This window comes from Mustela putorius, unplaced genomic scaffold (assembly GCF_011764305.1).
Source record: "Mustela putorius furo isolate JIRA1106 unplaced genomic scaffold, ASM1176430v1.1 tig00537227_pilon_pilon_pilon, whole genome shotgun sequence".
NCBI lineage: Eukaryota > Metazoa > Chordata > Mammalia > Carnivora > Mustelidae > Mustela > Mustela putorius.
In genome coordinates, this window is record NW_025422368.1 from 34826157 (window position 1) to 34959243 (window position 133087).

The window sequence follows — 133087 nt, forward strand, 5'->3', positions numbered from 1 at the left end:
CTAACCAAGGTGAAATCAAAAAAGCTATTAATGAGGTGCAATCAAAAATGGAGGCTCTAACTGCTAGGATAAATGAGGCAGAAGAAAGAATTAGTGATATAGAAGACCAAATGACAGAGAATAAAGAAGCTGAGCAAAAGAGGGACAAACAGCTACTGGACCACGAGGGGAGAATTCGAGAGATAAGTGACACCATAAGACGAAACAACATTAGAATAATTGGGATTCCAGAAGAAGAAGAAAGTGAGAGGGGAGCAGAAGGTATACTGGAGAGAATTATTGGGGAGAATTTCCCCAATATGGCAAAGGGAACGAGCATCAAAATTCAGGAGGTTCAGAGAATGCCCCTCAAAATCAATAAGAATAGGCCCACACCCCGTCACCTAATAGTAAAATTTACAAGTCTCAATGACAGAAAATCCTGAAAGCAGCCCGGGAAAAGAAGTCTGTAACATACAATGGTAAAAATATTAGATTGGCAGCTGACTTGTCCACAGAGACCTGGCAGGCCAGAAAGAGCTGGCATGATATTTTCAGAGCACTAAACGAGAAAAACATGCAGCCAAGAATACTATATCCAGCTAGGCTATCATTGAAAATAGAAGGAGAGATTAAAAGCTTCCAGGACAAACAACAACTGAAAGAATTTGCAAATACCAAACCAGCTCTACAGGAAATATTGAAAGGGGTCCTCTAAGCAAAGAGAGAGCCTACAAGTGGTAGATCAGAAAGGAACAGAGACCATATACAGTAACAGTCACCTTACAGGCAATACAATGGCACTAAATTCATATCTCTCAATAGTTACCCTGAATGTGAATGGGCTAAATGCCCCTGTCAAAAGACACAGGGTATCAGAATGGATAAAAAAACAAAACCCATCTATATGTTGCCTCCAAGAAACACATTTTAAGCCCGAAGACACCTCCAGATTTAAAGTGAGGGGGTGGAAAAGAATTTACCATGCCAATGGACATCAGAAGAAAGCAGGAGTGGCAATCCTTATATCAGATCAATTAGATTTTAAGCCAAAGACTATAATAAGAGATGAGGAAGGACACTATATCATACTCAAAGGGTCTGTCCAACAAGAAGATTTAACAATTTTAAATATCTATGCCCCCAATGTGGGAGCAGCCAACTATATAAACCAATTAATAACAAAATCAAAGAAACACATCAACAATAATACAATGATAGTAGGGGACTTTAACACTCCCCTCACTGAAATGGACAGGTCATCCAAGCAAAAGATCAGCAAGGAAATAAAGGCCTTAAATGACACACTGGACCAGATGGACATCACAGATATATTCAGAATATTTCATCCCAAAGCAACAGAATACACATTCTTCTCTAGTGCACATGGAACATTCTCCAGAATAGATCACATCCTCGGTCCTAAATCAGGACTCAACCGGTATCAAAAGATTGGGATCATTCCCTGCATATTTTCAGACCACAATGCTCTAAAGCTAGAACTCAACCACAAAAGGAAGTTTGGAAAGAACCCAAATACATGGAGACTAAACAGTATCCTTCTAAAGAATGAATGGGTCAACCGGGAAATTAAAGAAGAATTGAAAAAAATCATGGAAACAAATGATAATGAAAATACAACGGTTCAAAATCTGTGGGACACAACAAAGGCAGTCCTGAGAGGAAAATATATAGCGGTACAAGCCTTTCTCAAGAAACAAGAAAGGTCTCAGGTACACAACCTAACCCTACACCTAAAGGAGCTGGAGAAAGAACAAGAAAGAAACCCTAAGCCCAGCAGGAGAAGAGAAATCATAAAGATCAGAGCAGAAATCAATGAAATAGAAACCAAAAAAACAATATAACAAATCAACGAAACTAGGAGCTGGTTCTTTGAAAGAATTAATAAAATTGATAAACCCCTGGCCCGACTTATCAAAAAGAAAAGAGAAAGGACCCAAATAAATAAAATCATGAATGAAAGAGGAGAGATCACAACTAACACCAAAGAAATACAAACTATTATAAGAACATACTATGAGCAACTCTACGGCAATAAATTTGATAATCTGGAAGAAATGGATGCATTCCTAGAAACATATAAACTACCACAACTGAACCAGGAAGAAATAGAAAGCCTAAACAGACCCATAACCAGTAAGGAGATTGAAACAGTCATTAAAAATCTCCAAACAAACAAAAGCCCAGGGCCAGACGGCTTCCCGGGGGAATTCTACCAAACATTTAAAGAAGAACTAATTCCTATTCTCCTGAAACTGTTCCAAAAAGTAGAAATGGAAGGAAAACTTCCAAACTCATTTTATGAGGCCAGCATCACCTTGATCCCAAAACCAGACAAGGATCCCACCAAAAAAGAGAGCTATAGACCGATATCCTTGATGAACACAGATGCGAAAATACTCAACAAAATACTAGCCAATAGGATTCAACAGTACATTAAAAAGATTATTCACCATGACCAAGTGGGATTTATTCCAGGGCTGCAAGGTTGGTTCAACATCCGCAAATCAGTCAATGTGATACAACACATCAATAAAAGAAAGAACAAGAACCATATGATACTCTCAATAGATGCTGAAAAAGCATTTGACAAAGTACAACATCCCTTCCTGATCAAAACTCTTCAAAGTGTAGGGATAGAGGGCACATACCTCAATATCATCAAAGCCATCTATGAAAAAACCCACCGCAAATATCATTCTCAATGGAGAAAAAACTGAAAGCTTTTCCGCTAAGGTCAGGAACACGGCAGGGATGTCCATTATCACCACTGCTATTCAACATCGTACTAGAGGTCCTAGCCTCAGCAATCAGACAACAAAAGGAAATTAAAGGCATCCAAATCGGCAAAGAAGAAGTCAAATTATCACTCTTCGCAGATGATATGATACTATATGTGGAAAAACCCAAAAGACTCCACTCCAAAACTGCTAGAACTTATACAGGAATTCAGTAAAGTGTCAGGATATAAAATCAATGCACAGAAATCAGTTGCATTTCTCTACACCAACAGCAAGACAGAAGAAAGAGATATTAAGGAGTCAATCCCATTTACAATTGCATCCAAAAACCATAAGATACCTAGGAATAAACCTAACCAAAGAGACACAGAATCTATACTCAGAAAACTATAAAGTACTCATGAAAGAAATTGAGGAAGACACAAAGAAATGGAAAAATGTTCCATGCTCCTGGATTGGAAGAATAAATATTGTGAAAATGTCTATGCTACCTAAAGCAATCTACACATTTAATGCAATTCCTATCAAAGTACCATCCATCTTTTTCAAAGAAATGGAACAAATAATGCTAAAATTTATATGGAACCAGAAAAGACCTCGAATAGCCAAAGGGATATTGAAAAAGAAAGCCAACGTTGGTGGCATCACAATTCCGGACTTCAAGCTCTATTATAAAGCTGTCATCATCAAGACAGCATGGTACTGGCACAAAAACAGACACATAGATCAATGGAACAGAATAGAGAGCCCAGAAATAGACCCTCAAATCTATGGTCATCTAATCTTCGACAAAGCAGGAAAGAATGTCCAATGGAAAAAAGACAGCCTTTTCAATAAATGGTGCTGGGAAAATTGGACAGCCACATGCAGAAAAATGAAATTGGACCATTTCCTTACACCACACACAAAAATAGACTCAAAATGGATGAAGGACCTCAATGTACGAAAGGAATCCATCAAAATCCTTGAGGAGAACACGGGCAGCAACCTCTTCGACCTCTGCCGCAGCAACATCTTCCTAGGAACAACGCAAAAGGCAAGGGAAGCAAGGGAAAAAAATGAACTACTGGGATTTCATCAAGATCAAAAGCTTTTGCACAGCAAAGGAAACAGTTAACAAAATCAAAAGACAACTGACAGAATGGGAGAAGATATTTGCAAACGACATATCAGATAAAGGACTAGTGTCCAGAATCTATAAAGAACTTAGCAAACTCAACATCCAAAGAACAAATAATCCAATCAAGAAATGGGCAGAGGACATGAACAGACATTTCTGCAAAGAGGACATCCAGATGGCCAACAGACACATGAAAAAGTGCTCCATATCACTCGGCATCAGGGAAATACAAATCAAAACCACAATGAGATATCACCTCACACCAGTCAGAATGGCTAAAATCAACAAGTCAGGAAATGACAGATGCTGGCGAGGATGCGGAGAAAGGGGAACCCTCCTACACTGTTGGTGGGAATGCAAGCTGGTGCAGCCACTCTGGAAAACAGCATGGAGGTTCCTCAAAATGTTGAAAATAGAACTGCCCTATGACCCAGCAATTGCACTATTGGGTATTTACCCTAAAGATACAAATGTAGTGATTCAAAGGGACACATGCACCCGAATGTTTATAGCAGCAATGTCCACAATAGCCAAACTATGGAAAGAACCTAGATGTCCATCAACAGATGAATGGATCAAGAAGATGTGGTATATATACACAATGGAATACTATGCAGCCATCAAAAGAAATGAAATCTTGCCATTTGCAACAACATGGATGGAACTAGAGCGTATCATGCTTAGCGAAATAAGTCAAGCAGAGAAAGACAACTATCATATGATCTCCCTGATATGAGGAAGTGGTGATGCAACATGGAGGCTTAAGTGGGTAGAAGAAGAATAAATGAAACAAGATGGGATTGGGAGGGAGACAAACCATAAGTGACTCTTAATCTCACAAAACAAACTGAGGGTTGCCGGGGGGAGGGGGTTTGGGAGAAGGGGGTGGGATTATGGACATTGGGGAGGGTATGTGATTTGGTGTGTGCTGTGAGTGTGTAAACCTGGTGATTCACAGACCTGTACCCCTGGGGATAAAAATATATGTTTATAAAAAATAAAAAATTAAAAAAAAAAAAAAAAAAATGAAATCAGATATTTCCAAATTTCAGATGAGAAAACTGAGACAAAAGATCATTAACACACACAATGAAGTGACTCAGAAGAAAGATAAATTTATGTATCTAGTGACTGAATCTCTAGAACTGTGTTGTGTCCATTAGGTTTTACTAAGTCCTTTATCTCAAAATTTGCTAAGAGATTATATCATAGCATCAGCCTTGCTCATCCCAACTACTTATAAAATATAGTTACCTACTATAACTTACTATAGTTATAGTAACTGTTTACTATAAAATATGGTTACCTACTTATAAAATATAATTACCAAGGAAAATTAAAACTCGGTTAAATTTTGGGAAAGATATAGTGTTGCAGGAATTCAGTTTCCTATATATACAGGATTAATATTCTAATATTAAGTTTTACACTTTGCCTTTTACGTTGACACATCAGAGTAAAGGAGACATTATCCCAAGATCCTCACCCTCATCTTCTCAATATAAAGAAAGAGATTCAGGAATGACCGTGTGTGTCATTCACTAAGGACGCTCAGCTCACGGAACTGCCATGGACACCCTCCTCCCAGGTTAGAGTAACTCCGCATCCAAGATTTCCCAAGGCAGTCCCAATTTCAAAGATTCTGCCCCAGCATCATCATATGTGGTCTTTTACTTCTTGGACCAGTTTGACTAGACTCCAGAAAACATAGACTGCAGCCAGAGCCTTCATATTCATTTACCCATTCAACAACTCTTATGGACCTACCACATATGTGACACTGTTAAAGCAGATGAAACACCCTCCTTGCCCTACAGAAACTTACAACCCTGGTAAGGGCAAGCCTGTAAAAAATCAAACCAATGATAAGACCTGCATAATTGTCATGGCAGAAACATGAGCCATGGCTTGTGGGAACAGTGGATCTCAAGAGGAGTATGAGAGTAGGAGGCAGTTCATGGAAGTCAGATCCTTGAGCTGGCTTTCAGAAACATGAGAGTAAACTGACAGGGGAAAGTGAGAGGACAACATTTCCGATGGGGGTAACAGCATGAAAGTCAACATGACATTGGTGAAGTAGAAGCATATTTCTAAGAAGTAGTCAAGATGCATAAACAAGAGCAGGTGGAGGGGAAGGAGACAGGGCAAGAGTGGAGAGATGGCACTTCAAAGCTGAGTTGAACGTAGGTGTTGAAATGTCTGGGATGCAGGCTGAGGAGATGGGATTTTATTCTTCAAATAATCGAGAGCCATTGAATGTTAATGAGCAGAGTAAAATGATCTGAGAAAATCTGAACTTGAGGAAAAAGATGGTCCACTTGAAAAAGGAGACTGGGTAGAAGGGGAGTCAGAGGCTGATTTCTCACCTGAAAGGAGGTAATGATCCAGATAAGATTCTAAATCTTGAACTGAGGCAGGCAGTGAGATCACAGAGGTGGATGTGAATTTTACAGTGAATATATGTGGAGACCATAGTTTCTATGGCCCTGACTTTCATTTGAACCAGGGTTGCTTTTTTTTTTTTTTTTTTACAATCCAGTTTTATTTTTTATTTTTTATTTATTTTCAGCATAACAGTATTCATTATTTTTTCACCACACCCAGTGCTCCATGCAATCCGTGCCCTCTATAATACCCACCACCTGGTACCCCAACCTCCCACCCCCCCGCCACTTCAAACCCCTCAGATTGTTTTTCAGAGTCCATAGTCTCTCATGGTTCACCTCCCCTTCCAATTTCCCCCAACTCCCTTCTCCTCTCTAACTCCCCGTGTCCTCCATGCTATTTGTTTTGCTCCACAAATAAGTGAAACCATATGATAATTGACTCTCTCTGCTTGACTTATTTCACTCAGCATAATCTCTTCCAGTCCCGTCCATGTTGCTACAAAAGTTGGGTATTCATCCATGAACCAGGGGTTCTTGAAACTGCTTGAGAATGACTCATGTATGGGTGTCTCCTTCATGAGCGCCCTCCTGTTCTCCACAATGTGCTGCATCTGATGTGGCCACCAGGGGACACACTTACACTAACAACTGTTGAGACCAGAAAAGCAGCAGGCCAGGTATGGGGGTTGACGCCAGAAATTAGAGCAGAATAGGAACGGGAAGAGGTGGAGTATAGTAGAGTGTTCCAGAGAGGGAACAGGGGAAGAGGCATGGAATGCTCATCGTTTTAGCAAACTTAAGATGAATTTGCAGTATGGGCAAGAGAGAATGGGAAAAACATTTCCTGGATTCCTAATACATACCAGGAATGTAGGCTGGGTCCTTGTCTATTATTTCAAATCTGGACCTAATTTGTACGTGGTAACTGTGCATAGTCTCATTTATAGCCAACAAAACAAAGTCTGAGAAGTTCATGCACTAAGATATTTCTTGAGCAACTACTATGCCAAGTACTCTTCATAGCAGTTGGGATACAACAAGTGAGCAAGATAATCCTGCTCTCATGAAACATATGTAACATGCAGGGTGGGTGGGATGTCAAAAAACATGTGAACAAAGAAATGAGTGAGACAATTCAGATAGTGATAAATGCCATTAAGATAACAGCATGCAGGTATCATCAAGTACAACAGGGAAGGTGGGTGGGAAGATTTTCATTTAAACTGTTTGATAAATGAAAGCCTCTTCAAGTAGTTGCCATTGAGTTGAAATCTCAATGGTGAGACTGAACCAATCATGCGAAGATCTGTGGAAAGAAGATTCCAGGCGAGAGAACAGCAGATGCAAGAACCCCAAGAGGGGACTAGCCCTGACGTTCTCTCAGGATAGAAAGGCCTGATTGCGCTGGTTGCAGGGAAGAAGGAAGGACTGGTAAAGATGAACTGGAGACATTGGTGGAGCCAGATCCCCAGGCTACTACAGGAATTTCTATTTTATTTTAACTCACAAGGAATTACTCAAACCTGGGTCCAGACCTACACCTCACATTTACAAGGCCCAGGGCAAGAGTTTAAAGGGAAGCCTCAAGCCACATTTCTCTTCCCACTCTGCTCCATCCTGCCCCACAAAGAACTTCATATTCATGTGTGTGGACAACCTAGCCCTTAGGTCCAAGCTCTGTCCGCCCTCCCCGCCCCTACCTTCCTTAACCCAAACAACCGTCCCTTGCTCACTCTTCAAGCCAAGGAAGCTAAGTGGTCCACCCTTGGGGAGAATCTTAGAAGGATGTTTTATATCTTTGGGCAGGAAATTCTAGGTCCCTAAGACCCAAAGTGTGGTCTAGGTGGAGTCAGGGCACCAGGCAAGAATGGCCTCTTGGCCCCTTGGACTCTCCTGAGAGCAGAACCCTCTTGAGTTTCTGGGCCTAGGACAGAGGCCCTGATTGTTCAGGTCTAAAGGGCTACTGTCCAGGTCTGTCTGACTTCAAATTCCTGCCTCTTTCCACCAAACACATCTGTTCCAGTTAGTGGTATCTCTTCAGGGACTTGGTTTCACCAAATCTAGCATGTCTGGATACTCCATAAGCACAGGGAGTTGAATTGTGATAGGCTGGGTATTCTGGGCCAACACTTAGGTCATTATAAGCTCCAGGCTTAAACTGAAAGCTGGCCAAAGAAAATTTATGTAGGAACACAGATACCCTCCCCCAAAGTGCTGAAAGCTTTCAATTTTATAGGCTTTTCAAACTTCCAGGCAAGTCCCTTTTATATCCCACATTGTACACCTACAGTCATCCATACAACTTAATACTTTCAGGAATCATCTTCCTAATGTGACCTACCCAGTAGGGGTTTCCTCCAAACTATCAGCTCTACCACTTCTACCTCTAGAACTTCACCCTAAGACAGATACTCACCATGCTGTTAAGGATTTTGTCATCTATATCCACTCTTACAGTCCTGCTATCCCCATAAAGAGACACAAGAAAGCTCAAAAGCTCACACCCACTAATGCCTAGTGGGCAATTGAATACCAGTGAAGACTGGCTGACCACATGAGAATACCAAGAACCCTCCAGCTATCAGCAGGGAGGAGACACTGGTCGTTGACAGGAGAAGAAAAAAAGTGAAATGAACTATAGATGGGTTCTTAGGGCAAACTCCATCTACTAAATTAATGTCTGAAGCAGAATGTTCTGTGAGAAATGGAGACAAGAAAAGGGTCTCACTTGACATACTGGAGAAAGAATAGGTGAGGGAAAGTATATTAGTTGCCCATGGCCACCTTACAGACTATCCCAAACCTAGTGGTCTAGAATAGCAATAAACTCTATCTCACAAGTTCTGTGGCTCAGGAATCTGGAAGGGGCTCGACTGGGAGGTTCTGGCTCAGGGAATTTTGGAGGTTGTAAGCGAGATCTTGGTCAGGACTGCTATTCCCTGAAGCCTCGACTGGGGCTGAGAGTCTGCTTCTGAAATGGCTCCCTCACACAGCCTGGCAAGCAGAAGCTGTTGGCCGGAGGCTTTCTGGCACCATATGGAGTTTTCCACTGGGGCTGCCTGAGGGGTCTCGGATGTGATAGCTGGCTCTCCCCAGACTGGCTGATCAAGGAGGAAGCCGGGCAGAAGCTGCTATGTCCTTTACGACCTGGCTTCAGAAATCACTCTGACATTTCTGCAATGTCCTACTGGTTAAATAGGTCAGGACTCTGTGAAGAGGAAACCCACTGGGCATTATCATCAGGCCAGAATCTGTGGGGGTGACTGGAGCTGGCTTTCCCGTAGGAAGCCAGATCATGTATTGAATCTATGTAATCTTACCATGATATTTCCTTTTATTCTCCCAACAACTGTAGGAAATGGTTACCATTATTCCCTATAAGAAAGGTTAGGCTCAAAGAAGTTAAAAATTGTCCCAAACTCACATTTATTAAGTAGCAGAGATAAGAGTCACACACAAGTATGACTGACCCAAAATCATAATCTGTTAAACTCTACTGTGCTCTTTCTGGGTAGAAGAGGAAAAGCACAGGTTGTGAGGCAGGAGTTCAGGTTGGGTAGGAGAAAAGATAAGTGAGACAGGCCCTGTGGGATTCTGGCCCTATCTGTCAATATTTGGGCAAGCCAGTTAACCTCTTTGTGCCTCAGTTTTCTTATCTGTAACATGGGACTAATACTGGTATCTATTTAGTAGGGTTATTTTAAGGATGAAATGGCTTGATTAGTCACAAAATTTTTAGAACAATGCCTAGCATACAGTATGCACCATCTGAGTGATTTTTTAAAATAAATAAATCAATGAATCAGTCAATAAATCAAGAATTAATGGTACTGACAGCCTTCCATATTTTAAGCCTGAGTAATCCTCTAAGTTCCACAGGGAAATTGTTTTTATTATTTGTCCACATCAACTTCTGTCTTAAAGTTCCAGAAGCCCCAGCCTCTTGGATGGCCCCAGCCTGTCAAAGTTGCTGACCATGACAACCAGAGATCATTGTAAGTAATGTCACGGGTGTTAGAATGACTGGTTGGCATTTTTCTCTCCTGTCTCCATCATGAGCCTTCAGAGAAGTTCTGTCTCTTCCTTTTCATGTTCCCTGTGCCTTCCACAACACCCAGCTCACAAATAAATAAAGGGCACACCCATGCAATATTAATAATGCTATTTTTGATGATGACATAATGGCTTCTAGAATCACCAAGAGAAAGCCTGGAATATCTTCCACAGGCGGGGCTGCTACTCCATGTCTGAGTGAACCCTCCTTCACTGTAAGAGTGCTATTTTTAACCTTGGGAGGGTAGATGACTAGTTATTTCCAAAAGATGGTTGAGAACACGATGGCCGTGACCCTTCGGAATTGAGGGGTGGGGGGAAGGGGGAATGTGCATGATGAGGAAAACCACATATCCTTTTCTGGCCTTGTCCTTAACCACTGTCCTGCCCGATTCCAGCTTGTTCACATTGCCTTCTTTCAGGTCAAACCAAACCAAACCAAACCAGAGAAAAGGAAAAATTTTTGAATGCACCATCCCTTAGTTAATGAAAAAGCACACTTTTTTTTTTTTTTTTAATGGCATCAGAAAGCCTGCTAAGGGGCTAAAAGCCTTGGGAATCTGGCAATATAACTAAAATAATAACTCTAATAAAACTGCATTTTTACTTAATATCATTTAAAACAAAATGCCATTTTACAAAATGAAAGGAACCACCGCAGAATATTGGAATGATCTTATGAGACTTTCATGCAATTTCTAATTGTTTTGGCTATTTCCTAACTCACTAATAAAAAGGATTATAAGAACATGACCATGTTATATCTCTTTTATTTCCAAGTAAAATGGAATATGTTTTATCATAAAATTGGAAGAGTAAATCGGTGGTTCTCATTTCCCCACCCCCCATCAAAAATCTATTTCTAAGAAGTGACCTTGATCTAACCTTTCTGTACATGGAATTTAATAGCATCAAAAATACATCTAACAGGGCATGAGTGTGGTAGTGATGTTTTGGCATAAGAACACTGATGTCCCCAGTGGCTTACAGTGGGAAATCTGCCAATTTTCAATACCTGATTTCTCTCACGAGGCAGCCTTTTCTTTCTGTTAAAGCAGTGGGAGACCCACAAATTAGAAGGCTAAGTCTTTCTCTGACATCTAGTGTCAAAGCGTGAAATAACAGAATGGAAACCAGCCACTCATTAGGACAAGGATGTCAATCTTATTTGTTAACTGGGTTGACAAGCAGCACCCCTCAAGGGGTGGTTCTTGACCTCAAAGCCCTAAAGTTTCCATCAGTAAACAGCGGGCAGGTTTTGCCAACTCACAGGTAGCCCCAAGATAGAAGGAGCAAAGAAGTACCCAGAAGACGGAAATGCATTGTTTTTCTTACTGTAAAATGTCTTTCTGATCCAACACTGACAAAGCATCTTCTGGGCTTATTTATTGTCTTGTTGGAAAAAATCAGAAATTGTTGCTTATATCTTGATAAACCATCTTCTTATTCCGGATCCTTTTGTTCTGGGCCCTCTCCAACCCACACTCTACTTTCACACGACCTTTTTACTCTTGAATTTCTCTGGCATATGGAATTTACACAGAATGCACAATATAGGTCAACAGATGCCAATGCAAAAATAAATAAATAAATAAATAAATAAATAAATAATAAAAGGTGGAAGTAGCTTCTGACTTCTGTTTTTCAACACTTGCTAGCTAACACTAGGACATAATGTTATACTTTGTTTTTTAGCAGAGAGGTCATTGGGCCATCTCACATTTTATGCCTTCATGTACCTCAGTAGATAGCACCATTAATTGTTGGAGAACGTATTATCTTCGCTCTGAAAATGCATTTGCCGATATCATAGTCTCAAAAATGCCTCAAAAGGAGTGGTTTCTGTACTTCAGTGACTGTAAAGAAATTAAAACTATGTAAGCAAATAGAAGTATCCAAGAAAATAGACACAGCCTGTTGAGGGAGCAGAGAAAGAGGTACCTTCCTAAGGGCAAGAACCATCAAAGTCAAGGGAAGCATGAGAGCCTGTGAAGTTAATCCATGCCCTCCTCCAAACAACCCACTGAACTCATCCCAGAATTGTTGAAATTCTATTGTGATCATGCATGTCCTTTGATTATATGAAACTTCTTCCATAACCAATGACAGACTTCAACAATATTCCTTGCCAAGAAATTCCCCTGCGGAGATTCTCTATATCCCTGATGCTTTAATGGAAGTCCATTTCTCCCTCATTTTAAGTTAAGATCTTTTTTAAATCCTCTTCTTTGACTTGTTGACTGCATGTTTCCTCAATGTCTACTATGAACCAGGCAGTATGTTGGGTCTGGGAAAATAATGGAGGAAAAATTCCTGGAACAAGCCCTCAAGGTACTTACGGTCAAAGGTGATACACTTGGTGTTAATTAGATCGTGTCTCGGCAGTATTTATGATCTGGCCTTAGGTCAGAACCCCTCAAACCATTGTTTCGTTTCTCTGCCTTACAACACTAAGGTCTGTAAGGCTCTCTTGATTGCTTGCTCTTTCTCTCCCACGCTCTCTCTCTTTTTCAAAATAATCATTATTGAGTCTGGCAGGAGGCTTCACTTCCTTCTGAGCTCTGGTCTAAGGTTAGTCAGGTAAGCCTGCAGTCCATAGGCCCACAGGACATGGGGGCAAAAAAGAGTCAACCCCTCCCTCTGTAGGTGCAGTGTTCCTGGGTGAAAGGGGGCGCTGTGGTGGTTATATTCTATCTGTAATCTCGACTCTGGAGACCACACCTACACTTGTCCTGGAAAGCACCTGGTAGCTACCTCAGGTGAACAGCAATAAAAACACCCACCCTATAGCCGAGTGACAGGCTGCAAGACATCTCCTCCAATGAGGTCACATACATTTCTTCAGCCTATCAGCCTCATCGGTGACTATAAAATAGTGAATTTCCTGACAGCAGCTTTATAAGCCCAGATTTCAAGAAGCTACTCTTCTTAAAAAGGGGGGGGGTTATAAATAAAGAAAAGATAGGAAAATCAATAGACGCTAAAGGTCAACAACTGTCACAGGGGAAAAAAGCAGCAAAAACATCTTTGAAGACTGATTTTTTTTTCTTTATTATGTTTCAGCGATGAAATTTCAAGTTGGTATATGTAAATGTGTGACTTGGAGGAACGCGGTGAATTTGTCTAAAATATGGTAAAAATTGTTGCTGACCTCATTGGAAGAAATGGCTCTTTTTAAATCTCTTTTATTTTTGTATTTCAAATTTAGTGACTCCAGAATGTGTGTTTCTGAGCCAAATGGCACCAAGAAAGATGCTGCCCTTGAAACTTAGCATTAGGAAATACTTAAGGGTTTGGTTTTTTTAAAGCAAAATTAGTTCTTTTTTATTTTCATTCATTTTTTGTGATCCAAAAGCTTTCTTAACAAAGCAACTCTGCTAGGCATCATCCAAAAAGTTGGAGAAATTTTAGATGGTAGAGAATAAAATTCAAATATTAACAGGTTGAGTTACCTGCCACCTTTTTAATTGACCTGCTAAAGTTCACCATATGTTTAGGGTTTATATGGCAAAGATAGAAATTTAGACCCACAGGGAAAGAAGAAATTTATAAACAACTGAAGTTCAAACAGTGTAATTTGAAAACAACATCTGTCCCTCTCATCCAAAGCTTCTCATAATTTACTACCTAGAAAGAGTGAGTATTGATTTCTGCCCTTCAGCTTCCTGATCTGCCATTTATCACTGTTTACCTCCCAGAGACTCGCTGTCAGAATACCACTGTTGATCAGGTTTTTTTTTTTCATACTAACACATAAAGAACTACAGAAAAAGCAGAGATTTCAATTAGCTTCATTAGTGCACCATAACGCCTTCTTCAGCCAATCAGCATTGCGGGTCAACCTAGAGCCCAGTTTTTCTCCACTGGGTCAAATAGTACATTTTAAAGATAAGGTACTATTTGAGTACATTAAAGACAATGTACTATTTGACCCAGTGGAGAAAAACTGGGCTCTAGGTTGACCCGCAATGCTGATTGGCTGAAGAAGGCGTTATGGTGCATCCACATATATTTCTTTTTGTTCAAGCTTATCAGCATTATGAGATCTTAAAGGATGTCTGTGAAGATCTTGCTTAAGAAGACAACTAAACTATCTGTTAAATTAGTAGCAAAATTCCCCACTCCTCCATTAAAAGCATTCCAGAGAATGTCCCAGTTTGCTCAAAGGGTCAAGATCTATTATTGTTTATAAATTAAGTCTATTTCTCATGAAACTCATGAAGCAAACTATGTTGGCCATGATTCTGCAAAAATCTTTGAGAAACCAGCTGGTAAAACCTCTAGTCCTCAGAAAGTGAAATACCTACAGCTAGAGTGGCAGATGGATTTCTTCATCTGTGAAAGTTTCAAAGGATTGGTAGAGGCCGCTTGGAATTCTGGGTTGAAGATTTGTGAGGGTTGACCTACACTGCAGAAAAATGTTGTGATTAATTATTAATGTCTGTCAAGGGTACAGGAAAGGGTAAAAGGTTGACTCTGGCCTAAACTAAGAGAGTGAATTTTTTTTCTTCTCTTAGATTTGTTCACAAGCTTTCTTTATCATACGTTCAAGTGTCCTATCTCTCCATTAAACATCCCCTTATAAAACACCTTTCAGAATCATGTCCCACCTTTGTCTTCCATTCCCAAGACATCAAAAACCTTTTCATCTTTCATCCTGAAACGTATTTTCTAACCTTTAATCATCTTTGTTGCTTGTTTCTACAGTCACTACAATTTCTTCACATCCCTTTGAACAGTGGTGACCAATGCTGAGTAGTTCTCTAATTCAGACTATAATCTGACTAATTCGGAATATGAAGAAATTATTGCCCCTCATTTTTTTTATTTCTTCATACATCCTGGTATCACATGGGCTTTGTCATAATCATCTGACTGATGTCCATGCCAGGTCACTGTTACCTGTATCCAGATATCATTCCAGATCTCATTGGGCAGAGTGATGTTCACAGGCTTAGCATCAAAATAATTTGCCCAGAAGAAGACTCTATCTGGGGGATAAGAAAGTTTGGGTAAAAGTAAAAGATGCCTTTAAAAACAAAGAAAGACAACCATTTTTAAAACAAAAGCAGATGTTAAAAACGTTCAAAAGGATAATTCAGTAAAAGGCAACATTTTTGAAAATCAAATTTAAGCAAATCGGGCTTTAACAAGAAGTTTCATGGAATACCAAATTAAAAATCCAAGTGTGACCTAAATCCATGTCCTCTCCTTTTGTCATCTCTCCATGCCCACCCGGCCCCAAACCTTGTTCTCCACAGGCCTATAGGATCTGCACTGAAACTAACATAAAGAGAAAATAGAATGCTAATTTGAGGAAGCTAACCTTGGCAATAAAACAATTTAAAAGCAAAATTTTAAATGGGAAGAGAGCTGAATTAAAACAAATATAAAAAGGGTCAGTCCCAAGCAAGCTGATGCAGGATGATGGGTGTGCCCAGAAAAGTTTAACTCTCTAGAGTTTAAACATAAGAAATATGCAGCCTCCTAAGGACTTCTGTTTGGGGGTGCTTTGGGGACCTCCAGGAGCACTCTGGAACAGAACCCTCAAGATTATCCTAGAACCTTTTAGACTTGGAGGAGAGAGCTACCTCCGTGTCCAGCTGACTCTTTACACTTAGCATATCCAGATCTGAGCTCCTCCTCTTCCGCCTCAAATTAATTCTTCCTCCAGCTTCCCGATTTCATTAACAGCATGACCAGTTTCCCATCATCCAGTCCTATAAATTGGAATACTCTCTGAGGTCTTCTCCTCAAATTCTTGCTGAATCACATGGCATGTAAGTCTAGTCTTTTGTATTCCTCTCTTCCGTTCCCATCCCAACCACTTTGTGCAGTTACTTCCATTTTGTTGCTTTCCTCAAGGACTGAAACAGCTTCCCAGACCTCTCCCCACCTTCCTTTTCCTCCCCTAGAGTCCACTCTATAATCTGCCAAATTATATGATGCCCACCTCAAAAAAACATGGGTATGACTCCCTCATGACTCCCTCATGGTCCCACCAAGTCAGTTTAAAACTCCTGACTCAGAGGGTCAGAGCCTTCTTTCTGCAGATCCTAATCTACTTCTCCAAATATATCACTGGACCCAGCTAGCTTTCTCCAGCCCTAAATGTTGAGGGTTTTTTGGTTGTTTTTTTTGTTGGGGTTTTGTTTTGTTTTGTTTTTTGGCTCATCCATCTGAACTAATTTCCCTCTTCCTCCCATGTGTAAAACTTCCAAAATTGTATTCACCCTGCAAGTTCATCTCAAATGTTCCTGAATACATGTGCCCATGGAACACAGCTGTATAAGGGTCAGAGCAGGTTGCTTGCTATAAGGCAGAGGCTACTCTTGCCCAGACATAAGGGGTGTACCACTTAGGAAATCCAAGGATGGCTCCAGGGGAATTTGTGTGTATACTAAATTTATGAAAAAAAAAATATATATATATACATATGTATTATATAATGTATACATATACATTTTTGCAGAGATAGCTTTTATCAAATTTAATGACCCTAAGTGCCTTAGGGACACCCACCTAGAGGTATCCTGCCTCCCTCCTTCTCAGCATCAGCAGCACTCCACCTGCAGCCCCTTGTTTAATTATCTTCTAATCAGTAAGCACCTTGGGGATGGGCTCTGTGACCCATTGTGATAACCCCACAACCTTCCCTGGAACTTTTCACACAATTATATTGAATATTTGTTAATTGCCAGGCATAATGTTAAATGCTGAAAGAATATGAAAGATGAATTCCCTGCTCCAGTGGAGTTCAGTCTAGTGATGGTACCATTCAGTTAAAGCCACAATTAAAATATCTTGTGAAAAATACTCTGATGGAACATGCACATAGTGTTATGTAAGCATTGATAGAAGGCATCCCAGTAGGGCCTTGGGTGGTCATATAGTACCTTTTCTGAGATGAGGAATGGGCTGAGTCTTGAGGAATCAGAAGGGGGTAGCCAGATACCAGAGGAAGGAAAGATTTTCAGGGAAAAGAAAAAGTGTGTACAAAACACTTCCAAAAATATGATGTAAGTAGTATATTTCCACTCAAGGATAGAATGGCATGGGGAGAAAAGTCTGTAATAGACAGGTTTAGGACTCTGAATTTTATCATTAACAACATAATAGGGCCAATGAAAGATTAAAAGGAGGGGACGGGCATGATCATATTTGCATTTTAGGACAATAATTTTTATAACAGAGTGGGAAATGAGTTATAGCAGTGAATTTTTAAGAGACTATTCAGCTATTTTTTTTTAAATGCTATTAAAGGTCTGAACTGGTATCACAGCAAAGGAGATGGAAAGGTAGGGGGAAAGTCTAGAAATATTTAGGCGTTAGATCAACAAGATACAGTTACTAATTAGATGTGAAGAATGAAGTAGGAGGAATCTGAATGACACCGGGTTTCTGGCCTGTGCATCTAAGTGATAGGTGGTTATTTTCTGAGACTGGGAATATAAAAGAAAGGGGCAGGCCCTAATGGGTTCAGTTGAATTTGTAGTTTTTATGGGCCTGAATCCAGAAAATTGGTCTGAGTCAAGATGCAAATTTTAGATTCGTTACAAGATAAATGGTGATTAATTATACGAGTTTTAATTAAGTCATCGTGTAGAATACAGTGATAAAATGAGTAGAGGGTCAAGAAAAGAAGAAGCAGAAGGAGGAGAGGAAGAAGAAAATACAGATTAAGGGTATTTACTGTGCTGTGGAATCTAAAGATACTATAGAAGAGCAGCAAACTGGTGAGGTTAGTTTGGCTTGAATCGGCCATGAAAGAAGGAGGGAGAAGTGAAATGACAGACCAGTGGCCTTACAGACCAGGTGAGGGGGTCTTCACTAGGCCTGTGCCTTCAAGGCTCAGCTCTAACCTTCCTCCCATTACAACCTCCCATCAACTAAAAACCCTTGGGCTTAGGGCCAAGGAACATACCTACTAGAGCCCATACTCTCCTTCAAGATTCTATTCTGGTTATCCAGGACCCCAAATTCCCTGGAAAGTCCCCATGACCACTTTTAGGCCTCCTTTGTCTGGGCCTAGTCAAATCTATTTAGAGATCAAAACATACCACAGGTGTACACACTCCTAGGGTGAAGTGGCTGAGGGGTAGCCATTTGCAGGATGAGGAAGGAATGAGGACTGGTCTTAGGTATGTGGGCTGGGGTCTCCATATCTATGCACTCTGGGCCCCTCATTATGAGGGATGGAGGCAGAAGTGACCAATAAGAAAAGCAGGCTATAGGGCGCCTGGGTGGCTCAGTGTGTTAAGCTGCTGCCTTCTGCTCAGGTCATGATCTCAGGGTCCTGGGATCGAGTCCCACATCGGGCTCTCTGCTCAGTAGGGAGCCTGCTTCCTCCTCTCTCTCTCTGCCTGCCTCTCTACCTACTTGTGATCTCTCTGTGTCAAATAAATAAATAAAATCTTTAAAAAAAAAAAAAGAAAAGCAGGCTATAAGTGGGAGGCCCAGTACTAACTCTCCCCTATGAAACCAAGCTCTACCCCAGAACTCCAAGAACTCTGAGAATTCTAAGTTTGGTCTTAACCTTCTACATATATTCATCAAAGTAGAAAAATAGGATACATTTACTTAACAACTCATTAACTTGATATCGAAGTTTTAAATATTTAGACATCCAGTTTGCTGCCCTCCATTTGTACTCTTGCCTGAGACCCCACAAATCTCAAGTTGGGACCCAGTGGAGACATAGACAATAAACAACACTTTCAATAAGCACACCTGTGAAGAGACAGCAAGCGGTAAACTATTAGGATAGGAAGAAGTGTTTTGTTTGGTTGTGTTTTGTTTTATTACAATGAGACAAATTTATGCTTATTTTACCCACAAGAGAAAATTTCCAGTAGAGAGAGAAGTTGGAGATACAAGGAGAAAAGAGGTATCTATAAAGCATCCCTGAGGAAATAAAAGAATATGAAATTCACAAAATGGTGGTGGTAGACATTAGCCACAAAAATGAGAGTTCCTTTCTCTAAATCAGGAAGAACAACTCTTGGAATGGGGATGTGCAGGGGAAGGTCATATGAACCTGAAATGAAATGAACTTAAATTGAACATTTTAGAGTTGTCTGCATTTACCTTTTATCTGTCCTTCCAGGAGCTCTGAGAAATATTAAATACAATGAGCGGTAAAGAATGTGAAGTACTCTGGAGAAAAAAATTAGCAGTCAGTGCAAGGATGCCATGTTGAAGTGAAGCTGGTAATTTGGTTTATGGAAAGAAATCTGGATTTAAATTTTACTGCCAGAAAGATTCTAACTTTTTAAAAAACAGGATGACTAAATGTCAAATTAATTAGTATAATCTACTTCCCTCATAAATCCAGTACTATAACTCTCAAACTTGATTTTGCAATGCCTAGTTACCTCAAGAGCAATTGCAAAATTGTATTCAAATACTCAAAACAGGTTGGATCTTGATTCACCTTAAAACTTATAAATATATATGCCCTATGTCAACATTTTGTAAGAGGGAGGAGAAGTCATAAAATCAAACTAAAATAATAAGATGTCATAATGCCCAAGAGCATGTCGACTACTATACTAAGGCGTTAGAATCATTCTAAAGTCCCTGGATAGACTGGATTAAAGCCATTGATATGATAACATAAGTTAGAAAATTAAGATTGATTTTGAGCCCTGAGACCAAAAGAGTGGAGCAAGCCATTCCAGATTAACATCCAATTTAAAAAACTATATACTGTGTATGTTTACAGCCAGACAGAGTCATGCTAAACACCATGTTCTCCTATACTCAATGACAAACTCTGAACATGCCATACCCCACTCAGGTTAAGTGATTCGCTGGCCCACTGGTTGCCTTGCTTCTGAATATGGACCCATATCTACTCTCCATCCCACTCTCCATCAGATACACTCCTCTTACCATAAAAGGTTTAGAAGGGTAACAGAGGAGGGAGGAGCAAGATTGAAGAGGAATAGGAGATCTAATATCATTGTGTCCAGGATTTCAGCTAGATAGTTATCAAACCATTCTGAACACTTACAAACTCAACAGGAGATGGAAGAGAAGACGAGCAACAATTCTAGGAACAGAAAATCAAGCAACCTCTTTCTGGAAGGTAGGACATGTGAAGTGAATCTGAGGTGATATATGGGAAGATAGACCATGGGGGGAGGGGTCAATTCTTGGCAAACAGTAAAGCAGAGGAGCACAAAATCAGAAGTCTGCTCCACTGAGGGACACTGTTCCAGAGGCTAAGCGGGGGGTGTAGCCCTCATGGGGACAGTATAGTCTTAGGACCTGCAGGGTCACAAAAAGAGGGGTGTCTGAGGGTGGCAGAGCCCCCAGGTATCAAAGCAGGGAAGCCAGCTACAGAGATGGAGCCGAGGAGTGAGCTTTCAGCTCATGATTACCCTAAACTGTGATCCGAGGCACAGTTGGGTCACTGCTCTTTGAGCAGGGACTCCACAAGTGGCAGACCCGGGCAGACTCACCTTTCTCTTCTGGTGCAGGAATTGGCCAGGTCTGGAGACTCTAAATGAGGCTGTGCACCAGAGACAGAAACGCTACATCACAGGTCAGGCAAGCACAGAGTGCGGCCAGAGATGACGGAAATGGGAGGGATTGACTGCTTTTCCCTGAGGACTCACTGAGGAGCAGGGCTCTGAGCTTTCAGCTCCTCTGGGCTGGAGATTGGGAGGCAGCCATCTTCATTCCCGTTCTCCAAAGCAGTACAGAAAGCGTTCAGGGAACAAAAGCTCCCAAGAGTGAATCCGAGCAGATTGCTTAACCTGGCCCCTGGCAAGGGCAGTACAATTCTGCCATGGGCAAAGACTTTTGAGAATCACTGCAACAGACCCCTTCCCCAGAAGATTAGCAAGAACATCCAGCTGAGACCAAGTTCACCAATCAATGAGAACTGCAGAGCTAGTGGGAATGCAACATATAGAACTGATGGTTTTTCCCATGATTCTTTAGTCTTTCAAAGTTACATTTTTAAAATTTTGTTTTCTCTTATATTTTTAAATGTTTCCTCTCTCCTATTTTAATGCTTTTTAACTATTGTATCTTATCAATACATTTTTAAAAAATCTTTTTAAATTCTTATTCTTGTAGTCATATTCTATCCCTTCATTGTATTTAGCCTTATTTTTTGTGTACATATAGGTTTTTCTTTCTTTAAAATTTTGGACTACACTTTCTTCTAACAGATCAAAATATACCCTAAATCTAGCGCAGCCTTTATTCTAGTCTCCAGCCTGATCACATTCTTTCCTTTTTTTTTCCCCCTTTTTTGACCAACTTCTTTTCAATTCATTTTTTAGAATCTTTTTAAATTTTATCTTAATATAGTCATATTCCATCTCTTCATCGTGTTTACCCTTATTATATATATATATTCTTTCTTTAAAATTTTGGGAGCCAGCTTCTTCTAACAGACCAAAATAGATCCAAATTCAAGATTGTGGCTCTGTTCTATTCACTAATCATATATATATATATATATATATATATATAAGAAAAAATTTTATTTATATAAATAAATATAAATATAATATATATTATTTTATTATATATTATATATATAATATATAATATATGATATATATATTTATTTAAAATATAATATATTTTATTTTTATATAAATATAAATATATATAAAATTTATATATATATATAAAATTTTTTCTCCTTTCTTCCCCTCCCCCCCAGTTTTGGGTCTCTTCAAATTTTGTTAGTGTATATTTTTCTGGAGTCATAGTTACCCTTTTAGTATTTTGTTCTCTCATTCATCTATTCTTATCTGGATAAAATGACAAGGCGGAAAAACTCACCTCAAAAAAAAAAAAAAAAAAGAACAAGAGGCAGTACTGATGGCTAGGGACCTAATCAATATGGACATTAGTAAGATGTCAGATCTAGAGTTCAGAATGATGATTATCAAGGTGATATCTGGGCTCAAAAATAGCATGGAAGATACTAGAGAATCCCTTTCTGGAGAAACAAAAGAACTAAAATCTAACCAAGTTGAAGTCAAAACCGCTATTAATGAGGTGCAATAAAAAATGGAGGCTCTTACTGCTAGGATAAATGAGGCAGAAGAGAGAATTAGTGATATAGAAGACCAAATGATGGATAACAAAGAAGCAGAGAAAAAGAGAGATGAGCAAATATTGGGCCATGAGGGGAGAATTGGAGAGATAAGTGATACCATAGGACAAAAGAAAATTAGAATAACTGAGATCCTAGAAGAAGAAGAAAGAGAGAGAGGGCTAGAAGTATACTAGAGCAAATTACAGCAAGAATTTCCATAATTTGGTGAAGGGAACAAGCATCAAAATCCAGGAGGCACAGAGAACTCCCCTCAAAATCAATAAAAATAGGTCAACACCCCATTGTCTAATAGTAAAACTTACAAGTCTCAGTGACAAAGAGAAATCCTGAAAGTGGCTCAGGACAAGAGGTCTGTAACACACAATGGTAGAAATATTAGGTTGGCAGCAGACCTATCCACAGACACCTGGCAGGCCAGAAAGGACTGGAATGATAAATTCAGAGCACTAAATGAGAAAAATATGCAACCAAGAATACTATATCCAGCTAGGCTGTCATTGAAAATAGGAGAGATAAAAAGCTTCCAGGACAGAAACTAAAAGAATTTGCAAACACCAAATAAGCCCTACAGGAAATATTGGAAGGGGTCATCTAAGTAAAGAGAGAGCCTAAAAATAACAGACCAGAAAGGAACAGAGACAATATAAAGTAAAAGTCACCTTACAGGCAATTCAATGGCCCTAAATTCATATCTTTCAATAGTTACCCTGAATGTAAATGGACTCAAAGTCCCAGTCAAAAGACACAGGGTATCAGAATGGATAAGAAAACAAAACCCACAGATATGCTGCCTTCAAGAAACTCACTTTAGACCCCAGGACACCTCCAGATTTAAAGTGACAGGGTGCAAAACAATTTACCATGCTAATGGACAACCAAAGAAAGGTGAAGTGGCAATCCTTATATCAGACAAATTAGATTTTAAGCCAACGACTACAAGAGATGAGGAAGGACACTATATCATACTTAAAGGGTCTGTAAACAAGAAAATCTAACAATTTTAAATATCTATGCCTCTAACATGGGAACAGCCAAATATATAAACCAATTAATAACAAAATCAAAGAAACACATTGACACTAATACAATAATTGTAGGGATATTTAACACTTCCCTCTCTGAAATGGACAGATCATCTAAGCAAAAAATCAGCAAGGAAATAGGGGCTTTAAATGATACACTGGATCAGATGGACATCACAGATATATTCAGAATGTTCCATCCCAAAGCAACAGAATACACATTCTTCTCTAGTGCACATAGAACATTCTTCAGAATAGATCACATCCTGGGTCATAAATCAGTTTTCAACTAGTACCAAAAGATTGGGATCATTTCCCACATATTTTCAGACCACAATGCTTTGAAACTAGAACTCAACCACAAGAGGAAAGTTGGAAAGCACTCAAATACATGGAGGCTAAAGAGCATACTACTAAAGAATGAATGGGTCAACCAGGAAATTAGAGAAGAACTTAAAAAATTCCTGAAAACAAATGAAAATGAAAACACACCTGTTCAAAAACTTTGGGACACAGCAAAGGCTGTCCTGAGAGGAAAGTATATAGCAATACAAGACTTTGTCAAGAAACAAGAAAGGTCTCAAGTACACAACATAACCCTACACCTAAAGGAACTGGAGGAAGAACTGCAAAGAAAGCCTAAACCCAGAAAGAGAAGAGAAATAATAAATATCAGAGCAGAAATTAATGCAAAGGAAACCAATAACACAGTAGAACAAATCAAAGAAATGAGGAACTGGTTCTTGGAAAGAATTAATAACACTGATAAACCCCTGGCCAGACTTATCAAAAAGAAAAGAGAAAGGACCCAAATTAATAAAGTCATGAATGAAAGAGGAGAGATCACAACCAATACCAAAGAAATATAAACAATTATAAGAACATATTATAAGCAAATATACACCAGCATATTTGACAATCTGGAAGAAATGGATGCATTCCTAGATACATATACCAGATACATATAAATTATCAAAATTGAACCAGGAAGAAATAGAAAATCTGAACAGACCCATAACGAGAAAGGAGATAGAAGCAGTCATCAAAAATTTCCCAACAAACAAGTGCCCAGATGGCTTCCCGGGGAAATGCTATCAAAAATTTAAAAAAGAATTAATACCTATTCTCCTGAAACTGTTCCAAAAAATATAAGTGGAAGGAAAACTTCCAAACTCATTTTATGAGGCCAGCATTCCTTTGATCCCAACACCAGACAAAGACCCATGAAAAACAAAAATTACAAACCAATATCCTTGATGAACATGGATGCAAAAATTCCCACCAAAATACTAGCCAATAGGATCCAACTGTACATGAAAAGGATTATTCACCACCACCAAGTGGGATTTATTCCTGGGCTGCAAGGTTGGTTTGACATCCTCAAAATCAATAAAAGAAAGAAGAACCATATGATACTCTCAATAGATGCTGGAAAAGTATTTGACACAGTACAACATCCTTTTTTTTTTTTAAGATTTTATTTATTTATTTGACAGACAGAGATCACAAGTACTCAGAGAGGCAGGCGGGGGAGTGGGAGCAGGCTCCCCGCTGAGCAAGTAGCCCGACATGGAGCTCGGTCCCAAGACCCTGAGATCATGACCTGAGTCAAAGGGAGAGGCTTAATCCACTGAGCCACCCAGGTGCCCCACAACATCCTTTCTTAATTAAAACTCTTTACAGTGTTGGGATAGAGGGTACATACCTAAACATCATAAAAGGCATCTATGAAAAGCCCGCAGCAAATATTATCCTCAATGGGGAAAAACTGAGAGCTTTTCCTCTAAGAGCAGGAACACCACAGAGCTGTCCACTATCTCCACTGCTATTCAACATAGTACCAGAAGTCCTAGCTTCAGCAATCAGACAACAAAAAGAAATAAAAGGCATCTGAATCAGCAAAGAAGTCAAACTCTCACTCTTTGCAGATGATATGACACTTTATGTGAAAAACCCAAAAGACTCCACTCCAAAACTGTTAGAACTCATACAGGAATTCAGCAAAGTGTCAGGATATAAAATCAATGCACAAAAATCAGTTGCATTTCTATATACCAAAAGCAAGACAGAAGAAAGAGAAATTAAGGAGTTGATCCCACTTACAATTGCACCCAAAACCATAAGATACCTAGGAATAAACCTAACCAAAGAGGCAAAGAATCTGTACTCAGAAAACTATAAAGTACTCATGAAAGAAATTGAGAAAGACACAAAGAAATGGAAAAACATTCCATGTTCATGTATTGGAAGAACAAATATTGTGAAAATGTCTATGCTACCTAAAGCAATCTACACATTTAAAGCAATCCCTATCAAAATGCCATCGTTTTGTTGTTGTTGTTGTTGTTGTTGTTGTTGTTTTCAAAGAAATGGAACCAATAATCCTAAAAGTTATATGGAACCAGAAGAGACTATGAATAGCCAGAGGAATGTTAAAAAAGAAAACCAAAGTTGGCAGCCCCACAATTCCAGACTTCAAGCTGTCTTACAAAGCTGTAATCATAAGACAGTATGATACTGGCACAAAAACAGACGCATACATCAATGGAACAGAATAGAAAGCCCAGAAATGGGCCCTCAACCCCATGGCCAATTAATCTTTGACAAAACAGGAAAGAATGTCCAATGGAAAAAAGACAGTCTCTTCAACAAATGGTATTTGGAAAATTGGACGGCCACATGCAGAAGAATGAAACTGGACCATTTCCTTATACCACATACCAAAATAGACTCAAAATGGATGAAAGACCTCAATGTGAGACAGGAATCCGTCAAAATCTTTGAGGAGAACACAGGCAGCAACCTCTTCGACCTCAGTCACAGCAACTTCTTCCTAGAAACATCACCAAACGCAAGGGAAGCAAGGGCAAAAATGAACTATTGGGACTTCATCAAGATCAAAAGCTTTTGCACAGCAAAGGAAATAGTCAAAAAAAAAAAAAAGACAACCAACAGAATGGGAGACGATATTTGCAAATGACATATCAGGTAAAGGGCTAGAACCCAAAATCTATAAAGAATTTATAAAACTCAACACCCAAGAACAAATAATCCAATAAAGAAATGGGCAGAAGACATGAACAGACATTTCTGCAAAGAAGACAGCCAAATGGCCAACAGACACATGTAAAACTGCTTAACATCACTCAGCGTCAGAGAAATACAAATCGAAACCACAATGAAATACCACTTCACACCAGTCAAATGGGTAAAATTAAAAAGTCAGGAAACAACAGATGTTGACGAGAATGCAGAGAAAGGGGAACCCTCCTACACTGTTGGTGGGGATGCAACCTGGGGCAGCCACACTGGGAAACAGTATGGAGAGTCTTCAAAAAGTTGAAAATAGAGCTACCGTATGACCCAGCAATTGCACTACTGGGTATTTACCCTAAAGATACAAATGTAGTGATCCAAAGGGGCCCATGCACCCAAATGTTTATAGCAGCAATGTCCACAATAGCCAAACTATGGAAAGAACCTAGATGCCCATCAACAGATGAATGGATAAAGAAGATGCAGCATATATACACAATGGAATACTACGCAGCCATCAGAAAAAAACGAAATCTTGCCATTTGCAACAGTGTGGGTAGAAGTAGAGGGGTATTATGCTAAGCAAAAGAAGTCAATCAGAGAAAGACAATTATAATATTATCTCTCTGATACGAGGAATTTGAGAGACAGGGTAAGGGGTTGCAGGGGACAGGGAGGGAAAAAATGAAATAAGATGGGACCTGGGAATGAGACAAACCATAAAAGACACTTAATCTCAGGAAACAAACTGAAAGTTGCTGGAGGGGGAAGGGAGGGAAGGGATAGGGTTGCTGTGTTATAAACATTGGGGAGGGTATGTGCTATGGTGAGTGCTGTGAATTGTGTAAGACTGATGAGTCACTGACCTATACCCCTGAAGCAAACAATACATTATATGTTAATTTAAATTTTTTATTTAAATAAAATATAGTTAATTAATTTTTTAAAAGGTAACAGAAGGTTCTATGTTCCAGAATTTAAACTAACTCATTCCCATTGAAAATAATAATAGTTCAATAATTATTGAACTTATTTCCAGGCTAGATTACAAAAGTCTTTACCCATATCATAAGCAAAATGATTCTGAATCGCATCTATGGAAAAATATACTCTGAGTTTAACCAATAACCAGCTCGGGAAAATGGCTTTTGGAACCTGATGCATTCCTATATTGGGAAGGGCTCAATAGTTTGTTCTTGTTTCCCTACCTCCCACCCCTTGTTCAGTTTATCTCTTAATATAATAAAGTCCTTCATTTGCCATATGAAGACAGTCATTCTTGATTTGGGACTCATTCTTTAGCCCTTGTTGATCGTCATCAGTTAACTGAAGACTAAGGATGAACCTCCCATAAACACTGGCATCCTACATGGGAATTCTGACCCTCCACGCCCTGGATTGGCTCCCTGTGATGGAGAAGCATCCATCAATACCCATCCTGACATTAGAGCACAATAATTATAAGCAAATGAAACATGTCCTGCATTTCAAGATCGGCTGTTGTCGCTCCGGGAATAGCTCTAGTCATTTTTCTGACGCCGCCGTGGAAGCATCTTGCCTGTTCCTCCAAAAGATGGGCTGCCACGAAGAACAGTTTAGTCTGAGGGGCTGTGGAAACTGCACAAGGATGACAGCCCTGATCATCCCCTTTTGTCCAATGTCCTCTGGATCAGCTCTATCTGGAGCTCATAGTGGATGTTTCCTCCCCTTGGCAAGATGGAAGCGATGCTAGAGGAAAAGTTTCTCTGGTTCCTAAGCATCAGCAAATTCAAGAGGATGGAGAGAGTAGGTGAAGACATGGAGGACATTGGGATGTTTCTTTCCTGCAGTTATGGAAGGCAAAGAGAGCCTGGAACAAAGCAATGGGCTTTGGGGCAGGGAGATTTGGGTAGGTAAGAGAAGCAGCAGAGGTAAAATCCATAAGGGTTGTCAGCTAATTACTCATGGAGTAGGATAAGGACCATGAAGAAAGGATGAAGACCTGAAAATCTTCTATCCTCCCCCATGTGCCAGTCCTCCCATCTCCTCTGTGCTCCCATAGGGTCTTCTTCCATTTTCTCTAGGTATGAGTCTTACCCCCAGGCTAGATTATAAATTAGATGAAGACAGGAAACATGTCTGCTTGATCTTTCATTCCCTAGCCTCTAGGTGCAGTACCTAGCACCCAGTAGTTCATCATTACAAGTTTTAATGTACCACCCTCCTACCTCACGAGGAAGCCCCATGTGTCTCCCTTTCAGAAACAAGACTAGGGAGAACTCCAAAACACTCCTTTCTTTGGGCTCCTCCTAATCAGTGTACCTCCTTCTCTACCAGCTGTGTGGTCAAGAGCTGCTTGCTTTCCTGGACCGCAAGTACCTCTCTAAAATGAATCAATCCTCTTCAGAATCTACTCCAAAATTTCCAGCAAGTTTTCTTCTTTTCATCCTGCCTCTTACCACTCTACCTCATTCCTCTCTAATCCCTAAAATCTAGTCTTTTTTTAAAACTCATTTACACATTTTTGCTAGGGAATTTTATCTGTATTCTGGTATATTCTGACGATTAAGTAAACATGGGAGAGAGCATCTCTTTTTTAGGGTGGAATCCTGCACAATACCTTCTTAGTTTTCACATGCCTTCCTTCAAGGCCCTGCTGAAATACTCTTCTGTGCCTCAAAGCCAGTGGGGTTTGAGACTATAGGGTCAGAGACTATAATGGCTGAATCCAACACAGAGGGGTGTAGCTACCTGTTAACCATTTGGCACCTCACATTAATCACTTTGATGAATAAATAAGTTTCATTTGCCTGCAAATCCTATTCTTAAGTGGTAATGGAAAGCTATGTAGCTCATCTGTCCTATCTTCATAAATTTGGACCGGTTTCACTGAAGAGTATTTTCTTAAACACCTTAATTCAACTTAACCCTACCTAAGAAGCTCCCCTTTAAGAGACCCTGACAACTTCCTGTCTTTTCATAGGATATTCAAGATCATCTTTCAGGTTAACACCCATGTCTTAACTATTTCACTATTTGAGCTGAGTATCAACTGCAAACATAAAGATTTCCACTGTTTAAGCTTCTTTTAAATTATTTCTGGAAATGTTTGGTAAGTCAGTGCCTTATTCGTAATTGGAATGTTTCCCCCATGACAACTAATTTCATTTGTCATGTTGGCTGGGCTATGGTGCCCATACATGTGGCCAAACATTATTCTGGATGTTGCTGTGAGGGTGTTTTGGATGAGATTAACATTTAGATCAGTGGACTTGGAGTAAAGCAGATTGTCCTCTATGTGTGTGGGCTTCATTCAATCAGTTAAATAAAACAAAAGAGTGACCACCTCCTCCCCGTAAACAAGGGACAATTCTGCCAGCAGACATTCTTTGGACTTGAACAGCAGCAATGGCTCTTCCCTGGGACCCAGCCTGCCAGCCCTATCCTTCCAGAAGATTTTGAACTTGCCTGCCTCCATAATTATGTGAGCCAATTTCTGTATATAATTTACACCTCCTAATGGTTGTGTTTCTGTGGAGAATCCTAAGTAATACACCCTCGTTCACTATCCAGGTCTTTGAGATAGAAGATTTCATCCGGGCAGAGGAGAGTTGTTGGGAGAGTCTGATTAAAGATCTATAAAAGGAAAGAAAGAAAGGATCCTCTGGAGGTCTAATCCACTACCAGGCAAATGACATGGGAGAATGAATCCCAGGAAGAACTAAAGGAGAGAAGTAGCTTCTTCTCTCAGAAGCGATCTCAGAAATTACATAGGTCTCTGAGAGGGTATCAATAATCAATACAATTTGATTAATTGACATTAAAATATGTTAAAGTTTTATTCTCATGTTCCATTGTGTATTTTTTGTGTATTACTCTGTGCAGTTATTTCATCCAAAACCACAGGGGTCTAACATAGCACCAAACTACATTAAAACCATTTGTATGATATTAGTGTTGACATAGTGCTAGGGTATACAGTGTCTACTCTGCTTTTCTATTGTTAATTCCAGTCCTTATTGCTCACGGAAAGCAGTAAAGCTTTCCTTTTCTCATCTGTCCCATAGAGATATGCCTAGTTTATGCAATGAATGGGTTTTTGCAAAGGTATGTATGTGATGCATACCTTTGTAAATTGCTTTATATTTTGAAGACACATTAGAGGAATTGGCTATTTCACTTGATCTTAGCCAAAGAAACTTTTCAAGTATCTCATTTCTTAATGTCATAAGTCATGCTGATTCAAGACCATGACATCTCCCTGATGTAACTTATGAAGTTCTATTTTTTGCTTTAGAGGTTTAATTAATGTTAAAATAAAACTATACCTAATAACATTCATTTGCCTGAAAGAGTTTTTGTAGAATGCCTAAACTACCAGAAAGTAGTTTAATGTCTCAAATAAATGCCAAGTTGTTCAAATCGCACTGATCGACAACTTCGTTAGGTATAAATGTCACTATTATCCCTACTGTCCTGCATTTTTTTAGGAAGAAAACATTCACACGGTGAAGGGAATCAGAATCTACTTTTATGTCCCTAGAGTTATAAACATTTGTATCAAAATATTTACATTTATAGTATATGAAATATCAATCTATTAAAGGAGAAGCCAAATACAGTACTAGAACAACCCACCAATGTAATGCAAATTACATGAGACATAAATGTCACAGAAATAAAGTAAAAGACAAGGGAATACATGGTTCACTCCAGTCATAGTTTGACTTTTCAACATAATGCGAGTATCTCTTTTGAGTATATCTGATATGTAAGTATGCTTCTGCACATAAGACAGCCTTCTATAATCATGTGATAATTAAATCATATTTAAAAGTTCATCATTCCACAGTTCCTGCTTGCCATCTCTCTACTCCCAGCCCATGTAATCTGGTGGCCTCAATATTCCCTTAACCAGAATGAACATAGAGCAATATATTTAGTCATAGTCCTTTTACATAAATACCAGCAATCATGGCATGACAACTCCCCAGAAAGGAAAAGTGTGTAAGAAATGGAGTAAGGAGAGAGGTGGGAGAAGGAAAAGTAGGCAAGATGTCTCACATTCCCCCTGGGGTAGATCTTCTCTGGTAATAAAGGAAGTGTCTTCCCAAAATGACCCCTTTAGACAGAATCTGAGATGGCTTGAAATAGCTGCTCCAGGCCAGAGCAATGCCTGCTTCCCCAGGAATAATATACATCCTCTAAGTCCTATATAGAAATGCTCCTACGGCAACAGACAGCCCAATTGCCAACTGACTGGGAACCACAGGAGTTTTTGCTTTTTATTTTTTCTCTTAAAGAAAATATGTGTCTATCACCTATGTTTTTATTTGTCTCATGGGAATTTTCTAATTTTCCTGGGAATGCAGGCACTCTGTTATAATCATGACTGGAATCTAATATGCTTAATACTTTACAATTATATAGCACCTTTCTCCCAAGGATCTATTTGGTTTTGGTTTGTGTGTGTTTTACTAAGCTTCCAGAATTGCCCTGCCTCACTTGTAGGACAGACAGGGCCTCTGAAAGGCAATGGCTCCAGCCCATGTCAGAGAGAGAGCTACCACTGAGCCTAGGAGTTCTGATCCCCAATGCGGATAATTTTTTGTTTTTAGGAAAAACGTCCTCCAAAGTTATAATTTAGAGGGAGAGTAATAAATCATGTTACAAGGAACCATGTCCATCTCTCTCCCAATATATGCTTAAAAGAAACACTGATCGCATGAACAGGGGATCCTAAAAACAACCCTACTATAGCACTGTCACAAGACTGCCCCTTGGTCTCATTATTTGCATGGTGCTTTCACCACAGAACTGGTCATGAGTGGCTACAGAAATGCCAAAAGAGCTGCTTTGGCTTTAAGCAAGAGGCCTAGCAAAGTCCACAACAAGAGTTCTCTGTGAGGGATAGCTGCCTGAGGTCCAGTCTGGGTTCTGACCAGCCTCCAGGCCTTCCCCTGGGAAAAGTCCTCTTTCTTGGTTTAACTCACCCACCAATTTGGCCTTAGGACTCTATGTCTTTCTCCCATTTCATCACAAATACCACTGAGTTCCACAGAGTTAAATATCTGTTCTAAGGAGGGCTAATGGCTCACAGGCCAAAGCCCCCTCCTACAGGCCCTTCAGACTGGAATGTGATGTTCTGCTTTGGGCCAGAAAGGCGGGATGGCTTCCAGGCTTGGCACAGTCAACACAAAAACAAGATCTTTGCTTGCTGGAACTTGTACCGCTATTTTAACTTGATGCAATAGGTCTGAGGACCACAGTGCGAGACCCAGAGTTCAGCCTCAGGAGTGGAGCCAGAGGTGCGGCAGCTGGTGGGTCCCCAGGCAGTGTGTGTAACTAAGAACAGCTGGAGGCCAAGTCTGGTGGCTGGAGAGAGTCTCTCCAGCTGAGAGAGTAGCAGAGAGTAGCCAACTACTCCCTCCCTCGGGCAGGGGATCCATGGTAGAGAACCTTCCCAGGAATAGTTTGGATTTCCAGCCTCTCCCACCCTCCTTCCCCTCCCCACCCCCCCTTGGGTTTTCCTGCGTGGTATCTTCCACTTCCCTCCCAGATTCAATGGCTTCCTTCTCCCCACCCCCTGCCCCAGGATCCCCATGAACTCCTTTGGCCTTATTTCTTTCTCAGGACTAGGTAGAGCACGCCAATGATAAAGCTAAAGCAGAAGCAGATCCAGGTCAGGATGAAGGAGTAGCCATGGTGACTTTTGAAGTAGCTGGTCCCATAACCACCGGCGTAATGATGAGTATAGATGGACACTCCGACCATAATACACAACCCTACAAGAGGGGGGAAAAAAGGCCTCATTTTTTGTTTTTGTTTTTGTTTTTTTTTTTTCTATTAAAACCAAGAAAAAAATTGTGTAACTTTTAAAAGATTCAATTTTCCTCATAGTAAAAGGAAATTTCACTGGGAAAATAAAATCTGACTGTTTAGCCCCATAGGATAGTTCTATTGATTGGTCTTGAACCAACCTTGATGGTTGTGTTGATAAAACTAGAGGTGTTTGGGCTCCCATAGCCACACCGGTTTGTGTAGCTACAAGTGCGAAGTAAAACAAAGAACTTCACATCCACCACCCAGCTTTTCCTTCTAGACCCCAGCCTATGTAGGCGGGCTGCCCAGGCTGTGAAACGACACAGCCTTTCACCCAGTTGTGGGTCTTAGGGAAGACCACAGAAGGATGAGAACTTGAACTCCAGCCCGCACTATGGCAGTGGCTTTGTCTAAGGACACCCACCTCCCTGCCCTCAAGAGTCTCCTATACAAGGGCATGCAATGCATGTGGCCCGGCCACTTGGTCGCCCCATCCCCACCCCCCAGGAGCACTAGGTTTAAATAGGGCAGCATGTTTAAAGCACAGGACAGTACTCATTCCAAGCTCCAGCAGGGGTTCTCAAAAAGAGAACAAACAAGCAGAGGAGAAAATTGTCCAATGCAGCCTCACTGAGCTGGGTGCTCCTCTGTCCAAAGTGCCAGGAATGCCCATGGTAAGGCCGCCATACACAGGAGCCCGCCCCTAGGATACTCACAGCACACCAGCATGGTGGCCCCAGAAAGGAAGAAGCGGTTTCCCTTCTCCATGGTGAAGAGTTGGAACACAAAGACCACGAGGGAGATGACAGAGAAGATGATGGAGAGGATCATGAAGGCCTGCACTGCCTTGAGGGCATCTGTGGACACAGGAAGAGGAGAAGAAGGGTATTAGGCAAAGCGGTCCCGGGCAGGGTGCACGTTTCCCTGACCACCCGAATGTCAGTACTGAACACAGTCCCCTAAGACATACCTTCACTGGCATATGATAGCACGTTATCACAGCCACCAATGGTACAGTTTTTCCAAAGACCGACTGATCCATGTATATCATCGGAAACCACCCAGACCTGAAACCAAAAAAACAAGCAATGGTTGAAAAGCTGACCCTTTGCTTTGAAAGGAAAAGAAAAAGCAACTCAGATTTGGGTCAGGATCGAATCTTCAGCAACACCCCACACTGAGCCTCAAATAAGGCTAAGCACCCCACCTTTTTGTGGAAATGAGGTCTGACTAAAACAGAAGCCACAGAGGTCCCAAGAGAAAAGGTGGAAGATTGTGTGACTGAAGAAAAATCACACAGTTTCTCTGGGCTTCACATTCCTCCTTACTTAAGAACAACAAAAAGGAAGTGATTAAATCATAGTGGTTTAAAATTCTGAGGTTCTAAAAAGCAGAAACAGAATGAGCAATTGTTGTTAAGTATGTACCATCCATTCGCTCTCTCAAGACCGTTTTAGGGGCGCCTGGGTGGCCCAGTTGGTTAAGCGTCGGCCTTCTACTCAGGTCATGATCTAGGGGTCCTGGGATCCAGCCCCACAGGGGGCTCTCTGCTCAGCGGGGAGTCTGCTCCTCTCTCTCCTTCTGCCCCTCCCCCCTGCTCATGCTTACTCTGTCTCTCTGTCTCTCAAATAAATAAATAAAATCTTTTTAAAAAGACCGTTTCATGTAACAGCCTAAGGGGGTTAGAAAAAAAGAAGAAGGAAAAACCCGCTCAACTGAAGGCAATTAGGAAACGCGGACAACGAAGGAAACAGCAATGAGTCTTGGTGTCAAGAAGCCATTTCCATCTCGGGGTGCCTGGGTGGCTGAGTGGGTTAAAGCCTCTGCCTTCCGCTCAGGTCATGATCCCAGGGTCCTGGGATGGAGCCCTACATCAGGCTCTTTGCTCAGCAGGGAGCCTGCTTCCCCCTCACTCTCTGCCTGCCTGTCTGCCTACTTGTGATCTCTGTCTGTCAAATAAATAAAGTATTAAAAAAAGAAGAAGCCACTTCCATCTAAACGGAAGGACGTGGGGGCCCCTGAACGTAGAAGAGTGACCAACATGTATTCCCCAAGACTTGCTGTGGTGCCAATGTGCCTTCCCACCCTGCCCAACAAAAATACTTACTCTTCCGGAAGACAAGCACCCAGAACACCCGTTAGAATGAGCACTGCTGGAAGGACAGGGCCCAGGATGTGTGAACACCTGCTCTTGATTCAATAAACAACGGTATGCCAAGCCCAGTACTAGGGGCTGATAATTCAGATACTCAGCCCTCTGGGAACCACTGATGCAGTGTGAAGTCACTGACCAGGCTTGTTACCCTGAGAGCCCAGGGGCCCCGAATGGCTGACCTGCAGTCTGGAGGAGGGCTCACGGGCACCCTTGCTCGTGCCGACCACACCCACCAACTGCAGCAAAACTCTTTTATTTGAACTTCAAAACCCATTTGTCCTGTAACTGAAACAGGGACCCAAACAGATTCTGGAGCCACCGTTTGCCGCCCTATGATGGGTGGCCTTGATTTTTGCGGGCCAGGATTGGTCTTGCTTGTCTCTTTCCGAGAAAAGCACAATAAAAGCTACTCTGATGCTACAAACGGCCGCTAGAGGTCAGAGTAGCCCAAGCTTCAGAGAAAAACATTTTTGCATTGTTTTGCTAGAGTGAGTGAATTCCGTGCAACCAGGTTAATCTGGCACAGTTCCACCTTCACACGCTCCTGTCGGCTCAGAATTCGAGCGTGTCCATCTGGCAACCAAAGCTTCTCCTCGTCCCTCTCCCCTCCATCCTTCTAATCAGGGTTCCCAGAAGGAAAGGAAGCTCTGCTCTCGCCCCGGGGGAGGGTGGTGGGGTGGTGCCTCTCCCTCTCACCGAGGCATCCTGGCTAGCACCCCTGCTTGGAATGCACCCCTCTGCTCCTTCCGCGATTCATCCTCCGCCAAGAAACCCGCCCATCTACCCATCCCCCTCAGCTCCACCTCGGAGAAGGTTCTGCCAGAGACTGAAGAAGCCTCATTGTCTTCTCCAGCCCCTTGCCACCTCCAGCCCTGGCGGGATCCCTTTGGTAGACACCGGCTTTTCTCCTCCTGCTACTTCATTGTTTGAAGTGCCAGTGGGTGTTGGGGTTCTTTTTTTGGTTTTTTGGGTTTTGGGGTGTTTTTCCGGGGTTCTTTTTTTGGTTTTTTGGGTTTTGGGGTGTTTTTCCCCCCACGACTAGACAACTGCATATTCCCGAGGGGCAGGGATTGTGGCTCAAACTTCTTTTGTAGTAACTTATGTAAATATTCAGATAACTTCTGGGTGAATGAATGAACAAAAGAACGTATTACTCACGTTGGCAATGGTGCTGACAAATAACATGATGCAAGTGGCGATGTGGACCACAAAGATACTAGCCAGTAATACCAACATCTTGGCTTCTTGATGCCTCGAAGAGCAACCAGAGTTCTGAAAAGAAAAAAGATGGGGGGGGGGGCGAGGTTACTGTTAGATTCAATCACAACATTCAGCGTTCCCACATGTGTGGACTCTCTGCTAAAATCAGGAGGAGCTGCAATAAAAACCATCACAATTTCATTATAAATTCCCGAAAACATGTTGTTAACCTAGTTTCCTAAATGCCTATTCATCGATTTACATATACCTAAATATAAACATAATTCTGCTTCTCAAATATCTATATACTCACCTCTCTAATAAAGCCCGTTTCGGGGGGGGGGGGGACTTTATCACCGTCAATGTTTTATTTTGTTTGTGTTTTAAGAACCAAAATAAGACTTTAATTTTTTTTTAAAGGCCTTTTCACAGCTATCATTTCCAAGTCTCTGTGCAACGATGTCATATAAATTTCCGTTTTCCACTAGGGAAGTGTCCATGGCTCTGTCAAACTGTTCGCCCAGAGATATTAATAGAAGTGGATCCCTTCTGCCCAACAGCAGCTTTTACTCGATGCCCATAGACTGAATAGGCTACTAATTTGCTCCTGGGTGAGATACAAAATGTAAAAGCCATAACTTCTGTTATAATGCTGCTTGGCAGTCAATAATTATAACAACCTAATTACAGTGTAATGGTCTGATCACCTACTGACTGAATATTTCAGGTTTTTATTGTTGTACCTGAGCCTTTGGGCTGTGTCTGCCTCATAGTATGGACTCTGCTATTATTGGTCTAGGGCATAATGCCGTATTTCCTTTGATGCAGTATGTTGGTTCTGGGGCTTTAGAAGTATGCAGACGGAAACATCACTAAATGAGCCTTCTATTTGTGCATGACATTGACACACCATTCAACCCTGCAGGACGCGGTGGAGAAGATAGGCAAATGCACAAATCACATGGTGGGAGGATTGGGAACGAATACAGATTAAAAATGGGCTTAGGTAAACCACACTGTTCAGCTATCATCTCAGCAGAGAAGAAGGGAGCCCACTGATCATAAAAGAAATCATAAAAAAGAGAGTTCACGGATCATAAAGAAAGTGTGAAGGATGCACATGGAAGTGGGTATTCTGATTTATGTAGCTGCAGAGGGAGGACTCCATTCTCGTGCTCAAGATGCAATGCAGTCTCAAAGGACTTCAAAAGGAAAGAGCTGGAGGTTATTCACACCAGGGTGGATGTGTGGATGTCCCCCCACCTAGGGAGGAGATGGCTGGGCACATCCTGCAATTGTCCCCCTTTTCTCTCACACTCAACCTAATTTAATTGAAGCTTTGAGCCTGCTCGAGCTACTTTCCTATTGTCCTGGGTACTTAGTGGCCAGCACTGATGCAATGGTCTCAACACTTCAAGTGCCTTTTATCTCCTCTTACTTTCCACATCAGGTACTCAAAATCTAGAATGTTCATTAAAAAAAAAAAAAAAAAAATCTAGTGGCACCTGGGTGGCTCAAAGGGTTAAGCCTCTGCCTTCGGCTCAGGTCATGATCTCGGGGGTCCTCAGATCAAGCACCGCATCAGGCTCTCTGCTCAGCGGAGAGACTGTTTTCCCTCCCCTTCTGCTGCCTCTCTGCCTGCTTGTGATCTGTTAAATAAATAAATAAAATCTTCAAAAAAATATCTAGAATGTTCTAATGTACACAAAGGGGCCTTGCTCTTTACAGGTCAGGAATGACGGGCACACTGCGGCTTCCACCGTGCATTCCAACCCCTGCCTCCTTTCCCAGTCCCAGCGTTTCCCTCCAACCCAGGCTGCTTTGTAGGGATTTGTCCAACTTCACTGTGAATGACAAAAATCATGGAGTTTATCCTGCCGCCTCAGAGAGAGCTTGGAGATTTCATGCCTGCTGTGAATAATCTCCCCACACATTCAAATTCATTTTTGTTTTCCGAGGGTTCACGCATACCTCCACGATTTTCTGCTTGACTTTAATGCACTGGGAAAAAGAGGTTTATGAATTGAACAGGTTGAGTTAGAATCACCTAGTCATGTCCTTCTGTTCTCCGTGTCCTCCTATATAAAATGGGGGCCATAATGCCCATCACATAGGAAAATAAGAGGGTTATGAACCCTGTTTATGAAACTAGCAATGTCCACCACATGGCAGATACTAATGGGGCTGCTTTGGCTGCTGCTTTATCAGCATTACTATTAGTAACCCGTGAAACTGAGAGTAGCTGTTACCAACATAGCACGTCAGTTAGTCACCGGGCTACCCCATGTTAAGTACAAGTAATGGGATATCTGCTGTGTTCTTCACCGGGCAGTGTATATAAACCATTTTGCCGTTATGCCTAATCCTTGCCCTGTGACTGGGGAGACTTCTAAGAACACACCCTCGGGAATGAGAAGGAGAAAGCTCACTCTTTTCATCCCTGTCCTGGCTGTCTTCCCGACACCCCCAGCATTCACACCATCACTAGATCCTGATCCTGCCCTTCCTGGGGAAAGGAAGAGGCTGACTGTAGGGAGTTACAAATATTGCATAACAAGTCTTATGTTTAATCCAACTTGGGCTCTATAAATGTCGTTTTTATTCCTTTGGCTTCTAACTGACAAACATCCTCCTAACAGAGGGAAGTGATTGAGGGGCCCAGAATAGAATACAATACGCAAAGTGAGGCCTTTTAAATGAGGTGGGGAAAATGCTGTGAGTTCCCTCCCTTACCTGCTGCTGGGAATTCAGCAGCACTTTCTGTCTCCTTGGGTTGCTATGTAACCCTGCAGAGGAAGTCTCACATTGCTTTGGTCTCTGCTCATCCTCTCCGTTTCGATGACTGGATCATTATTGCCTTCCACACACCATCTTCCTACTGGACCTCACTTTGGGCCATCCACTGCACCCCCTGCCTCTGGATCTCACTCCTGACCTAAAGGGTAATGGCCTTAGGAATGAGAGGTTCTATAGTGCCCTGCTGTGTAGTGTCCCCTGTTTGTCAGGGCCTGGCGCTTCCCCATGTGTATTGCGTGTGCTCTGCTATTACGTCCTGGCCACTTATCCTTCCGACCGGTTGTCTGCAGAGGCTCTCTTTGCCTGACATGAGCAGTGTTTGGTCCCTGGCCTGAACATGGTGCATTTTAACTAGGTGTGCTCTGGTCTGCTTATGAAATGAGACCCACTGCCACTGCCGCAGGAACCAAGGCGAGATCTCACTCCTGATCTAAGCCAAAGCCCCACTGGATCATTATTCCCCTGTCTGGGGCAGGCTGGAGGAATGGGTGAGGTTATAAAGCAAAGAAGTGACTCTCTTTCATCTCAGATTCCTGTGATTGGGACACGTCTGTCCACCAAGGAAAGGAGCAGAATGTCTTAGATTAGCTGGCGCTCTTAGTGTACAGAACGCGTAATTCCCTCTGCCTTTGGCCGAAGCATCCCACTAGAAGTAGGGGCTGTTTAACTGGAGTTAGCTCATAATCCATCTACTTTCTCCATCTTTTCACTGCCCTTCATTTGCCAGGTTCCATTAGTGTCACCTACTGTCAGCTTAGACGGGCTTTTATTGTTTTCAGTGGGCCCCCAACACATCTGAAAACAGAACAAACTATTCTCTTCCATTTCTGACCTGGATTATCCTCCATTACCCAGTCCCTATGCTAGAGAGCCCCCCAGCAGAGAAACCCTCAGCCAAATGTAGGGTAGAAGGGCAGATCTTGATATCCTTATAGACAACCATGAGAGCTACCCAGTGCGTGAATGTCTGGAGATCTACCCAATAGCAGAGCATAATGGGAATAATAACAGAAGGTCTCGGGCTCTTGAAACTTCCACCCACCCACTACTTGCAGTGTAGCTTGCAGGGGGACTGATTCCTTACCCTGGTGTGTATCTTGTGTCATAAAAAAGCACTGAAAAGAGACCATTTCTGAATATCCATATCATTGGAGGTATTGGCTGCTACAACTTTCTTTCTTGGCAATTTGTTTCACTAAAACAGTAAGTGGCTTCTTCCTCACATCTCTCTAAAATGTTCTGGAGAGCACCCTCCGTGGAAAGCAAATCCTTAGTCCCAGCTGGGCAGCTCACACCAGAGAGTACAAAATAACAGCATTGCAATCTTGGACAATTAGGTGCCATGCCTGCCCCTCAGAGCATTTGGTGCACTGGGCGGTCCCAAAGTTTGTTAGCTGGTTGCTGGGAACTTGGGAACTCCCATAACATTACATATGGTACCTTAACTCTCAGACCCAAGCCCACAGAGCTAGGCCAATCACAGTGTTCTCGAAGGATAGGACATCCACTGACTGTTCTATGTGAGGTGCCGGGAACACATTTCTCCACCATCACTGTAAGCAGAGTAGGACATCTGGGGATTGGGGTACTCAGGGCTATCAAGGCATTGAGTGCAAAGCTGAGAAAAGTATGGGAAGCATGAATGTTGACTCTAGAGAGAAGTTGAGTGTTAAGAGAAAAGGAAGTAAGAGATTTAGAGCCACACATCAGCTCTCTAATATCCCTTTTCTGTTGTTCTTTCTTCCAAATGGGCAGGCCAGCCAGCTTCCTTCCACCACCACCATCTTTTTCTGTTGACCATCCTTCCCCTTTTCTTCTCCACTGCCCAGCCCACAGAGGAGCTGCAGTCTCTTTAAGCTCCTAGTCCCGATGCAAACCTCACAACCACTAACTATTCTAGATTTGGATTAAGCTCTTTGCTAAAAGAAAATTATTACAGTTAGTGGAAATGACCTTGAGAATTACAAGTGCTGATGATTGGAGGAATAAATGACTAATTAATGTGGGGTGGGGGTCGGAGAAATTACTGTCCTCTCTAGTTGTCTCCATTTACTTAAATCTTTCTTGGTTTCTTGCCTTCCTCTTACGCCTTCCTTCTCCCCTAAAATATGAAAGAATCAAAGGAACATAGCTCTGAGACTACTTTGCATTGCCTCTTTGCCTTTGCTTTTAGGGTGCTCTAGCCACAAGAAATCAATCAGGCCCCTGTGAACACCTTTTCTTTTCTGATGAGTACCTAATACTGCAGAGACTTTGAGGATAATTGACTTCTGAAGATGCAGTAGGGGAGTTTAGATATTCGTAATTTGGATCCATGGTTATTAAGCTAGGGTCAGATAACTTCCTCCTGCTATGGAGTATGCGTATTTATTCAACCCCTGGCCTCAGAGTCTGGGGGAAACAGTTCTTTAAGGGTGGTCTAAGTCACAGTAATTGGGAACAATACAACAGAACAGAACAATCAAAAGCCCCTCTTCTCCAGCAAAGGAAATGGTGGAAATCCTGGGCTTGACTCACTGAAGAACTAGCCTGAACCTGGGCGTGTAACATAATCAGAAACGGGGGTGGAGGGTGGGGAGGGCAGGGGCTGCCTGAGCAGAGGGGAGTCTCGCAGAGCTCAAATGTCCATGAATCATTTGCGAGTGGGTGAGATTCTCCCAGACAAAGGCACAGTGGAGGCATCTTCTACCAGATGGTGCAAGAACGCTTTCTGAGAGCATGTGAATCGGCTGGCTAGCTAGAAGATGGTTTAGTCATTTTCCTGACCGCCTTGGATAACCCCGTCTTCTCTGGGGAGAAGACAGTACTAATGGTCAGCTGCCAAACCCCCCATCTCTCCTTCCTCTCATCCCAGTTTTATTGCCCAAAGCAAGTCAGGTCATGAGATCTTCCTCCAGTATCTACCCCGCATCTATTCCTTACTTCCTGCTCATCCTAGCCTGGACCACAGCGTCAGGCCCTGGCATGATCCTCCTTCCGAGCTCCTCCCTCTCCGACATATCCCCCGCACCACTGCATTATCTGACCTTATTACTCCTCTGCTCAAAATCCTCCAAACACCTCACCACCCCTCCCACTCATCACTGAGAAAGAGGCTCCAAACACCTTACTCTGGCCCTGGAAATCCTGAGAATATGGTCTCCAAAGAAAAAGCCCTGTTTTTAAAATGCCCTTCTTCCGGGAACTACCTATGGAACGTTTTTCAAAAAAGCTCAAATCCTGCCTCCTCTAGGAAGCCTTCCTAACCTACACAGTTCAGAAGTACTCATTTTCCCCACCACGCTCTAGTCCTTACATAGCCTTTTATTAAAATCCCTAGTGGCAGCCTGTCTGGTAACAGAATTACTTACAGAATTATTTGGCTCCCCATCTCCTAAAGCTCTACTTTTCTGAAGGAAGAGTCTTATCTCTGACAGGTACCAAGTAAACTTCCATTCAGTGAGCAAATAAATGTTACTAGGAAGGCAATTTTTTTTTTCTTACATACATGAACTTTAGTCCTTTCTAATTTTTAGAAGTTACTTATACACTACTATAGCTATGTATTGAGCATCTTATCACATGTAAACTCTGTGTTACATATTGCTATATAAATATCTTTGTAAACATATGAATATTTCCTGAGTAACTCTGACATTTGAATATGCAAGGGTATATATGTGTTTGCTGCCTTTTATTTAAGAGGAAATAAGTAGATACAAAGAAAATATCTTACATTTCTAAACACTAACTTGTCCACAGGTTTAACTTTTCTCTTTAAGTTATAGAATCTCTGGACTGAGAAGAGGGGCCTTAAAATTCCTCCCTAATATATGAACCTCAACTACAAACCTACATCACAGAACTATCTGAGCCATGCTTAAACTCCTCCTGTGACAGGGAGCTCACTACTTGCCAAGACGCTCCCATTAGGAAGTCCTTCTGACAACACATCAGAATCTGCTCTTGGCAACTATGACCCCTGATCTTAGTTCTACCCTTTATCTAAAGCGGCCTCTTCAGACCTCTTCTAGAACGGCTACCTTTGCAGCAGAGCTCTCAGGCTACCAGAGAACTAGCCAGAGGACACCATCTAAGATCCCCAAAACTCAATCACGTCATAACACAGTCTTCATTTTATTCAACTGTAAACACGATTCTGTCTTTTCATTGATTTATGTTTTCCCAGTTAGGAAATCTCCATCTCTATCTGGAAACTGCAAACCTTGAAGAAAGCTGCCTCACGCCATCTGACCAACGACAGACGTGGTGTTTCCTGCAAGGCACAGAGAAGATGAAAGACAAAGCTGCCCCTGGTCAGATGATCTCCGGGAGTCAGCCCCCACCTCTGTGTCATCTCCCCATCCGGATGCCCAGTGGCTGCCACTTCTCCTTTCTACCCTCTATGCACCAGTATCATTCTGCTTTGGTCGGTTTGTTTTGATGTGTTTGTGTCCCATGGAGGATGATTTGGGTTGGCAAAGTGGACGTCCATTTAACACAAAAGCAGAAAAGGAAACACTCTCTTTTGGGAGCAGTCAGAGAGGATGTATCCGGAGGAGGAAAAGGCTGGGATGAAAAGCAGGTTGAGTGGATGAGACCTTGGATGAGCTCTTCTGGCCATTGTTATTGTTGTTTTATGTCAGGCGTACTTTCCATTCTAAATATTGTTTTTACGTAGGGGTGGGAGAGGGGAATGTTAATTTCTCCGTGGGAACCATGGGGAGAGAAAGGATCCCAAAGGACCGTTTCCTCTGCCTCTGGATATCTGATGTTTGGTGTGGAAGGAAAGAATTTCAGGTTGTCCCTCAATATACCCACGTTATTCTGGGGCCTGATGTTTTCATGTGCAAGGCAGGTTGTATGACCAGGAGAAACATCAGGAATCGATCCACAAAAGTAACTACATGCTCCAGAGAAAACAACTATGTTTTCATGGTCTTGGGGGGAAAGGGAGTTCCATTTCCCAAATGTGGTCTGGCCATAATAAGTGAGGGTTCTTCTAGAAAGAGTAGGGTGTGTCTGACACTGGTGTAAAGGGGCACAGACTCTTGCATAGTTAGGGATGAAGAACCGGGGGATCGGGTGGGGTAGCAAGCATGCTATTAACAAAATAAAAAATTTTTTTAAAAAAGGGAAGGAAGGAAGGGAGGATAGTAGGAGGGAGGGAGGAAGGGGGGAGAACGAATAGAAAAGAGAAGAGAAGAGAAGAAAAGAAAAAAGAGAAGAGGGAGGAAGGGAGGGACAGGAGCACCTATTAGACAAAGTCTCAAACAAACTTTGCCTCTGAGGAACTGCTGACCCCGGGAAAACCCCTCTCCCTCCAGCTGGTGGCTTCTACAGAGATAGGTATACAGTGGTAGAGCATGGGTTCCGGGTTCAAATCCTGATGACACAACTTTTTTTTTTTTTTTTTTTAAGTTTCAGTGTCGTTGAGGTATACTGGACATATTAAAATTGCCAGATACTTAACGTGTACACGGAGGTGATTTGTTGATTGACTACGACACTTCTTAATTGGGATCTATAGACCTCAGAGGGCTCGTGTGAGGACTCGTGCCTGACGCAAAGGCTATATAGGGTTGTCGGTTTTCTTTGTGGTACTTGATGTCCAATGAGGCTCGGGCGGCAGAGTGGGGCTGTAAGCTTCTCTGGCCGAATCTGAGGACCAGCGACTGCCGAGGGCAAAGAGGAGCATGAATCTTGTTTTCGCAAACGCTCCTAAAGAGAGTAACCCTTCTTTTCTCTCTCTCTCTCTCTCTCTCTCTCTCTCTCTCTCTCATTTCCCCTTGTCCTCCTTCCCGTCCAAGGAGGGGGTGGATCTGGCAACATTTGCAAAGGCTCGGGCCAGCCCGGGGCGCGTTGCCGGGGCGGGCCCACGCCCCCAGACCGCAGCTGGCCGGGCCCCTGGGCGATGTCCCCCGGTGCGGACAGAAGCTGCAGCTGTCTCTGCTTCTGACAAAAGAGGAGTGTTTTGGCGACCAGAACGTCTTCAAGGGCGGGGTTGCCCGGACGGTAACTCGGTAACTCGGGTTTGGGACGAAAATCAAGGTGTGGCCCGGCCCCGCGGCGCTGGGGCGGGTCGCCAGTAGGTGGCGGCAACACGCCGTCCCCGGCCCAGCCCGCCGAGCCCGCAGAGCCGCGAGCAACGCCGCCTGCCCCGGAGGTCTTTTTTTGGTTGGGGGTGGGGGGCCGCTGGGTTCCTTAGGGGTCGAGACGCATCGAGGTGCTTTACCCCGATCCCTGAACAAAGGCAGAAATGCACTTTCCCCAGAGCTCCCAGATTCTGGCTCTGGTTCCCCAGAGCCAGAATCCGAACAGAAGCCCACCCTCTCCCCTTCCAGCATCTTCTCTCTCCCGGATTCGTCGCAGGGTTCGGCAAACGTTCTAGAACTTCTCCCAGAGCTCCTCTTCGCTCTGTTCCTTCCCCCCACCCTCCCAACCCTCCACCCCCGCTCCTAGTTAATCAGAGGGTCAGCAGGGCCCCTCCAAACGGTGCGGACGGGGGCTCCTGCTTCCTGTCCTACCGAGGAGGCGGCCCACCAGCAGAGTCAGCTCTGCGAGGCCCCCCGGAACGCCCACACCAGAACCCCGCGCTGCGAGCCCTGAGACAGGCTTCCAACATTCCATCCTGGTCCCCGCCCCGCGGCGCCCCGGGTCCCTTCCCCACCAAAGCCACATCCGGCAAAGGGAAGCGGGAACACACCCACCAGCCCAACTCACGGTTTCTGGGGTTGAAAAACCTCTCCAGTGTCCCAGCCCCAGCCCTCTAGGGAAGGGTCTTTGATTATTTGAATGAAGCCAAAGGACCAAGGACCTCATTTTGCTCTTCTATCTGATCTGACCCTTCTGAAAAGAGGGAAAACGTCAGGGGTGATCACTGCCCTGTTGGTATAAAATACTTAGTGGAAATTCAAATGACACCAAGCCTGTATTGACCCATATTTGTTGCTTGACAGCACACCCCCCCCACCTTTGAGGGGATAAATAACAGAATATTTGGCCCTAAGGACTGTTCTGAAACAGTTGGGGTGGGTGGTCCCCAGACAAGAAGGGAAGGAAATAAGGGGCACCTAGGTGGTTAAGTTAAGTTTCCGCCTCTTGATCTCAGCTCAGGTCTTGATCTCAGGGTCCTGAGTTCAAGCCCCATGCGGGGCTCCACCCTGGGCATGAAAGAAAAGGAGGAAGCAAATAGGAATGGAATCCTCCTCACACTTCTCCCTTGCTCTTTGGCCTTTTTCCCTGTCTTTCTCTTTCCACTTCACTCTTTCTCCCTCTTTCTAAAAGCTTTCCTGTGGCGCCTTTCCTCTCCCTCAACACGGAGGCCTAAGGAAATGCGGGTCTTGCACTTGCTCCCTCCTCACCTCGCCTCCCATGCTTACCTCCACACCTTCACAGCCGCACCCTCCCGCTGAGCTGCAGGATCCCAGATCAGAGGGTGGAGTCCCTCTCCCAAGACCAGCTCTGTTTCTCCCTGAACCTGGTTTGGTTACCGGTTAATCTCTTGCTCTGGTCAGTGTCTTAACAGGGTTACAGAGATGTTTCATTACTCAAACCTCTTCTCTGTCTTCCCAAGCTGGGTGAATGCTCATTGCTATCTGATGATAAGGCCTAAGGATTCTCAGAGTGGGTAAGCAGATGAGGCTGCCCAGACCCTCAATCTTCCCTAAAATGCCCTTCAATGCAACACGATGCCTCGTTTAACTTTTCTACCAATTTTTATGGATTACACCATTAGCACGAGCCTAGGGATTTCCAAAACAGGACTATAACATCTTAGAACGCTAGAATTTCAGAGCCACAAGGGGCCTTGGAGACCACCAAGTTCACTTCCCTCAGTCAAGAAGACAGGTAACTTGCCCATAGTTCTAGGGCAGAGTTGGTCTGAGACCCAACCCTCTAGCTCCCTGTTCAGTTACTCCACATCAGCCCTAAGATTCTTGCCCCCACTTTCAACCACTGTGCCTGCATTTTCAATTTTAAGGACCACATTTGAACCTCATTTGAAGGACCTCATTTGAACCTCAGAGAATTCATAAACGGACTCCAGAACTACAAAAGCTGCCATATCCCTATAAAACCAAAGGCACCAAGAGCAGAGGAGTCCATTTTAGTTCCAAGGAAATGTCCATATCCAAAACAGGGAAGAAAACGCTGACCCAGAGATTTTTAAAAAGGAAGAGAGAGAACAGCAAACTTCACAAGGGCTTGTACTTTTATCTTTGTGCTTCTGTGTCAGTGGATCTCCCAGTTAAATTAAGAGAAATTATTTTTACCCAGTCAGGGCACCTGGGACTGAAGTGTTATAAGAGTGGTCGCACGACGTTTGTGTTTGGGAGGTGGGGTATGGTGAATTCAAGAAAACTAATTGGAACCCTACTTGGGCTCCCTTGATTACTAAATAGCAATTCGGGATCATCTAAGCAGAACCAGAAAGAGTATTGGAAAGGAGAATTTTTTTTTTTAAGATTTTATTTATTTATTTGTGAGAGAGTGAGAGAGCGAAAGAGTGAGCACAGGCAGGCGGAATGGCAGGCAGAGGCAGAGGGAGAAGCAGGCTTCCCCGCCAAGCAAGCAGCCCAATATGGGACTCGATCCCAAGATGCTGGAATCATGACCCAAGCCGAAGGCAGCAGCTTAACCAACTGAGCCACCCAGGTGTCCCGGAAAGGAGAAATTTATGGTCAGAAAGTTTCAGATCTACACCGGCTGAAGCTGATGAGCTCTTCCCGAGGGCTGTCATCCATCTTGCAAGCCAGCAATTAGCCCGGGGTTACAATGGATTGGCAACTTGTTCCTGTAGTTCTCGTGACAGGTGGTAGCAATGTGAAGGTGTGAGCTACAAGAACTATAAACCGAGTTATGGGATCACCGGAACAGGGCTGGGTTAGATGCCTGTGCTTCTGGTTTTGGACTCATTTAACCATGACCTCGTGGGTAGCAACTGGGTGTGTCCTTCTGAGAATGGACATCCAAGAGTCCCAAATATCTCCAAGCTTTTGTGTCAGGCATCCGGTAAGTTAAAGAAGAAACCATATTCATGTGTTTAGAAAATGAAATACCTTAGAATCCCATCATGTGGGTATAGCTGTCTAGATATATAGTTTGAAAGCTTTAAAAATGCTTCCTGTTCTTTTTGAGTCTTAGGTCATAATAACTGTGCCCATCCATCAAGTTTTACCCATGAAATATTAATTAAGGGTTCAATGTTTAGAAGATAAGGGGAACTGGGAAGAGCAACAACGAAAACGGAATAGAGAATTTCTGTGTACCGAGGACTGCAGACCTAAAAACAAAGTATAAAAGTTACAGAGAAGCCAGCTGGGCTGGATTTAAGATTTTCTAATCATTAGAGCTGTCCAGCAACATGGGGCGGCGGGTGGGGGGGGGCACGGCATGGAGGTGGGGAGCATGGAGACGCACTCTGAGGTAGGAAGCCCCCCTACTCTGGATATTTTAAGGACATGCAAAATGGCCATCTGTCCAAGGTGGTGTTAAAATAGGATTTCTGCATATGGTGGGAGAATGAATGAATTGATCTTTCAAACTGAGAATCCCTCCCAAACTCAGAATTTGGTGTACAAAATTAAAGATAGAACATATCTTTATACGAAAACATAGAATATATCTAAATATGCCTTGTGCCCTTTTCTGTGACCATTTTTCAGATCTGCTCCCCAGTCAGGCTCTGAGGAGTCTACAGAGTAGCATTTTGTTTCGTCTGAAAGCCTTCTAGGGCTCTGACTGCGCTCTCTCCATTGACCCCAGATCATCTGGCCTAAATGAAAGGACCCAGAGCCCGCCCCCGCCCCCCACCAAGCCAAGGGGCTCTGCAACCCCAGGTGGTCTTTATAGAGCCCACTCCCACGGGCACCCCCAGGTCTGGATGGCCGCCTGGAACTGGATGGGAATGGGCCTAAGGGGGTTGCCGGAGGGGAAGCAGGAAGAGTTGGGAAAGTCACAGTCTTCCTGGTCAGTGGAAGGGATGTGCCCTCCGCTCCCTCAGAGATGTGCCCTATCCTCCTGGGAGGTAGCCAGCCCCCGTTCTGGGATGTAGCTTGCTCTGGGCTGGCCCTTGATGGCCTTCTGCCAACTCCCAGGACAATTTAGTGCCCTCAAACAATGTAAAATCTGGGGGGTCCTCTGACCAGGATGCCAGACCGGATGGCCTGCCGCCCTCCAGACAGCACTCCACCCCCGCCCCATTCTTCAGTCTGTGGCAGAATCCAGTGGGCCTCTGAGGGTGGGAGGGGAAAAATAGCCCTCACATTTCAGGATTTTCAAAGACTTGCAGCTGAAATTCAGAAAAACTCCTGCCTCTAAGGAGCTCCCTCACTCTTTCTTTCTTTCTTTTTTTTTTTTTTTAAGTTTTTATTTATTTACTTGACAGAGATCACAAGTAGGCAGAGAGGCAGGCAGAGAGAGAGAGAAGAGAGCAGGCTCCCCTCTGAGCAGAGAGCCCGATGCGGGACTCGATCCCAGGACCCTGGGATCATGACCTGAGCTGAGGGCAGAGGCTTAACCCACTGAGCCACCCAGGTGCCCCTCCCTCACTCTTTCTTTTTGGAGGCAGCGGGGAAAGCGGGAATTAGAACGGCATTTTCAAAATTGTCCTCAAGCTCCAGGAAATACCATTTATCATAGTGTCTTTTCTCACTTCTAGAACTACAGTGTAATGGGAAATGCTGCACAAAAAATGCAATTCGGATGGTCTACACCCGCAGATTTCTCAGCGTTTTCTTTCTGCTGACCGCTGAAGTATTGCCTATAGTTTAAAATTGAACAAGAAGTACAAGAAGATTTGTACTAGATTCATGGAACACCATTACTACCGACTCTAATAATGGTTTCCCTTAATCCACAGCCATGTAATCTGGAAATAATAAACATTTTAAGCAAATGTGGGAGTTCCCTGCATCTTGAAAAGATTCCCTTGCACTTAGTTAATCATCCCCTCGAGGGCGGTTTTACGAGGCGTCTTGTCTGTGCAATGTACACGGGCTGATTACATTTAAATCTTCTCTTCCAACCAACGGCATTTCTGAAGGAAAAACCTAATTTCATCAGACAAGCTGAATCCTGTCATTTTCCTTGGCTTGTTTATGTAGGGAGAAAATAAAACCAGTCTCTATGTCGAAATGGGCCACACCTCAACCAAAACGTTAACCCAAAACAAAACAAAACAAAAAGCAAATAGAAATCACCCATCCTCCTTTCTCTAGATTGACTTTATGATTAGCATGAGTGTTTGCATTTGCACAACCGCATTTTGGAAGAGTGAGAAGATAAATGGTCCTAGACAATCACTGACTTCCATCAGGAAAAATCTCACCCAAAAAATCAGTTTATTATTGCTAAGATGGCATCTTTTCACTCAGCTCTAAAATTCCTAGGGTGGAAGCACAAAGCCATTCAACTTTTTTTTTTTTTTTTTTTTTAAGCAGGAACAGATGAAGTTCCCCAACCCCACCCTCTCCTCCCTGTTTCCCTCCTGCCTCTTCCCATGCTCTACATCTGGGAAGGAGAGAAGGAGCTCTGGTCTGGATTCCCCATCAGGCTGACTTGCACCAAATGAAACTCTCCCACATTTTATTTGAAACACCAGTTGAAACCCCCCTCCCCCGCCTCTGTTTTCTTTAAAAAGCCCCACCCCCTCCTCCCACCTTGAAGGGAGAAGTAAAACTGATATTTAAACAAAAGTGAATGAAAAAGCTGAAAGACCCCTTTGTCTAAGCAACAGCAAGAGTGCACTAAAAAGCACCTATCGATCCATCATCCAAAAAAGATCAGCAAACGATGGACAAGAGAGACAACTTAAACCCTGAATGCATCTGAATCAAAACGGCCAACCTGGAAAACATCTGGCAAGTCCTTTCAAAGGTATGCAGTGTTTCCTCCGTGAAGAATCCCTTATCCTGGTGTGTTCCAAAGTCCTTGCTCCCTGCTCCCAAGCCAGAAACCAGTAACTGCAAAACGTAATCACGGCCCAGGCCCGCCGATTTCCCTGGGGCTCCCAACTCCCCCTGTCAAAAGGCATTTTCCCGAAACTCACAGAAAAAGTGATCTGGGTATCCACTTGTAGCCAGAAGTTTCAAGAATTCAATCCAGAGGATTACAGGAAGAAAAAGCACAAGAAAAAAATAAAAAAGCAAGACTTAGATGACAAGGTCAGGAGAAGGAGAACAGAAAAGGAAAGAGAAAGTTCGCTGAGCTTCCCAGCGGCGCTGGAAGGTATCCTACCTGAGGATTCCGGAGACAGAAGCGCCCTGAGTAGCAGGAGCTGGTGGCTACCCGGTCCGCTCTTCTGGAGGTATGTGACCGCAGTGAGGGGAGGGACCTGCTTCCCGGGGTTATAAGTTTCCAGCGCTGGTGTGCTGGGGTGTGTGATGGGCGGTTTCTTTTCACTCTGTTTTAAAGGAGTTTCTATGAATCAGTCTGACTTAAAAAAAAAAAAAAAAAAAAAAAAAGATTTGTTGGTAAGTTACGCCCTGCTAGGTTGGCAGCTGGTCAAGAGAGGCTGGGAGTGAGCCATCAATTCAAAGAAGCCTGTTTAGGCTCTCTCTGACTCACACATACAGACCACAGTGGAAAAAGGAGTGACATTGCTTCAAATGAGTAATAGAAGTCACACAAATAGATCTGTTTACCGAAGCCCATTCCTCCTCATCGAAAAAGAGACTTGGTTACCATGGGCAAAGCCAAAACACAAGTTCTCTGTCAGAAGGTTCATCTGGGGAGGGGGACACAAAGGGACACGGCCCTGCCCCCTGAAATCCTAGCTAATCATCCAAGGAGATCCCCATCTGTCCTCCCCCACCTAAGGCATCCGTGGCTGCCCACTGTCATGAATGAGCAGATTGATTTTTTTCTTTGCTTCCCTGCCTTACCCCTGTGCACTCTCCTATGGGCAGCCGTGACTTGAGACCTGGGAAACAGGAGAGCACACACAGAGAGCTCTTGTAACCCAGCCTCTGACTGATGGAGCGCAGGCTAAAGCGCAGGCTGGCCTTTAATTATACTCTGATTGAATGCCCCTGTGGACTCCTCACATTCGGGAGCTAGTCCCCTGCTGAAGGACTTTGCTCTCTGATCTCCATATAATAATCATCTGGACCTTGCTCCATAGTTGAGCTTCACCAGAAGGGGCCCTGGAAGTCACCTAACCCCACAGCCCCGGCAGCAGTCCCTGAAAATGAGAGCTCAGATGCTGGAGGTCAAGCCCGCTCTCCATTTACTTGGCTATGTGGCTGTGGACAAACGGACCTCCCTAGGCCAGTCGTCTTGTGCATCCAATGGGGGCAGAAGGTACCCATCTTATAGAGCTGTGGTTAGAAATACACAAAGAGAGGGGGTCCTGGATGGCTCAGTCGGTTAAACATCTTTGGCTCAGGTCCTGATCCCGGGGTCCTGGGATAGAGTCCTGCATGGGGCTCCCTGCTCAGCTGGGAGTGAGGCATCATCAATTAGCAGAGGCAGCTTGGATCCCAGTCTGCCACATTCATTCAACTGTTTCTGTTCTCTGCTGCATAGAGACGACCTATTTTAATTCAAATTATTCTTCTGCAGTTATGCATTTATTCAACCAACACACCTGCACGTTGTATGAGGCCCAGTTCAGAGCACTGGGTCACAGATGTGAGCAAGATCCCTGTCCTCTTGGAACTTCTTCTCCATAACTGAGCGTGTGCTGTGGCTATTCACCAACATTTTGATAAAATTGGATGGTAAAATTGCAGGTCAATTTCAGTCTCCTCTGGGTCACATTTCTACATTTTCCAAATCTTCTGCAATGAACCTACATTATTTTGGTATTTAGGAAAAATATTTTAAAGTGGAAAGGAGAGAATATGAAGTGGATGCTGGGAAAACATCACACACACATGTACACACACGTCACCCACACACCCCGATTTGATACCACATCTTCCCAAGTTCTGGAGAACTGAAGTCTGTCCCTGGAAGGCTGAGACAGTGTAGGTTTTTCATTAAAAACTTAAAAAAAAAAACCATGATGTGACACAAGATTGCATCAGTTTCTCATATCTTTCCTCACCTCCTCCTCCCCCATCACTCATTTGATAATAAAAGTGCCTGTTTGAGAAAAGCCACTCCCAGGAGTGGGTTAGGAGGCCCTGTGATCTCTGAGCGGCCTAACCCCCAGGGAGGGGAGGACGCTGAGGCCCAGGAACCCATGCTGGCTTTCGAGGCAGAACAACAGGACAGAATGACAAGCATATCCTCTCCCAGCTGCAGCCTCCAGTCTCCCCTCCAAGGCCTTCTGCCAGCTTCAAACTCCCTCCCCCCCCCACCGCACCCCTGCAGCATGTGAAGGAGACTGCGCTCTGAGGGGGTAAAGTCCTGGGATGCTGAGAAGTATGTGGTCTGGTCGCATTTTTTTATTAAGAAATCTGATGCAGGGGTCCTGGGTGGCTCAGTGGGTTAAAGCCTCTGCCTTCTGCTCAGGTTGTAATCCCAGGGTCTTGGGATCGAGCCCTGCGTCAGATCAGGCTCTCTGCTCAGCGGAAAGCCTGCTTCCTCCTCTCTCTCTCTGCCTGCCTCTCTGCCTACATGTGATCTCAGTCTGTCAAATAAATAAATAAAATCAAAAAAAAAAAAAAGAAAAGAAAAGAAATCTGGAGCCAGGAAACACTGGAGGGGAAGCGCTTTCTTGCTTCTTGCTCCCCTCTCAAGCTAACAAAGGAGAAAGGCAGAAACTTCTCTTCAAGTACTAAAACAGAGGAGACATTTGGTCCTACTGGACTCCTGCACTGGGTTTGAAAGGAAGAGGCAGTGCATGGGGGCCAGGGAGGGAGGCGGGGGATCATCCATTTTTCTTCTCCCTCTGCCTGGCAGTGGGCTGGCAAACAAGCTGGTCTCCTGCATTTCCACTTCAAAGTGAGTCCACGTCCTCTCCTTCCAAATGGACCTAATAAAGTCTCACCTGCCTGGGCCCTTTGCTGATGCTAAGGGTTTGGAGAGAAAAATCTCAAATGCTTTGAGCTCTTAAAACACACACACATACACACAGTGGTGTCATATAAAACTAAGTATTTTTAAAAGACAAAGGCCAGTCCAGGAGCTCTAAGGCTCATGATTAACCCTTGAAATGTCACTGAATTTATATTATACAACAAAGTCATCCAGTCTGAGGAGGAAATCAGGTCTGTTCTGGCTGCAGCTCCAGCTTGCCGTGCCTCTGGTTGTGATTCGAATGTGAAGTCCGATTCTTTCCATGGCCACGAGCTTCAGACTGTGGATAGGAAAGAATTCAGGGGTCTAACACCACATGGGGCTGGAGAACGAAACTCTCTCTGACATCTGCATGGGTCTTTGCTAACTCTACGGGGTCATCTGCCTTTCTGCTCTGTGCTCCCCTGCCCCTCATCAGGAGGGTAGGTTAGACACGTTCATTTTCCACATGGATAAAGAACCAGGCAAAGTTTCATGTGACCCCAGTCAAGTCACATATTCTCAGGAAGGAACGTCCCCTCTTGCCCAGTGCCACAGTGTTACCCTCAAGTACAAGAATATTTTTCCCTCCTTCTGAAGCAATGAGCATCGGCAGCTGGCACAATGCCATGTGGGGCCGATTTTCAAGTGTGAGCTGGCGTACACACTTTTAATGAATGTACGCATCAAGGGCTTCTCATGACGAGATACCAGGAGATATCTGCAAAGGTAGGTCTGAGCCCTGATGGCTCCCAGAAGAAAGAACTAATAAGAGCTTCAACTTGTTTTTGCACAACTCGGTTAGCCAACAGGAATCTCAGACATGTTCCCCAAAGCCATTATATGTGCAGAGGATGTCAATGCTAATATTAGCAAACACTGCTTGAGAGGTAGCTAAGTTGAAAGGAAGTTACATAGCATCTTCCAAAACCAAATGAGTGTTCCTTGCCACTCCTATTTGAAACTTGAGAATTTACCAGAAATTTCATATTCTCCCCTCTTTTCCCTCCTGCTGTGCTCCTGTCCTTATTTCTCCCTCAGACTGTTTTCTTCCTGCCTGCATCGTCTCCTTTCTCTAGATCCCTCTCAGTGACACGTCCTCTGAATATAATTCCACAAAATGGGAAGGCTCTCAAGCCCTCTCAGTCTCCCCCTTTCTTGTCTCGGCGAGCTTGTCCCGAAACTGCTTTTGAAAGATAAAATTCATGAAACTCTGAGAGCGTTCCAAGAATGCGGGCCCTCGGCCTGGCACTTGCCGCCGAGGGGAAAGTCTCGCCAACCCAGCGGTGTGATGGCGTAGAAGGGGAAGGGCTGTCGAAGGCATCTGAACTTGGCAGGGGAAAGGAGCCAACCTTGCCACCTTGGACAGTTACCAGATTGATAACTAATGACCATCTTTAAGTTCTTAGGCAGCTGGGATGTGTATGGATGCTGGAAATGGCTGAAGGAACGGAACGCCCGAGCCGTGTCCACAAGGTGACAGCTTTAAAGCCAGAAAACAAATAAGTGATGATCAAAATAAAAAGTGAAAAGCTCCTTCTGCAGCTAATGGCAATGGCAATACTGGGGAGGCAGGGGCGGGGAGGTATTAAAGGTATATCGCCTTCTTCGCGATGCCTCTCATGTTACTGAATGCATTATTCCTCCTGCTTCACTGACCATTTCAGGGAAAGCACTGAATATTTATAATTAAAGAATGACTCTCCCTCCCTTTCCCTACCGTAGTGGGCAGCAGGTTCAGTAAGTAGATGCTGGGTACAGAGCAATTACTCATTTAAAACCTAGTACATTTAATTAACAAAGTGTCCAATCCCCAGATAAAAGAATCTCATTCCTCCTTCAAGATTTTCCCGTCCAACTCAGAGGCTGAGCAGAGCACCCCTATCGCTAGGCTTCCACAGATGTGAGAAAGCGGTGAGCACATAGGTTGACATTTCCCCGGGGGAAATTGCCAGGAAAGAGGGCACAAAGCTAGGCAGCCCATCCCGGGACTCCACTGGGACCGTGTGGTCAGCAGAGCATACGAGACACAGTGACACTCTAGAGATGATCTTGATACCAAGTTAACACTTTCAAAGACATGAATAGTTTCCTGGTGGAAACAAACAAGCAAACACTAGAAAAGTGCCTCCATTATTCAGCCTCATTGGAAAATGGAGTATTCTTCCCAGTTAAATTTTAGGTTAATTGATTGAATATTTTCTAAGTCTTGCAGGACTAAATAGATGTCTTTCAAATCCCTAAGATTCGCACACGTGTGTGCGCGCACACAAGATGGCCTTTGCCATTCCAAACACGGATGCCAGGTCCACTCCACTCTTTGTGGGTGGTATGTAGGAAGTTCTCTCAAGGCTCTGGAACTTGGCAGAGACTGTGGCCACAGGATTCCCGACCGTTCTTCCCTAGCAGGGCTGGGTAAATGCCAACGAATACGCAAAGGGTATTTTATATAAAATACATAGAAAAAGAGGGTCGTTTTTCAGACCCTCTACTGGTTTTTCCTCCTTGGTTAGCACTCTGTGGCTTCAGCCAAATGACATCTCTATCCAATGTCACTAATTCAGCTTCCTCTTGCTTGTTATATTTTTGCTTTAGTTATCCTTACCTGTGGCTACACTCAAGCACCTTAATTAGAGTTGGGGCTCCCTAACCACGACCACCCATTTGTTCAAGACAGTCACATCCACAGAGGCTCATAATCAACCACTCTGTTCTTCTTAATTCTTACTCTTGAACAAAGACTTCTCCTTGATATTTGGCAGCTATCTTAATCCACCGTTGTCCTAAAACTTCTATTTGAAGATCCAAGACATCACGCGCTCCAGAATGCTCTTCCTTCTAGATCGTGGGCTGGGCAACACTTGCCAGTCAGTGAAGGGAAAGCCACTATGAGTGAACCAGATGTAGGGAAATTCACTCCCACAGCACACAGATATCCATGACCAAAAGTACGATGTCCTTTTACTGTTTGAGTTCAGATCATTAAAAAAATGATACGTGATCTTTGAACGAAACTCCAACAGTGCATGAAAATGTAAGAACATTAAAATAACCCAAAACCTCACCTCTGGGATCATTACTGTAAACATTCTTTCATATATATACATACATACATATATGTATGTATATATATATATACACACACACACGATACATATATATGTATATTTATACATATATAAAATTTTACCCCCGATGGCTCAGCATGGATGTGTGCTATTATCACAGAAAAGAAAGTCTCCAGGGTCCCTGTAGCTCCATCCCATAGCTTCCCATGTCAATAATGAAGATACTCTATTACTTGTAATGGCTACAAACTATCCCATCATGTACATCTACCATAATGGATATTTCTGTTGCTTTGACTTTTTTGTCACCATAAATAATACTACGGTGTAACTCTTGATATATAACACATCTGTACACATAATACCATATTTGCCATCTTTTTAAATATTGTCACCCTCATTTACCACACTGGCACGTAGTACTGATTTCATCTCTCAATCGTGTACAGTCTTGGAAAGCTTACTTAAGCACTCTGGATCCTATTCCTCATGATCTTGAGGGTCCCATCTAGTAATAATATATTTTTGGTCACTTCCTCAGTTCTAAAAACTCATGCAAAGCATGTATAAATGGATGCCAACCAACCGTCTCTGATCTCTTCCTTCTCTTTTTATCTCAGTAATTGACAATTCATATTGTTGTCTTTCTGATCTTTCATCTGAGAACATGGAGCCAACTCGGACGGCCCAACCCTACAGATATAGGGCTGGGTGATTGCCAGGAATTTGAGATTCAAAAGATTCTTTAGTTCTGGCTAAATCTCCATGGACTGCCCCATTAGTGTTCTCAACTCGAACACACCCATTTCCCAAAATTCCAGGCCCATGGCATCATTTCACCCTCATTTTATGCCTTCATCTCATGGGTCAGGATATGACCCTCATCAGCTGCACAGGCTAGAGTCACAAAGAACTTAGAGGGGCAGTAGGAGGTGTGCCTGTGACCGTCCCTAATGAGCTCCTGGTCCCATGGGGTGCCCCCAGCAAACTCGGTACAGTGAAACAAACAAGCCTGTGGTGATTCCTTTGCCCAGGAATTTCCAGTCTTAGCTCAGAAGCAATAAAATGCAGGGTCCGTACTAGCTGGCGGAAAGTAACAGCTGCACAAATTCCTCAGTCCAGTGCTGGCTGCCTGATAGATGGGGCAGGGGCTGGCTCATTAGGACTGGCTGTTGGATGACTCTTGGGATGTCTCCTTCTTGAGAGGAAGAGCTCTTGGCACAATTCCGAGGATTAAGATCCATCATAGTATGGACTCCAGAAGGGAGGTTTGCTAAAAATAATAACAAAGGCCCACTTGGGTGGGTCAGTTGGTGAAGTGTCCAACTCTTGATTTTTAGCTCAGGTCATGATCTCAGGGTCGTGAGATAGAACCCTGCATAGGACTCCATGCTCGGGATGGAATCTACTTGAGATTACCTCCCTCTCCCTCTGCTTGCACCACCCCCACCAACCCGTGCATGCTTGCTCTCTCTCTCTCTCTCTAAGATAAATAAAATCTTAAAATAATAATAATAAAAAATACTAACAACAGCAAAGCTTCCTATTTGCATGCCACCTTATGGGCATACATTCCTTGTGTTTTAACCTCTTTTTTTTCTTTTTTTACATTATTGGAAGGGTAAAATTGAGGCTCAGAGATGCCTAATTGGTCAGGGCCACAGAGCTATTAAGGAACAACACCTAGTTTTCTTAGCTTTGGGTTTGTTTTTTGTTGTTGTTGTTGTGTTGTTGTTGTTGTTGTTGTTGTTTTAACTATTTGTTTCCTGTAGGTTTTTGCTTTCCTCTATGTTCCTTACCCTTCCTTAGCTCATGGAAACTACAAGGGTCTGCTGAAGATCCAGGATGGTCCAAAAAGGTCGAGGATTTCCAGCTATGTGAGGTAGTTTTGAACAACTCTAGTTGTGTGCTATCCAAATTGGAACTTCCTAGTCCTTCATGGAACAGCCTTGTGACCTCAAGAGATCCCTTCATCCATGTTCTCTGAGTGGAGAGACCTCTAGGCAACTCATCCCAGGGTAATCTTACATCTCCTGAGATCTGGTGAGAACCAGCCACCCTGGGGAAGCTTATCTAAAGATCTTGCCCCACAAAATTCAGCGAACCATCACAAGCTTGGGCTCCAGGCACCCTTTGATCATATACAGAGACTTTCCCCCAGAAAGGACCGTAGTTGAGGTCAAAGTACTAAAAGTTATAAGGACTTTATGACAGAAGGTATACATCTGACGAATAGATCATTGGGAGGATTTAAGGACACAGTTAAATTACCTTCTAAAAAGAGGACATAAATTGTTTTCAGAGTATAGAGAGGAGCTTCCATCTATGGGATTTAAAAAGAAGTTATGGTCAGAGAAAAGTCCATTTAGAACTTGGGCAAAGTACTTAAGTTTGTAGTTGGGACAGTGGCGCTCCAGCTGCCAGGGAAAGTTGCTGAGCACAGCAGCTCCTTCCCCTGGGAATTGGAGCGCCACTGACCCAACTACTGGTCAATCCAGACTAATGGTTGGTCCAACTACTGGTGGTCCCAACTACTGGTCAATCCAGACTAGGGGGATGAAGAGGCTCACGTGATGGAGAACACGGCCCACTTGAGAGAAGGCTGTAGGGAACATATTCCTGGCTGGACGGAAGCCACCCAACTGGGACTATCCCAAAAGAGTAACACAGAAGTCAGTTAAGTGCTAAACCATTGAGGCTACAGGAAGGTAAGGCTGCCTGAAAGTAGGAGTCCTTTATTATTCACAAATGCCATCCCAAGCAGCTAGAACAGTTCCTGGTTAAATAACTTTTTGTTGAGGGGTACCTGGGTGGTTCAGTCATTAAGCGTCTGCCTTCAGCTTGGGTCATGGTCCCAGGGTCCTGGGATGGAGCCCTGCATCGTGCTCCCTGTTCAGCGGGAAACCTGCTTTTCCCTCTCCCTCTGTCCCTGCTTCTGAACCCTCTCTCACTGTGTCTCTGTCAAATAAATAAATAAAATCTTTAAAAAATAATAATAAAGTTTAGTTGAATGAATGAAGCAAAACCTTGCCTAGGCTTGAAAAAGAAAATATGGGCTACTCTCAGGAAGAAGGAAGAGTGATTAACGATATGTAGTGTTGCCCTCTTAATTAACCCACCAGACCATAATAATAAAATAATAGTACCTGAAAGAAAGCAAATCATTCACCACAATAGCAATGAGTAAGCTAAAAACAACACACACACACACACACAAGCCCACGTTAATTTCACAAACATTGCAAGCCCTCAGGTGAGCAGCTAATGGGAGGGGAACTGAGGAAGACACCCAACCATGTACCTGGTTGTACTGACTATTTTAATAGAGGACAAAGGGAAAACATGACTGCAAGAAAGGAATGTGACATATGAGTGAGCAAGCCATCTGGACTTTAAACTGTCACAGAATGAAAAGCATCACAGAGGATATCCGTTCACCAAAATAGCTGGGTTGAAGATAAAGGCTCAGCCCAACAAATTGAAAATCAGATCCACGATCTTCTCTCTCACACATGTTCTCCTCCTGTATTCCTTATCAGCAGAGCCTTCCCTGACCCCTCTGCTTCATAAGATTAGGAGAGGTGCCACTCTGTACCCCTAAACTTCTCTGGGCTTACCCTCCAACGGATCTCCTCACTAAGTTCTTAGTTCCTTCACACCAAGGCACTGCATCTTCTTCCTTGCTGTATCTCAGCACCTAACACAATATCTTGCATATGTAGAAAGTAACCAATAAGTAGCTGAACAGAAATTAAATGAATTAATGGTTCCATCATCTACCCTCTCAACCTAGACTTCTCCCTCTCTTACCCTCCATGTCCAAAGTCACCAAGTCCCAGTCAACCCACTTAAAATGTGTGTCAGGCCTGACCCTTCCTCTTTGGTCAGGTCTTCTTTTGTCTAGACTCTCACAGAGTCCTCCTGACATCAGTCTACTGTCCACTGAGCGCTCCCCATCCCAAGCCATCCTCTGTGGTTTTGTTGGCAAACTAGCCGCCCACACACATAATTTATTTAGCCCTGAAAATGTTATCAAGATAACATGAATTGGTTTCCTACCTTTTAAAATCAGGACATTATCACACAATTTTGGTTTTCCAAAGTTTCTTTAAAAGTCAGAGGGACTGGAAACAAGGCACTTGATTCCCACATGGCCACAAAGAGCTGAAAGGAGCTGGAGGCATGGAGCCTGTCACCTTCAGCAGGGACGTGCTCTCCTTCCCTCTTGGCCTGCTTCCCTTGGCCTGCAGGCATGGATGTAGGCCTGGGAGCTTGTGGTGCCCCCCTCTGTCCTATCACCGGAGTTATCTATGAAACACAGATCTCATCAGATCAGATGACACGACTGCAACCTAACATTGCTGGCAAAATAAAATCACGGTATGCCTTCCACACACGTCACCCACGGACTCTGCCCACCTTTCAAGCCCACGCCTGCCTTTTTCTCAGCCTACACCTTGAACGTGCTGGGCATTTTCCCACCTCTGAGACTTTGCTCAAGCTCTCTTCTCTAGACTGAGTGCCTGGCCCTGTGCTACTGTGGTCGAGAGAACAGGCTGGAATCAGACTGCTTAGGTGCAAATCCTCTCTTAAGCCTTCCTCGTCTGTAAAATGGGGTTCATACTGGCTGATACTTCATGGGGTTATAGGGAGGAGCAAATAATTAATATTAGTAAAATTCTTAATACAGGGCCTGGCACATAGCAAGGGCTTAACAGGTGATCCCCATCTTGTTGTTGCTGTCATCCTGCCCTTTTGTCCCTGAAGCAATGCTGTTCCACCTCCATAGCCAGTTCAAATGTCACCTTCTCGGTGAAGCCTTCCTCATCCTCCAACCCCGCCCTAAACACAATGAGTAATGAGGATTTTTCACAGACCTCTAGGATGGCGCTGACCACATCCGCTCACCTTTAGCTCTACTGTGTCCATCCCCTACGTGTAGTACTCACTCCCTAAGCGCTGAGTTGGACTTTTTCTAGTACCCCGTGCCCGACCCTAGGTGCTCAGTGTTTCTTGAATGAACTGGGGTGTATGTGATGATAGAAATAGCCAGAGGGCTGGGGCGCCTGGGTGATTCCGCTGGTTAAGCATCTGCCTTCGGGTCGGGTCATGATCCCAGGGTCCTGGGATGGAGCCCCAATCAGGCTTCTTGCTCAGTGGGGATTCTGCTTCTCCTTCTCCCTCTGAACACCACGCCCCACATTTGTGTTCTCTCTCACTCTTTCTGCTCTCTCCCTCCCTCCCTCACTCTCAAATAAGTAAATAGATAAATAAAAAATTTAAAAAAAGAAAACTGCTAATATACCCTTGTCATAACTTCAGGTAGGGTGTAGTTACCCTTTAAGAAGGTCTGCAGACAGGGACGCCTGGGTGCTTCAGTCTGTTGAGCATCTGCCTTCAGCTCAGGCCATGGTCCCAAGGTCCTGGGATCAAGTCCCACATCGGTCTCCCTGCTCAGTGGGGAGCCTGTTTCTTCCTCTTCCCACCCCCTGCTACTGCTCTCTCTTGCTACTGCTCTCTCTTGCTATCTCTCTCTCTCTCTCTCTCTCTCTCAAATAAATAAATATGAGTACCCCAGAGTGTACTCATCTGTCACCAGAAAGCAGTTGATGAAGGATGATAAAAAGGAAAGGGATAAATTCAGAACACTAAAGGCAAGCTACAACACTTAATTGTGCCACTTTGCTTCTCTGACCCTTGGTTTTCTTATTTGTATGGTGGAGATAATACTGCCTTTCCTACCTCGCTGGAATATACAAGGACCTAATGAGGGTAACATAGGTGCAAACGTTTTACACACTACCAAATATTCATTCCAGTGCCTGGTACAACCCACAACCTTTATTTAATTACAAGAATTGGAGGGTACAAAAATGAACTTTCTAAAAGACCTGGATTACTAACACACAGTTATGAAGTGTGCATGTGGGTAGGAAAAGGAAGAATTACACACACACACACACACATACACACACACACACCCTGCAAAAAACACCAAAAATCCATGATGGGGCTTCACCAAGAACACTGGGCTTATTTTGCAAACCAGCTTTTCACTTTGAAGGACTCTGGGCAAGTTCCTAACTTTTTTGAGCCTCAACATCTTCACTCTATAACAAAAAGAATAAAATCCATCCCAGAAGGTTGAGAAGAAGGAGGAACGACATGACGCCTGTAGAAACTTTGAACAGTACCTGCCACAGAGGCTCTCAGTAATGTCCATAGACTGTTAGTGGTCATCATCAGCATTAGATATAAGAGAGTTAGAAATACCCATTTGAATTTCAGTAAGGTGCTAGTACCATTAGAATGAAAGCACAACATGTATTTTCTAATTTGGGATAGGGGCAACCGAGTGTTTAAAATCCTCTGCTCAGATCCTTACAGCCTTGTTCCTTGATCACTCACTTGGATCACTGCAGCCACTTCCTATCTGTCCCCCAACTCCAGGCTCCATGTTCTGATTCTTCTTCCCTCTTCTCAGAGCACCTTTCCCAAACTACCATGTCTCCCTACTATGGCAAACTATTCAACAGCAACCAACTGTTGTTGGGACATGGAGTCCTCTACTTGATGATCATACAGTCTGCTTGTACCTCTCCCCCAAGTCCCTCCTGTCACCACCATCAACCACCCCTCATGACTCATCCCAGCCACACAGTTCTAGATACCTCCAAGCCTTCAATATCCTGCCTTAATGAGATACCTTTCCCTTCTGACCTGTCCTCCAGGACTCAGTGTGGGCATCAACTTCTCCAGGAAGACATTGTCTGCCCCAGTGTGGAGTCGGTGCCCAACCTGGGAGCTCCCATAGGCTCTGAGTGCACCTGTCTTTGACATTCATTGCAAGGAAACACAATATTCATTTACTTCTCTGGCTCTCCCTTTCTGTTAGATGGCAAGATCCCAGAAGGCAAGAATGGTCTTTGGGGTTTGAATCCTCACCAATTACCAACCATATCTAAGCATAGTTGGTGCTCTGTTATTTTTATTGAACAAAACATTTTTGTGAGGGAACAGAAGATTGTAAAAATGTCTTGGTTGTAACATTAATGTCATCCAAGTACCTTAGTCTCTTGACTCCTCCCGCCAAAATCACGCATCTCCTTTAAAAAAAAAAAAAAAAGATTTAGTTTATTTATCTGAGAGAGAGTATGTGTGTTTACAAGTTGGGGGGAAGGGCAGAGAGAGGGAGAGAATCCCAAGCAAACTCTGTGCTGAGCACAGAACCCAACTCAGGACTCAATCTCACAACCCTGAAATCCTGTTCCTACCTGAAGTCAGACACTCAACTGACTGAGCTGCTCCCCCCCCCAGGTCCCTCACCTCCTACCTTTAGGAACTTACTTTTACAGACATAAAGAAGTCGGAACCTAAGTGATGGTGGATTCGAGGCCTCTAGCATTGTGTTCATGCTCACAGACAGTGGTGTTACACAGTGGCCAAGTTTCAGCTGTGGCCATATTACTTATTGTGAGGCCTAGGCACACCATGCAACCTATCTTACACTCTGTTTCCTTCCCTACAAAACAAATATAATTAGAATACATGCTTCGTAAAGTTTTTATGGCAATAAGACAAGATGATGCAGGTAAAACAGAGTGCCTAGCTTATAATAAGTGTTCAATAAATGTTAAAAATAAATTAAGGCTTAAGAATTTCTAGTAACTGCCTTTTGATCAATGAATCAGCAACAATTTGAATGCCTACCTATTGGACCCTGGGAAGCAAAGAGAGGCCCTGGTCACCCGTGATAGAGACTCTGGGCGGTATGTGGGAGGACGTATAGAAAGTCACAGAAAAGCTTGCCCTCTATGCTGAGAGGTGGGCCTGAGCTCAGGGGTGAGTATGCCCACTTGCAAAGTAACTTAAACACTCCAGAAGCTGAATGTGGTGTTTGCAGCAGGCCCTGCTCTTCTATCCCCCAGACAGCCAGCCTCCAGCACCCACCATGGACTTTTCATTTGCTCTGAAACACTCAGCTCCCTTGGCCCCATGCTTTTTTCCCCAACCATCCAAGTGCCTTCTGGCCTTCTTGACTCAATTTTTAATTCCCTCATATCTTATCCAAGCCAGGTTTTTTTTTTTTTTTTTTGGAAGATTTTATTTATTTGACAGAGAGAGAGATCACAAGCAGGCAGAGAGAGAGAGGGAAGCAGGCTCCCTGCAGAGCAGAGAGCCCGATGCGGGGCTTGATCCCAGGACCCTGAGATCATGACCTGAGCTGAAGGCAGAGGCCCAACCCACTGAGCCACCCAGGTGCCCCACCAAGCCAATTTTAAATGCCTGAAACTCTCATAGGGTCATAGTCAGCTTTATGAGGTTTTTATCATGAGGTTTTGAGCACTCACAGGGGTGAGCAGTCAAGATCAACAAAAGAAAAGGAAGAGGTAGTGCCCGGGGAGAACAGAAGTCCCAGAGCTGACTCTCTGAACGTCCTGTTCTGAATGACACTCCCAGGGAAGGACAGCGAGGCAGTCCACAGCTTCACGAGGCCAGAGAGCAGGTCCTTTCTGTAGGGCGGCTTACAAGAGGCCTCTTGGCTGATGTCTGCTTTGGTCCTACCCCCGGGTCACCCCCGTTCACATCCTCCCTGCCTCTTCCCATCTCCCTTGTCCCAGCAGCAGCCCCCACGCCCGCAACATGCTCTGGCAGCCCCGGGTCCGAGGACGTGACCCAACCACACCCCCAACCTCTGGTGACAGGGTATGTCACTTTACCTCTCTGTGTCCCCCGTTTAGTCATCTATAGTGGGTGGAGAGCTCCACAGTGAAACCCGGGCTTCACTGCTATTAGTACCTCTCAGACCCATAACAGGGTGCCCATCATTTTATTTCGCAGCATTATGTGATATCCTGATAATGATAATAATAGATGTGACCTGCTGAATGCTTTATATGTACCTTCTGAACCTTCCAACAGCCCTGTTTAAAAAAAAAAAAAAAAGTAGCATCCCCAATTTGGAGATGAGGAAACTGAGGCTAAGAGAATGAAGTAGCATACCCAGTCACACAGTCACATGATTAGGACGTAGCCAAGCAGGGCTTGAACGCCAGCCCTCCCTGCTCCTCTACCCGTGCCACCTCCCCTGCCAACACTTGCTAGAGCGAGGGACACTCCCACACCCGTGCCTCCTCCAAGTTCCAGACGCAGTGATGGGGACGCGTGGACATTCTGGTAAATTTCTGGATGTTGATGTATCTGCCTAAAGGGGATATTTAAGCAATATGCTTGTTTTTCTTTATAGTGTGTCACATACAGGACACAGATAAGAGAAAACGTTCATTGCGATGTACCAAATCTCAGTATATTGATACCAGTCTGGTCCCTTTCCTTCTTTCTTCTGATTAGATAAAGCTTTTTCAGCTCTCCCAAGTTTCGACTTGACCTCACCTCCTTGAGTGAATTTCCTCTGGCTACTTACTCACTGGCTTTTCCCTCTACTAAGTACTTAACTCAGCTTGGACCATGCAATTCCGTATTTGTGTCTTTCACGTTTTGACTCAAATGTCACCTTCTTAGTAAAGAATCCTCTGGTCGCCTGCTCTAAAATTGCAAGCTCTCCCCAACACTTCCTACCTCACTTTGCTGTTTTCCTAAGTGATCTCCTTATTATCCCACATACTTCATATCCTACTCATTTCTCCATCAGGACATAAGCCCCCCGAGAGCAGGCATTTGTTCATGCTTTTCTTTATGGCTGTTTTCCCCGAGCAGGGTCTGGTAGGTGTTCAGGGCTTAGTGGCACGTTTTGGAGCATTTTGTTTCCAGTTACTTCGGCTGGATTAGTTCATTCTCCTTCCTTAACTATCAAGTCTTCAAAGATGCTCCATAGATCCTGTATATCTCCTGTAACCCCAAACACTTTGGGAAGTTCCAGGAGCATGGAAGTTCTTTGAAAATCCACTTGCCTGAAGGGGTGGCAAATTTATGCAGACCTGAGAGCTATAAGCCCAGCACTGAGGGACATGGATCTTTTTAGTCATTGTGTATTTACCTCTGTTCGGAGATGTTTAATCTACACGGCAGGGTTGGAGGTGGAGTACTTCATGGTAAGATTTGATTTCTCCTTTATGACTCAGGATTAAGTGCTGGCAACCCTTTGCACCTTCCCCAACGAGTTTCCTCTTCTCCTAGCCCTGGAGGACAACTGGGTTCTCTCTGTACCTGTCACTCTGACAGCTCGCTGTGCTGGGAATGGAATTCAGCATGTTGTACAAATTCTTTGTGCCTGCCGGTCTACAGGCACATTCCCCAGACCCCCGCAGGAGTGACTGGCTCAGAGCGTGGACAGGTTTGTCACAAACCAGGATGGGCATACGAGGCCTGCCCCGTGCCCAGGTTGTGCCCAGGGGAGGGGGGAGATCACGGACTTCCATGGCCGTCTCACTCGCAGTGTGTACGCGTGTGCACGTGCCTTGGCATGTGTGTGCCCAGCCAGCTCTGCCTGATTCTCTGCCCTCCAGAGATGGGCGCCTCCTCGGGGAGCACCGGGGTGTTGAAATCCTCCCATGGGAGGGACCAGCTTTGCCCCTGAGAGAATTTTCAAGGTGCCCAGTCAGAGGATTGGCTCCATCAGCCACCACCCAAATCAGGCCACAAGTTGCAGTGGTTAGACAATGAAATCATCTTTTCTTCTGGTTTTGGTGGTTACTATTTTTAGAACTGCGTTGAATGGCCAGGAAGAACCTGAGGGGAAGGTAGCCAGAGCAGCAAAGACCAGTTTCCTGGCTTAGGAGTCCCACAGCCCAGGGATAGTTTCCTGTTTGCTGGAGGAGAGCTGTGTGTGTGTGTGTGTGTGTGTGTGTGTGTGTGTGTGGCAGCAGGGAAGGGGGGAGGATTGTTCCCTTGCAGTTTTTAAAATTTTGCAACATTTTAAGGAAGATAAATAAGAAATCTTTGCCTCTGCCCAGGCTGAGCCTTCATAGCAATTATTTTTTTCTGCTGGGGAAGGAGGGTGTTGAGGAGCAGGAGAGAGCGAAAGAAAAGAGGGAGAGCAGAATGGGGGAAAAGTCAGCTTCGGTGGAACAAGATGTACTTAAAATTCTCCCTGTCTGTTATCCATCCACAAACTGGCCTCTCCGTGGGTGTGGGAGGCCACTGCGACTTCATACATATTTATAGTATTTGACAGATTTGTGGAGCCCAGCTCTAACGATGGATTTTAAATGAAGCTGGATGAAACGTATCTCTAGTCCCTGGGAAAGTTCTTAAAATTCTTTTTGTTTGTTTTTTTGGATGTGGTATAGTGTGGCGAGATGGTGCTGGCCGAAGTGTCACGGGTAATCACAGTGTGCGAAGCTGACAAGAGTCTGAGTGGGAGCCGGGTGACCCAGACCGGGACAGTCCACCCCGGAAGAGCGCCAGTCACTCCCAGACCCTGGAGCCCCAGAAGCAGGGTGTCGCTGCCAAATCCCACCAGGCCTCTGCCTCGCCTGCTTTCCAAACCAGATTCTCTCCACCCATATTAGCCCCAAGGCAAAGTAAGTCTCTGTCCCCCCACGGTCTCTGAGGATCCGGGCTTCCCAGGGGTCAAGTTTTCTGGAATCAGAATGCAGATGTCATGAACCCAAACTTCAATATCCCGGTTCCTCTGGGCTCCCAACTATATTACAGGAGTTTCCAGGTCGGAACCTTGGCATATATTTATATTATTTTCTAAATTATGTCCGGGCCTAATGGAACTTCACAGGTTCACAATTTTCTCTGCATGAACAACTTCTTTACGGACCTGAGTAGGCCTTTGGCTTCATTTGCAAAGTAAGAATATTGAACTCAGGGCTCTGCCAACTCAAAATTTTCAAGATCCAGTGGAAGGGAAGGCAAAATAAAATAAGATGAAAACAGAGAGGGAACCAAACCATAAGAGACTCTTAACTCTAGAAAACAAACTGAGGGTTGCTCGAGGGGAAGGGGTTGGGGAATGTGGTAGTTGGGTGATGGGCATTAAGGAGGGCACTTTCTGGAAGGAGTACTGGGTGCTGAATCACTAAATTCTATCCCTGAAACTAATCACACACTATATGTTACCTAAATTGAATTTAGATGAAAAGTTAAAAAATAAATACATTCAATAGCACTCTTCCAATCCCAAAGCCTTTTTTTTTTCTTTTTTTTGCTGAGTCCTGCTAATGATTCCTCTGCCTTACTTCCTGTTTTGTGGGGTTTTTTTCTCCATTCCAAAGGTATCAACACTAGTTCATCTTTTAAGCTTCTCAGGGCTAGACTGTTAGGTCTGTCTTCCTAGGGATTGCTTTGGTTTCTGTGGTTTTTTATGTTAATTGATACCACCTAAGCTCCTCAGAATTACCAGCTTCAAAGACCATTTCATATTCAATTCGAGACCTGTAGATGGCTCCTTACCTCCCCACCCCTGCCCCCGCCTCGGCCCCCTCACCCCTGCTACTGTACAACGTGGACCTTTGGCTCTAGAGTACTTCGTAGCTTATCCAGTCCCCCATTCACCGACAAGAGTCTCACTCTTTGCCTTCACAATAACATTCCCATACGGTTTCCCCTTCTCTCTGAACCAGTCTGTGTCCCTCCTTCCTTCAACTCTTGGCCTGGCTCCACCGCTGGAGACAGATGCTCATTCCTTGGATGCGTCCTTCATGCTCCTTTCTTTGCCGTTTTGATCAAATACGCCAGTTGTGCTCTAATGGCTTCATTCTAGTGGCTTCAGCGACACCCTCTCTAAGGACAGGGACAAGACGTGCCTGCCTTTTCTTCTGTGCCAGTGAAATGTTGTCATGTCACAGTCCCCGCTTCCTCTCCTTGGTGTCCAATGCAGTATGTGACCCATAGATATACAATATTGTTGTTGGAGGATTGGCAGTAATTAAGGAACCTAACTGAGCTTGAATTTGCAGCTGACTCAACAGCAGCTGGGCTGAATCCAGCCCACTAACTACATATGCCTACTGCAGGAAGGCTACATGTCTGGGGCTGGGAGTACAGAGGAGACCCACAGGCTGGACGCAGGGTCTGGTTACACGGCCAGCTTGAAGAAGGCTGGGCTCCCAACGTGTTTTGCTTGTTCTGCAACTAGTGGCCTCTCTTGGTTTTTATACTCATCTCTGCAAATGAGGGGTGAGATGACTAAGCCAAGAAATCCTATGATGAAAGACTCTCCACAGGGGTATTATTGTATTTCTGTAAATATGATAGCCTCTGTAGAATCAACCCATAAGGCAGTTTATACAGAAGGATAAGGATTCCAGGATGTTTGCTCATATTTCCTGGGCAAACATCACATATAACCAAAGGAACAGAACCTCTGGTCTCCTTCCCCTAATACCACCTGCACTATTGGCAAAAATGACCAAGAGGGGATCCCGGGAAGGGTTTGGCCTTCTTTCCAATAAACAGATGAAAAAACACTGTCCTAAAAGTTTGAGTGCTCAGAAATGACACCCTTTCTTTTGTAGTCTTTCTGCATTTAATAGTCTCCTTGATGCCATAGGAAAAGTCTTCTGTGCATCTTCCAGAAATACCATCTCTCATGAGAAGACTGCAGAGTTCTACTCTGCCCTTCAGATCTAGGGCTTCCGTTGGAGGACTTGTTCGATCTCCTCAGGACTATCTTCAGGGTTCCAGAAGCAGGGCAAAAACATGGAGTGTCATCAGGGGGGGGAAATGATACTGTTAGTACCTCACGTCCTACCTCAAAGACTCCATAGAAGGAGTCACAATGAGGGGAGAAGTCTACACTTGACAACACTCCTACTCTGTGCTGACATAGACTTATCCTCTGGTGGCCAAGAGAGGTTGTTCTTAAAGGTGTCAGAGCATAAACTTGAGGAAAATGGTTTATATTTTCTTTTAATAAGAACCCTATCTTGTTACAAGTTCTAGAATGAAAGCCTGCACTGTACACTGTTTGATGATAAACAGAGCCTTCCATCCTGCTGTATCTCCTTCAGATACCTTGGGCACTGTGCTCCATCACCAGGACCTCCCAGTTCAAGTTCTGCTTTTCCACAACCAGAGTCATGAACTTAGAAGGAATCTCCTCAAGCAGGTTCAGCTACAGAATTAAATCCATCCACTGAACAAAACAAGTGGTGACAGGTTCACGCACCTTTGGCAAAAGTCATCCTGAGGGAAACTTATTGGTAACCCAAAATCTTCCTTTCCGGGATGAGGGACTGGTTTCCATTCTTTCAGTCTATAGCTCTGTTTTCTCCTTTTCACTTCATTACACTGCCTCTGAGACATGCCAGCATTGTTGTTTTTAAATAAAGTGAATGAAAATAGATTTGATTGGGGAATTTTAAAGTCTCTTGAAATCAAAGAGGGCCTCCTGGGGTAACCTGAACCAGACTGGGTGTCCACAAAGAAGAGACTCTGGTGTCAGAAGAACCAGATTTATCTGATTTCCAGCTGCAGGGCCTTGGATGAGGCATTCAGCCTCCCTGAAGCCTCAGTCTCCTCATCTGTAAAATAGGGTTAATGCTACCTAGCTGACTGAGGGGTTAGTAACAATTAATGTGATAAATATAGTTCCTTGGAACACAGGCATACAATAAATGGTAGATTTAATCTAAAATACGAACATTAGAGGACTAAGTGTCACATCCTAGGAAAACCCTCATAGAGAAAAGTTTATTGCTGAGACATTTTCTCTAGCTTAGGTCACCAAAGGATTAAATTAACACATGCAAGAGGGTAGAGCTCAGCATAACAGACAGGTGAAAAGAAAGGTGGAGAACAAGTCAATAGAGAGGAACATTCCACACGAAATTACATGTTTGGAATCCAAAGACAAGGGCTGGGTTTTCGAGCTTCAGTCACTGCTGAGGAGCAGTGAGCTGGAGAGTACATGGTGGGGTCCTCTTGAGCAAGGACCCAAGCTGTGACAGGAGAAAGGCCACTTCCCTCTTCTCTGGACGGGCCTGCTGAGCACCAGGGAAGGAAGTGAACCCAAACACTGGGTCTCCTGCCGCAGATGTGTGACTCTGGGCTGGAGGCATGGGAAAAGCCTATCACAAGGTGGACAGTTTCTAGAATCCTGGAGCCTGAGCAGAAGGCAATGCTTGAAGTCTTCTTGTGCAGCACTTTGGAGCTAACTGTGACACCAGGATCCTTGGAATCTTCTCAAAATCACAAGGAAGACAACCAGCTTACAAGGACAAAATGATACACCTTTGCCACCACAAATGTCAGACAGAAATCTGTATGATTCAGAGGGGTGAAACACACCAAGTTCATTGGTAAAAGTCAGAATGAAGTATATACATTTCCCAAAACATGTGATTGAACTAAACCGAAGTCATCCCCCGCCCCCAGGTCTTAAATCAGTTCTAAGTGAGTTTAAGTACAAAAAATGTAAAGATGTGTATCTGTCCTAGTGAGTCAGGACAGAATCAGTTTCATGAAACTGAATGAGGTACTTGTGAAGATATCAAAATATGCCTAAAATCAAACTGAAACAGGAGCTTGAGAAGTCAAACCTGATTAGATTAAAACAAACAGAAATAAAGAACTCACGATTCTCCAAGAGTGATGATGTTGATTATGCTGTTCATGAAACTACTGTACTTCCTGACACTCGAATCTCAGAGTAATAACAGCTCCCTATGTATCCAGGGTGTGCCGATCCTGGGTTCAATCTCCAACGATCTCAGAACCTTCCAATTAGATCATTTATTTACCTTCAATTGGTGTGGCCTTTAAGAAATGTGTTGGGCTACAGATCACAGGACATTAGGTCCCACAGAGGAAACACAGAAGATGGCTAATTAACTTGTCAACTTAGAAATTATTAATGGTATTGTTAACCTATTGGCCAGAAATTATACCAGTGTGAGTGTCTGTGTGATCAGTATGTAGTCATTGTTGCATATGCACATGTTTTAATAATATAAATAATTAGCAACTCATTCTGTTGGAATGTATTCTTTAGATCTGAGAACCCCTAGAGGGAAATAAAACTGTGGACTCCCCCCCCCCACCTTCCAGAGAGACCAGCACAGAGTGAGTTGTTTGTGTTGTGGAAAAACATACTTCCAGAATGGCATGGAAATGGAGGCTCAGGACACTCTTTATATACATAGAAGAAGAAAAAGGTAGGGACAAGTAGGAAGCTGGGAGTCATACCCCTGGAGCTCAGTTTGGCAGGTCTGCCTGGAGGAGGTGAAGATACCAACAGAGGGAAAGAAAGGGGTTTTATGCCCTGCGGCCAGGAGTCTGAATATGGCTCGGATTCTCAGAGATGTGACAAACCCTGATGACTTGGCCACGAGGCCTCTGTTTTCTGCGGTTTCAGATTTATTCATCTGAGAAACCTGGGACCTCCTCACCATTGCGGAGGAACAAAGTGGGAGATGCCCAGAAGAATGAGCGGCTGATTCAGAAGCTGGAGCAAGGAAAAGCCCCGAGAGCTCCTGGCTTCTCCTCCTTCCGCATTCTGGCCTCACTTCTGTTCTCCCCGCGGGACTCTGAGCCGGTCCTGCCAGCCTGGCAGCCTCGGCCCCGGGGAAACCTCGAAGAGGCCCAATCAGATTCGCTCAGGTCCAAGGAGCCTGAGTTCCTGCAGGCAAAACACCTTCAGAGGTTTCTCTCCAGGCGCACAGTTTGGGGTGTGACCTCCTTGCGCCGAATTTAAAGGTCAGCCCACGTGGGAATGATTCCTTCGAGTTCGTCTGGCCCCACACTGACGAGCTGAACTTGGATGCCACCTCTCCCATTTCATCTCTCTTCCCCTTGTCGTACTTTCCCCTGTGGCTGAGAGCAGTTTTTCCATTCCATTTTGCAGACATGTGAGGCATCTCGCCCCCCCCCAGCCCCAGACTTCCACCCATCTGGAAGAGCCATACGCACATCTGGAGGCCATTCGCATCTGGAAGATTTTTTTTTTTTTTAAACATTCTTTTCTTTGAAACTCAATCCATGTAACCTCTTGTTCAAAAGGGCCTCTGAACTACTGGAATCGTTTGCAGAGCCTCAAGAAAAAGTCCTTAGTTTTATCCCTACATGGTGGAATTTATGACTCAGACCAAACCCTGCATTATGTTGCTGATTGTTTTCCTTTTTTCTATAGTAATTACTTTTCTGAGCTTCACTTTGAAAAGGACTGGAAGTTCCAGCCTCCATCACATAGAAAAAGAAGGTGGAAAGCGAGATGTTCAGCAGTCACCAGTCTAAGTCTAGCTCCTAGCTCTGTGACTCTGAACAAGAGAGTCATTTCCTCATCAATAAAATGAGGGTTTATTGTCTAAAATGAGATCAGTGAACGTGCTTTGTTATTCCATAAGATTGTTTGAGGATGAGGTGAGATAACATAGTGAACACGTCTAACCTTGCACCCTGGGTAACGTAAGGACTGATAGAGAGAAAGAAAGATCACCTAGGCTACCTCTCTATGATGCGCCACTGAGCATAGAAAGGCAGAAGTCTCTGGAACACGAATCCCGCCGTCCGCCACACCTGTCATCCCAACCAAGTTGACAGTAGAGTATTTGACCAAGGGTTCTCAGAGTGCATACAAATTACCTGGCCCTTCTGACAAAATGCAGATTCCGGGTCAGCAGGTCCAGGGTGGGACAGAGGTTTGCATTTCTAACAATCGCAGATGATGCCTACGCTGTCCCGTGGACCCACTGGGTATTAGGAAAGTAGATTCCCAGCCCCAAAATTCAACCTCTGGTAACAAGTGACTCTGCCATTTCTGCTGTGCCCCGTCTAAATCACAAGGGCAGTCAGTGGGAAGAGAGGTGTAGAAAGAAATGAAATTCACATTCCTGAAATGCACAAAGACCTATTCAGCTTAACTTTGACCCTCTCCTGCTGGGAGGCAGGATGCACGTAGCCTTTGGGCATGAAGGGAAAGCTAACTACTTCACCCCATCCCTGCCTTCGAGTATTTCCCCTCATGAGTCAGGTTCACGCTAAGTGGAGAATGCCAGTTACGGATGGCTGCCTTTGACCTTCAGCAAGTTGCTCAACTCCTAGCTGGGCTGTTACAGGAGGGAGAAAGACCAAAGGTGTTTCTCTGATGGGGCAGTGGCAACCAGCCTCTCTTGCCCCTGAAATGCATTGCCTGGCAACCGGAGGGCAGGAGGACCGGAGGAATGGGAGTCAGTAACCTGGCCAGAAGGAAGTAATGGAACAGGAGAAGCAGGGCTGAAGCCATGTGAGAGCTGCGGTCACACAGACAGCACACCCAACAGCGTGGAATGTTGTTATAAGCCTCCGACGGAGGGGTCCAGTGGGTGTGAACCTAGAAAGCAAGAGGCCAGAAGTTTACAAACATTCATTTTTTCCATTTTATTATTTTAAAAATACTAATAATAAAAGGAGGAGGGGAGAAAAGAAAAACCCTATTTCTTAGATGAGTTGGCAAGGCAGGAGGAAAAATCTGAAAAACGGCTTATAAAAACCAAGGGAATCATTAAAGGGTGTGGAGGGGAGTGAGAAGAAAGTTGGTAAAAATCCTGTACTGAAAACTAAAACCTGTCTTGGAAAGTGGCCAAAAAATGGTTTATAGTAAGGTTTGAAAAGCTAGAATAAGCCGTGGCCCAGGGGTTGCTCCTAGTGGCTCCCGAAAGAGGAGAGTAAGAGTGATGGCACTGGACATACCCACTGCCACCCAGGGCGGGAGTGGAGAGGGTGGGGGGGAGAGGGGTGCAGGGGCCACCCTAGCCCACCGCAGAGCCAGGTCTGGAGGGTGGCAGTCCTGGGAGGCAGCCACAGTAGCAGGAAGATTTTTCCCTTCCAGTCACAGGTCTGGAGCTTCTCTTGCCTCACAGGTCGAAAGCCTTACTTCAGGTCCCCAAGAGTCTCTTAAGATTGTTGTGACAGCCCCTGCCTCCTGGCGTCCCCACATTTCAAATTCTACCATAAGGATGTCACCATAAGGATGAGCCTTCGAAAACACAGATGGGATCACACTGCTCAAAACTTCTCATGGTTCCTGGTTGCCAACAAAGGAAATTCCAAACTTCTTAGCATGGTATTCAATGCTTTCCACAGCCTTGCCCTAGTCTACTTTTCCAGAGCCATCTCCAGCTTCTCCTAGCAAGCCCAGCCCCCCTGCAGTGCTGGCACTCTATAAAGCAAACCAGTCTCCCCCAAGCCTTGAACTCCTGGCTCTTCTGTGCCTCCGTACACTGCCCTAACTCCTCACCTGGCCTCTCTCCCAAACGAGCCCTATTCACCCTTTTTAAAAATACAAAGAAATAAAAATGTAAACTTTTAAAATAATACGTGTGCAGGATTTAATAATTGTTAAAGGAGCAGAAGATTTCAAATGCAGTGAAACAATCTGTCACCTTCTTTCTCCCTTTCCCCAGACCCTCTTCCTTATCCAAACCTTTCACTTTTTAACTTTCTTTCCCGGTGGTTCCCTTCATTTCTCCAAAAACTATTTCTGGAGATAACTATTTGTTATTTCATCAATTTTATATAGGCTTTTTTTTTCCCTCTGACTCAAATAAATCAGTGTTTGGCACACATAGAGCATATCTCTAGTTTTATTTGCCCAGTGGAAACTTTGGATCATTTTAAGATTATGGACAAAAAGAAGCAAAGTATGATAAAGGAATAAGGGTTCAGGCTAGGAAGTCATTCTGGCCGAGTCCAGATTGTTAACGAACTACTTATCATTGGGGTGATCTTGGCCAATTGACTAACCTTTCTGTGCTTATAACATCTTTGTGAGTAGCAAAGGATACAAATTAGGGTTTCCTTCACTGTGAAATCAGGGTTTCCTTCACTGTGAAATCTGTACTGATCTCTCCCTAGACCTTCAGCAAAATTGTCATCTGCAAAAATGGCTGCTCAAGGGTTCAGGAGCTGCTTCCAAAACCCAAGTTCCCCTCGGTCTGGCTTTACTCCCTCATCTTGCAAAAGTACATTCTCCAGTGACTTCCTTAGAGAGATATGTAGCCTTAAGACTTTCTACACCTCCTCTGTCTGAAAATGTTTTTTCTTCTGCCTTCAAAATCACAGTGATTTTTCTGGATATAGACTTCTAGTTGAAAGTTATTTTCTTCAAAATTTGAAGCACTGCTTTATTATCTTCTAACACCTCGTGTTGTTCTTACAAGTCTCCAATGCCCACTTACTCGGGGGTTGTCTCTCATTTTTTTCTTCATTTCTCTCTCTCTGAAGACATTTAAATTTTTTCTTTCATTATTAGTGTTCCGCATTTTTATGTTGCCTCATGATGGGTATTAAGTAAAAACTTCTTTCTCAACTTTTGTATCTTTCAACTCTGGGAGATTCTCTTATAATGTTTCTTTAATACTTCCTTCCCACATATTTGTCTTTTTAGTTTTCCTTTCCGGTGGTTATTGAGCTCCTGGATTATTCTAAATGCTATTTTTTTGTTGGTGATCGTCATTTTATACTCTTTTTCTTTTTCTTTTCCTTATTCTTTATTTTCTCCTCCACCTTTTTAGTTGGCATGTCATAGCATCTTGCTTAACTGGTGTGGTATCTTCATGAATATCTCTGAGGATATAAATTTGTCTCTTTCAAGCTCCTTATTTACCTTGAGTTATCTCTTGCTTTCTTACAGGGTCATTCCTCTATTTCACAATGTTTCCTTTTCGTGTACCGCAATTCCCTCAAATACCTAGTCATTGACGGGATGAGCAAAGCTTACTGTGAACTCACCATACACCAGCAGGCATTGGTTGACTATTGACTTCCATTTCAGGGTGAGTAGAAATGGACAGAAGTGTCATTAGCTCCAGCACTAACAACAGGCTGTTCAGTTTTGTTAGAGAGGAACGATTCTTCCCCCCCATGACCTCAGGGTGGAGAAGGCAAGGGTTTCTCTCAGCCCAAATCTCCCTCCTGCCCACCATCAAATCAAGAGATTTTGAGCCATCCCAGGAATTTGCAAGAACAATTTCCCTTGACAGTGGTCTGCATCATGTATATTCTTCACTGCATCTTCCTCTGTCCGCCTCACTTCATCAGCCCCCAGTCCTTCTCCTACTTTCCACAGTCGATGTATCACACAATTGCTTATCCTCTGAAGACCTCTCCACATTCTCTTCATTGCTGGTAATTTGTACCAGTTCTTATTTCTTTGCCATCATATCATGAAAGCTCTGAAGTTTAAAAATAATAATAAATGTGTGCTTCAAGAAACCAAAAATAAAAATGACAATTCTAGAAGTTTCCAGAGAGAAGGTGTAGGTTTCCTGGAAAGGAACAAGAATTCTCAATATCAACAATAAATGCTGGCCAAAAGAATAATTTTTCCACTGTTGAAAGACGAGCTGTCAACCTAGAATTTTAATACCAATTAGACTATTTTTAAAATTTTGGGCAAGCTAATGGTATCTCAGGCATATGTAAAATATTCTCTTGGAAGAAATACTCTAGTAAGAAAAGAAATAAATGCAGGAAAATACTATGAGACTTACATTAATTAACAATAAACTAGCATAATAAACATCATTTTTCCCTAAAAAAAAAAACAATAAAATGTTAAGATACGGCGAGAGAAGTAGAATTGAAAAGACCCACAGAGTGTCATATGACATAGAGAATAAATAAGACCATCCACACCTAGACACATTACAGTGAATTTATAAAGTACCAAAACTGGCAAGGAATAAATTAAAAGCTTATGTAGATAAATGGCCATTATAGAAATTAAATTATCAATCACTTTGTGAGGTTAATAAATAAAATCTTGATTCCAAAAGAGGATAAGAACATCAAAAAAAGCTATAGTTTCTATATATACATGGATAATTATATGTCTAGCTTATATAAGAAACTCAGGAATCTTCATGAAAAAGATTGGAGACCACCCCCAAATGAGCAAAACATATAACAATACACAATTTAGAGAAAAGATACCAAGTATGGGATGAGACCTGTATTTCTAGGAAGACTTGGAAATCAGAGAACTACAAATTTTAAAACAGCAATATACTATTTCACACAAATCCAAGATACAACTATTAGAAATCTGGTTAATACCAAGTAATGGGCAGACTCAGGGAAGTAGATGTGTTCATGTGTTTCCAGACCAAGATTAAACCGGAACAGCCATTCTGGAAAGCAACCAGGCAGTACTTAGTGAAATTAAGTGAGCATGTACTTTATGCCCAGCATTCCCCCCATGCTGGGTATGTGCCCAGAGAAACTCTTGAAAGAGCCAAGGGAGCGTGTATACATGCCTACTTGTCCTATCATTAGAGAAAGTGTTGCCTGGATCAGGGATTGGTGGTTGAGGGGAGGGGGAATGAGGGAAGAGGCAGAAGAGAACTTGGGATGAAGATCAGGGATGAACAGGAAAAACAAATAATGAAACAAAACCAGAATGCAAGACAAACTAAAGAATGTGTTTAACTCCATTCTGAGGCTCCACAAAACAAAACCCATGAGGCACCAGCATCTATCTACCACCTGGTACCCTAGCCTGGGTCAAGGTACTTCTGGTAGGAAAACAAATCAACGAGCAGGAGCTGCCAGATGGCATCACTTGCTTTGACCTAAGAGATAGGTTGTGGAGTGGAGGACCTGACCTCTCCTGTCCTGGACCTTCCAAGAATCTCCCTGGCCTCCTCCATTCATCTGGCCTCTTGGAAAGAAAGAGAAGGCCTCGCCTTCTGTAAACAAATCCCTCCCTGGCCCTCACTGATCTCCAGGCTTATTGTCTCCCACCCAAATCTCATTTCCTTCAGCAGCACCATTTAGAGTGGGTTGCTCAATCCCGCAGCAATCCCACCTGCTTCACCCGGGGTCACATTGGAGCAGTGTCAACATTTGTCTCTGTACTCACGGGGGGGGCGGCCCTGTAGCCATTGCACGGGTCTCCCACCCTTGTGCAGAGAAGAACTAAGGAAGCCGATGAAGGCAAGATCCGTGCTTTCTGGGAGAAGTGATTCCCCGGCTTCCTTCTGCACCCTCCTAGGTAGTAAATTACACACCTGGATAAAGAAACCCCACCTCCCCCAGATAAGGAGCCGAAAGGACTTACAGAAATGACACAGTAATACAGACAAGGCAGTACAAAGGTGAACTTGAAGAGCCGGTGAATTTACAAGAGGCAGATTTTCTTTTCAGTGGGCACATGACTGGCCCCTTTTTTCTCCCACATATGCCTGCACTCGACTTCTCTTCTAGGACCAAATCCTCAGGTTTTCCATTTGCCCTGGATTCCTAGTCCAAGCGTCTTGCCTCACCTCGTTCCCCAGCACCGTCTTCCCCATCTCCTTCCACCCACCTGGAGCGGAGAGCCTCCATCTTGGACTTCTCCAGACTTCACCAGACCTCAGAATGGCCCCAAATGCTTTCCAGCTTGCTTGTCCTCAACTGCTCAAGAGATCAGGGAACAGTGCTCAGGAAGCTTACCCTAGGGGCAAAGTAGAACACTGAGGCCTTATAGAGAAAAACTACAGAAGTACGAGTTAGAGATAGGCCCTGCCCTTACAGAAGATGACTTAGGGTCTGTGGGTCACCTGTTAAGTGAAAGCCATTTTCCCTCATTTTCTCTGTTTTCCAGATGAGTTAACTGAGTCTCTCAGAGGTTGAGCCTCTCGAGTAGCTGCTGGCAAGGGGTGACTCCGGGACTTCAAACGCCAAGCCCGGGCGTTTTTCACAACATCACAATTGTATTAAGGAGAATCAACCCTACTTGGGAATACAGAGCACTGTGCCCTGAAATCGACTCAAAGTATTTTCAAAATAGCCTGTTAGCAAGAACTAAGCGGTGATCAAAAAAACTCTGAGCTTGAGGGCTCCGGTCTTGTCTGCGGAAAGGAAGGGTTCAACAGAGAAAGATTCCTGACAGGGGTGGAGGGCCCTTTGAAATCAAGTGTGAAAGGACAGAGGGCTCTAGATTGGCAGGGAAGAGAAAATAAAGCAGGCGTAAGCATCTTCCCTTACGGTTGCTTAGACATTCCTCCTGTCCCGGAATGAATTTTCCACTCTGTCTCCCAGAATAAGAGGACACACGCTGAAACGTGGCAGGGTGGATTCAGGTTAAATAGCCCCCAAAAATATCTCTGGTGATGAGGTGGTTAAATACCAAACTCTTTCCCTAAAGGAAGTGGTGAAATGTAGATTTTTTTTTCCCCCTCAGATGATTCTGGCTGGCTGCTGCTGGAGACATGGTTCTAGAAGCTTCCTCTGGAAACAGCAGTCCTGCTGCCCCACGATGACTTTATTATGCTCACATTAAGCAGGTTCGGGGCAACCTGTGGAACAGTAGTTACTCAACCCCAGACCCTCCCTGAGAGCTACGACTGCAAAAGCTTATTCTCACCTTTCCTCCCTGGTTCCCATACTCCGACAAGCATGAACCAGAAAGGGCCTGAGTCACCGGGACACGTGACAGAAAGTGCACACAGGGCCTCTCCACACTTGGCACGGCCTCATGAAACCAAAATCACTGGTGCCCTGTGAGCTGAGGAGCACCAGGCAGGTATGGGGTTGCCGTCAGGAAACAACCCAAAGCAGCCACCTCAAACATTGGAGAAAACCCCTACTTGGAAATGAGGGAGTCCAAGCCCAGTGGCCTGACTGAAGGGCCAGTCTAGGGGGCTTAACTTAAAGCCTGTTGCCCACGTTTGGGGTCTGTGAGAGGCTGCAGGGCTAGGCCTGCTGAAGAGAGGCCTCAGCACCACACACTGTTTTCCACAGCAGGGAATCCTTGTTGTGGCTCCTTCCTGGCTCTCTGGCTGCTGCTAAGGTATGTGTTAGTCAGTCAGTCAGTCAGTCAGTTGATTAGTTAGTTAATTGCTTGGTTAATTAGTTCGTTAGTTCTACAAATAGCACAAAGGCACAGCCCACCACCTAGAAAATGATGTTTCACAGGCTCATTAATGATTTCACTGCCCTTGAGGGAAATCCGAAAACAGCCTTGAACAGGAAGACTGTGTGAAGAAACTTTTTTCCTCCTGCTGTCGTGATTTCCATCTTCCTAAGAACCATAGACTTCAGGTTAGTCAAGTTAGTCAGATCTTAGGTATCGTCTAGTGCAAGCCCATTGTTTTCCAGGAAAGGAAGCCCAGGCCCAGAGAGATGAAGTGACTTGCCTGGAGTCACACATCCTGTCAGTGTCCTTTGCCTGAGATGGACCAGCATACATCCAAGGTGAAGGAGGAGGAAGCAGGCCATTTCTCCCTTGTGCTTCAGGTAATGAGGTTTGCCTAATGTTGACAAGTATAGTTTTAGAGGTTTCTGCCTCCTGTCCATGTCCCAACCACCACCATGGTCACCAAATACACACACACAAAAATGCCCTTCTCTACTGCTTCTAAGAACTCACTAAACTTTTTATTTCCGTGAGAAGATCTTAAATTTAGAGGTGCCATGTATTCCCTCCAGGAGAAATAAGAATGGCTTCCTGGCCCCCAGAAGGAGTTGGCTATCTCTGGCAAGTTCCCGCTGAGTGATAAATGCAGGGGTTTTGCCATCCAGAGTTGCCACTTTTTTTCTCTCTCTCTTTTCTTTTTTTTCCATTCTTGCCTCCCAATTTCTAGAACCCACCTTGTCACCACTAAAGTGGATCAGTCAGGTAGACGTGTGGATGGTTATAAGAGCCAGGGTTTTCAAATCAAAAGCACTCCATACATGTCAGCCACATGACCTTACTCAAGACATTTAATGATTGGCATCTTCAGATTAAGGACAATGATGCCATGGCACCATGAGCATGAAATGAGTGAGATCGCATTTTGGGAAAACCCTTTTGAAATTGTTTAGAGGAAACATAAGAGATTTTCATTATTGACTATGAGCTGCCCTATGCCTGATCATGCATTAGAGTTCATGGCCAAAAGGAAGGGTGTTGGCTGCTGGGTTGGACTGGAGACACAGCCGGAGATTGAAGTATGGTCTCCTCCACCTGTGTGCACAGGAAGTTGTCCCTTCCCTCAATCCTCAGAGGGGGCTCATCGGAGGCAGGTCGTGTCTGGAGCAAGATGTTGAGCACAGTCCCAGAATGTACTGTGACTGCTGCATGTCAGCCTCAGCCCCTCTGCGTGCTTCTTTTTTCTTCTCTCTTTTTTTTCTTTTCCTTTTTGTCTTTTTTCTTCTTCTTTTTTTTCTTCCCCTGAGTTGGGTTCTCATGGCTTCTGGAGCATTTTAAAGAGGCTGTGTCACTACTGGCCTGGACAACAGACAGCTTGCTCTAAGGCAATATCCCATTTTTTCCCACAGTCTGAGCTTGTGCAAATGGAGAATACTGGGGATGTGGACACCTGTTCCCTACTGCCCATGTCCATCAAGCACTCAGTCTACCCTCTGACTCCAATATCGTCAATAGTCTTGACAAGAAATGATAATCTTCTACCCAACTGAGGGTGATATCCTCCACCTTAAGACTTTGCTCCTTCCAGAAAGAGTGTCCTCTATACTCAAGTTAACCATACCACCTATTTAGTCACTTCTTCCTGATCCCTCCTCTCTCCCTCAGTGAGCATGGCTGACCCCATTAGCAGCCCCTTCAGTTTCTCTCCACAGACCTCTTGGCCTCTGCTCGTGAGCACATTCAGACTCCTAATGATTCGAGAAATGTTCCTTGATGTTTCTTATAATATTTACAATCTTATTTTTACTTTCTTTCCATTGCTACACTTCTTAAATCACTGATCTATATGACCGATCCCTTCTTTTCCTAAAATCAGTATCTTGCCTTTCCTCATGCTCTATGAAAACTTGGCTCCCAAAGGTCACCAGGGTGTCATCTAAAGATTAGTGGCTAATTTTCAGTCCTCATTCTTCCTCAGGAGTGTGGATGTTCCACTCAGTGGGATTTACTCCTCCTGTGACTTCCATGGCATCACCAACCTCATGTCCCCATCTCTCTGCCTGTTCCCATGTCAACTTTGTCAAGTCCTTTTCCTTTTACTGGCTCCTTAAAATAGACATTTGTCAGGATCTAGCTCCCAGGCCCCCTGCTACTCTGTTTATTTTTTGGTTTATTTCTTCCACTCACGTAGAGGAGTGTTTGTTTCATTCTGAAAACATGTCCAAAATCTTAATTTCCATATACCTGAAATTGCCCATTGGATATTGTCTTCCTCAGAATCTGCATAGTGATTTAATATATCTAAAATTAATTTCATCCTCTTTCTGGCTTCCATGTTTCTATTAATAGCACAACTTCTCTCTTGATTGCTCACTAAAGGGTTAAACTTAGGAACTATTCCTAATTTCTCGACCTCTCTCACCCCCATATTTAGTCAATTACCAAGTCAAGTCAGTTCTTTTTCTAAAAAATTTTGCCAGCTCCTCTTCCTCTTATCCATTTTGTTCCTACTGACTTCACCTTCCTTAATTCAGAAAATTCATTTTTTAAATTTATACATTTAACACATATGCATTAAGGGCCCATTCTGTGCCAGGCTCTGTTCAGGGAACTAGGCAAAGAGAAACAGACACAGACTATCCCTGCTTCAGCAATGGAATTTACAGTCTGGTAAGAGAGACAGATGTTGCTCAAGAAAACACTAATGAATATATGACTGTAAATTGAGATGAGTGCTCTGAAAGAGAAGAACGCAATTAAGAATTGAGACATGAAGCATGAGTAGAAGTTGATGAGAAAAATGAATGTGCCATGCTGAGAGAAGGGAGAGCTACTCAGTGATGGCATAATTTATTCAAACCATTTGATCAAAAGGAACATAGCAGGTCCACGAAACTGAAAGAGGCCAGTGAGGCTGGAGCCGAGACAGCGAGGCGGGAAATGAAGCGGAGAAGGAGGGGAAAGACCACGTCAGCCCTGGTCAATCAGGGTGAGTTAATTGTTTGGACTCCATCTTAAAATTAATGAGGAACAAATAAAGAGTCTTCACTATTACTCACTTTGACTACAGGAAAGGCCTTCTGCTTGAGAGTCTGGCTTTCCTACTCCAGTCTATGCTGCAAGTCATTACAAGAGTTTTCATATGCTAAAACTCCAACCTTTCTAGATTTATATCCAAGACTATATCTTTTTTTCCCATATCTTTGAATATACCAAAAACCATTAAATAGTATACTTTCAGTGGATAAATGGTATGGTATGTGAATTACATCGCCACAAAGGTATTAAAAAGTCAAGCGATGTCTATAAATAATAAACGATTAGGAAATTTAACACAAGAGGGGGCACCTGGGTGGCTCAGTGGGTTGGGCCACTGCCTTCAGCTCTGGTTGTGATCTCAGGGTCCTGGGATCGAGTCCCACATCGGGCTCTCTACTTGGCGGAAGAGGGAAGCCTGCTTCCCTCTCTCTCTCTCTTCCTGCTTATGATCTCTCTCTGTCAGATAAATAAAATAAAATCTTAAAAAAAAAAAAAGAAAATTTAACGCAAGAAATTTCATTCACAAAATCCATGAAATCTGTAAGTTGCCTAGAAAGCTAACGCATACTGTGTAAAATTTTTATTGAGAAAATTGCAATATTAAAATGCTTAAGAAAAGACCCTAATAAATGGAGAAATAAAGCATGTCCATGAATGGACTATTCAATATTGCAAAAACATCAAGTCTCCCTAAATAAATCCATAAAAGAAATAGGATTCCACTCAGATGTTTATTTGATCCTTATAGTCACACAGAAGAGAAAGGGGCTGAAAACAGTCAAGACATTGCTGAAGAAGACAAAGTGAGAAACAAGGCTTGCCCTACCAGAGATCAAGACTTCCTATAGAGTAGAATTATGGACAGATTGTATTGGGAAGGGAAGAGCAAATAAACCGATGGAACCAAATAGAGAGCTCAGAAACAGACTTTCATATCAATTAAAACTTCGTGAATGAGACAAGTGACCTTAAAAAAAAAAATCAATGGAGATTTTTTTTTAAAGATGGGATATTTAATAAATAATCCTAATACAACAGATTATCTACAAAATTTTATCTCCCCCATCCCACCAACCACAGAAATCAATTCCAAATGACTTAAATACAAATTGGAAAAGAAAATTTCACAATTTTTAGAAGAAAATTGGGAGAGTATCTTCGTGATCTCAGGGCAAAGATTTTCTTAAGCAAAAAAGCATTAACGTTTTATGAAAAAAATGGATTGATTTGATTAAATGGGTTTTTCTAAATTTCTGCAGTGTTACAAATATAAAAACAAAGTGCAAAGATAAGCGATAGCCTGAGAGACTATATTTTCAATGCATACAATCAACAAAAGAGTAATGTCCAAAAAATATGAAATGCTTCTTTATTTCAATAAGAAAGAATAACCCAATAGAAAATGGTCAAAAGATACAAACAGATAATATATAGGAGACCCAAGTGGCCCATATACTTTTGAAATGAAGTTCAACCTGACTAGAATCAGGAAAATGGAAACCTTTTTTTTTTTTTACTTAAAGCTTGTCATGGGGCTCCTGGGTTGCTCAGTGGGTTGGGGCCTCTGCCTTCGGCTCAGGTCGTGATCCCCGGGGTCCTGGGATTGAGCCCCGTGTCGGACTCTCTGCTTGGCGGGGAGCCTGCTTCCTCCTCTCTCTCTTCTTGCCTCTCTGCCAAATTGTGATTTCTCTCTGTCAAATAAATAAAATATTTAAAAATAAATAAATTAAATTAAATTAAATTAAAGCTTGTCAGTACCAAATATTCTAAAAATACAGAAAAAATGAGCTCTTATAAACTGCTAATAAGAATGTAAATTGGTACAGCCCACTATGGATTAAAATTAAGAGTAAGACTAAGGATATGCATTCTTAGGACAGACAGAAATTCTCCTTCTAGATATATACACTTTAGAAAAACTGTAGCACAGATTTCACTGGAAAGCTTGTTCCTAAATTTTTTGCACTAACTGCCATAGCTAAAGAAAAAACTTAAACAGAAGAATGAATAGTTTTGATTTAATATCAATAGCAATTAAAATGGACTACCATGGATTAATCCAAAAAATTACCTTGGCTCACAAGAAAAGAAGAAACTACCTCTTAAATAACATACAGTATGATAGACACCATTTATACACATTTTTAAAACATGAAAAACAATACTTTGTGTAATATATTGTCACATAAATGTGTAGCGAATATAAAAAACATACATAGAAATGACAATGACAGGAGCCTGTGTGGCTCAGTGGGTTAAACCTCTGACTCTTGGTTTGGCTCAGGCCAGGATCTCTTGGGTTGTGAGATCCAGCCCTGAGGCGGGCTCCATGGCCAGCAGGGAGTCTGCTTTAAGATTCATGCTCTCTTGTGCATATGCACTCTCTCGCTCTCTCTCAAATAAATAAGTAAATCTTCAAAAAGAAAAGGGAAATAACAATCAGAAGCAGAAAAAATGACTCTTGGGGTGAGGGTGGGGGTTGAGGATAACTGAGGGAAGTGACCAGGGGTAGAGTTCCACAAGGGATTGGATTATTTCTGTACTCCTCCCCAAATATGACAAAATTTAACATTTTAAAACTGGTGGTGAGCATAAAGAATTCTTACAAATATTATCCATTTCTATATGTCGAAATATTTAATAATAATAAATAAAAAGAAGTAAAAACCTAGATTGTTACAAATACACTAAACAAGGAGTTACTATCTTTAATATAAAAAAATCTCTTGCAATAAAGGAGGTCAAAACATCCATGATAGGGGTATCTAGGTGGCTCAGTTGTTAAGTGTCTGCCTTCAGCTCAGCTCATGATCCCAGTGTCCTGGAATCGAGCCCTGCAGGAAGCCTGCTTCTCCCTCTCCCTCTCCTACTCCCCCTGCTGTGTTCCCTCTCTCCCTGTCTGTCAAATAAATAAATAAAATATTAAAAAAATATATCCATGATAGATGATTGAGAAAATAACATGAACCGAGAATTTTAGAGAAAATAAAGTATTGTTAATAAACATTTTTATCAAATAAGTTGCTATTATTTTCACATACTGGCACAACAAAAATATTTTTCTTAGAATTCTCAATGTTGGCAAAGGTGATTCCATGGACACTGATATGCCACTAGTAAGACTATAAGTTACTATCAATAGTCAAAAAACTATTTGGCAATTTGCATAAAACTCTCCATATTTTTTTTTAATCTCACAATTATACCTCCAGTTATCTACCAGAAACAAAACCAGGAATGTAATGAAGATTTGTGTTCAGAGATGTTATTTATTGCATTGTTTATAATAATAGCCCAAAAAGGGGAGATAAACACATAAATATCCAAACTAAGGAAATGATTTAATAACTTACAGATTATGGTTGACCCATAAAATAGACTATTATGTAGCATTTTATCTCTGATGATGCTTATCAAGCATTCGCAGAGATACTGGGGAATAACTGTGATGCAGTTTTCAGTGACAGGTAGGGCTTAGTTCTGCATCACAATGCTGCCCCAGCAACATAAATATGCACAGGGGTCTCATTATCTACATACTCCTTATCCAAGCAAGATTTAGTTGCAAGATTTAGTAAAATAAGGAAAGGACATTTGGATAGCCACACAAATCACTAACAAATGAGGATCTCTAGAATTTGATCAATTAAAAAAAAAAAACAAAGAGAAAATTAACAAGAATGATGACAAGAGGGACCAAGCAAAAGAGAATACTCTATTAAAGTATTATGAGAGGCAAGTCGGGAAATTGATGAACTCTTCAAATATTTTTGCACAATTGGTTCTCTTTATAATTGTGCTACAAAATAATCAAACATAGAATGAAAGATGTAGTATTTTTTTTTAAGATTCTATTTATTTATTTGACAGACAAAGATCACAAGTAGGCAGAGAGGCAGGCAGAGAGAAAGAAAGGGGAGGAAGCAGGCTCCCCGCTGAGCAGAAAGCCCAATGTGGGGCTTGATACCAGGATCCCGGGATCATGACCCAAGCTGAAGGCAGAGGTTTTAACCCACTGAGCCACCCAGGCACCCTGAAAGATGTGGTATTAAGGTATCTTTCATTTTCTTGGGAAAAATCCTCCCACAATCCCTTCCCCCATCATTTTGTTTATTAACATTTTCTTCTGAGATTTAGTGTACAATTGCAAGTAGAACCTAACCTTTATTTTAAAGGTTTATAATAAAATTATCTGTATATTTTTTATTATATTCTCATGATAAAAATCATACTCTAACTACTTGTGAAATTTTGATTCTCATTTTAATTGATTAACTTCAGATGATTCTAAGTCTAGGTCTTGACAAAGACCTAATAATTGTTATATATAGAAAATAAAGAATAGGGGCGCCTGGGTGGCTCAGTGGGTTAAGCCTCAGCCTTTGGCTCGGGTCATGATCCCAGGGTCCTGGGATAGAGTCCCGCATTGGGCTCTCTGCTCAGCAGGGAACCTGCTTCCCCCTCTCTCTCTGCCTGCCTTTCTGCCTGCTTGTGATTTCTCTCTCTGTGTCAAATGAATCAATAAAATATTTAAAAAAAGAAAAATAAAGAAAATAAAGAATAGAACAGCACCATCCAATAGAAATGTAATGCGACCCACTGTGTAATTAGGTAAAAGTCATTCTAATGGTATATTGTACTTACAATTATCCAAAATATAGCAATTTCAACATGTAATCAATATTAAAATTATTAACGAGATTTTTTTTTACTAAATCTCCAAAATCCAGTGTGTATTTGACATGGTACATCTCAATTTGAACTGCCACATTTCAAGTATCACATAGCTCAGGCATAGAAGAAAATGTACCAGTGTTTTTCAAAAATGCATATAAATCAGTTGTGCATGGGGATTAAGACTTGAGCTACTAGTTTCATAATTTTAAAATTTTAAAACTTTGGCACTTCAGTATTTTTAGCTGTTTTCATTTATGAAAGGTAAACTTTTTCTATATCTCTCACTTATGGCTTGAATACTTAAATAATTTTTTTCCTGTTTCTCTTTATATCTTTTGCTAGTTGCATTTCATTTCCTGCTTTAGCTCTTCTGGTTTTCTCAGAAAATTATTTCAATTTTTGACCATCCTTTTCACTGATTGCCTGGCAAACTTCCACTTCTGAGATCATTTTAAAGCAACCCTTGACCCTGCCAAATTAATTTCTTTCTACCCTTCCCTGTTTTCTCATGGATCAAGATCTTTTTTCTTATGTTATTAAAACCATATTGTTTTCCTATGAAACAAGCCGTTCTCTTAGACCTCTTTGTCTTTAAAAATACCCTCCCCCAGGGGACCCTTTAAGCTAGTGGACTCCGGTGTTGATTATCATTCCTTTTTCTCCTACTGGTTTCCTTCCTTCAGTCCTTCAGAATCATACATTTATAATGTATAAATATACAGTCACTTTCAACCAGATTGATAAATTTAAATTTTCAAATACTTAGTGCCTGTACATAAGTATCACATCAAGAGTTGCATTTTCAACCCAGTGATTTGATTTCTCCCTCACCTGCCATAAAGGCCTATTTGTCCTACATGCACTTGAGAATTCCCATTATGTCACCTTCATGCTGTCCCCTTTCAAAGAAGGGCTACTATTGCATTGTGTATCATAAACTTTGGGTAAGTGGTTCAAAGAAAACTGTGGAGCTTGCTCAAAAGATAATGTATCATTTTCTTAAAAACTAATTGCTCAATTTCACTTTTTTGATGTCCCTCAAATCCCTGAATTGGGACTTTAAGAGAGAAGAGAAGGGAGAAAAGAATTATCACTACATGTATGATCTAAATAATTTTGAAAATTTCCCTGAATAGTAGACAGCTGGTACTCATTATTATAAGAAATGACATAGTCAGAAACTGGCAGTTTGTTTAAACAATAGAACTGAACTGGGAGGTGGGGGGGGAGGAGGAAGTAACTGAGGTGGAGGAGGGACGTACCCAGGTAGCAACTTATGGAATATAACAACTTACCAAAGTGATCTGGTCGGATTCACAGATGTTGGAATCCAACTCCCTGAACATCTGCTCAAGAACCCTCACAGGCCACCCACAGAAAACAAGAGGATTTTTTTTTCTCCCTCCAGAGGTGGGAGTGAAGGACTGTGGATAATAGCTTCTTAGTACAGGAAGTAGAAAAATAAAATAGAGCAAACACTAGGATTTGGGGTGGAATGAATTAATGATAATTATATTTGATATGCATTATGGGTAAAAGTGGTGAACCGTACAAATCAAATGAGATTATTTTGGGGAGCTCATTATCTGTTTATATTCTGTCCTTCTATCTGTAGGGCTTGAGGAGACTTGGAAGACCCTCTGAAAATGTTAACATTCTACATAAGTGCACGTAGAGAACAAGGTAAGAAAGAAAAGAAGAAAGAGGTGGAGGAAAAGGAAGGGAGGGACAGAGGGAGGAATTTCAGTTAAGTGTATTTCATGTGTAAAAGAGGTTTCCTGGAGGGGGGGGAAAAGACAAAATATTGGTTAATTAATTAATTAATTAACTTAATTAAGTTATTAATTAAATAGCTTAATGTGATTAAGTTAAAAATATATTTATTGAGTATCTGCTGGGTACAAACTAGTGCTTGGTGCTAAGGAGTATCACCAGATGAGCAGGGTCATTAGAGCTCTGCAGAAGACATAACCAAACCCTCCTTCCCACCACCACATGCCCGCAGAAGATGGTCCAGTTTTTACCCCATCACAAGGCAGGAATCCACACCCTACACCAGTGCAGGACTCCTTCTGAGGCCAATCTGGAGGAGCCTCTGAAGGTAAGGATTCCAGAATTTATCCAGGGTTTTCAGGCTTGACCTTAATCTTGAGTTGTTGTAAACTCATCAATGAGTTTCAAAAACACTATAAAAAAAAGTGAAAGGACAACACAGAGTGGAAAAAAATTTGCAAATCATGTACCTAGAATCTAGATATCTAGATCTAGAGTATCTAAAACCTCTTATCTAGATGTTTATCTTGGTCTATAATATCTAGACAATATAAAGACCCCTTACAACTCAATCTTACAAAAACAAATAGCCCAATTAAAATATTGGCAGAGTCCTTGAACAGACATTTCTCCAAAGATGTACAAATGGCTGCTAAGCACATGAGAAGATGCTTGACAACATTAGTCATCAAGAAAATGGGAATCAAAACCACAGTGAGATGTTATTTCAATCCACCAGGATAGCTCAATTCTGGAGCCCAGCTTGTTAATTCTGCATTTGTCTCCTCATGGCTATTTATTATGTGGCTAAAAGATACAATGAAGTAAATTGCAAAATTAACAAAGAGAAGGGGAAAAGAAACCCAGGACTGGGACCCAAAAAGAAACACAGCCTCTGGCCCTTCCCCAGGACTCACTCTGTCTTCACTACCCTCAAATGGGCTAGATAGGAGCTCCAGCGAATGATGCAAATCAGAACTAGATGTTTAGGGAGAATGTACAAAGCACTATTTTTGTCTCGGTGAATTTCTTATATCAGTCACTCTCTTCCCCCAAGAAAGTAGGGTTACGGGAAACCCTACTGTCTGGGGCTGAAGAAAGGAACCATATGGTCAGAAGGAAGACCAGAGAACCCAGGAATGGGCACCAGTTGCTGGCTGTCAGCTACTCAATGAATTGCTCAAGCTTTCATGTCTTCGTTTTCCAGTTTTCAAATGATGGTAACATTACCTATGTCACACTGTCACCTTGATGATTAAATGAGATAAGATACCCAAACATTCTGGAAACTTTTAACACAAAGGTTAATTAATATTTATAAAATTAAGAGAGAGGTACCTGGACAGGTGAGAGGATAGATTTCTAAGCAATTAGGGGAGTGAACCAGAGAGACAAAACCTCAAAGGAAGCCTCTGGAGCTAGAGAAAGAACAACACTCAGAAAGCCGGAAAGACCCATCCAAGCCAACGATGGCAACTACCCAAATAACTAGATTCTGCTCTTAACTTGTGAACTTGGGGTTATATTTTTATAATCTTATTGGGCCTACATGCTGCCGGTGATAGAAAGAAAACCAAAGAACACCAGAGGACAGCCTGAACTCCACAGCTGTCAAGGGTTTTAGAGACAAGGAGTGTTGTGTTCCGGAAGCCGTAACTATGGGAGGAACAGAGCTGGCCGCTTACAGCCATCTGGCTACAGTTCTACCACACCCTCATCTCCATCCTGTCTGAAACCGCACCCCTGGGGCCTGCCTGAAGCTGGACCAGAGTCCATATAAATTCGGGGGTAGATCACCTTTTCATAGAGAATCCCCCAGGGAGGCTGTGTTTCTTTTTGGGTCCCAGTCCTGGGTTTCTTTTCCCCTTCTCTTTATTAATTTTGCAATTTACTTCATTGTATCTTTTAGCCACATAATAAATAGCCATGAGGAGACAAATGCAGAATTAACAAGCTGGGCTCCAGAATTGAGCTATCCTGGTGGATTGAAATAACATCTCACTGTGGTTTTGATTCCCATTTTCTTGATGACTAATGTTGTCAAGCATCTTCTCATGTGCTTAGCAGCCATTTGTACATCTTTGGAGAAATGTCTGTTCAAGGACTCAGCCAATATTTTAATTGGGCTATTTGTTTTTGTAAGATTGAGTTGTAAGGGGTCTTTATATTGTCTAGATATTATAGATCAAGATAAACATCTAGATAAGATGTTTTAGATACTCTAGATCTAGATATCTAGATTCTAGGTACATGATTTGCAAATTTTTTTCCACTCTGTGTTGTCCTTTCACTTTTTTTATAGTGTTTTTGAAGCACTATTGAAGCTTTTGAAGCACAAAATATTTGAATTTTGACAGAGACTCATTTATCTTTTACTTCTTTCGTGGCTCATGCTTTTGTTGTCAATAAATAAGATTCTGTTGCCAAATTCAAAATCAGGAAGACTTACTCCTGTGTTTTCTTCTAAGAGTTTTATAGTCTTACCTCTTACACTTACGTCTTTGATCTCTTTTGAGTCGATTTTTGTACATGGTGTGATATAGGAGTCCAGCTACATTCTTTTGCCTGTGGATATCTGGTTGTCTCACTACCATTTTTCAGAAAGACTGTTCTTTTCCCTAGTGAAGGGTCATGGCACTCTTGTCAAAAATTGGTTAACACATGGATTTATTTCTGGACTTTAAGTTCTATCCCACTGATTTACATGTCTACGACTATGCCACACTGTCTTGATTGCTGTTGCTTTATAATAAGTTTTAAAATCAAGAACCATGAGTCCCCCAACTTTGTTTGTTTTGTTTTGCTTTGTTTTCAGGACTGTTTATTTATTCTGGTTGTATGAATTTTAGAATCAGCTTGTCTAAGAAGCAAGCGGGAATTCTGATGAGAATTACATTGAATCTGGAGAGTACTACCATCTTAACAATAACAGGTTTTCTGATCCTTGGGGCCAGCTGAGCCACAGTGAGTTAAGCATCTGTCTTGGCCTCAGGTCATAATCCCCAGGGTCATGGGACTGAGCCCTGTGTAGGACTCCCTGCCCAATGGGGAGTCTGCTTAACCCTCTCACTCTGCCCCTCCCCTCGATTCATGTGCTCTCTCTCTCTCTCTCAGTAGGTTAAATAAAATCTTTTTTTTTTTTTTTTTTTAGTTTTCTAATCTGTAAACATGGAATGATTCTATTTATTTAGAGCTTAATTAATTTATTTCAACAACACTTTGTAGTTTTCAGAGTATAAATTTTGCACTTCTTTTGTTGAATTTATTTCTAAGTCTTTCATTCTTTTTGATACTATTATAAATAGAATTGCTTTCTTAATTTTGTTTTCAGAGTGTTCATTGCAGGTATATTCTGCAACTAGCTGAACTTATTTTTAATCGTTTTTGTGAATTCCTTGGGATTATTTATATATAAGATCATGTCATCTAAAAATACTTTTATTTCTTCCTTTCCAATCTGCATGACTTTTTATTTCTTTTTGTTGCCAAACTGCTCTGGCTAGATCCTCTAATAAGATGTTGAATAGAAGTGGTGAGGGCAACTTCTTTGTCTTGTTGCTGATGTTTGCTGATGTTTTGTATCTATTCTTCTTACATTAAGGATGATGTTAGCTTTAAGTTTTTCATAGATGCTCTCTACCAAGTTGAGGCAGTTCCGTTCCATTCCTAATTTGTTAGTGTTTTTATCATGAAAGGGTGTTAGATTTGCTGAATGCTTTTTCTACATCTATAAAAATGCTCATGGGGTTTTGGTTTCTTTTTATTCTGGTGTATTACATTATACCAGTAGACCTACCGAAATCTTAAGCTCACAAGAGACCATGAGCACAAATCAACTCATCGCCTCCTGAATTCCTGAGCCCCAGAAACCGTGCAAGATAATAAATTCTTATTCTTTCTTAAGCCACAAAATTTTAGAATAATTCATTATGCAGGAATAGATAATTAATACAGCATTTTTATCACTGTTTTATAAATAAAGAAACAGGTTTGAAGTATTTATCTGCTTCTTAAACCCACCCTGGCTTAAAGACTTGGAAGTGGAAGTGATTTGAACGAGGCCTTCGGCTTCAAATAGATTTTCCTCCATAAAGATCTACTCTGATGATTCAGTCCCCCGTTACTGCAAATTGTCGTCTCTGGTTGGCAAGCCCATCTCATGTGGCTGGGCAAGTAGTTCACTGCATAGGGGCAACTGACTGAAGGGGCAGAGGAGGACTGGTATTCAGCCTGAGTTTTTCCTACCAAGTTTTGTGCCCTGGCTCAGGGCTGAGTCTACCCAGATGAAATGACCCTTTTTCAAATGTGCCCAGAAGCACAGTCTGATGGTGAAGCCATATGCCCAGAGGGTTGAGAGCCCCATAGAAGTACTTTTCTAATTTGTGCAAAGGCACTATGGGCACAATTGGGTTGTTCCAAAAAATTATATAACTGGAAAAAAGTTCAGATTTCCCTGTTTACTAGTTTAACATGCCAATTAGGCAACATTGGTCGATGGGACTAGTCCTGGACAAATTTTTAAATCTCTGACCCAATTTGTTCTTACCACCCTCTTACCTCCCACCCTCTAATACCTCTTCCCTAGAACCTTGCTTTCAGGAAGATGAGCAAGAAAAAGACCTCACAGTATTTGAGTGTCTCCTTTATGCCAGTACATGACCGCTCACCTTCCATACTCATTGCCATTTAATGTCAATAATTCTGAGAGGAAGATATTATTATCCCCATTTTACAGATAAGGAAACCCACTGAGAGAAGTAAAATGATTTGTCCGAGTCCCACAGATAGTAAATGGTGAGACTGAAGTCAAAACTCAAGCTCATCTGATTCCAGAAACCATGTTCCAGCCACCACCCCTTTCTTACATATCTAAAGGCGCTCTCTTGCCGGGAACATCAGCATTCTCACAGAGAACAAATAACATTCAGAGCAATCACATTCAAGACCCTAAAACATGAGATTACGGTAGGCGTTAGGAAGTACCAGCACTCTCCAACATATGACATAGGTCACCCCATTGACTGAAAGGGAGCCCTACTGACCAGTCTCCACAGCTTAATCAGACAATCCCCTGAAGTCCACATCCTGGATCTCAGAGGCTGGTGTACTCCTTAACTCTGAAGCTGGAAAGATCTACTGATATGGGATGTCAGATGTTCATTCTTTCCTTCAACCGATACTTATGGAGTGTTTACTACGTACCACAGTTACAGCAGTAACCAAGGTAGATACGTTCCCTGACCTCATGGAGCTTAGAAGATAATGGGACTTCTTCCTCTTTATCTGCCCCTTCCCATTTTCACACACACACACAGCAGAGTAGGAGAGACACTATACACTTAGCTCTCCTCATAACCACTACAGTGGAAGGCTCCACTGACTGAGACAGAGATGGTGGTTGAAAAATAAAGTATAGCTGAGAAAGCTGAGGTGATGCTTCCAAGAAACCTTCCTTTTATCTTCTCAAGGGAACAATAACAGCACACACACACACACACACACACACACACACAGATGCCTCTAAGCAGCCATTCATGGCGCCACAGGAAGAGGCCCAGACTATACTCCCTCTGATCTGAGGGCGAAGAGAGCTGCGTGACCCGGAACGAACACTGAGGAGAAACGACCTTCAGGGAAAGCTGGTTTCAGAGTCAGGAGTGTTAGCTTGTTATTGCTGAGATTCAACCAGAGAATTCAGAAGGTGGCAGAGTTTGGGTTCACTTCAGAACGTGTAGAAAGAATTGACTGGCCACCCAAAACCTTATCTGAACCTAAAATGTCTGCAAAATTGGACAACAACATTCAAAGAAACAACCTTTTCCTTGCAGGCCAAGACTCCTTCTGGACCAGTTGTAACTGAGTGAATATAGAAGCCAAGAAAATTAAACGGAATTTTTGGAACTTGATCCTGGGTGTGCTGCAAGCTGAAGACAGAGATATTTGGGTTTATGAAAGTGGGGTGTAGGCTTGTTTGTCTTAGGGTCCGTCCCATCCTCCAGAACCCTGGCCAAGGTCCTAGAGTCAGGCTGGCTTCCAGGCTCCGTGCAAAGATCAAAGTTCAAGCTGATCAGTCCCAAAACTTCTCCATTGACAATCTATTTTATGGAGAGTATTTGCTGACAATACCCTTGTAAGAAGGAAGAGGTTCAAACACTCCAAACACCAGAAAAACTGGTTCAAAAAATGGAATTTGACACCATGTCAAGGAAAAAGATGCATGAGCACTGATAAGATAGCAACATGGTCCATCTCAAGGGGCCCCGTGCAAAGCAAGGAAAAGGCTAGTATGCAGGGATCCAGAACCTGCCTCTCCCATCAGCCAGACCAGCTCAGTTTTCCCTCATCCTAAACTGGGGCTCTGGAAAAGATTTAGTTTGGATGAATAGAGTACAAGTAGAGAAGACAGACAGATGGATGGATCAAATATATAAAACATGAAAACCCCAGTGATGTAGAATGAATGCTGCATTCGGAGTTAGGAGATTGCCCTAGCCCAGAGCGATGCTGGGTCCCTGTGTAGTCTTAGGCAAGATCATAACTTGTAAACCTTGGGGTTGTATCAACTGGTTAGTGCCCAGTGTGGGCTAAAAGTTCTCTAGGGACCGTTATCCCCAATAAAAATTGACTCTCCAGTTGCAAGGATTTGCTAGACAAAGCTTCCAGCTGCCTTAATGACAAGAGCATGAACCCTACCTTGGTCTCTTTCTCTTGAGAAGATGGTGTTTCACATGGAGATAAATCTGAGAAATGGTAAGTCATCTCTATTCTTAGAAGACCCTTGTAACTGAGCACAGAACACAATTTAGAGATGAAATGAACACTATATGCCATGCCCTGGGCCATAATAATAACCCGGCACTCATAGTAATAAAAGCATGCTGTTACTGAGGACTCCCAGGGGTCAGACCTGGGGCCCAGCATTTTATAAACATTAACTCTTTTAATCCCCACCACTTAGAACTATTATGGTTCCTGGGGTGCCTGGAGGGCTCGGTCAGTTAAGCGTCCAACTCTTAATTTCAGCTCAGGTCACAGGGGTTGTGGGATCAACTCCTGTGTCCAGCTCCACACTTTTCAGGGAATCTGCTTGAGGTTCTTTCCTTCTCCCTCTCCCTCCGCCCCTCCCCACTGTGCACACTCTCTTCCTCTCTCTCTAAAATAAATAAATATTTTTTTTAAAAAACTATTATCATTCCCATTTTAAGATGAGGAAACTAAGTCTCAACAAGGGAAAGAGATTCCTCCCACATCACATTGTTGCTCAAATAGCAGAAACAGACGTCAGTGCCGGGCAGTCTAGGGTCACCGCTCCTGATCACTCTGCTGTTCGAAGTGGAGACCAAGATGGTGGCCCCATGGAGCTTTGGAGACTCATCGAGGGAGGGAAGAGAAGTTGTAAAAGCCATGAAATACATTGCCTAGCAGATACGTGGGTATTCCATACAATTCTGGGGGGTGTCTCACAGATACTTTAGAGTAGGCTGGCCAACAAAGCAGTAAGAGAGAGAGCCTGAACAGTGGTTCTCAAAAAAAAAAAAAAAAGAAGAAGAAGAAGAAAGAAAAGATGAAATCAGGTCAGTGACCATTGGCAGCATGAAGAAAAGATAAATGGGGAGGTCCCTACAGACAGGGTGAGGGAAGCGTTTTGGTGAAGGAAGACTGCCAGAAATTCATGCCGAGTGTCCAAGAGCCTGGCTCCATTGCTGAATGGTTCTGGGACTGTTCGAATGGGTCTTGTACACCACTGCCTTCCTGGTTTAGGACTGAAAAAGGGTCTTTCAGGGTCAAGTGTGCTGAGAGGGCTCTGCCTCCAGCCACCAACATAGATTTTGTCCGTATTTGTGCTGATTTCTTCAGGAAGGGGTGAAAATGAAGAGACATGAGCTATCATTTAATACATGCCCCCCATGACATTGAACTAAATCTCCCAGCTGTTCCCCTTTCCCATTGCCCCACAGCCTTTGCCTTCTAGCCCAGGATCTCCAAAATCCCAGTCTTTCCCTCCACTCCCCAGTCTACACCTGGGCTTACAAGCTCCACACAGCTTACTTCTTTGGAAAAACGTTCACATCACCATTCTTTCTATCCCAAGCAACAATGAAGCTTCACTGTCCCTCAGAAAGGGTCCAGAAAGGCTAGTCTGCAGGACAGAGACAAAGGGGCCATTGTGATGGAGAGGCACCCCAGGACTGAAACCAACTAGGAGCAGATGGCACACGATTCCTGCCACACATGGACTCAAGTAATACTTGTTGGAAGGAAGGGAGGGAGGCAAGGAAGAAGGGAGAGAAGAAGGAAAAGAAACTTGGATTGATAGTTGCAAGTTTTGTGAAGATTTAGAAACCTCCAGACCCTATTCAGGGCCTGCCAGCAGCCAGTGAATTTTATTTTATAAAATGAATCCATGGGGTGCCTGGATGGCTCAGTGGGTTAAGCCTCTGCCTTCAGCTCAGATCATGATCTCAGGGTCCTGGGATCGAGCCCCGCATCGGGCTCTCTGCTCAGCAGGAGCCTGCTTCCCCCCACCCCCCACCCCTGCCTGCCTCTCTGCCTGCTTGTGATCTCTGTCTGTCAAATAAATAAAATCTTTTTTTAAAAAATAAAAAAATAAAATGAATTCAATAATGCACTTCTGTTCATGACCTTGATGGCCGCTCTGTGCATAAATCATGTCCATATCAGTCTGCCTCCCGTACTAAAATATAAGCTACTAAAGACTAATGTGCTGAAACATGTTCTGTTTCCATTTGCCTCTCCTCTCTCCACCCTGCCCTTGGGAGTCTGAGCTCTACCCAGGCTCCCTTGCATTTTGACTTCCAGCGAACTGGCTTGTAAGCCCAGGTGTAGACTGGGGAGTGGAGGGAAAGACTGGGATTCTGGAGATCCTGTACCTCGTCTGGGAGGTACAGACGAAAAACTAGAGGACAGGAAGAGAGAATGGTCCGGGAATTTATTGCTACCTGCTAAGCTGTGTTTGAGCAGTGGCTGTGTTGTTCTACCAAACACCACAACTCCTGGGAAACGGCCCTTCTCCAAAAGCCACAGCCCTCTCCAGGGCTAACAGCCTATCTTTGCCATCACACCTTCAGACTGAGAGGTGGTGTGGGTCTTTCACCATGTTCATGTCCAACCTCCACATTGCATCATTCCTTCCTGCTGCTCTACACCATACCCCACAGCTGTGTAAATTGTCCTTTCATTAAACTCCCATTCACATTTTTATTCATTACGGCTCAGTCCCTTAGTATGGAGCTGATGCTGTGCTGGGCACACCCATCATCGTGGTGCTGGAAGTGAGCCCTGTTCCACCTCTCTCTCTCCTTCCTGCTGGTGCCTTGGAACCCCAGCCCCTGCCCTACAGGGGCAATGTCTGCCTGATTCTTTTTCCTTTATTAAAATTCTATTGGAGGGGATTACTAGATCTCTGGGTTTGGGCTTAGAAATCGCTCTCTCAAGGTAAATATATCTTCTGGGAGGAGCACATGCTTATCTTGATCGTTAAGGAAGTGAATAAGCTTATCGGAATTACTGGGGAAAGTGGATAAATATAACATATTTCGAGACTCTGATTTATTAGCCAGTATTTAAGGGTTATCACTTACGTGACTCCCTAAAGACACAGAATAGCAGATGTTGCTTTCCATGGGGACAAAGGAAGGGAGAGTTTGGTCATGGCATGCTAAGGAGGATGCTGAGGGTGGGTGACTAGAGGGGTGCGAGGCCGTGGAGAACAAGGGAAGGGGATCGTGTCCAAAGATAGGGAAGGACCCTGAAAAGAAACTGCGTTCATTCACATATTTGTACAGGGCTGGGCTGGCCCCACCTATATCCTTCCTCCTTCTCTCCACCCATAACTGCTCTCCTTGAACTGCTACTTCCTCCTCCTCCTCCTCCTCCTCCTCTTTCCCTCCTGTGTCCTTGGGCTCCACTCATACATTGCCTAGTTATAGAGCAAATTCATGTTCATGATTGCCAAAAAGATCCCAGGTACCCCTCATGTACCATCTCAACAGCTGAGGGACTGAGGAAAGTAGGGAATCTGAGCAAGTGTTTCCGTAAGGGCCCCGACATTCATGGCTCTGCCTGGAATGAGTGAGTGTTACATTGATAAAACATCAATAGGCAGGATTCGTCCATCCAACAGGCCAAGAACATCCAGTCATCCATGCTGGTGTTCTCAAGATACCCGGGGGCTAGCGTGTTGGCAAACAGGGAGACCTCTCCCTTCCTCAGCATTTAAGTAATGCCAGAGCTAATCTTACCACACAGGGATGGGCGTTACCGACCCTCTGGATGGGCCCCTACAGCTGTGTGATTCTCTGAGACACAGGCCTCTTGGTTATCAAGGAGAGGAGAAGGGCAAAGACATGTTACCTCTCTGATCACATGTACAGTCCTGGGCTTTTGCCCATGGGATTTGTAGCAGAGGCTATAGTATCTACTGCAGTATCTTTTTTACCTTGTCAACTGAAGAAATGACAACATTTCCCAGCCTCCACTAAGTTCTGGTCAATGTGTTATTAGCAGAGGCGATGTGTGGCAACTTCCAAAAAATCTCTTTATGAGTTGTCAGGTGCTACTTTCCCTCTTTCTTAATTGCCCTTCCTTTCCTTCTGTTATTTAGAGTGTGGATGTGATGGCCAGGGCTTGTGAAACCACTCAAGACCCTGAGATGGGAGACAGAGGCAGAGGATAACAGAATATCAAGACCGAAGTCAGAGTTCTTGACTGCACATGACTGTACCAACCCTGGACTGCTTACCTCTAGACTTCTTAAATTTAAAGGAAAATAAATTTATATTTTGTTTAAAACACTCTAATTTTGGTTTCTTTGTTATATATCACCTTATCTGATTCTAATTGATAAAGCATCTCTCCGGGCTTTAGGTATAACACCAAAGCTATCTTGAATAAATTCCAGTCCAGAAATTCCGTTGTCACCTCCTTAATTTCTCTAGAGGTGACCAAATATGGAACTCACTTTCGCTTTCTTTCTAGGGAAATAAAGAAGACAATATTCCCATGGTCCCTGAAGATATCCATCTCCTGGTCTGCATGACAAAGCAGAAAATGGAATAGCATCTAGCTTCCCATCCAGACCAAATTCTGGTTCCCAGGTTTGCCAAGAACAGCTATCCCACAGTCTAATCTATGAAACAGACACATGAAACCCATCCACATTTTGGGTCACAATTGAGATCTGTAATGATTCCATGTCTCCAGATGACTTAGTGATCCTTAGATAAAAAGAGGCTTAGGAAATAAAAATGCATCCTTGTCCTCAGCTGGAAAACAACACTCCATGAGTCAGATCTGACAGCAGGACTGAGGGGCAGAAGGGTGCATCAGGCCATTTCAGGAAGTAGTTAACAGTAGGGGGAAGTGGTGAGCAATGAGAAAGAAGGGTGGGGAATGGTGGGCTGCCAGGGAGCAGACACAGAGTTCCCCATCACTCTTTCCTCCAGTTGTGCCAACCATGCAGTGTGTTTTGGTCCCTTCGTGATCTTGCCTTGATGAAGCTCTTTTCTCCTCACTCTTCACCTTCTCCACTACCATCATGCCTGCCCTAAACATAAACTCTAAATCATTCCCTGAAGAAACTGTGCTTTCCCACTACTACAGGCATCTGTTCATGCTACTCTGGGTGTTTAGAAAGCTCTTAACCCTCTACCAGTTGGAATGACACCTCCTCGGTAAAGCCTTAGATTTCCTCAGGCCAAGTTAGAACATTTTTGCCCTGTGCTTTCAGAACACTTTTATAGAGTCATATGAACTTCTAGTTTAGGGATAAACAAAGGGCTGTATCATATGTACATTTAACTTGTATGGATATAACTGCACATGTTCAGTAAACAAAAAAAGGGAGAAGGAGGACAAAACAAAGAGAAAGAGAAAGACATATTTTTATTCCTGACATCTTACAAAATATAGCTTCATAATTTTTTTTTAATTAAAAAAAAAAGGAACCTCTTGCTAAAATGCAAAGAAAAAATGAAGGAAGTTTCTGGGGTTTGATTTTAGGGATTTTTGAGGGGTGATTTTCTTGACTATTTGTCATTTCACTTTATATGCTGACTTTGGACTAAATCTCTGAATGGGGGGCTCCTGGGTTGCTCAGTGGGTTAAGCCTCTTCCTTCGGCTCAGGTCATGATCTCAGGGTCCTGTGATAGAGCCCCACATTGGATTCTCCGCTCAGCAGGGAGCCTGCTTCCCCCCACACCCTGCCTGCCTCTCTGCCTTATGATCTCTGTCAAATAAACAAAATCTTTAAAAATAATAATAATAAAATAAAATAAATAAAATAATGGGACCTGAATGGGACCTGACTCTTCCACATAGCATCACATGGTGACTTCTTTAATTGTCCTAGACAGACTGTTCCAGGCAGGCTATATGCTTCTGAGAGACAGCAACCTGTGCCATTCATTTTGGGGTTTTCTGGGCCTAGCACAGTGTCTAGCAGACAGCTAGTGCTCAATAAACATTGGTTGAAAGAAAAGTCGAATGGTTCCAGCATTTCCCATTGGCTACAACCCAATTAGAATCTGAGGGAAACTGTCTCATCCCACTCACCTCTACAACACCCTCTTCAAACTGTCATCTGATCCCCTCTTTGAAGAGATCTATACATAAGCTAGTCACTTTGCAAAGCAGCAAACTTATGTCTAACAAAGTCCAATCATTAAGAAAGTAGGACTGCGGCACCATGAGTGACAAGGGGAGTTTAATTATGAATTCTACGTTGCCACCACCAATAAACTTAGCCATAGGAGGACTCAGAAACCTTTCATTATGGAACTAACCAACACTGACTTTCTGCTATTAGAGTTAGAAACTGAAGGTCCATTTCACTCTTGACAATGATCCTGAGAACTGTCTTTAATATCTCAGTTATCCAGAGACCAGCGTTCCGGGTTGTTCAAAATAGCAGGGAACCTGGAAGTAACAGTGGAGTGAAACAATGAGAAAAAAAGTTTCAGTGGAGAAATCAACTTTTGATCGCCCATCATAATAGACCAGAGAGATGGGGACCTGAAAGTGACAGCTGATTTGGCTGAACCAAAAAGAAAATGAGCTCCCATTGTTGCTGGTGCAGAAGACACATGTACATTGTTGGTAAGGAGAGGAATAAGCCTGTCATAAAGTATTGGTTGGTTGGTTGTTTCAACTTCTTTCTCCTTGTTTCCCCCCCCTCTCCTTGATTTTACAGAAAGCCAAAAATCCTTGTTTTATATTCATCCATTAATTCAAGAACTTTTTTTAAATATCTGCTCTGTGTCAGACACTCTGCAGTCTTACAGGTACAGAAGTAATAGGAGATTGTACAATATGGTGGGGTAAAAGCTAGATTAGCATACTAAATAGCATATATGAGAAGCACCTGATCCCAAACTGCAAGAGAAAATAACAATGTCAATAACAATGAAAGAAACTAAAGCATAGTGAGCGTTTACTGTGTATTACATGCTATTCTATGTACTTAATGGATATCAAGTTATTTGATCCCCATAATAACTTGAAGAGGTAGGTAAGCTTATTGTCATTCCCATTTTCACGTGAATTAAAGTGGCAGTGAGGGGAAAGGAAGTAGATATTAAGGCGTATGATGACAGGACTCAGTGACAGATGTGAATGGATGAGTGAGAGGGAGTCATCTAAGGGAACATCTGAATTTCTGGCTTAAGTGATAGATGGATGGTGGGGCCATCACTGACAAGCATGTTCCATCCAGAGCAGCCCACCATTGGGAGGAGAAGGGGAGAAGTCAGAGCCTCCTTAACCTTTCCCAATCCAATTCTCTGTCATGGTCAAGTGCATGAAGCCATTCTATTGATGTCTGCAAACCAGCCTTTCTGGGAGATTCCTATAAAACCTGAAAGAGTCCAGAAGGCAGAATGGGCACCTCCAAGAAGATAAGGTGGATATTGTAACAGTAGAGGAAAGACCCACTTAGAGACAGAAGACCTTGTCTAGAGCCTGACTGACCGTGAACCACACAAACCCTCTGAATCCTCACCACTGCTTATTCTGAGACTGCCTTTGCCTGATTACAAGAACTCATGGGGCCCAGGGTGGATCTGCACTATCTTTAGCCTAGTAAGTCTGTAGACTATGCATCAGATACCAGGTAGTAACTAGATAGATACCTTTGAGTCCAAGGTTTAAAGAAGCCAGCCTCTATAGGCCCAGTAGGGGAGGTTGATTCCTAGAAAAAAAACCTGTGGTCCACTGTATCAATTGTGAGAGTATAAAGCAAAGACTCAATGTCAAAGAACCTGAATGGACCAATAAATATAGAGACAAGGAGGGTGGTTAGGTAATTTTCATGCAGAGAAAACATTGGTGCTTTCTGATGGCAATGCAGAAGAGAGGATCAAGAGATCAGGGGAGCAATTTAAGAAATGTTAGAGGTGAGCTCAGGTGAAAACTAGATAGAAAGGTATAAGAATAAGAAGTAGTAAAAAGCACAGCATGGAAACTTACTTCTGGAGATAAGGGTCTTTTGGGGGGCAAATGCAGAAGATCTTTAAGAACTAGGGCCTAGAGAAGTAAGAGGTAGAATATCTAAATAGCATAGGACTCCAGAGAAAAGATATGGATGCCTAAATAGCAACCAAGATGACCTAAAAAAAAAAAAAAAAAAAAAAACCTGACCCTGACCATTTTGTGACCACAAGTAGGAGAAAGAGCATTTACCAAGTGAAAGCAGGGGTGACTGGCCAAAAACTAGGTTAACCAGAACAGAAAACTAGAAGAAGCAAGGTTAAGTAGTAGCGCAGAAGAAGATCGAGAAGGAGATGGGGCAAAGGGAGTGTGGGCTTTTACTAAATGAAGTAGTTAAAAGGTTGGCCATGATGGTAAAGCCATTGGTGAGTCTGGGAGAAAATGCAATGTGGTCAAGGGGTAGATGCTTACTCTCACAAAATCATCCATGGAGAGCAACTACAACCCTCCCCGTGACACTTGTGCTGGCAGGCTCACTCACAACAGATGGACGGGCCTTGGGACCCTACCTGACATGGCCCTTCCTAGGTTGTCCAGTCCAGTGGTACTCAAGAGAAGAAACCTGCACTAGACTATAATCATGAACAGCTTCCTTCTTCTAGAACTGAGGTTGGCAAATTACAGCCCCTCCCCCCACCCCCAAGCCACATCTACCCCACTGGGCATTTCCTACCTGTGCCAGTCTTTATCAAAAGACAGAGAAAGGGGTGGGGGAGGGAGGGGGGATGGAAAGGGGGTAAGGGTCCAGAGGAGTTGTGTGGTCCTAGACACCATATTGAAAAAATAGGGATATTCACAGACCTCAGAACAGAGGCCCTGCCTACAGGTTATTCTGGTGAGAGAAACACTTATATGTATTTATCCTTGTTTGTCTTCCTTATAATTAGACTGCTAACTCCTCAGGGTAGAACTTGCCTAGCCATAAACTTCTGAGTGTACACTTCATTGCTAAGGGTAAACCACTAAACTCTTTACTAAGACAACAGTAAATATTTATTTTTACTCTCTGGAAACTTTTGTGAAGTAATGGGCAATAAGAATGTGGGCATAATTTGCCCAATTTCTCCCCATTTTAGAATCTGATTAATTTCCTTGGACCTGACTGTATGAGAAATTCTAAGCAGGGTAGGGAACTGTCTCCTTGGTTTCCTTGTGTGTGTGTGTGTGTGTGTGTGTGTGTGTGTACATGTGTTTTAAATCAGGGATGGCAAGTAGTTTCAGAAAGAGTTTATTAAAATGGTAAGAAGGTTTCCTAAGTTTATTCACTCATCCAAGATTGCAGGAGCTTCAGGCCAGGAGTTGATCTAGGTACTAAGGGTACAATGATGAAAAATACTGACTCTAGAGGTGGAAGTCAAAGTTGGGTGAGGAAAAGCCTCATTCATGGATTGACACCGGCTCTGGTTCTAAATCCGATTCCATACGAGCTGTTTAATTCAATCATCTTTGGCCTGCTGGGCCCACACAGTCCTCTGACACAGAGATGACCCTGCCTGAACATGGTCACATTCTGACTGGGTCCCTCTGCTGGGTCAGACTCATCTCACTGCCCTCACACCCCTGGTAGTACACTTGACTCACTACTTCAACCAGGCTAAGGGGATGGTAGATGCCCTGAGGAGCTCTCTCACAGCCACGCCTCCTCCAGCCTTTCCAGAAAGGCCCTCAAGGATTTCTGCAACCGGTCCTTCCAGTTGGGCAGAAATTTCCTGCCTTGGCAATCCAGACGACTTGGCAGTCAAGAAGCATTTTGTTTTGTTTTATTTTAAATGCACAGTACATCCCCAAGCAGCCCCACCCTCTGTTCTAATTCCATTAAATCTATTCCTTTTGGACCTTTATTTTTCTCCACTAGAAAGTGGGACTGGGTGAGAGCTAGGGAGAGAGGCTGGCAAAATGAGAGTGTTCTATAAACATGAAAACGGAGGGTCGCACCTCTGCTTTGCCTCCTTACTTTCTCCTTTCTCGAATCTGTCACTTCCACTCACCAAAACACTCAAGCTTGTGCCCAGTCTCCTCACCCCAAGGAGTAGTAGGCTGGCTTAATTGAGCTGAAATGTATAATGTCACAGGAGCCAGCAATAATTAAAGGGTAAAGCAGACAGCTGTGTCTTCAGAAAATAACACAGATGCATACTGCTCTTAATATAAAACTAATAACAATGTCACGCTAATATAATTAATGCCTCATTTACTCGGTCCAGTGGGGAATGAACTGTTCTACATAATTGATCTTCCCAGATTCCTGGAGCCAAAAATTTGGGGAATCAAATAGTTTAAACATATTTCATTGTTATGGAAATCTTTCTAAATATGTTGTGTTATTCTCTAGTTTCCTAGATAAAACTCACCCAACATGTTTCATTACCCTCCGTAAGGACAGAACCAGCTCCAACATTACATACCCAGTACCTGGTGGAGTGCTCGGACTCCTAATATATATTGGTAGGACAAATAAATCATCTCCAATATTGGCTTCAAGACCCAAAATAAATGAACTCTTAGGCTTTGGACAGAGAGCTTTTTGGCCTCATCTAAGATTGTGTCTTGCATTCTTATATGTTTTTATAATTCCCCTGTCCCCTGCTTCACCATAAAGTTGCCAGTTTCTTGCTTCTGTTTCTAAATGGAAATGATGCAGTAATGCACGGACTATAATCTGCTCTAAATCAGCAGATTATTAAATTTATTAGGTCATGCCTGAAATAAAAGTAAATGAAAGAGGCCAAGTAGCTCTATGGATTTTTGATGCCCACCCTTGCCACCCAAAGGCTTTTTTGGCTTCCTTCTGGCTTCTCCTCTGTGCTTCAGATGGCTGCTCCTGCTAGATGAGTAACTCCCGAACAAGTCAAGCATTCCCATGAGAGCTACAATAGAAACTCATAATAAATGAGTCTTACTTGGGTTAGAACCTCTCACCATATGTCATCCAGGAAAAGATTGCCACTGATCATAGGATCTCACATCTAAATTAACTGGTTCCTCCACACTTGTGAGGCAAAGCCAACAGAGCTCACATTCCAGAAAAGGGTGGGGAATGGGGAGCCCCTGATAAGCTATAATATTTTTCAAAATTCACGAGTAAATCTCTCCCAGGATGTGTCAAATAGATCTTCCATTTGCTGGTGCTTTAGGTCTAACAGGCTTTCCCTTTCTGGGTCCCAAAGACTCCAGATCGATCACAGAAGGAACCCGACAGGATTCAGAGTTTCCCAGAGTTTCCCTGGAGTGGAAAGAATCTCTACTTTGTGCTTGACAGCTCTCTGAAAACACAAAGCAAGTGGTTGAAAATCCTGATTGCAAGTTTACCAAGAAATCATTTAGCCTTCAGTAATAGATTCTGTCATTCACAAAGTGCAATGAAGACAGCAATGAACTGGTTCAGAATAGTTAGGGAGGATGTGAGGAAATGAGATTAGCATCGGACCATTGGATCCCACCCTCAGTGTGCCTCTGCTACCATCTTGGCTCCAAAGCGAACTGGTTAAGGTTTAAGTTTTCTTCCCCCTCCAGAGGCTGGTCTAGGGCTAGAGAGTTCTTTGTTGGAGTCAATAAGGGAACCAGGAGGCAGAACTCAAGCCTCACCCCTGAGTCAACAGCGGCCACACCAGGTACCTCGGGCAAGTTGTCTGAACCCTTTTTGGATTCTAACTCTTGGTCTGTAAAAGGAGTGATGTGTGCACCCCCTCTGCTCCCTGCATGCTGGGAGACTTGGTTAATTGGTGTTTGGAAAAGCTTGTATCTTTGAATGAAAGCATTTACAAGTTTTGAGCTCTGTTCTTAAGCTGAGTCTTTGTTCACGTGGGTTTTCTTGACTATGCCAAGAGAGCTTCTATAATTTCCCGCTGGAGAACTAATTCCTTAACCCAAAGAGTATGGTGGTGAATAGATGCTTTTATAAACCTCTTCTGTTTCCCTCTGACTCATTTTTCATCTCGTACGTGATCAACACAGACTTTTCAACTCTAAGAGAACTTTTTTGAAAAGTTTTAACTTAAAAAATATATGGTGTCAGCTGGATTTTTCCACATCAAATTGTGGTTAAAAGCAGTAGTAAACGTTGCTTGCTTTAAAATTTTAAGTTTCAATTTTTAGAAAAGATTATGTTTTGCAAAATCAATAGGTCACCTTCTGATAGTATCTTTTCTTTTAACAGCTGTACTGAGGTATAATGACATACAATAAAATACACTTAAATACACTTAAATAAAATACACTTTAAATTGTATGATTTGAAAGGTTTTCACATATACATACATCCATGAAACCATCACCATAATCAAGGTAATTAATCTACCCCCACAATATTTGCCTGGATTCTTTCGCTCAGTAAAATTATTTTGAGATTTACTCCATACTGTTGGGTGTACCAGAGTTCATTCCTTTTTATTGCTAATAAGTATTCCATTGTAAGGATATGCCACATTTGTTTATCTTTTCACTTGTTGATGGATGTTTGGTTGCTTTAACTCGGGATATTACAAATAAAGTTGCTACGGATATTCGTGTACAAGTGTTTGCAGTGGTATATCCTTTCAATTCTCTGGGGTAAATGCCAAGAAGTGGAATGGCTAGGTCTATCTCCTGAGTAGTTCCAGAACAAAAAGATACTGTGTTTGAAGAAAAGAATGATACATATGAACCCCTACATACAGTTCTTTCGATGTCTACAATTTTGATGTCTACAATTATTTATCATGGAACCAAAAAAAAAAAAAATGTACTCTGTTCTTCTTTCCCTATGTTACAATAATAACAGAAAGAATTTGCTTTGGTGTTACACAATGCAGTTTACAAAATACCTTTGCACATATTATGGCCATCTCTCTTCACAAGCAATTTCTTCTCTCTCTGATTCTCTCTGGCTGACTGTCACCCTACATAACAGTAATGAATACTGAATGAAGTATTCTAGATATGTTCTTAAAAGAACTACATATCCAGATTGCTTTTGCTCCCTTGATTCTCAAATGGCAACACTTACCCAAATCATGCTCCCTTGCCAAAGGCTCCCTCTCCCTACTGCAAAAGTGAATGAGCAAGGTGCAGACCAGCTCCTCCACATGCCTGCTCTTGACCTCTGCCTTCTTCCTCTCCCATTCCACATGACTACAGACTCAGCAGTCACTAACGCTGCGGTTCAGAGCTTATACACTTCTTATCTTGACTCCAACTCTTTCTCAGATGTCTTGGCTAAGAAGATCCAGAAAGTGCTTTTTAATTCCCAAACGCTGAATCACCTTACCATATTATGTTGGTTAGAAAATAATATTATTGGGGAGATACTGTTGAGAGCCAAACTTAACACTTTCACTGTTTTATATCAGAAATTACTTCATTCAATGGTTGTGGAAAATTGCAGCGAACCTTTCAAAACTTCACTCCAAAAAATCTCATCCTGTCTTTCTCCGCCCCGCTCTCTCCTGCCTGCTGCTAAATTTCAGCGCCTTTTCTCGCTTTGCTCTCCCAGTCTCTTCCAAGGTTTGGAGAAAACAAAGACTGTAAGAGATAATTCTAATACGAGTGTTTAGCTTTGAGACAATTGGTTTTCTGAATGCAAAAGTGAAGTTATAGGCCTCCCCCCACAAAAATACAATTTAATATAGATTTACAAATTAAAAATAGACCTACTGAAGCACTGAAAAAAATACAGAACTTTTGAACTAATATTAAGTGGGAGAAATCTTCCTAAGCAAGACATAAAACCTAGAATGTAGGACACCTGGGTGGTTCAGAGGGTTAAGCGTCTGTCTTCAGCTCAGGACAGGATCCCAGGCTCCTGGGATCAAGTCTTGTATTGGGCTCCTCACTCAGCAGAGAGTCTGCTTCTTCCTCTGCCTGCAGTTCCCCCTCCTTATGCTCTTTCTCTCTCTCTCTCTGACAAATAAAATAAAATAAACCTAGAACTTACTGACAGATTGGCTATGTAAATTTTTCATTTTCATATGTGAAAACTATCATAACAAGCTTGAAAATAAGAGGCTGACTGGGAGAAAATACTTACAATATATACATATATATAGAGAGAGAGAGAGAGATGACTATTCTTAATGTATTAAAATCTCCTTATGTTGAGGGGCACCTGGGTAGCTCAGTGGATTAAGCATCTGCCTTGGGCTCAGGTCATGATCCCAGGGTTCTAGGGTTGAGCCCTGCATCAGGCTCCTTGCTCAGCGGGGGATTTCCCTCTTCCTTACCCTCGCTGCTCCTCCCTGCTCCAGCACACTCTCTGTCTCTCTCTCTCCTCCCTCTCTCTGTCAAATAAATTAAAAAAAAAAAAAAAAAAAGGAAAGCGCTCTACATTAATCATACCCTTAAGATGTGTGCACTTTGCTGTATATAAATTTTACATAGAAAAAAAACGAACTATAAACAAATGTTAAATCCTGTTGTTGATAGGCAACTGAAATATTTAGCCTACTGATACCTGCAGCTTCATTCAAAACATACAAAAATAAGGTGAATGGACAAATGAATAAAGGAATAGATAGATGAAAAGATATATGATAAAGTAAATATAGCAAAATGTTAATTATCAGTCTAGATAATAGGTATGTGGATGCTTAAACTACACAATTCTTTTTTAAAATTAATTTATTTATTTGAGAGAGAGAGAAAGCAGGGGGGAGGAGGAGGGAGAAGCGGGAGGATCTCCAGCAGACTGCAGTGAGTGCAGAGCCCAACAGTGAGGCAGAGCCCAACTACAGTGTTTGACCTCAGGACCCTGAGATCACAGCCTGAGCCAAAACCAAGAGTCAGATGCTCAACCAATTGTGCCACCCAGACACCCCCTAAACTATACAAATTCTTTCAACTTTTCTGTGTGCTTGAAAATGTTCATAATAAAATGTTGGTGGGGAGACCCCCTAAAATGAATAAGAAAATACACAAAATCCCTAAGAACAGTAAACAAAGAAAATTAGCAGACAATTTGCAATTTTAAAAAATGGGTACAAAAGGATTTTTAATTTTACTTGGAATAAGAAAAAAATGTATAAACCTTGATTACATCCAACACAAAGACACGCACAGGAAAAAAATAAATGTGTGTAAGGATATTTATTGCATTTTTGTTTAAAAAAGAAAATAGAAAAAGAAAAGAAAGGAATGGAGAAAAAAAAAAGCGAGAAAAACAACCAAAACTGTGTTCCCTGGGGAGATGGTGAAGTAAATGACAGGGTGTCTTGGTACAGAGCCTGATCCACAATGACACAGTGTGAGACAAAGACGTCTATAGGGACATGAAAGGTCTCCAAGGTCTATGGTTCACTGAAAAAAAATGGACATTACAGAATACATTGTATAAAATGACCATTTACATAAAAAATGATAATATAACTATGTATGTGTGCAAGTGAACAGAAAAAGTGCCCCAAAACATACATATTCAACCCATGACTCATCTTAGAAAAGAGTGAAATTGGAGCGAAGGCGAGAAGACATAGAAGGACATTTAAGCTTCTAGTCTGTAGACTTCTACACAACGAGCCTGCAATACTTTGGTAACTTTTTAAATTCCCTCAATTGACCCAAAATGCTAATAGTGACTAAAATCCAAATATCCCCCAAACGCCATGTGAAATTGCAATATTCAGTCAAGAATTCACATGTTTTTTTCCGCCTAACATCAAAAGCCTGAAGTCTTATAGACAAAACATCTGCTGATCCTTTACAGGATTTTTCTCTGCTTTTCATCTGAATGTCTCAGCATTCGTGTCTATGAAACAAAACAGTCACAAGCCTATAAATCATGTGAAAGTTCTTTCTTCTCCCAGTGCACTCCCTCAGGGCTTCACCCAGCTCTGGGTGCTGTCTGCTCCCAATAGAAGCCCCATTGACAGAAAAGTGTTCTTAAACATAATGGAACACATTCTGAGCTAAATACCAAAGACTAGATGGGTCAGACAGGGGAGAGTTTTACAAAAACATTGCCAGCCAAAGGCAAGAGAAGCAAATTTGAGAAGTGAGAAAAAGCAGAAGGAAGATGGGGGTGGGGTGGGGGGGAGAGAATAAGGAAAGAGTTTCGATGGTCATATTTACAGCATCCTGACCCGTGAAAGAATTCAGAAGGAATTTGCCACCTAGGCACACACCTGTTCATGCGTGCGGCACTCTATTCAGGAAGCCAGTAGAGACTTTCTGAAGGCAGACAGAATGGTAAATTGTTCCTTCTGAGTAAGAGTTCTAGCTTTGCAGATACGCAAACATGGAAAGAAAAACTACAAGTGTTGAGTCGGGATACATTCTGCAAGATTGCATGCCTGTGAGGACCAGGTTCCCAGCCCACGGAGGGCCTCAGAGCATTTTATAAACATTCTTGTGAGTGGGAAGGGCATTCAGCTCCATGACCAACAGCAGCTTCTCTGGCGGATACTGGATGGCTTGCATCTGGAATCTGGCAAAAATACCTGTGCTCAGGTGGAGATAGAAGGTCACCTAGACCAAAATGCCATTCACAGAGCATGTTTCTCTGCACTGCTTCTAAAAAAATGCCCCACTCCCCGCCCATGCTTCTGAGGGAGGCAGGGGTACCCTGGGCATGTATGTCTTCATCTGCCAGCTCTGTTAAGGCAACAAACATCTATTGGGTACTTGATTCATGCCAGATACTGTGCTTTACTCTGGAAATGCAAAAATGAGTCACATGACCCTCTCCCCAAGAATCCCACAGTCTGATGGGCAAGTATTTACAATAGGATTGATGTTCATAAAGGGCACAGTGAGGGCACAAAGTTAATCCAGACCACCTGCTGGGAAGGGGAAGAGAGAGGCCCAGTGTCACAGAAGGTGAGCTCTGAGCTGGGCTTTAAAAATGAGTGGGAGCTCAAGAAAATGAGAAGATAAATCAAAGACTGGGGGAAAATATTTTGCAAAAGACATCAATAAAAGATTCTTATCCAAAATATACAAAGAACTCTTAAAACTCAATAGTAAGAAAACCAACAACCCAACTTTAAAAAATGGGCCAAAGACCTATCAGACACCTCACCAAAGAAGATAAACAGATAGCAAATAAGCCTATGAAAAGGGGTTCAACATCATATACCATTAGGTAATTGAACACTAAAATAACAGTGAAATACCACTACACACCAATTAGAATGACCCAAATCCAGAACACTGACATCACCAAATGCTGAGAAGGCTGTGGAGCACCAGGAACGCTCACTCACTGCTGGTGGGAATGCAAAATGGTACAGCTACTTTGGCTAACAGTTTGGCAGTTCCTTATAAAACTAAACATACTCTTACCAAATAACCCATTGATCACATTCCTTGGCATTTATCCAAGGAAGATGGAAATTGATGTCCATGCAGAAAGCTTCACATACAGGTTTATAGCAGCTTTATTCATAATTATCAAAACCCAGAAGCAATCAAGATGCCCTTCAGTAGGTGAGTGAATAAACAAACTTTTGTTCATCAAGACAATGGAATATTATTCAGTGTTTAAAGGAAATTAGCTGGGGTGCCTGTGGCCCAGTGGATTAAGTCTCTGCCTTCAGCTCAGGTCATGATCCCAGGGTCCTGGGATCGAGCCCCGCATCAGGCTCTCTGCTCAGTAGGGAGCCTGCTTCCCTCCTTCTCTGCCCACCTCTCTGCCTACTTGTGATCTCTCTCTCTGTCAAATAAATAAACAAATAAAATCTGAAAAGGAATGAGTTATCAAGCCATGAAAAGACATGGGGAATTTTAAATGTGTATTGCTATGTGAAAAAAATATCCAAACTGAAAATGCTACATGTTGTCCAATTCCAACTATGACATTCAAAAAAAGGTAAAACTATAGAGATAGTAAAAAGATCATTGGTTTCCAGGGGTGGGTGGGAGGAAAGGATGAGTGGGCAGAGCACAGAGGGTTTTTAAGGCAATAGAACTATTCTGTATGACTCTACAAAAGCAGGTTCATGTCATTATACATTTTTCAAAACTCATAGAATGTACAACACCAAGAATGAACCCTAATGTGACCATGGACTCTGAGAGACAATGTATCAATGTTGGTTCATCAGTTGTAATAAATGACCATTCTGGTGCAGGACGCTGATAGTAGGAGAGGCGGTAAGGGAGAGGTAGGAAGTAAATGGGAACTCGCTGTGCTTTCCACTCAATTTTACTGTGAACCTTAAAGTGCTCTAAAAAATAACATCAATTTAAAAGAGGGGGAAAAAATGAATAAGAGGCATAGCACTAGCTACCACACACACCAGTGTGGGTTCCCCCGTAGATAAGAGACACAGGCAAAGTCAAGCTTTCTGGATTGCAAGTGAAACACTCATGTGAGTATATATTTTTTAATTTTTTAAATTATAATTGTGCTTGATAAGTCCACCAAGTGACCAAAGTTGGGGGAAAGCAGATTATAAACGTAAAGCACTAAACACTGAGAATGATACATTGTAAGTTCCCAATACATGCGGGCTGTTCTTATCATCCTCCTTCGCTGTGTTATCACCATTATTAACAGCATTCCAGGAAAGGGGAGCAACACGTTTAAGGCACAGAGATTAAAAATTAAAAACAAAACAACAACCATGAAACTCTTGAGTTTACAGAAAGTATCTCTGGAACACAGATGTTGAGGCAGAAGCAGTGAGGAGACAAGCCAGGTCTTGCAGGACCATAATTACCTCCAAAGAAGTTTGGGCTTTATTCTGTAGATAAACAGAGATAGTCTTAAGCAAGAGACTACACGAGATCAGATTGGTAATGGGAGCCAGCCTGGGGGCCGCTGCCATTGTCCCAGAGAGGAATTGCATGCTGTTCTGGGACGAGTAGCAGGAATAAGGGGTGGAGATGGAGAGCTGGTGGAATTGATAGACCACTGAGATGCCCAGCATGGTGAGAGAGCCCACTGCTCTCAGCTGGGGACCCTTGGCAGGGCACAGCCCACACAGCTGTACACAGGAGCCCTAGGCCCCATTTCCTAAGCCTGCTTCCCTGTTCTCATCCGGAGGCAGGGCTGGGACAATCTGGAGACACCATAAATCTATGAAGGGATTTCAGCTACTCTAGGGGGCCATGTTCCATTTTGGCTAAATGACACTTCCCAAAGAAATGACCTTTTTCTGCATGTGCCACTATCTCTCTTGTGTGCATGGCCCTGGAACTAAATAAGTCATTGTGATGGGGTGGGGGTGGGGGGAGGTTCATTAAAAAAAAAAAAAAAGTACAACTAGGGATAAAAATTGTACTAAGAGGAAATAAAAGATGGATGTGCATTTGGTACAGTTGTCATGAAAACCTTCGGGACTCTGAAATCTGCTTTCCTCAGCACTGTGTAGCAAAGGCACTTGCTACAGTTAATTAATGAGTCTGACTTCTAGCAGAACAGTTTCCAAATGCTAGTCCTCAGGCCAAGTAAGTCCATAATGAAGTGTCACTACACGAGAAAATGAGAAAAATAAGGACACTGCAAAAAGCTTGTGTGTGTGCAGGTATAGTACCTAAATATGCACATATCACTATAATTTTTCTAATTGCCTTGCTTTGGAAGACTTCTCCTTTATGCTGAGACCATTAGCATCCCATTTTTAGAGCATGTTTTACATTCTAAGCAGCAACTCCAAAATTCTGGAACAGCAATTGCAGTTAGCAAGGCTTACTGAATCATTTAGCCTCCACTTTCTGTTGGGCTCTGGGGATGTCCCGGAGAACAAGTGCCACCACCTGCTCTTAAAGGGATCCCTAGCAGGAAAGATGGGTATCAATGATATAATCAGAGTACAAGAAACCCCATGAAACAGCAGCACAGGACATAAGTGGAGCACGTGACAGGCAGCCTCTACTCACTGGGGAGATCTGGGAAGACTTCCATGAGAAAATGGCACTTACACAGACTAGGAATAAATAGAATGGGTAAGAATGAGCTGACTTAAGGGGCCCGAGGTAGCCCCAAATAGTGAGGCAGTTTTGAGGAACAGAAGAAAGGTGGTGAGTTTCAAGAGCTGGGAAGTTGGCCATGGGACAGGAGCACATTACTGTTTACATCTAGATAGTCTATGTCTAGAAAGGAATGCTCTCCCTGCATAGGGTAAGCCTGAATTAAACCCCTAGCCTCTGTCTCCCAAAGATGCTCCTGACTGCTTGCAGCAAAGTCACCAAATAATAAATGTCTAACTGCACACTATCAAGTACTGCTTAATAAATAATTGTTCAATGGGTAAGATTCTACGGACAAGGCTGGGCAAACAGGTCACTTTGCTGACCACTCTGTGCTTCTTTTTTTTTTTTCTCCTGTCTAAAATAAGCAGGTTAGATCAAGATCGAAGGTCTATTCCAGGGCAAACATTCCGTAATGATAAATGTATAATAGCTACCATTTATTGAGCCTTTAAAAATTGAAGTCACAGTGTTAAATGTTGTTTCTGTATTATCAACAACCCTCATCACAGCCCCATGAGGTGTTATTCACACGATTTGATAGATGAGGAACTCTGAGACACAGACCAAACGTTCCAAGGTCATGTTCTAGTATGTAGCAGATTCAGGATTCAAACCCAGTTCCATCCGATTCCAAAACCCATGCTCTCACTATGAGCTTATGGACACTCGCATAAAGCCTTGTGATATTCTATAATTCAGTTAGTAGTTCTACTGATATTCTTCAGCCTGGCATTCAGAGTCTCTTCTGGGCCAATCTTCCCCCAGTTCTAACCACAGTGGCCTTGGGTCAAGTATACTCATCGCCCGGCAGTACTCAGTTTATGATCTTCCTCCTTGATCTCCCCGTCACCAACTGCTTCTCTTTCTGGAATGAAATCAAGTAAGCAAGTAGACAATGACCCAGAAACAAAACACAATAAATGGGGTCATACACAGGTGTAGATGTTATAGGAGAAGTTATCTGAAGTCCAACTGGACCTAGGGAGCAAATCCTAAGGAGGGAGTGACAGGATAAATATCTTGGTGGGCAGATCAGCATCAAGAAGCTCCTGCAAGTGTGACAACTGGACCACATACAGTGAGATAGAAGACACAGAGATCCAGGCATGATGCTGACCAAGAGTGGGCCAGGATACAGCAATGAAATCCCTGGAACTGTGGAACTAGGTGGAAGGCCAAGGCAGGCACTTCAGCCCTGAGGAGTAAGATAAGAAACACCATTAGAATGGAGCCCAAGACTGAGGGACTCCTCAGTCCCATGGGACTTGGCCCATGGGACAAGAACAAACCCCATCACTTATAATGGATGCCTCATATAGGCAAATTCCCCCAAACAGGATGAGGGCTGGTCCCAGGTGTTGGGACAAATTTGAGTCTGAGGTCGTGAACAGGGAACCGGTGAGATCATTCCATTCACCTTGGCTAGTTTGGTTCGTTTTAACCCTAGCCCTGATGCTAACCGGTTGGGCAAACTTGAGCAAGGAGGAAGACAGCTCTCCAGGCATCTCTTGTAAGTTCACATGTCTTATGAGAGGCACTGACTATTCTTTGCTCCAGAATTATCTTTGCAAGGACATTTGTATGATAAATAGATTTGAAAGATAGGGTCTCCCTTTGGAAGAAAATTCAGGAAGACTTACTGCCCATTATAAAAGATTTGGGTTCCCAAGCTCAAAATTCCTTTTCTCTAGTGAAACCCACTTCATATATCATTTGGTACCATTTGGTCCACTTTGCATATCTACTCAACAAATTTTATTCTTTCCACCACCTCTTTCAGAGAGATGGTACAGGGATCATAAAAAGACCTCACTGTAAATGCTAATGTGTCCCATTATTAATAATTGTTATTAACAATATAAACTCTACAACTTCTTCAAGTCCCAGCTCATTTGTCTCCATGTTGACCTTCTCAAATAGTTATCAGGAGGTCAGAGGTTAGTCACATAATTTATACATCCTGCCAGAAATGTCTCCACTTACTTCCTGAGTGTTATTTTTAGCTCCCTGACTTGATTATTAGTGTTTGAGGACTGGGATCATATCTCTCACCTCTTCTGGACCCAGCATCTATGCTTAGCTATATGGTAAAGAGGCTCAGTAAACACAAACTGACTGAGTCTCATATGTCACTGTTCTCCATAAAGTCAAGAGGAAAGAATGTTAATTGCTTTTAATCAGCTTTACTGTCTCTGTGATACAGGCTTCGTAGCCTGGAGGGAGGACAGGCTGATAAAACCGTTCGTGGGATGACAAGCCCATTGAACTTACCTGAATAGCTGATGTAGCAGTTAATATTTTTATAGGATATTTGCATCAAGTGTATTATTAAACACACACTTCAGTATTTATATATGCAAAACAAATTGCAATAATCCATCTAAGTTTTTTCTAGCAACTCATCGTGTGGTACAAACCATCTGTCCATCCCCAAGAAACAGTGAAGGTCAAACCTCTGAAGCCACATCTTTGGCCTATTCCTGGGATCTCTGGGCCACAAAGCACATCATCTATTTCAAAAAGATGTAAATGAAATTAAGTTCTGAGCTATTAAGACCAGCAAGCAATAACTCTCATGAACAAAAGCAAAACTAAAGCAATATGAACCCAAATCAAGCTGATCCTACAAATGGCTATTATACTATTGGTATCATCATACACATTTGGAGTATCAAGGCAGGTTATTTTCTCCAAGTTAGTTCTTGTACACAGTAGTAGGGGTACCTTGGTCATGGCCTCCTGGTCCAATGGCTATATATCTCAGACGCGTGTTAATAAACACTTGGGAATGCCCGCTCAATTAGTTATGCTTCATATACTAAGTTGTTTCTACGGAGTCACCAGTACAAATCCGAATCGCTACTGTCATTGGGTATGATAGTCTACAAAGTAATAGGAATCCATCAGTTCACAAACCTGCAAATGAAGATTGGCACTCTCAGAAAGGGGCCACACGTGGAAGTCTATTCGTGTTAGAATCTGGCGTGTCAATGTTTTCATCTCCTATGAGTAGAGAGAACAGCAGAGGCCCTACAAAGAGAATCTTCTGTCCCTTTTTATTCTGGTCTAAAGTACACATGGCCCACCATGTTCCTTCACTTGTGTGGCCAAACAAAAGAGAAAAAACAAAAAAACAAGGGTCTCAAGTAACATTACAAGCTGGTAAACTAAGTGAAATCATAGAGGCGATGTTTTTGATTCCACATAAGCATTCACTGACTGTTCATTCATTTCCCCTTCCCTTCTCCCTAGAGGAACTGGAAATGAAAGCTAAGAATGTGCCACCAAACCCAACAAGTCAGAGACAGTGAGAGACCACAGCCCACTTCATCTGGTGCCACCTCCATCCTGGCCAGCCATGCGTGGGGCAGGGGGCAGGGCAAGAGGAAAAGCCAGCATCTGCTGCCACTAGAGATGGACCGGCTTGTCTTTAAAAGCTCTCACTGTGGGGCGCCTGGGTGGCTCAGTGTGTTAAGCTGCTGCCTTCAGCTCAGGTCATGATCTCAGGGTCCTGGGATTGAGTCCCACAACGGGCTCACTGCTCAGCAGGGAACCTGCTTCCCTTCCTCTCTCTCTACCAGCCTCTCTGCCTACGTGTGATCTCTCTCTGTCAAATAAATAAATCTTTAAAAAAAAAAAAAAAAAAAAAAGCTCGCACTGTGATAAGATCTACCCAGATAGCGTCAGGTTATTTCCAGGCTGATAACACCTCTGACTGAGCATGCTCATGTGGGCGATCAGAAAGAGAACTTTGCCATCGCTTTGTCTCCCCAGAACACCGGATTTGTAATGCAACTGAGCTAGACTTAGAGCCAGCCTCATGTCCCTCAAGGCGGGCATGTGACAAGCCCGGCCTCCCCTCCCATTGGGGTCACTATCGTGCAGGCAGCCAGACCAACAGTGCTGCCCAGAACTAGCATTAGAGCAGACCTCAAGCACATCCTTGATCCATGAACACCACGGCGCTAATCGCAAAAATTGGGAACAGTGAGATGGGTCTCCCAACCCAACAGAATCTTGTTGTTTATTTCCGCCTAAGAGGTGAAATTCTAACCCAGGGCCAGTCAAAATACTCTCTCTATAAATTAAGTGCGATTATGCCTGGAGGCAGATATCAGCTCAGCGGAGTATGAATAGTTTGCAGATCCTAAGATGAAAGGTCCAGGTCTCTTTGGGCTTTGTGATGCTATTTACAAGAATCCCTTTGCCATCTTTTCCCTCTTTTGCCCTGTGCCTTCCACTTGCCCTTGATGAGGACACAGAGCTGGAGAGGGTGCTCAGAGCCCTGTCTCTGTGGGGAAAGCAAGATCGGGGAACTCAGGATGAAGTTCTGAATTGAATCTCTAAAATTCAGAGATTACTTGGAACAAACTCACCTCTTAAAACCAACACTTCAGATAAGGAGCAATTTGAGGGAGGGCCGTATCCCGACGACTTGTTGTACCTGCCACACACACGTTAATGTTTTAATGAGTGTTTTTGCTTCCTTTATTCAAGGGCCTTAGAATCCTTTAGGATGAAAGGTCCCGGGAGCCTGAAAGGGCTTAATGATGGGCTTCTGGTGCTATTATCCTCCCACAGAGACACCTACACTCTAGAGAGCAGAAGGTGAGTTTTTCAGCCCGAAGCACTCAGGTGGGTTGCAGATTTTGCTGCCTTAGAAAACCTCCCCAGGAGTGACCAACAGCACCGAGAGGGGGAGGGCAGGAGGGCAGGAGAACAGTAACCCTCATAAAATTAACAGCCTGGGTGCGACTCACCGACTCACCACGTGGCAAAACGCTGTTCTCAGTACCTTCCATTTAACCCTGATGCCCACAGTGTGACTACATTTTCCAGATGAGGAAGCTGGGGGCAACAGAGAGCTTCAGTAACTTGCTCAAATTTGAAGATCTTGTAAGTGGCACAGCAAACGGAATTCTGGAGACGAAGCTCTTGACAGAAAGAGAGACAAGGCGGGACTAGAGACCCCGTCCTCCTGTCCTTGTTCCTCCTTCTGTATTTCCAGTCTCAGAATCGGTGAACACCCAGCCTAGCCTATCCAGTGTGCCCAAGAGTGTGTCTGAAAGGAAGCTCCAGGGAATAAGGGGGTATCTGCTGAGCGTTTGCTCCTCCAGTCTGCCTAAGGAGCTGCCTTTTGCAGACAGATTGAGACATCTAATGGCTGGAGGCTAAAAGGGGACCACACCAAGCTCTGGGCAGACATTTGCAAACACAGACCATGTGGAACTCATTCAGCAGCCAGGATGGTGAAAGAACAGGAGACTATACCAAATAAGGAATTGCTCAAGGAACTGGACGTATTTAGATTGGAGAAGAACGGACTCGGAAGACAGAAGAGCTATATCCTCAAATACCTCATCTGTTCTCCTGGGAAGAGAGATGAGACCTGGCCTGACAAACCCAAGGGAAGAATTGATACAAAGGCAACGAAGTTAATTTTAGCGCGTGCTCAGAGACACCCACAGACAAATGCACAGCCTTTCTTAGCAAAAGTGTTTAATTACAAGCAGAAGAAGACCACTGGCATCCTTGTTAGTAACACATCCTTTCACTTTCAAAAGAGTCCTGATTTGGGTCTAAATTACGGGTCACCAGAAAGAAGGAACAGAGAGCCCCTTCCCTCCTGGATGACTTGTCTAGGTTTCAAATCATTTCCAAGCATGTAGTTTTTAAATTTGCATCTACAAGATGTTATTGAGATAGGAATCCTATTAATGATTTGTCACTATGAGGCTTATACCTTGTATCTATTTTTCCATCATTTCTGTTGTGGTCATTGAGCCTATTCCTTCAAGGACTGCTCCATTTTCCTGTCTGTGAGCTCCCACCAGCCCAGGAAACAAGCCAAGGAATGTTGTGCTGAATGGAAAAGGCAGAAAAGTTCTGTTTGACTTGGAATCCTACAGCCTGTGGCAGCAAGGGTGGAGAAGGGACTGAGTCCTTGCACAGGGTGTTCTTTGGGGCCCAGAAAACTTGGTGAAAGAATCCAAGTTCAAAATAAATGGGGCGGGAGTGCGGGGGGTGGGGGTGGGGGGTGGACACAGAAGGACGGGAGGGACAGGCAGGGACCAGGCCCTGTGTCTGTAGGTGCCAGGGGGGAAACTGGTCATCTGGGGATGCCCTTGTTCTCTGCTGTCCCCCGGTCTGCTTTGTTTCGCTTTGTGCTTTTTCTTTTTTAAGGAAAATATGTCCTGGGGCTAGGAGCTAAAAGTGTCATTTGAATGACAATTTCTAGGAAGGGAGGGATCAAGATTAAAAAGAGAGATAGGGGGAGGGCAAGAGACCGCAGGAAAGAAAGTTCTTTAGGAAAAAGAAGTAAAGAGGTCCTCGCAAAGCCGGGGTGCCTGACAGATGCTCCCTCATCAGAGGACTAAAACCAGAGTTCTTTCAAGATCCTTCTAGTTTATGATGCGCTGATCATTGCAAAGAGGACCTTCCGTCCCGTGCGGTGTGGGAGAACAGAAAGTACTGGGCCAGAGTCCCCTCTTCCCCTGTTAGGCTCTGGGGCCTTTAACAAAAATCACCTCACCTCTTGGGGCCTCAGCGTCCACGAGTGTTCACGTGAAACATTGAGGGTCCCTTCCTCTTACTGCCCTGGGCACGTTCTCCAGGTAAAGCAATGCGATGGAGGGAGAGGCAGGAAGGGAATTGGTCCATGACGGTCTTGATGGGCAGGCAAAAAGGAATCGAGCTGATGAGAAACGTAAGCAGGGAAGCCCCCAGACTTTTCCTCTGTCCTACTTACTCCATGTCTTGCGAAGGCCCTGGGGGAGTGACACCATGTCGGCACCTGCGCAGACCACGGATCAGGCTCTACAGTGTGCGTAGCTTTCATGTGTGCTATCTCATCAGAGGCCACAGCCCCTCGTGAAGTACATAGAACTGATAGCATCACCCCCATGTTAAGAGTAAGAAACTAAAGCTCAAAGGGACCTAATGACATAGTCCAGCTCCCGCGGCTGGGGAGTGTCAGAGCATACACGGGCTCTGGTCCACATTAATGAAAGGCAGTACTTCAAAAGAGAAAGGAAGGACATATAACCCAGCCTCTGCTCTCCTTTGGAATTCACTTTTATCCGTGCTCGTGCTCGTGCTTTCCTGCCTAAGAGGCTCCCAGTACCTGGCAAATCATTAGCCTTTCCCTGAGTACTCCTCCCCACCCCTACACACACACACACACACACAATCCGCAATTTCCCAGAATCACACAGGGAGGAAAAGTTCATGACAGTCCCTGCCACACTCAGGCACCAATTAGTACCTTATGCATTGAACACCCACGCAGTCCTCACCTAGCCCTGCGGGGCTTTATGGCCACAGAGAAAATGCTGTCTTTATTCTCAAGGAATTTATAGTCTTAAGAGGAAGTAGGGGAAGGTGCCTATCAAGTCACACACAGGGTATGAAATACTTCACAAAATGCCAGGATGAATGGGGGCACGTGAAATGTACACGCAGGTGGGCAGCGCCTGGGGCGCGGGAACATTGGTACCACATGGTCATACCGCGAGGTCTCCGGCTCAACTTGAACAAGCGCAGTCGCCTTGCTCACCACCATTAGTAAATAAAAACATGCTTGCATGTCTTCAAAGGTACGTTTAGATTTCACAGACTGGCGCTGACTCCTACTTTAGCTAATAGAGGGCACACTTCTCTTTACCCTTTTAAGTTCCTTTGATGTCGGTTAGGACTATTAATAATAATAGCTTCCATTCATTAGATGTTTGCCCTGTGCTGGGCACTGTTAAATGCTTTGTATTCGTTTTCTCATTAAAACCCCTCTAAGACCCTAGGAGGTAGTTGTTGTCAGCTTCCTCTTCAGACCTAGAAACTGAGGGCTAGAGAGATTTTGAACCAACCTGCTCCAAGTCATATAGCGTGTAAGGAAAATGGAGATTTGAACCCAGATCTGTCTAAATCCAAAACTCATAGACTTTTATTTTTCCATTTTAGCTTGATGACAGCCTTATGGAATACGTAGGAGAGGTTCTCTTAACCCGTATTTTAAAGATGAAGAAACAGATTTATCCAGAGCTTTGATGATTTACCTAGGAGTTTTAGCACTAACCACTCCACTTAACAATCTACCCATCGTCTTTCCACAGCACCAGCAACTACTTAGACCAAGAGGGAAAGCCAAAATATTAACAGTCTTGAGACTGAAGTATAAGCAGGAGGGCGATCCGTGCAGTTTTTAATTTTTTTGCTATGCGAGCAGCTTCCTATCTAAATGTTCAACATCCTACCCTTCACCCAGTAGAGAATGCGGATGGCTTGGACTCTTCAAAGCCAAGCTGGGAATGACCTATATTTGAGAAAACTCCTGTCCTGGACGCTCTCGAAGCTACGCAGTGCCAGAGATGGTTGTAACCTTGACTTACATGAGCACTCAACACTCGAAACCAGCAGTTCTGTTGGGATCGCTGGTGACTCAGACCCCAAACTCCCCTGGAATCCCTCCCTGTGAGCCCTATCCGCTGTCAGTTTGCCTCCATGGAGAGTCACCTTCTCTGAACTGCTGCCATGTGTGTTAGTCATTCTAGTAAGTTGGGCGAGGTGTGGGTCCAGGCCATCGTACTTCTGCTTGCTCAGAAACCCCTGAGAACCACAGTCCTGCTGTAACTTACCTGAACTAGCCACAGGCTGGCGATCTGCAGAGTCATATCCTCAGCTTCCTCGTGGGTAAAATAATGTTAATAAGCCCACCTGACTACATTATGGGGACTGAATGAGACAATGAAGAGAAAAACCCCATGGCACAGAACATTGTCAGTAGTCAATAAATACCAGCCAGACAACATTCTAGTGTCTTCCATCACATTATACTGTACTATATTGTGTTATTAATAGTCATGTGATAGTATTCTATTATTATTACTACTGATGAGGTGGTGGAGCATATTGAAATTAATTAAGGAGAGTATGACTAATTGGTATATGCAATTAGATTTTTTTTTCTTTAAAAACTCTGAGTTGGGTCCTTTCTCAGTCAAACAGTGATTTAAGAAAGAAAAAGACAAGAGGCAGAATTATTCCTATATTCGGTTCAGAGCCTGTTGTGCCTGTGCTGTCTGAATGGCTCAGGGGAAGAAGGCAAGTCCAAGAATACCTACCTTTATGCATCGGAGGGAAGAGAAGATTGCATGAAGAGGTGGTATTTGGGGACCTTTGCTCCTTCCCTCACAGACTCCCTTCCTAGTCAGTGTTTCTCTCATAAATTAAAAGCAACACGGCTCAGAGAGGACATGCCTTCCCACGGGCCTTGTGTATGAGCTGGGGCAAGGATGAAAGTTGAAGTAATTTCCTTTTCCATGGCTGCACTCGTTTCCTGTGGCTGCCCTAACAATTACCACAAATGTGATGGCTTCAAACAGCAGAAATTGACTAGCTCAGATTTCTGGGCACCCGGAGTCTGAAACCTGTTGCACCAAGCCAAAAGGAAGGTGTCAGGAGGGCAGCACTCCCGGGGGGGGGGGGTGCTTAGGAAAGCCAGTTCCTGGCGGCTGCTGGATTCCTTGGTTTGTGGCCACATTACTCCAGTCTCAGCCTCCATGGCCACACTGCCTTGTCCTCTTCTGCCTGTGTCCAGTCTCCCTCTTATAAGGACACATGTGGCCACATTCAGGGTCCACCTTAATATCCGGGATCATCTCCCCATGTCCAGGTCCCTGACTTCATCATATCTGCAAAGCCCCCCCACCTTTTTTGGCATGTAAATTAACGTTCACAGGCTACAGAGATTAGGAACAAGGATGGAAGTATTGGGAGGGGTTCAAGAGGTACGGGGTGGAGGCGTGCATGTTGAGCCTAGCACAACCACTTTTTCTGTTAAACTCTGCAGCCAGCTCTGTTTATACCCCTTTCACCAGATCCAAAAGGGAAGATTTCATAGATGTTGTTGCCTAGATTGCTCTCCTTGACTCTTAAGAGGTTTTTCTCCATGGGACATCTGGCTGGCTCAGTTGGATAAGCTGTTGCCTTTGGCTCGGATCGTGATCCCAGGGTCCTAGGATCAAGTCCCACATCAGCTCCTTGCTCAGCCGGAGCCGGCTTCCCCTTTCCCCTCTGCCTGCCTCTCTGCCTACTTGTGATCTCTCTCTGTCAAATAAATAAATAAAATCTTTAAAAAAAAAAAGAGGTTTTTCTCCAGATCTCCCCCCAAAAGCTTCAGATATTCAAGCAATCTGGTCTTATTCATCCATTTCAAGTCAGCAAATGAGAACTAAGCAGGCACCTGTGTTTCGGGCACTGTGGGGGTTTCAGAGATGAGTAAGGGATATTCTCTGCCCCCCAGGAATGAACCAGGTGGAACTTGAAGGACAGTAGTTCCACTTTCCTTCGTGAACAATAACAGAATAAACAAAACATCGATCAAAATGAAGTCTCAGAGCCTCATCAGGACCAAAGCCCTGGTCTCAAGAGGATGTAACGCCAGTAATGGATATATTCACATCTACTTCCAAAATGTAGTTGAGAACTGTTTAGGGGATCTGTAGACACTTCCAGTACTTGTTTGTGGAGAGAGCAGAAATAATTTAAATTTATGGAAAAACTGCACAAATAAGCCATACTTAAATTAATACAAAGAACAGTCCTCTACCTTTTTCCCAAATTTACCTGTTGTTACAATTTTACCTCATTTGTTCTATCATTTGCTTCTTTCTCCTTCACTCTGTCTCTCATACTTAAATAAATTTTTCTAAACACCCTGATCACAAATTCCTTATATCACAATCTTTTGCTCCTTACTGTGTATTTTGTAAGAATGGGGGTATTTTCTCACACACGTGGAATGCGGTTATCTACTTTAGCAAATGTGGCATTGATATAATATTTTAATCAACCATGGGATTTCCAATTATGTCAATTGACTCAATAAAATCCTTTAAGTTTTTCCTCCTCCAGGACGGAATCCAGTCCAGGATCGGTATTGACTTTAGTTGTCATGCCTCTTTAATTTCCTTAATATGGACTATTTCCCTAGCTTTTCTTTGCCCTTTGTGACATTGACATTTTTGAAGCGCACAGTCCGACTTTTTTTTTTTTAAGATTTATTTATTTGACAGAGAGAAATCACAAGTAGACAGAGAGAGAGAGAGAGAGAGGGAAGCAGGCTCCCTGCTGAGCAGAGAGCCCGATGCGGGACTCAATCCCAGAACCCTGAGATCATGACCTGAGCCGAAGGCAGCGGCTTAATCCACTGAGCCACCCAGGCGCCCACAGTCCGACTTTTTAAATAGAGTGTTACTCATTTGGGATTTGCTCAATGTTTTCTCATGCTTAGACTCACCTCACACAGTCTCCACCCAAATCTTACACAAACGATGCTGTATTCTTCTCAGGGTTTCACATCTGGAGACACAATGCTATCCATCTGCCCCTTTTTGGTCAGGTCACTTGAAATCACCTGCTCAAAGAGTTATCTGATTTCTCTGCTGTGCAGTTACTTTTTCCCTTGCAATTAATGAGCAGTCTGTGGGGAGCCACTTTGAGGCCATCAAAATAGCCTGTTTCCCATCACTTTCCTCTATATTTAGCATGCATTGATAAGTGGATTTAAACCTGTCTTTACTATAATAGTTGCAAAATGATGATTTTTCAATTCCAGCCTGCTCCCCACATTTATTGTTCAGGAAGCAAGAGCCTCCCCTTGTCCCTTGTTTATTTGTTATTTATCTGCCAATTTATGCATCAGTAAAGACTCATTAATTCCTGCTTTTTCCAATCATTTGTCACCCAGTGCTGTACTTAATTACTCTGGTGCTCAAACTACCAGATTTAACCAGTAGAAATCCCTTCAAGGTGGCTTCCATGCCCTTGTGAAATGCCCCTCATCATTTTTTTTTCCAAGCATTACTTTACTTTCTGGCATAATGTTCAAAGTTCATCTCATAATTAGCTTGTCCCATCTCTGGGATTGGTCATTTCTTTGAGAAGCTTTTGATATTAGAGGCCAAGATTGGAGTGCTACGTGCTCATTGCTGCTGGGGATTCCTTACTTCTAGGCCCTTTCAGTAGACAAAGCTAGAAAAAATATACATGTGTTTGGGGCACCTGGGTGGCTCAGTGGGTTAAGCCTCTGCCTTCGGCTCAGGTCGTGATCCCGGGTCCTGGGATCGAGCCCCGCATTGGGCTCTCTGCTCAGCAGGGAGCCTGCTTCCCTCTCTCTCTCTCTCTCTGCCTGCCTCTTTGCCTACTTGGGATCTATCTCTCTGTCAAATAAATAAATAAAAATCTTAAAAATATATATATATACATGTGTTTACACATATACATACAAATATAATACACGTGTACATATTATATATATACACACATGCAAATATGTACATGTCTATATATTTATATGTATATATATAGATGTGTGTGTGTGTGTATTTAATCACACTGATGCCTCCAACCCCAATCTACCCAACAAGTTTCCTTCTTGCCTCCCCCCATTCCATATTTTGATGTCACTTTCCCATACAGGAATTGTAGCTCCCAATAGCAGTCACACATTTCCATTTGCCCAGTGTCACAATATATTGAAATATTTCAAAATTGCTTGACACGCCCACCACAAGATGAGTGCAGTATATTGACTAAAAGGAGTTCTGGAGTTGGTCACAATTCTCCCCAACCCGGCCTCACCCAACACAGAAGGTAGAAGGTCAAACACTGTGTTCATGAGTATCTTGGATTTGTTCTTTCTATTAACTTCTCCCCACTTCAGTGTGGTTGTAGTGTTTATGGGAAATACAATTGCCTTTGTTTGTTTCCATTTGTTTTCAGTTGTAGATTTTCATTTCCCTTCCCATCTTGCTTTAATTTTCTTTTTGAATATGTAAAACATTAACATGCCTCCCAAAGTCAAAACTATACAAAAAACATTGTGCTCAGAAAAATCTCTCCCTCGTGAATCACTTCTATCCCCTCCCTCCACTAAGTAATCAACTTCATTGTTTTTTTGGTTTATCTTTCCTGTGTTCTTTGGTAACAATAAGCCGATATTTGTACGTTTTATTTGCCCTTCTTTCTTACACAAATGTGCAACTCTCTTGCACTTTCCAGCTTTTCAGTTAATATTTCCTGGAAAGCATTCTATATCAGTTCATGAAAATCTCCCTCATTTGGTGCTTTTTATTTTTATGTAGTGGCACAGTACCCCATTGTTTGTATGTGCCATATTTAATTCAACTGAGCTATACTGGGAGATTCAGGTAGTTTCCAGTATTTCACGATCACAAATAGCACTCTGCAATAAGTAACTTTGTACATATAGATGTCCATATAGTTGGCAGTACATCTTCAGGGTAAATTCCTAGAAGTAGGATATTTGTGGCCAAGGGATAAATGCACATGTGGTTTCGTTAAATGTTGCCAATTCGACTCCCCACTGAGCTCAATTCCAGAACCTGGGATCATGACCTGAGTCAAAGACGGCTGCTTATCTGAGCCACCCAGGCACCCCCTCATTGCTGTTTTAATGTACATTACTCTGACTATAAATGAAGTTGAATGCCTTTTCATATATTTAGGGCCACTTACATGTCTCTTTTTATGAATTACCTGTTCCTTAATCTTGATCTCTTCTATAGGAATTTTGATCTCTTTTCTCCCTTAATGTTTAGAAGTTCCTTATATATTAGAGACAGGCTTTAAGCTGTCATATGCATGGCTCATATTTTCTCCCAGTTTATGATTTGTTTATTTATTTTGTTTATGGTGATTTTTGCCATGGAGAAGGTTTTTGTCTGTTTGTTTTTTAATGTAGTCAAATTTATCCATTTTTTCTTATTTAGTATCTGGATTGTTAGCCATCATCAGAAAGCCTCTATTTCCAAGCCTTTACTCCAAATGATTTTAGAGTCGTTTGCCCTGCTTTCTTCTAGCACTTGTAAAATCTTGTTTTCTACTTTCATATCTCCAGTCCATTTGGAGTTTATCCTTGAATATCATATAAAAAATGGGTATAATTTATATTTTTCTAAATAGCTGTCCAGTTTTTCCCAATGCCATTTGTTCAAAAGACCATCTTGGACCCAGCAATTATAGATACCACCTTTGCCACATACTAGATGTCTCTATGTAGATGTGTTTATTTCTATTCCGTTGGTCTGCTGGCCTAGTCATGCTCCAGCACTCCCACTGTCTTCCCTGTAGAGGCCTGTAGACTGCTTTAGTATGTTAGGGCTGGTCCTCCCTTAAAGCTCCTTCTTCCCAGTATTTCCTTGCTGGTCTTGTGCATGTGTTTTCTGAAAGGAACTTGAATGTCAGCCTGTTCTGCTCTTTAAAAATATTCATTGTATTAGGGTTACATTAAATTTGCAAATTAGAGAGAGCTGACATCTGATCAAGTTGAAACATGCCAAGAACAAGGCATGTTAATTCCCCCTGTTCAAGATAGCGATGGATCATTTTAGATCTGGTGGCCTCTCTTAGACGTTTACTTAGGTATCTTAGCTAATAAGAAGCTCCCCGTTAGAGAGCGAGACCATATGCACTATACAAGCTCAAAGGGAAGAGAAAAAGAGAGAAGATACCTAAAATCACAAGGGTAGACTGTGGGCTGAACTGATCCTGGAATCAGGCATCCTGAAGGGCAAATAGGATTTAGGTTGGGTGGCAAAGAGGTGGATGGAATCCCAGTGAGGAGCACCCAGAATAAACTCAGGGGTACACTCAAGGTGACACGTCTTACAGGACAGAAAGCCCCCAGCCAGACTCTTACCTGGAAGACTAGGGAAGACACCACCTTTCTCTTTAAGCCTCAGAGTTACATCTCAGTGTTAATAGTTCCCAAATCCTCACTATGTGCTATTAAAATTAGGTTTATGAACATCAGCTAGATTTCCAGATACTAGTCCTATAGAATGGTCATTTCTGTACATTGTTGCCTTTTCTGGGAATGCTCTAGGGCTGGGCTACCCAATTCAGTAGCTTCAGTTTTAACACTACTTAAGATATTGTTGTACTGTGACATGTGTGTCCATTTTAGTTTTTGAAACGTGGCTACTAGAAAACTTGAAATAGCATGCATGGCCTGTATTGTACTTCTCTTCAGCCGCACTGGTCTAGAGCCTCACCACTCAATGTGGTCTG

At 43.0% G+C, this 133087-nt stretch overlaps 1 protein-coding gene and 2 long non-coding RNA genes across 5 annotated transcripts; 2 read left to right on the plus strand and 1 right to left on the minus strand.

Moving 5' to 3' along the window:
• Positions 1-30935: 30935 nt before the first annotated feature.
• On the minus strand, positions 30936-51797 carry EMP1 (epithelial membrane protein 1). 2 transcript variants are annotated; one of them, XM_045072847.1, is made up of 6 exons: positions 51619-51797; positions 51431-51453; positions 36562-36675; positions 34219-34315; positions 33965-34105; positions 30936-33211 (listed from the first exon to the last, which is right to left on the minus strand). In XM_045072847.1, the coding sequence occupies exons 3-6, from the start codon at positions 36637-36639 to the stop codon at positions 33045-33047; spliced, it is 483 nt and encodes a 160-aa protein (XP_044928782.1). In that variant the 5' UTR covers positions 36640-36675; positions 51431-51453; positions 51619-51797; the 3' UTR covers positions 30936-33044. The 2 variants fall into 2 exon arrangements, with proteins under 2 accessions (XP_044928782.1, XP_004755856.1); XM_004755799.3 differs by lacking the exon at positions 51431-51453 and having other exon boundaries at positions 51619-51796.
• A 14620-nt stretch (positions 51798-66417) lies between these two features.
• On the plus strand, positions 66418-72879 carry LOC101684145. 2 transcript variants are annotated; one of them, XR_199682.3, is made up of 3 exons: positions 66418-66572; positions 68645-68878; positions 71318-72879. It is a non-coding gene; the product is annotated as an uncharacterized LOC101684145 (long non-coding RNA). The 2 variants fall into 2 exon arrangements; XR_006604652.1 differs by lacking the exon at positions 66418-66572 and adding an exon at positions 67649-67689.
• An 18232-nt stretch (positions 72880-91111) lies between these two features.
• On the plus strand, positions 91112-98638 carry LOC101684338. Its single transcript, XR_006604677.1, has 3 exons — positions 91112-91245; positions 91451-91518; positions 97437-98638. It is a non-coding gene; the product is annotated as an uncharacterized LOC101684338 (long non-coding RNA).
• Positions 98639-133087: the final 34449 nt, after the last annotated feature.

Bases quoted from the DNA above. Each gene is read 5' to 3' on its own strand.
- EMP1 (XM_045072847.1), bottom strand. From the start codon at position 36,639: ATGTTGGTATTACTGGCTAGTATCTTTGTGGTCCACATCGCCACTTGC. The intron at 34,316-36,561 runs GTGAGTAATACG...TTTTGGTTTCAG, and splicing joins TTGTCAGCACCATTGCCAAC to GTCTGGGTGGTTTCCGATGA. The intron at 33,212-33,964 runs GTGAGTATCCTA...CCCCTCTTGTAG, and splicing joins GGCCACCATGCTGGTGTGCT to GGTTGTGTATTATGGTCGGA.